Here is a 139,476-nt window from a genome sequence, read left to right as displayed (position 1 = left end):
GATTAGTAGCACCTCGGCCTCGGTTTGCTGCGCTGCCCCTCGTGTTACGCAACACAAAAGAAACGGTGTTCTCCGGTTGCTAAACTACAGCAGGAAATATGTTCAAGCGTTGTCTAACTACATGGCAGTGCGGAAAAATATCGGTGGGGCCTGTTTCCCTGCTGCTCAGTGTTGCTTGTGGAGGGTCCCTGTGAAGGGTGACAGCTTCATCTTGGCCTTCGTTCATGTCTGAACGCGTGTCAGGATGACAGGACAGTGTTGGCTGAGGCAGTAGGTTTGACCCTCAGCTTGAAAATTCACCCCACCCCACCCCCCGCCCCGATGAATGAGTTTTTCTTGGTTACCTTTTATGGTCCAGGGAGTCTGAAAATAAGTCTGAAAAGCACTGGGCTGAAGAACTCAGACCTACTTTCCTATTACAATATTTAATGTGATTATTACTGAGAATTACCGAGGAGATACCATGAGTGTAGTCCATAGTTGTGCTGCCGTATTTGAAACCACAGGCCAGCCAGTTAAACCCACAGAGGAGTTAGTAACTAGGAAACCTAGAAATACAATCAGGATCTTCAACAGCCTCTGTGTGCAGAGTAAACAGTGCTTTTTTTATTACAACCTTGTAGTAACTGCCTAGACTTGGCCTAGAAACTGTTACAGAAAAGGCAAAAAAGGTACTGAGAAAATATGGACTTAATATCAGGAAGTTACGATGAGGACTGCATTATCTTCCCTGTCAGTGAAATATTTTTCTTACTGCATGATGTATACTCTTGTTTTGAACCCATTTACTTTTGCCGGTATGTTGAGAGTGCCTTCGGGTGACTTTTAGTAGTAAGTTGTAAATTAATCACAAAGCTGTTACCGTTCATTTTTCAGGGAAATTAAAATACAAACTCCACTCCTGTTTCTAAAATGTCTATTTTTGTTTACATAATCTCTTGTTACTCTACTTTAGAATCAGTTGTTGGCAAGTTAAATAACATCAATAGAAGAGAGGGAGCTTTTTTACAATTCATGATTTTTATTGTAAAAGCAGAACACACTGAGAAGCAGAAGTTGTAACTAGGGACGGTCTTTACAGTACAATAACCTCAGAAATAATTTTTAGCCAGTGAAAGCTAGAATACGCAACCTCTAAAAGCAAGTCAGTATATGCACATACGTAAATTATAGAAGAAAAATGAAAATGTAAGATTACATGATCCACAGGACTGCACTATTCAAAAAAGTCTTCTAAAGCTGGCATAAAATCTGTGATTTGTTTTGCAATATCAGAAGTTGGTGAAATGGCTGATAGCCTGGAACCAGAGCTGTTACAGATGACTTTGAACTTCTGCTAACCTAGGAAGTGGGCCATTTAACATTTAATCTGTAAGATAAATAATTCCTGTTTATATGCTGAGAAGGTGGGAATGATATTAAAAATCTGGCCCTTGCTGGTTAGCAGGGTATTGCCAAACAACATCAATGGCATTTTGCTTTGAGAAGATTATACTGTCTAGGACTAAATATGAATGAGTGTTGGTCTGTCTTCTACAGCTGGATGCACGTTCAGAGCTCTGTGACTTTAGTGCGGTGTTGTCAACGGAGTAGTTTACCTGTATGGCTCTGATTGCAGGCTTACGATGTAACTGCAATGGTGTAGGACAGAAGATTGGGGTTTTTTCAGTGCTGTAAAACTCTAATGTAGACAGGCTTGACAACAGTATTAGAAGACCAACTTTTTCCAGTCTAGTACCTAAAATTAGGGGGTCACCATGATGATAATACTACGTTCAAATAAACAAACTGAAACGTAATAGAATATTAGTAGACTATTAAAAACAAGGTCAATTACAAGAAAGTTGCAAAAACGGTATGCTGTCACAAAAAAAAAAAAAGGTGTGAAGAGGAGAATGGGTCAGAAATGGTACATAGTAGCTGATTGGTAATGAAAGTATTTTTATTTACCAGTCTCCAGTAGAGGTTAAGAACAAACGCATGAGAAGGAAAAAAAAAACCACCCAATTCAAGGGAAAAAAAAAAGGAAATGAGAAAAGGCATAGCTTGTACCTTTTTGTTTATCAATATGCTAACATTAAGACATTCACTAGAGAAAGCCAGGATGTCGAGGAGATCATTGTACTATATTGGATGGAAGTTCTGTTAGGTGGTGGTCTTCCTGCCAGGTTAGCACTGTGCCGGTATACCCACAGAAATTGAGTTCCATGCCTAATTAGAGGAGCCATTGTTTCCTCTTTCTTGAGATTACCCACCAGATGTACTGTATCAGTATGTGATCTGAATAAACTAACCATGACCAGTTTATTATTGAAGAGCCTGGCCTGCTGAATCCCTTGTCTCCTGCTTCTAAGCTGCTTGTGTTAAACTGTAGGTCCTGGGATGAATTCTCAATCCAGTTGCTGAAAATTGTGTGTAGTAATTTGAGCTATGTAAATGCAGAGAAAGCAACAATAGTGTATACATAATGAGGGTACCTCTACCAGATACCAAAATGCAACTTTTTCAGAACTGAGATGCAGCCTTTGTGGTTAAGTAGCAGTAGAGTTCAGGAGAGGAAGTGATGCCTACTGGCTTCTGATGAAACCTCAGGGAAGATTTAGAGAGATAAAATAAGATGCAAATTGGAAGGAATGCTAAAACTTAGCATTTACCTTGTAGTTTGGTTGCAAGCTCGGTGCTGCATTTGGTCACTTATATCTCATGGGTTTAATTCTTGGAGCTCAGTCTCTGAGGATATCAGTTCAATGCAAATTCAGAAGAAAGTGCACCACCTGACAGAGCTGCTACCCAGGACAGTGCCTGCTATACTTGGAAATGTCTTTTCTCTCTATACTGAGTTAATGATGTATTATTTCTGTCTTTAGCAGTCCTTTCTGTTGGTGACCCTGCATTATTTTTTAAAGGCACATATTATTTGAGGGTCACTGGCATGTGGTCCAGTTCAGTTTTCACATCCGCGTTACTCAGTTCCTCTGTAAAGTGGTGGGTTTGCCATGCTGAAGCCTAGAATGCAGCTGGACAAGACAGGCAGGAATGCTTCTGCTGTGGTATGTTCTGTATCACAGGGAAAACAGACTCAGGTCGCTTTAGTTTGGAAGGCTGGGTTTATAATGACATTCAAGAATCAGCAGGGATTTGATTCAACAAGCTGTCTTAAAATGCAGCCTTTACTAAAGGGACAACAAGCAGAATTACCTGTAAAACTCATGCCTGAGAGAGTAACTAGGACGAAACCCCCAACAATTCAGAGGAGGTATCATTTTGAATTTGAGGTACCTTCTTTTGCCTTAGTTACCTGTTTAAAATTTCAGTAGAATCTGGAGGACCATATGATTTGGTTTCTAAAGTGCCATTTACTTGGTACTACAAAATGCAAGATAATTACAAGGTTCTGCATCAGACCTATTAAACTTAATAGAACTCGGCTTCATTCTGAATTTTGGCCCTCCTTTCCAATCTGTGTAAGACTTAGCAAACAGGAAAAATAATATAGCTGCTAGTGCTAGGCATTGCATTCTCAACTTCTGCATCACATATGGGCCCATTCACTTAAGAATATTGGGAGACGTTTTATGTACCCGGCCCCAGGAAGGACTGACAGGTTGACTTGCGAGGTTGCTTGACTAGTTGCAGATCATTGCATGACTTGAATCTGTCGCCTTAGAAATCAAGAGAGAAATGATTCCTTGCCTGGCATAACATCAGCAAGGAAGAGGCAGTGGTTAGAGAATGATGTTGGCAGGGATCGTGTCATCATCCCCTAGAAAGCACTTCCCTATCCCGAGATGAGTGGCTACGAGAGCATGAATTCTGCAGGGCCGGAGCAGACTTGAGCAGTAGGTGTGGTTTGACCAGAAGAAGCTGAGCCAACTTTGCTTGTTGACCTTACTCTAATTTAATCAACTTACACAGCTGACAGAAAACAAACCCAACAAAAATACTGTTCCCCATATTGCAAGCTATATGGAGTCAAACTAGATGCAGTTGGGGACAGGGCTCCATGGGTGGGAGCAGATGTGGAGAGGTCGGGCTCCTTTCAGCCGCAGCAAGTAGGTTAATTCAGGGTATCAAGCTTGCTAGACTGCACAGGAATTCACTTTTGGCTATGTTTGTGTAAAGTGCCTGTTGGTAGCCCAGGATTTCTGGCCTCTAGAGGAGCAGAAATAGTACTTGAGAGCGTCTGACATATCGAGGCATTTGTATAGTCCACTGCACAAGTGCGACGGTATCCAAGTGTAACCATATAAAAGACAAGTAATATTTATGGAAAGTGAAATTGGATTTTAGAAGTGCAGTTTTTCTGTTTTAAATGGAAAGCAATTCTAAAAATACTAGTTTCTGCCTGAAACAACTCCATTAAGGAGAGGTGAAAGAGAAATCTATGGTACCTGGATCCATCTGTTAGCAGGGGAGACATTTGATTCCACTGGTCTGCTCACATCCAGTGGAAGCTGTTGATGGGATAAAGAAATGCCTAGCAAACTAATGGACAGCCCAGCATTCACAGCAGGAAGGTGCCAGCTCCAGACACTTCTTGGACTAGATGGGAGGTCTGAGACACACAACCTAGCTACAGTAGGAGAAAGAACCTGTGAATAAGTAGCATAACAACCCAGTCTGTGCAGAAATCTAAAGGTTGTGACTCTTCACCAAGGCAGATGACAGATCTTCAAGGAATGTGGCCAGCAGTCTCTCGAAGCTCTACACAATGCCAGTGTGTGAGGACAGTCCTCTGGAACATTGTTTCTAGCCTAGTAATTGTGTTTATGAATTTTTTTAAGCAATTAGGGCAAAATAAGTCATGTTTCCTTTTAGTCAGAAGTTCTTCCTTGTTTGTTACAGCTGCAACTCTCTCTCTGGGTGATATATTTTTGTATATTTTGCAAATTGTCAAATTCCATGGGGGCATCTAATATTTGACTGCTAACCAGGCATTGTCCTTAACAACATGATCAGGAAAACTAATCCTGCTGTTTTTTCTTTATCATGTTAAAGTATGTGAATAAGACAGAAGAAGAATTTCAGTGTACTTGCATGGGAACAGGGGTCCCATTAATTGTATTATTTTGGTTTTAGTTGTGTATGCAAATAAATAAAGAGAATATTAGTTTTAACTTCTCTGTAAGATTTGGGTGGTTTTTATTCAATTGGCTGTTTATTGCATCTAAGTGAGAACTTTATCCATTTAAAAAACTGTTTCTTATAAAGAAGCAAATTCATCTAATCTCTCCCATTTGGAGAGAGGTGGGAGGAAAAAGCAGATAGATACATAGCTGAAAACTTGCCCTTCAGCAGGTAAATCACTGTAGACAGCTCTTTCGTCGCTTCACTTAAATGAGAAATACCTCTCTTTTTTCAGGCTTTCTAAAAGTTACTGCCTTTGGGCCTCATCATTATCCTGTTTGTTTATGCTTGATTCCTACCCTTCAAGGTCATTGCAACAGATACAATTGAATAATAGAAATAATTGGGAAAAAAATCATAGATCCTTTATGTAAGGTTAGAAAAATTGTTGAGAGGAAGAAGTCCATGACTTTCAGAATCAGCAGTGTGGCATCTAAGGATCCTCCACAGCCCATCACAAAATTGGAATGTAAATAAATAGATACATAGATAAATTTACCAGAAAGAAAAAAATGTATGTCTTGGTATGTACTTCTTGTCTAGTGTAATCCTGTCTCCCAATTCGGCATCTTACTTTCACTAGTACTGACAGAAAAGTAGGCCATTGTGGAAGTTTAAAAGAGACTGGCAAATTATATACTTGCATGTGTGTTTACTGAAAAATTGAAAATGTAGTATCAGGAGTTACGTAGTCTGAAAGAAAGTAATTTTAGAGCAATGAATTGACATATTTTTAGGAATCTCAGTCTAAATTACAATTCCCAGAGCAAGACCAAGCAGGACTCTGTGGCTCCTTCTAGGAGAAGGACACCTAGGGCTAGTGTTGAGCAGCCCCAGTTCCAGCAGCCTAAGGGCCAGAGGGTTAAGGTGGTCTGAACAGTGAGTGATCAAGTAGATGTCGATTTTTCTGTGTAATAGAGATACATAAACCTGGATGAGAGCTCTAAAAACTTACATGCCTTTAGGTGAGGGAAGTGTTCTTTGTTTCTTAAAAACCCACAACAATCTTTGACAGGATCTTTAAAAGAGGAGTTGTGGGCAGCAACTTCCAGAGGAGGGCAGGGGGCTATGCATAGCAGGAGAACTTTCCCCATGCTAGGGAACTGCACACAGCCCATGCCAACTCTAGCCTGTGTGGCTTGGATGCCTCTGAGGTGCCTGATCCGCTCTCATTCCCCTGTGAGGAATCCCTATCGCTGAACAGACTTCTGGCATGTCCACAGTGGCACATAGAGCCTCCGTGGTATTTTGTACAAGCATAATTTCATTGAAGTAGACATAATGCATTAAGAGCAACAGAACAAATTAGTTTTGTGCCTTTCTACTTATTAACTGTGAAAGAGGAGGTGGAAATTTATAGAGTTCATTTCAGGTTTTCTGAAATTTTAAAATTTGGGCAGTGGTAACAGATACATTCACCTTGCCTTCCTGCAATGCCACAGACAAGTGGAATTGCATCACAAATTCCAAAGACAAAGCTGAGTGAGATTTGAAAATCTGATTCTGGTCATAGGAAAAAAAAAATGTGTTTTGGAGGAAAAAAACCCATAGTAATTAAGAAATGCCTCAGTAAAAGAATCATCAATCTATTTTTGCATAAGTCTGAAAGGGGCACATTTGAGGCTTGAAAACGACAATAATGAATACACTGGGGGTGCTGGCATAGAACACTAGTAGACATTCTAATTAACTTCTGGCTTCTGTAGGCATCTTTAAAAAAGGCACATCTTCATCACCTTTTTTGCAGGTCAGTAGCAATGGCATAGTACTCTGCAGCCCCCACTTGGTACTTTTGACCCATTTTCATTTCAGAATTACTGCACAGCCTTCTGCCATCTAATGACATTTGCAAACATCTGCACTTGCTGCAGGTGTCCTTCCTATTTCTAAAAATTAATTAACAAAAGTTAATTATTTTTTAATGTTTTGTTTCTCTCGTGTCAATTAATATCTGAATTATTGAAGTGGATCATTGCTATTAGTTTGTTTTCACAAAGTTGGAAAGCTCAGGAACTCCACTGTCATCTTAATTACTTACCAATGAAGGGTAAAATGCCTTCTTTCCCATGGCAAAACTCCAAAAGATGTAATGGAGTCAGGATCTCACAGCAAGCCTGCCTTCCCTATGCATTCCTTCCATCTCAGCAGGACCACTCGGGCACTGGAGGCAAAGCATGCGTGCTGTGCGTAAGCACAAGTATGCAGCTCTAGGACAAGAATCCCACTACATTGTTCACTTCATACTAGTAGTGCCAGATTTTCAGAAACACATGTTATGTGTAAACGGAGTGCTAAATGAATTCTGTCTGCTGTCTGGGAAAAAAAAATTAGTTCATCCTCCTTTTCCTCTCCCAAAGAAAAAGCATTACTTTTTTTCCTAGCCAGTATTCCTACATAAATTAAGAGTTTCAAGATCATTATCTCTTCATATGTATCATAAGACTATATGTATGTGCACGCACACATGTGCATGTACATACTTGTGCATTGTGCAAGAGAAAAGAGAAGGGACGTGAACAAATAGTAGCTAAATTTAACCAAATATGACAGAGCAATGAAAAGCTAAAAATGTTACGTTCCTATACATTTCATGAAAACAGGCTGCTGAGTAAAAGAAGAGAGACTAGCTGCAGCTTGAGTTAAATCTTTATTATAAACACCAAGAAAGATGAAACAATAAAAAGATGTTATGAATACTCACCCACAGGAAAAGCTGCAGTGAGAGCTTCCAGCTATGTAGACGTAGTAGAATCCAAATAAGATCACCTGAGGGAAATCAAACCTGCTCAGATCTATAGCTCGTGGGACTACTGGTTTGTGTTGGACTTATGTTCCATTGCTGTCCGTCTCTGAAGATGACATAACCGATGTTTGCCTTTTGACTCTGACAAAAAAATTTTTAGTTTGTTTTTTTTTTCATGCAGCTTTTTCAAACCTGATGAGCTGTAACCCAAGATGAAAGGAAGGAGCAGAACGTGTTCTCAAAGACCCCATTGGATAGTCTCAGTGATCTGCATGCAGCACACTAGATAGAGAGAAAACAGCATCCTCAGGTTCTTGAATCCTGGAGAGTGGAGAAAAACTTCATGCCCTGGCAGCCAGGACTTTGGTCTCATTTAAGTTAGCAAGAGCCAGTGCTGTTACAAAGCCCTTAATCCCACTTTCTGACCTGTCACATCACTGATGTCCAAGGTGCAAACCATTCGCAGAAGTTTGGTGAGGGGTACACATCTTAGGCCTATTGACTACCTGTTTTTTCTGACAGAGGTGTGGTATCCATGCAGAAGACAACTGGAGGAAGGAGTAAGTCAGGCTGCTCAGTGCTGTTGCCCCTTGCTGGTGCAGTGCAGCCCTCAGCTCTGCTGATCTGCAGGAGACATGCATACCAGTGCCACCTATCTTTGCCATCTCACTTGGACGCCAGAGGAAAACTGAAAACGAGAGAGGGTCCAAACCAGGTGCTGCATGATGTACCAATAAACACTCTGTCTTCTCGACACTTACACACTACAGTGCTTGTCTCAGTCACATTTCCCCCCGTTCATAGCTGGGGTGCCTTTGACCAGGTTGGTTTACTTCATCGCAAAGTTGCATGTTTATCACCATGTTTATCATGCATCTGGGGACAAACTCTGGTACTCTGATGTTTGCAATCCCCTCTGGATGACTGACTGCCTTTTTATGTCCTAGTCACAGTAACTCATCTTTCATCTATACTTCTCTCCTGCACTGGACACTTCAGACCCTCCTTTGCTAGGCGTCTCTAAAAATACCATCCAGAAAATTGTTATTCGTCTTCATGTTGTGTAGCAAGGAAACTTGGCTCTCAAGCTGAGCAGTCTTGCTCATAGGTGCTGAGGCAATCAACGCACCTAGAGCGCCTTGGATGCCTGTAGCCATATCTAGCAGTGCTCTGATTCACAGTCCTTCACGCGCCTCACAAAGGAAAGAGATAATGAAAGAATTCAGCAGCCAAGTCCTGCTATTCCCCTCTTCTACCCAAAAATGTTAATTCCAAGAGAAACAGAAGAGCCCATTCTTGTCACAAGGTGACAAAGGGATGTGTGGGACATTATTATTATTATTCCTGCTACACATATGTGAGGTTAGCCTGAGATATTTTTAATGAATTTTTTTTTAATCTTTTGTTGCTAAGAGAATAATAATGACCTGGCACAGTAATAAGAATCTCCAAGGCTTGGAGCAATAAAATCAAGTTCCAGTCTTCTAAGCTACCTACGTTTTGCTATTTTATGGGAAAATAAATACATATTCTCTTCAGCACATTATACCTGCCAGTCCCTGTTTTCCCTGCGCTAATCTAAAATTAATTAGACAAGTAGCCTTCTTTTTGTCCTCTGTCATTCATTGCTTAAGGATATAGAGGGGGAGTTAAAACAACATGTTCATTGAATAAGTAAGTATTTAACACTGTGTTTTGTTTACAAGTATAAGGGAACAGTGTCATAAAATTTTAGAAAATTGGCAGCACTCTTCTCTTTCTTTATGTGACACTCAGGTTATTCATTGGAGCCATTTTACTTCCTGGTTGAATCATGTTTCCTGTAGTAAGAGAATTCAACATAAGCTTCTGCAATAAAGCAGATCAATTAAATCTTCAAGTTAATTCTAGACCAGAGGGAGAAAGCTGCCTTATTCTTATTTACTGTTCCCTAAGGAGTTAAGACCCCAGGGCAGTACAACTTTGCATGGACTGTGGCTTAAACCTGCGCTTGATTTCTAAATCAAAAATGAGTGGTAGCCAACATGACAGTGAGCTAATGCTCGTTTCTCCCATTTCGCCATCGATTCATCTACTATTTGTCCGCATTTGATACACAGGTCATCAATGTGATGATTATAAGCAGAGAACAGACTTCACAAAGAACATGACCTGCTGTATCCTGAGCGAAAACGCCTCAACCTGCCCAGTGTCCCGTATTTAATTCAACTCTCCATTCCAGTCTGTACCAGACCTTGAGTCTGAGAACTCCCAGCTAGTGCCTATGCGAAGTATTTTCATTGCTGCAGCTAATCTAAAAAGATAAATATTTTCTTGTTTACACTATGAGAAACAAAATATCCTTATCTCCCAACATAAAACATTTACTTTTTGTTAGATACCAACACTGCTTGACTCCAGAATTGTTTGAAATCCCGCTTTGTTGCTTATCAAATTCAGCAGTGCACATTATAGAAATCAGAGAACTCCCTGTGATACTGCTCTGTCTCCCTGTCTGAGGACTCGGTCCATTGAGGATGTTCTCAATGAAATCTGTTCTTGATCATGGAAGAGTTTAGCCCCATTTCACAAACATGAATGAGATATGCAGGAGCCTTGCCAGAGGTCACAGCATAGCCAAGAACTAAAGTCCCATTCTTTTGGATCTCAATCCATCCTCCCTTTCACCATATTTCCACCTCAAAGAAAAATGGAAGAGCATTCTTCCTTGTTTTCCGTTTTGAGTAAGAGACTAATTACTTGGCTACTACTCCACTCTGTTCTTTAGAAAATGTTTTTCCTTCCTGTTGTAGACTTTCCACATACATACGCCTTCACAATTTGCAAATTGCTGCCACACAGCATCAGTTAGTGTCCTGGGAAGTAGCAGGCCAGCTGTGAATGCAGGTCCCAAGCAGCACTAGCCCAGGTTTTTCCTGCACTACGCATCTTTATTTATGGAGAAGGAAAACAACTCAAGGTATTCATGGTGAAAGCAGCTCTGAATTCAGTAGCAGCTCAGTGTCCTCTGGGGCACTTCAGCATCCGAGCGTGGAATCCTGCAAAGCCCACACAGAGCGCACTGCTGCGTGGCTGTGGTCTCTGGTTTGGACCATTGCACACCCACTGTGCATAGGAAGGATATCATTTCAGCCCCTGGCCGTTAGAGCCAGCTAGAGCTTTCAGCCTGGACATTAACAGAAGCCATTCCCAAAATTTTGTCAGGTAGTGCTATTGCCAAGATACTGGCTGGACATTAGTTAGATTTGGATTTACGCTTTTTTTTTTTTTCCCCTAAGTTTCTGCTGTACTTAAAAAAAAAATACAATAAACAATTTTTACCAGTCCACTTGTGCAGTATCCGTGACTGTTTCCTTGTGGGACAGTGCTCCTCTCTCAATCATCTCTGTATGGTTTTCAAGCCTTGCCACCTGCCTGTCTAAGTTGTTAATACTCTGACATTTCCCTCTATCTTTCTTCCAGAGAAGAAAGGGGCCATTGAAGAATATCGTGCAGAGTCTCAAGCAGTTCCCGAATTGATCCCTCAAGGCTCAGGCTGGTGAGAGGGCAGCACGGCTCAGAAGCAGAGCCCAGCAGAATTTGTTGAGGAACCTTTAAGCCAGCAGCATGCTGCTTGAAAAGCCTTTCACTTTCAGACACATCCGTGCCTCGAATCATTACCAAATATAGAACGTATTCTTTAAAAGATACTACTTTCCCCACATGAGGTATCTAAAACCATTGGAAAAAGCAAAGCCGAAAAAATACAATGATACCCCTTGCCATATATGAGATGTGATTAAATCAAAATGCCTCCTTAGCCTGACCTGTTGGCCATATGATCCTTGACCTCACTCATCTGGGTAGGTGTACGAGGTACAACCAGACTACTCAGGGGCACAGATATATTCACACACGCACACGGCTATGGGCTGGGCTCCTTGCACGCTGCTGGCTACGTGATGGACTGCATTGGCCTGCCTGCGGTCAAGCAGCCTGTTTGCTTACAGGAAGGGGCATTCAGCAGGATCATTGTTAATAACAGGAAAATATTAAAAGTAACCAAAACAAAGGCATAACATTCCCTTGACCAGATGCACTGTTGGTCTTAACAGTTGCTACTCTTGCTGTTGTCATATTTGGCCATCACAGAAATGGTCTATCCCAAAGTTTTGCCTCTGACATATAGAAAAATAGCATTGCCAGCTCCACTCCCACCAGGGCTCCAAATCAAGGTAGCACCCAGCTCCCCCTCAGCCCCTTGCCCTTCTGCCTTGTTACTTTCTGGCTGCTCTTGCAGTGCCAAGCATTGCAGAGTGGTGCGTGAGGCAGTGGTGCTTCCTATAGGAACATGCTTGCCCAAGAAGCCCAGAAAAAGCCCAGAGCAGCACATTTGGGTTTATATATTTGCAATTAAACCATCATATTAAAAAAAAAGCAAACCTCTTACCATAGTTTACATGACATATCCTTCCATCTCAAAACAAAATTCCCAGGAAAAAGTTAAGGATGAGTAGGAGAAAGATAAAGGCCTTCCTCTTGCTACTTCTTAACCCCCTTCTTGCTGTGTAAGTTTCCTTTTTCCATTCCACAAAGCAGGCTTGATCTAAAAAACATTGTAGTTTATTTCACACAAAGAAGAAAAAAAAACATTTCTCATTCAATGCTTACACTGAATAGTTGGTTTAGTCCCGAAAACTGTGACAAAAAAGGAGAGACAACTCTCCCTCTATTGGTTTCTTTCCACTTTACCCAAGTCTCTGGTCTACTTCTCCTGTGGCTGATCTCATCTCTGTGTTTTTTCTCACTTATCTTGTGAGATTATTCACTCCATCCATCACATGTGCATTTAACACACATTTATTTTCCACAGGCAATTACTTCTGTGCTGAAGTCCCAGGTAAGCTCTATTATGCTGCACCAACCAGCTGTGTATTAGTGTCCAATGCTGCAGTCACCTACCTTGCGTGCTGGCCCTGCTTAGACTGCTCTCTTTGCAGGTGTGTCTTTATGCCCTTCCCTACTCTTCAGGTAGGGATACAACTTCTTCCTCTAGCTCTTCTTCCAATTGTGCAGTCTTCTCCAGGAGAGGAGACAGGTGGTTTGGACTCATCTAGGCTTCACTTTGGGGCCCAAGCCCTTTATTGCTGGCAGTCCCAGCTCGGCTCTTTTGCTCCTGAATCAGGTTAAGGCACAACACTGACCAGGAAACAAACACCTTTTACTATTGCAACACAAGAAATGAAAAGCAAGATGGCAAATACTGCTGCAATAAGGTATCCTGTGTTTTGATGCACATTTGCTTGAACACATAGAGGTCCAAGCTCATCTGAACAGTTCTCTGACTTGCAGACATTTGTCTTGGTGTTTCTTTCCCTTCCATGTAAAGACTAACCATATATAAGCCACTATTCAAGCCAAAACTGGAGGCTGAACAAGCAAATGGACTGTTCATCTGCTGTGTAATGTCTAACCATGCTATTAATTAAGCCCTAAGAAAATGGTAGCCACTCACTGGGAGTAGCACATTTAGAAATAGATTAGAAGAGTCATAATAATGAGATGCAACATATATACCAGAAAAGCCAGCACTCTGGGTTGTGTGCAACTGTTGCAAAACAGCACTTAAATGCTGCAGAGATAGGTGGTTATGCTATTGGGTTGAATGAAGGGGAAAAAAATTGAGGGGAGGAGAGAAAGCAAGCTGTCGCCACTCCTCGGGTCAGAGCCCTGACAGTCTGCTTGCTCTGCCTGAGCACCTGAACACTTGCACTTCCAACACACAAATACAAATGCACTCAGATGCTGGCCAACTGATTGCTTCTGCCTTACAACATTTTTTATATTCATCTTGGTATCCTTTTATTATAAGGCTGCTAAATACAATCCTGACATCGAGGAAGCGACTGAGAGAGCTGGGGTTGCTTAGCCTGGAGAAGAGGAGGCTGAGGGGAGACCTCATTGCTCTCTACAACTACCTGAAAGGAGGTTGTGGAGAGGAGGGAGCTGGCCTCTTCTCCCAAGTGACAGGGGACAGGACAAGAGGGAATGGCCTCAAGCTCCACCAGGGGAGGTTCAGGCTCAACATAAGGAAAAAATTCTTCACAGAAAGGGTCATTAGGCAATGGAACGGTCCGCCCAGGGAGGTGGTCGACTCGCCTTCCCTGGAGGTGTTTAAGGTGTGGGTGGATGAGGTACTGAGGGGCATGGTTTAGAGACTGGTGGGAATGGTTGGACTCGATGATCCAGTGGGTCTCTTCCAACCTGGTGATTCTATGATTCTATGATAAGTGGGAAGACCCAGCATTCTTCTACACTGACACTGCATTCCTAGAGGGTAAATCGAGTTAAAGCAAGTTCTGCTCCCCTGTAGGAACTGAAAAACATACTCCTAGTTTACATCTTTGATCCACCAGCTTTACACATGGAGCAGAGCGTGTCTCCCATGGAATTTTGCTTAGGGCTATTTTCCCCTCATGCTGCCAGTGAGACCCCAGGTGGTGCAGCATGTGTGCAGGTTACAGCTGCCGGACAACAGCTTGGGGGGTCAACAAAGTCAGAGGCAAAAGGGGCATCAAAACTATTTTCTGACTCATCACAAAATCAACAGAGGAAAAAAAAAAAATCTTTAAAATCCTCTTAAGATGTTTTGATATTACACATCAGAAGTTACACAGATGCCAGACTTACAAGTCATTCCCAAATAAAGAACTTTGCAAGCAGCTATTAGAATACTACACAGTTTTTAGCAGCAGTATTAAAACTCCTAAAATATTTACAGTCTTCCCTTCTAATCCAGGGATGTGCCAAAAATGCAAATAAATAATTCTGGTAACAGGAAGACTTACAGACAAAACGGTCTTGCAACATTTCCCAAGCTGTGAATAGTGGAAATGCATTGGGATCGTGCTTTCTCACACGTACCATTTGAGCAGAAAACATCAGGTTTAAATCTCAGGTCTCACCAAGGGGGAGACACTCTGCAGCTCCTGCTTGCCATCCAGCAGCAAGCATCTCCCAGCTTGATTTCAAACAAGTTAAAAGAAGTGAATGAAACAACATGTCACACTATCTAGACTCTCATTAATGAACTGTCTAGTTGATGACTGTTTCTAACTGCTATAAGCTGGAAGTCTCTAAGCATGAATTGATAGTAGTCCTCTCAACTACACTGATGCAAACAAAACCAATATCTGCTCACAGGGCAGCATTTGATGCTGAACGCTTGTGCCAACAGATGAGCAGAATGTATAATTAACCTATTTTATTGTTAACAGTCAGACTAAGTTTGGTGTTCTGAGGGAAGCCTGCACAGTTCTTTCCTTTTAAACACAAAGCAGGAATCCACATGACTCCTAAGTGAACGGTCTCTTCTGGTGTTACCTTCTTAACTGCTGTACTGGATTAGCCACTAGTGACAGCAGAAGAAAGGATCCCATTCTGTCCAAGCCCAGTTGAGGCGGCAGGGGCAAGACTACAAGGGTCATATCCAACTGGCCTTGCAGGGCAGGGCACCTCAGCAGGGCTGTGCCATAGCCAGCATCTCAGTGAGCTGGACCAATGGTGGATCATCCTGCGATGGTTTCTTATATCTCTCTTCTTGCTTCACTTCCCTGACCTACAATTTTTTCCTTCTGTCTCTCTGTGTGAGCTCTGTAAGTGCCCCTGCAAAACCAAGAAGAAGAGGAGCATAGAGTAGAAATGAGAAAAAGGAAGAGGGAGGGAGGCTGACTCCCTTGCAGCTGCTGTGCTACCCCTGAGCAGGACTAGTCCTCCCACATGAGCCTAAAGCCACCAACCCATTTCATACCAAAGGCAATGACTTTAGCAACCCAAATGTTGCAAGGCTTTGCCTCCTCCTGTCTGACATTCAGATAATGGAGAGCACACGGGAAAGAACTTGCTCATTAAAGCAACAACTTCTGCAGATCTTTCCTGGACTTGCTGAAATGCCAAGCAGCTGCAACATTTCCAACTGTTCAGCGCAGAAAATACATGACTCCCTGGGATAAATCACCTTTGTTTCCAGCTCTTCTTTTTCTGAAGTTTGATCTGTCCCAGTGGCCTCAGCATTGTACGCAGCCCACAGGGCAACTCCAGCTGGTACTATCCTACTGTGCCATTGCACTGGGATCTACAGAGAAAGCTCCTCTGTAAGGTTGCAGTTCCTCCACCACACTGGTATGGGGGAAGCGGGTTGCTGCCTTTGGCTGGTGGCCTCCAAGTGCTTCTCAGAAACCCCAGGGAGATGAATTGGCCTTGTGAGTTCTTGCATACACCTACTTTGATATGATTATGGGGTCATAGACCTCAGGGCAAAAACAGATCAATTCCTCCCTTCTACCCCTCCAGTCAAAGTAGTCTTAGATGTATTTAAGTAGCTGGCATCTTTCAAATACTAAGCGATATCACATATTCAGAGTCTCACAACAAGGTTTTTGTCTTGAAAGAGCTTAATTTCCTGAAGCACATCAAAATCATACCCTATGAATCCCTTCTATGCAACAGACCTCTCCTTGTTAAAATTCTGCACAAGCGTATTTCCACCACACTCCCTCAGGTACCATTCTCTCTATGTATACTACAATAACAACTGTGCCTTTACTAAGATTGAACACAATAACCAGGCCTTTGTAGAGGATAATTAACAGCCAGAAGTGAGTCTTGGTGTTTATTCAATGGAGTATGAATAAGTTATGAAAATTCTTTTTTACTGGAGAGGTAATGGGATATTGTTACATTGGCATATGCTTTGCCTCTTGCATGATAGTGTATTTATGATGTTCATAGTTTAAAGTCAGAAGTATATACACAGATATTATGCATTTACATTCAGGCAGTTATGCCTCTGCACATTTGCCTCTCTTTCTGTCATTAATGAAGCCCCCGCTCCATCTGTATCTAATCCAAATTCCCTGTTTCCATTCTGAGAAGGATGAGTAGACCTGAGCCTCTCCAGCTGTTCCTAGAGATGCGCAAGTTCATTTCTGGAATTGAATTTCCACAGTCTTATGTAAACTATCAAGATTACCAGGATACTTCACAGACTACTTGAAAGTAAATACAATGACATTACACAGTTCTGAAATACAGGGAGCCCCTGGATTTGTGCGTGCTTTTCATTTTGTGTTAGAAAGCTGTCATGTTGTTGTTTACTATTGAATAGCTAAGTACGTATGAAAAGCAGCAACTCCCACTTGCAGCAGTGCATATATAGAGAGAGTGTATTTGCATATGTCTATACATTACATGTATAAAGTACAGAATTATCTCTCAGCACAATTTAAGTGAGAACATGGTCTTTTTAAAGTAGAAACACTGATGACCATTGGTAAAAACGCAAAAGGAAGAAAAAACTTCCAGGTACATTAAAAAGTAATAAATAAAACAAAGTTTTATTGGGACTATTACCAAAGCCCACAGTTTCAGTTCTCATCCAAGCTACCAATAGATGATTAAGAGAAGAGGCGGCTCGGGCCGAGGAAACACACACTTCTGCTGCTCACTCACAAAATGCTTCTTCCCTACTTTTTTGCAGCCCAAGAAAAGTTGATATTCCAGAAGGTGCTGCATAAAGTGCCCAGCTCCTACCTGGCTGCATGTTGCAGGCACACTCCTGCATCACCAGGGCATATCGAGATGTGACTGCTTAGGCGCAATAGCTGGATGTGGTGAGGCTTGTTGCTGTTGTTGCTTGATTTTGCATTGCTAAGCACACATGAAAACTTGGAAATGTTGCCAGAAAAGGAGCTTTTTGATCTGACTTTGGACTTGTGAAATGGCTGAAAAAGCAATAATGTGATTACTGGCATGCCAACAAGTGTGCCAGGCAGCCCAGGCTGGTGGAGGGATCCTGACTGTAAATGGGCTATGACAGGGGTTTCCCATTGCTGGTCAGGGTTTGCTGAAGCTGGAAACAAGAATGTACACAGGCATTTTGCACCAGCGCTCCTGACAACACTATTTCTATAAATGTTACTGAATAGGTTATTATTTTCTTCTCCACTACAACCTAAAAATCCCCTTTCAGTCCAGCAAGCTGCTTACACTGAAGGAGCGTTTCCAAAGCAATGATCTTAAGAGAAGGTGAGAAATAAAAACATTGCAGCCCTCTGCTGCAGCGCAGCAGCAGCCAAAGGTGACCTCCAAAGGCAGCCCACGAGCCTCTAACCTCCCCTGCCCTTTATCGTGTTTTAGAAGAGTCTTGAAATTTTTTCTTTTTTTTTTTTTTTTTTGGAAAACTAGCAGGGATAGATGAGAGATTCTGCACAATGGTTTGTTTATTTGTTTGTTTTCTTTTTGAAATGCAGGTCCTGTCTCCCTGGGAAGGGGTTCTGGCTAACTAGGTAACTATTGAAACAATAACATTGCCTGAGATGAGGGAGTGAAAGTCTAGAAGGCAAAAAAGCATGTCTTTATTTGGTTTTTGGTTTTAGCCTGACTGTTTAGCATTCCTTCGTCCTGGTTAATGCTTACTGGAGTTCAGTCCTCAACTGATATTTTGGAGAAGAAAGCTTTTTGTAAAATGTCTAGGAGCTCTGTTTCTCCTAACAAAGCCTCTGTACCAAACACACAGCTGCCAGCCCACAGAACAGAGTTTAAGGCAAGCCCGACACAGTACTGCGCACATTTTAGGGGTTAGACAGCAAAAAAAAACAGAATCCATCTTTTAGGTATCTATCCACGACCTTTTGAAACCGTCATCCAAAAGAAAACAATAAAAAGAAAATAGAAATTCTCTGTAAATCACCTGCAGACCGCAGACACAATGAGTTGGAGATATTTAATTTGCAAGGATTTCTATGCATTGTAAAACACGTGTTCTGTAATCCTTAGCTAACATATCCTGCACCGTGGTGTAAATGAATGTGTAACATTTTGAACTGCTGGCCAGAAGGCCACTCGACAGGTACTGCATGTGAAGTTATTCATTGCAAAGACAAGGAAAAATTATTTTGCTTCTACACAGGTGCAAAAAGGCCATTCCTTGTATGGGAGGAGTAGATGATAATAGGGATGCACATCATGAATTTGTAACTACGGAAAGCAAAGCGTTGTTTCTGACCCAGATAAAATCTGAAGCACCTTGCTGAAGTCCTCCCTGGTCTGCAGGAGGAGCGCTGCCCACCCAGCCCCACCGGCTGCACAGCTCCCTGCCTGGCGCTGACAGCGCTTCAGCACCTTTCCCAGCTCCAGCAGCCTCATCACGGTGACAAACACAAACACAGATTACTACACTAAACACGTCAAGCTAAGTCAATAGTTTAATAACCACTATTAAGGCTTTTGCAAATCCATTTAACAACTGTAAATTATTCCAAAATAAAATAGCCTCAGCCAATCAGCTGTGTAGTCACTGACCCACAACTATGTGCTTATTTCTCAATTAAGCAAATCTCCACACCCTGGTTGGCTTAGTTGCTTTTGTGGTTCTGTATGTTGCAAGATCCAGTATATAAATCCCTGAACCCTGCCAGAGAGCCTCCGCTGGCTGTTCATGACACCAGGTACTGCTGCTTCTCCCTCACTGCTGGCAACGTCAGTGCTGGGATAAACCTCTCCAAACTATTTGCACCCTCCCATCCCCTCCTGTCACATTGCCCTGCTAAAGCCGTGCTGCTCAGCTACCCCTGCCCTGCCACGTGTGGGATCACCCTGAAGACCGTGCTCGCACATGCAAGAAACTCCCCAGGACTGAGCCAGGGGCAGCCACTCTTACCTCTTGGAGCAGCATGTGAATTCCCGTTACGTTCCAAGGCTCACTGGGTCCCACGTGCTTCACCAGCACCAGGGAGACAAACCCACAGGCACTGCCGGCATCGATGGGGAGGCGATGAGGTGGGGGAGCACAGCGAGGCAGGGCTGATAATGAGCCTGTAGCATCGCTCAGTCGTTTAAAGCCTGAGAATTTATAGTAGCCAATCAGCCCGTTGGGGGGAACAGGGAGAGCCCGTCAGGCACAGCAGGAATAATTGGAGGGAGCTCCTAATTAATTTGATAATAACCCTATCCTGTACTAACACACTCCACATGAAAAAAAAATGGGTAAAAACTGCCAATTAGCAGTGGAAGTGAAAGGAAACTCGTGATGGGGATTCAGAGAAGTTCGCAGCCAAGGCCTGATGGCACACAGGTGTTTTGGGCCTCAGCGACACTGTTCCTCCTCAGGCACCGGGGTGACCTGCTTGCATCTTTTATAGCCTTGTATCTGCTACAGACAATGTCTCCCATGAAATGAATTAGCTTTCTTCTTGGTACTCACATCCATCAACCAGCTATAGACGGGCCCATGATACATTTCAGGGGTGCCCTAAATTGTTTTCCTGATCTGTTTTGCAAGACCCAAGCTCTTCATCCTCCTCCAACACACAGGGGTCTGTTGAACCTGTGTGCCTGCAAGCTGTGGAGGGAGGTACAGCTCCTTCACAAGTGGGGCTGTAGCTGCATGCCCAAGCTGGGAATCAGCAAATGTTTTAATCCTTCCTAGCAATGTCATCAGTTTTCTTATTTTTCTCACCACTCATCTGATCCATCAGGAAGTTTGGAGCAAAGTAAGCAGAGCAGCTCTCCTTGAGCTCCCCTGCCCAGCTCACACTGCCACGGGGCTGGTGCCAGCAGAGTCAGCCTGAAGATTGCACCTACAAAGCTTGCAGTGAGCCAGGACACCATGGGGAACCTGGAGCTGCTCCTCACCCCACACAGCATTCATCACAAGCTGCTGATAGTCACAAATCTGATTTAGGACTTAATTTCTAGATACTGCTGTTGGTCCACCGCCAGCATTTAAGATAGCCTTTCCCCCTCTGCCCCATTAGTCTGTGTCAAGATGGTTTGTATTTTCATTCCTAAATTTTCTCAAAACTCTCAGTATTCTGTATTACAATCTAATCCCAGGGCCAAACATGGCAAGTAATTCAATATATTTTTTCAGACAATAGGCAACTCAGATCTAATTATATATTGTTAAAGTTTTACCAGGTGTCTCATACTCACCAGTTTTAAAGCTCCCATAGAGCATGCAGCTATAATGATCTCCAGCTAGCTTTCTGGACAAATATGAAAGAGGTTTTTTTTTTATTAATATCTGTGAAGACGGACAAAAGTCCATGCTCAGTGGACACTTTTGTGATTGCTGGAACAGACAGGGGGTATTTTACTTATTTCCTGATTTGTGCCTTGCAAAGCAGAGGGCACATGCAGGAAGTTGTGTATCCCAGAATTCACGTAGCTGGGTGGTTTGCAAAGCCAGCAAGGAGAGGAGCATCAGAGAACAGAAAGGCAGTCCCTGGCAGCTCCTGTCAGGGGCAAGAGCAGAGAAAAGGGACTCAAGTCCAACAGCCTGTCCTCACAGCAGCCCCCATTCACAGAGCAAGGGGTGACTTCCAATCACTCAGTATCCTGTACTTACTTTCAGCCATGGGATAAAGATGCCTGGGATGAAGCAGGAGGAAGCCCCAAACACGGTGGTGCCCCACATCCCAGAGTCATCAGCCCTTGAGGACCTCAGCTAGGGAATAAATGGATGGAACAGTGATTGCAGGAGACTCGATGGGTGAGGATGCCTGCGGCCGCGGGCAGGCTCTGCCCTGGGACACTTGGCATGCCTGCTTATCCCCAGCTAGGCTGAAATCTGCTTTAAAAAAGCCTCAAAGGAACCCTCTGCCCCTGAGGAGCCCCCACATCCCAGCACTGGGGATCAGCAGGGAGAACCTGAAGCCACAGCGTGGGGCAGGGGTGGGAAACAGGGTTTGCAACTGTGCAGCAGAGCCAAGCGAGATTTCCGTCCTCACGGGGCAAGGTATTTAGCACTGGGGACAAATCTTGGGTTTAAAACAAATCAAAAAATGAAAACTCTCCCCCATCATTCATAAAACTCTTTAAAAAGATTCCATTTAAAATGAAACACAAACCTGGTGCTTTGCAACGGGACTGCACAGCTTTTAACTGACCCCATATGAAATGTCAGCCTGAGCGAGCTGCTAAATATTTTAATCCAGCCCTTCAGCTCCCTCGAGGCACCTTCCTCCTGTGAACTCTGGAACCAAATCTCTGCAACAGCAAGCTTTAAATCTGGAAACACTAACTACCCTCCCATCTTGTTAGAGAATAAAAGTATTCGCCAGGACACAAGGAACGTTAAACCAAATGCCCGAGTTAGGAATAAGGCAGGCGTTGTGTCTCACTGCTGCGTTCCTTGCAGGAGGACCATTTCAAACCTGTTCAGCTCAGCTACGCGATTGTAGTGCTCTCCATCCCAGGTAAAACTGCACAGGCTCCCCCCAGAATACCTTTTCCTTTCTCCCATAAAGCACTCATATTTGGAAGCTGTAGTTAACTGTTACTGGTAGTACTAAGTTAACAGTCACAGCAGAGTCTGTCTTTTAATTAGACAATGATACTAAGAGGTTGTCCTTTGTACCACATGCGACACAGGTGACAGCCCTGCAAAAACCCCCATGCTGCCACTGCTGCCAGCCCCCATCCGAGCACATTGCACAGGAGGAAGGGTCTGCTCCTCCTTCCCTGGGAATTTATTAACTTTAAACCGCATTGCAGTAGAGCAGATTAACCCACCAGCAGAAAGAAGAAATCAAACACGCTCTTTCCTCAGAGCAGAGAGACCAAAACTGAGGCACAGGACATACTTTACACACATACTTTGAAAAAACACCCAACTCAAACAACTTTGATGTATTTGATGCAGGAAGTGACATGGTTTCTCTAGCTACATTTCTATGAAATCTTAAGTGAAAGATTGCTTCCAGCAGCACATCCTGATTAGATCTGAAGAAATTTAGCAAAAAAAAAAAAAAAAGATTTCAAGGCCAAATTAATTTTTTGATTAAGAAGTCAAGATGGGTAAGGAACTGTGAGTGAGCAGCTGAGATGCGAGTCTTTCTTCTTGATTAGGCTTCTGTTTATTAATGAAATCTTAAAAGCCAAGGGACAAAATAAAAGGCTGACCTTTGATATATGCAACATGCTATAACTAGATTCAGTCCTCCAGATTTTTACTGGTCAGCTTTGCATTTACCAAACAGAAGTTGCCTTTAAAGATAATTTAACACGATTACAGATCTCTAAGACTGAAATTCTCTCTTAAAAGTAGTGTATATATGTTGCCCCTTCTTCCTTTATGATGTTTAAAAAAAAAAGGCTGAAATGTTTGAGAACCAATGCATCCTGCTTTTCTCTTATTCTTTGCATCCCAAATCATGCAAAATCTTGCCCTTCCATTTTTTTTTTTTGCTCAAGAAATTTGTAGATGATCTGGGCTTCTCTGCAAGGACAGTGGGTCTTCCTTGCTCCTATGGAAAAAGTAGGAGGAAGGCAATTCCTAACAAGAAGCAATTTTCTTATAAACTTATTCATAATAATCATGAAAATGAAAACAATCTAAATAAGAATCATTTCTGGGTGCTGGCAAGGATATATCAAGCATTCAGCAGAAGTGAGCCCGTATCAACCATTCTCCAGCCAACCACAGAGCCTCGCAGAACAGATGTGCCATTTCAGTGTTTAAAAACACGCAGCTGAAAACCAAAACCCTTTCCAAGATCATCTTTACACACTAATAATCAAGCAGCACATTACTTTAAAGTAATAACCATGAGCAATTATTTCAGCAGAGCCACGTTCTTAACAAAACCTAAACCTCCAACTTAAAAATTTGAATAAAAAGAAGGAAAACAGCCAAACTTACCACCATGTCAGGCAATAGGAGACGCATCTCCAAGGCCAAATCAGCCACATACAAATGCTAGAACAAGGGGCTACTTAAAAAAGTAAGGGGGGGAGGGGAAACCACCCAGGAGTAAAGTCGACTATACTGAGATTCCAATGTACTGCAGGCAGTGAAAATTGTCTAACCCCCTGAAGTTTGCAATCCCTGTCTAAAGTACTGTATACTCCGTAGGTAAAACCTCCTGCCCCAGAAATCCAAGGGAGGGTGAAAGAACTCACTTGAAGTTTTGCCTCTTTGAAAAAGACCTGAGGAAAGGGAAAAAAAGGTCCATTTCAGGGTTCACAGAATAAGTGTATTTAGATACTCCTCCTTAAGAAAGGACCCAGATGCAATCAAGGTTTGTGCCATAGTTTAAATCCAGGTTCCCAGGAAAACTTGCTTACAGAAAGATCAGAAGATCTGAGGATCATTACTGCAGAGGATTCAGAGAAATTATCTCCTAATACGCAGTTGAAGACAGAACTAGTCTTGGTCTCTCTTTGGCTTGAACCTCTACTGAAATTTAATGCTGACAAATCAAAAAGGGATATATCCAGAATCCGTAACCCTGATAAAAATGGGAAATCTGTATCATCTTAATCAAAGGATATGCCACCCTGAGCTGGATCTGTGTCTTGTCCCTTGGCCTCATATGACTCCTGTGTGCTAGAGGTTAAGGGTTTGTTAAAGAATATCGGTTTTGATTAAGTGTCACATACGGTGTAAAACATCCTCTTTATCATTGGAAGTGAAGGTTGGGGGCCAGACAGTGCCTTTTAGTGAGCTTCTAATATAAATTAGGTGTCTTAGGTAATGGGTGGTTTTCAGACAGGATTGATCTTTCTATGGTCCAGTGAAAGTAGATGTGTTTGGCGAGATGTCACAAAAGCGAGCTTCCTGGCACCTATACTAATGGGCTGGTTACCCCTTTTGGAGTAGGACTTGAAAAATGTAGCACAGGAATCCCCCCTCCCCTTTCCTAACTTTTTCATTTTCTTGATGTAATGGGCAAAGGTCTATATATCCTTTACTCCTTTGGTATTTCAGTTCTTGTATTTGCAGTATCACTCAGTGAATCTTAAGCCACTCATCTTTTTAGTCACTTACAGCTCCCTAAACTTGCATGAACTTAAAGATGAAGCAGTTATGAGTAGACTAGGTTACTTACTATTTTTATCAGTGTACAACCTTTAAAGAAAAAATCTATCAAGTACACCATCACCACCACAACCAAATGATTTCTGTTCCCCATTAAGTTCTCCTTGGAAACTTTGATTGCACAGAGACCTAGGAAGAACTGTAGAGATGTTGAACCCTAAGTTCCCCTGCCTCTAAAATAAGAGCAAACATGCATTTCTATAGACATCAAAACGTGTCTGTATTTTCCTCTTTATGAAGCAGAAATTCTCTCAGCTTTGTGCAAAGAGTGGCATGATCAAAAGCATGAACTGAGCACATGAAAGCCAGAAGCTCTAATGCAGAGTCTAACCACGGACCTCAGGTAAAGAGGGTATATACAAAATAAACCTTTCCTTTATAGTTCATTGACACGTTGTAGTTAAAACTTTTCTGAAAAGTTTCCATGGATTTATGAAGAAGCGAAAGCGCAAACGCACAGTGGGTATCGCAGACTCATAAACCAAGCTCATGAACAAAATCCATAACTGTTTAAATACACAAGAGTGTTACAAACGTTGTAATATTTCACTGCATTTCCCACATACTCACTCATCATTTGAGCACTGGTAAATATAAAATCTGTTTAAATATTTAAATAATTGAGATATATATGTCTATTCCGATTCTCACCCAGGAAAGCTTCCTTGGTCCCCAATTTAACTAACCAGGATACCCAAGATTTAAAGCATGAATATCTTTAATTTTCTTGTAAAAATGTATTCATCTTTAGGCAAAGACTTAGGCACATCTGTAATGCTAAGCACAAAACACCTTCACTGAATACAGTGGGATTATCATTAAGGTTGCATTTTCTTGCAAACCATAACAGAATCAGCCTGATTCTCTTCCTTTTTGGTTATTGTAGATATGAAGCATTAAAACTCTTCTGTTGGTAGGGAAGATCTAGACAACATTTTCTCTCTCCTACCTCTGGACCTCTCGTGATTATTTTTGCTTATTTGCTCCCTGTTATTTTGAGGTAACTTTGTTAAAATGCTTTTGGTTTTATTTCTTATTAGAGACATTTTCAAAACCTGCTTGACCAGTTAAAGTTTGAGTTTTTTTCAATAGCATCAAATTCTTACACTCCACATTCCCAAACCGATCCCTAGTTGTCACTTCCTATATCCAAAGGGTTCCCATGGAACCAATAGTGTGATGGATGGGTATTTCTCTTTGCTTGCTGTATTGCAAAGACAAAAGAGATGGATTTTTTCATGGGTAGGTGCTCAGTGGGGACGCCTAAGGGAACCAACACGTGTGCCAAGAGCTGTGGCCCCCAGCCAGGTCCCAAGCCCTGCTCAGGCACCAACTGCCATCGGTCTCATGGGCTGGTCAGAAACTGGCTCTTTAATTTTGAAAGTGTTATTTTATTGTCCACCTTGACTCTCAGGGCGCATTTAAAGATATTTCTGAGAAGTGTTTCAAAATTGCAGAATTTGCCAAATAAGTCACTCACCCATCAGAAACACACCTGGTCCTGCAGGAACAGTGGCCCAGCAGCAGAGCATGTGCAAGGCTGAGCATCACTCAGCTTTGTGAATTCATTGCCACTACCACCACGCTGTCAGGAGAACACAGAATATCTACAACCAGATTTAAAGCAACTAATGCCAGAAGCAGGGGAGTAAGGCAAAGCCACGGTAGCAGGAGCCTCTTGAAATCTCCCTGAGCCATGGTGGGAGCTGCCTCTAACCACTGTAGGCAGCCCTTGGGCTACTCAGCTTCCTCAGAGTCCTGTCATTGTCCTAATTGATTTTATTTTTATTTTTCAAGAGCTCAGGCATAATTTCAAGGTGCTCCTGTCTCTTAAAATTCATATGAAATGTTAACACTACCTGATTTGCCACAGGAGCACCTCCTCCTTACTGCAGAAATACGAGGAGGGGTGGGAAGGAGCACAGAGGTGCCATGCTCACAGCTCCTCTCCCAGACACTGGGCTAGGGACTAGGATGCAGCTGTGAGAGGCTGCTGGTCGAGGTGCTTCTCTGTCCTTTCCAAATGCGCTTTCTTACAGTTTGCCAATTACCGAATAGAGGTGTTTCCAACGATGGTAACTGGCTTATTCCCAGCGCACCCTGTGTATCAGAAGGTCAGGAGTAAACAGGCTGTTTGCAGGACCAGGAGCAGTTTGGCAGTGGTATCATGGACCTCCCTGCACCTCCATTTATCCTGGTGAGAGGGAGGTTTGCTTGGGGCTTAACTATCAGAGCTAGGACGGCAGCAGCATCGCAGTAGCACTTGTTGGCCTGCCCTGCCATCCTGTTCCCTACAGACACCATCAGTGGCTGAAACCCCCCATCTGGGGTCATAAGGAGCACAAGAGAGCGTTTAGCGACTGGCACCTCATTTTATCTGTGCCACAGCAAAATTACTGCGTAGACAAAAACCAGAGGTGTATCACTGCTGCAAAGAAGCATCATACAAATACTGGTGATTCCACATGTAGAGATGTTGTATGTCTAGTATCATTCAGTTTTGCAGAGATAAGAAGTGCTAGAAGCCTCACATCAAATGGAAGTTGCCTGAGGGATCAGTTCTACGTTTATTACTCTTTTTTGTGCTGATGGGAATACAAATTAATAATTGTTGTGACAAAAGAAAGGCGATTGGAGTCCTGGGATTTTCCCTTTTATCCCATGGCCATCAAATGTCTTATAAGGAGAGGATGAGAGAGCTGGGGTTGTTTAGCCTGGAGAAGAGGAGGCTGAGGGGAGACCTTATTGCTCTCTACAACTACCTGAAAGGAGGTTGTGGAGAGGAGGGAGCTGGCCTCTTCTCCCAAGTGACGGGGGACAAGACAAGAGGGAATGGCCTCAAGATCCACCAGGGGAGGTTTAGGCTGGACATTAGGAAAAAATTTTTCACAGAAAGGGTCATTGGGCACTGGAACAGGCTGCCCAGGGAGGTGGTTGAGTCACCTTCCCTGAAGATGTTTAAGGACAGGTGGATGAGGTGCTGAGGGGCATGGTTTAGTGTTTAATAGGAATGGTTGGACTCGATGATCCCGTGGGTCTTTTCCAACCTAGTGATTCTATGATTCTAAATGGCTGCTGCTGTGCCGTGGTGGGCAGATCACGCGGTGAGCTGGCTGCACTTTCCTGAGGTGTGAGGAAGGGGAGGACTGTTGTTTGGGGACAAAGCATGAAGAGAGGGGAGGATTTGAGGCCCGTTGCCACTAGGAGTTCAGAGGGCCTTGCAGGTGGCACCAGTCACATGCACAATAGCATCTCCTACTTGAAAGGTAGGTGATGGATGTGAGCAAACATTGCTGTAGGATATGTAGGAGACACAAAGGTATTTGGAAATGTAGGTCCACACTGAAATCATGAGAAAAGTGACTTATCTTCTCAATAGGAATGGTTAGATTCAATGATCCTGGGGGTCTTTTCCAACCTAGTGATTCTGTGATCTTCTTCCTTACTCTTTAATGCCAATAAAGCCCAGAAAAAAATACTCCTTAAATGCAGTCTGATACCCCATCCCTTCTATCTATGCCTCTAAAGGATATCTTCTGCAGAACTTAACAGTGCAAAATTTCTCCATGCAGAAAGGGAAAAAAAAAGCCAAAAGGAAAAAAAAAACCCAACAAAACCTTGACCTTTAAAGAACAGGCTTATCAAATTCAAGGGACAATTTTCACGAAATGGAGTATTAAATTGTTCAGCACTCTCCCCATGTGCAGGGTCCCCAGTTTCTATCTTACACCCACTTTTGTTTTATTAATTTCTAATTCCTATTAGTCTTACTTCATTAGGTGGGAGAAGAGTGGATTTTACGTGCTGTGACACAGATCCACCTCCACTGTGGGGACAAAACTGAGGCTATTCCTGCTCCCATGGGAGCCCTGTTCCCCAGGGACAGAGCCCACAGCATCGCTGCACACACAGTACTGCTCTTTCTGAGCTGTGTTTCCAGCGTCTCCACTCCCTCTGGGACACAAGATGCTTCGTGCCAACCTGGAACGTGCCAGGCTTTGCCCAAGGCTCCAGTGGCGGCTTGGGACAGATGAGCTTGACAGCCTGGCCTGCAACCAGGTGACTGAGCATTAACTCGCCTGCAAGCGCAGGCGCTAAGTAAATCTCTTTCCTAATCCAAATCGCTTTTGATAAGAACAAAAGCTGCGTGAAAATGAATATTTCCATCTTATTTCAAATTCTAGGTTTCAACCACAATATTAATGCTATTTTACAGTGTAATTTACTTGTAATAATATGTCATTATTGCCATTTTACAGTTTTCTCTTAAAGTAGTAAAGAAAATGTTTTAAAAAGCATAAATAGCTGCAGCACAAATCTCCATTCAGCCTAAGGATCTGAGCTCTCCCTTCAGAATGGCACGTAATTGAAAACAATGACATCCCCAATGTGCTAAACACTCCAGTCATTAACGCATTTTTATTTTGGAATAAAAGAGCACACTTACAGCTTTTTTTTTTCCTACACAGTAAATATAAATTAAACATTCCTCTTCTGTTCCCAGAATGGCACCTGCCAGTGTAGCCAGGGCTGACCTTAAACACTTTCCACAAGTGTATCTCAAACCAGCACTCTGGGTTTAGACACAAACCTCCCAAAGGCAAAGGGTTTATCTGCAACGCAGGATGAAGAAGGTGGCTTGTGATAGGAGAAGTGTCCTTACCTGATGATAAAGTCCTGGATGCCAGGTAACTGTCTCGCTGGGGCCACAAGAAGGGCTGCCAGGAACTTTGGAAAACTCAGGGAAGCCTTCAACTGCCGGGCTGCACGCAGAGGGATGGAGATGTGGCAAGAAGAAGGTGTCACCTATTGAGAATATATACTTCATACATCGTACACATAATTTTACACCATTTATTCTGACACTTCTCTTATATATATATATATATATATATATATATATATATATATACTTGGAACAAAACCGATACCCTGTTAGTCCCCTTGATGAGTAAGGGAATCTGTCCCAGAGGAGAGTGGACAGCTGAACGACTTCATTCTGTAAATGGCTCTAAAAACATAAAAGCAGGATCCGACTGTAATTTATGAAAAATATAAACATATCAATGGTTAGGCTTAAGTAGCAGCCATTCCTAGGTAGGAATTTGAAAACTTTATTTATGCCTTGCACAGACTTCCAGCACTTATCAACCTAAGAGAAGTCCTCATGGCTCTGTCTCACTCACCACTGGGTCCTGGTCTGCAGGAGGAGGGATGGGAGCTGCGATTGTCAGGAAGGGAGATACGGATGCTCCTCCTCGAGGGAAAAGTCCTTCCTGCAGTCTGGGCAGGACTCCCCTGTGCAGCGAGGTTACACACTGCACTGCTGGGCATGAGACTGACCTCCAGGCAACCCAGAACACACCAGCCCTGTGACCTCCTGGGGACCACAAGTCGGACACCGCTGCTCGGGGGGCATGAACCTAAGCCAGAAGAACAAAGGACACAGGGTTTGGCTGCCAGTCAGGAAGTAAAAATATCTTTGGATAAACTTTTTCATCCTTGCGTGACAAGTGAAGAGGGACTTAAAAAAAATTTTTTTATTTTGATTAGTATTTATCCTTGCTTAATTTGTGGTGTACGTGTAGCCAGATGATTGCAAACATTTGGTTCATCAGTGTAGAGCCCGGAGTCAAGCGATGCAAGCTGCCTGTGTCTAAAGTCTAAAGGCTGTGTCAGACTGCCTGCCCTTCTTCAGAAGGATTCTCACCACTCTTCTCCCACAAAGACACTCCACAGAAATATAGGGTGAAAAGTATCTGGAATTCAAATGGCCAGGAAGGTTGTAGGTTACACAAGTTGCCCCCTGAACTGTAAGAGTTTATAGCAGCACCAACTATTGGTGAGCAGCTGTGAGATTTACAACATATTTCCTAAATATATGATTTTTTCAGTGTGATCTCTATCTGAATTTGGCTGAAAAATATTTAATGGCTTGCAAAACATTAGTAAATAAAAGCAGATCAAGATGATGTTGCTACATTAACAGATTACACTACTATTCTCTGTCCTTAGGAAAATCCTGATTAGGCCAAGGTGCTCGCAGAGTCTTATGAAGAAGTCAGGAAGGGGCTCTAACGACCCTGCCTGAGAGTGTATGAGCTGCAGCACAGCCAGTGAGGTGCCAGGTGCCTCTCAGAAACAGGCACTAGCCTGGATGATGAACAGCAGTTATCACAGGGTGTTTGTTGATTTTCTTTAATAATAATAATAATTTGGGCCAGATTTTTGCTAGTATAAACTAGTGCTGCTCTGTCGAAGCCAAGAGAGTGCTGCCAATCTATATCAGAAAACCCCTGACCCTGGGTCTATTTTTAATCCCTTTATTATGCAAGTCTTCATTATCCCATTGAAGAATTGTACCTCGGTCAGAATTTCCCACTAAAGGGACAAGTAACAGACTTTTCTTGCTAATCAACGTATGGGAAACTCCAGTAGCTGAAGCACCTTTCTACCTTTGCGAGCGCACCTAGCATTGATTGCTTATCTTAGATCTTGAATTGCATAATTACTGAACTAAGAGAAAATTACTTTTTGCTTGCAAGTGTCAGGACAGCTCTGAATTCATGAATGACTCGCCCTCAGGCACTGGTGTTTAATTTATAAGCTATTTATCTCTTTGCACACACCCCAGCACAAACAATTATACTTAGTAATTTGTTGATCTTATCAAGGCTGTTTGATGTTACTACTGCTACCTCCAATAATGCTGTGCTTTGAAACTTAAACAGGATTTATAACAAATTTAGATACTTCGCACACAATTCAGTCTTTAAAGAAGTTTAACTCTTTGACAGCTAAAAGGTTTTGCCTGCAATTTTTAAAGGAAAATGAATGTTGCATCTTTTGCTGATGAATTTGATGAGATGGCCCTTTAGCAGCATCAGAGCCCATTGTAAAGAGCTAGTTCTGTCCTTGCACGGCACAGGTGAGTTCTCCTAGCAGAAAAGGAGAGGGGAGCAGGTCCCCATCCTGGGGCAGGGCACCTGCATTTCCTCCATCCCATCTGTGCTTTGGGGCAGGCTGCGGCAGCCCCACACCAAGCCACGGTGTCCTCCCTTGGAGACCACACTGCTGCTCTGGCTAGCTCCCAGGACCATTCTTATGTGGGCAACAGCCTTCCTCATTGTCAAATAAGGACCTTGGTAACCTTTAAATTACGACACATTTACCATAAATTCAACTTTATGGATCTTCTTGTGCAGTCTGACTTTTTCTCTCTGTAGTCAGGAGCGAGTACCAAACTTGGGGCAACACGTGCTTACCTCAGGCTCTGCTTGGGGTGCCAGCAGCTCCTCTGTGCGTTCACCGCCATGAGGTGGCAAAGGACCTTGCGAATGGGTTTCCCAAATCCCTCTCCAGAGCTTTCCTCCTCCTTGCATGCTGCCATAATTACTATGCTCAGTGGAACATAGCAAGTGAACTCAGTGTAAGAGGTACCAGGAGGACAAGGATTAAATTCTGTGCTTTCAAGTCCAGGCTCAAATTAGCTGTAGTGCCAGACCTGGAGGCGAGGCAAGGGATCGCTGCTGGCACCACGCACTGGGCTCCGCTTGAGTTGAAGGGTCTGAGTTACTGCAGATAAAACCATTGTCGGCACAGACCAATATTTCTTCCACCTTTACCCTCACCAAAATGGCCCTTGGCATTTTATTCATCTGCGTATGGACAAAGCTACATATATAATCTCACATTCCTAAATTTGCCCTGTTGCACAGAGTTCCTGCCCCGTAGGGCCCAGCGGTGCTGAAGCCAAAGACCTTCCCCTCCCGCAGCGGCGGCCGAGCCACGGCGGGCAGGGAAACCCCCGTGTTCCCGTTCAGCCAGCCTGGATGCGCTCTCCCACACACTTTCCAAGACTCGGGTGCACATATTTTAACTTACACATCGTATGTGCTCTTGCCACAGCTGCAGATTTTATTTTCTATACATTTGATAAAGTTTTTCAGTGCAGAGCACATACATTGTGTGTGTAGAAAATAAAACGCTACAGGCATTGTGTAACAGCACCGAGCTGTAATGAGCTCTGATGAGCAGGCACGTACCAAATCATCGGTTTATGATGGCAAGGACACACATGTAACTTATTTCACAATATGCAACACGCTGCCACATGGCTCTGTTCCCTTGGATCAGGTACGAGAACTACCTATAGATAGAAGCCAAGACAGAACTGCTTCAAAGACAGAGTTGAAACACAGAATGCACTTCCAGACTTTCAAAGCCCAACCAGCACACCACAATTTTCATCTGTTGGGATATTGTGATGAATACCACTACTTTGATGATGATGATGATGATGATTACTAATTTCTCAAAGCCTCTGGTGGTTTTCCTGGTTAATTGAAGTGAAATGGTAGATTAGCATAATCAAACATATGGAATTAGTGTGAGGGGAGTAAAAATTAAAACAAGTGATAATTAGTTTTAAACAATTACTAACTTCTAGTTATTCTACCACCACCCCACACATCCCCCCCGACTCCCAACCCCGTCATCCTCTGTGAACTAGAAGTGGAGAGAAATGTTAAAATTTAGCTTAAGTTTTTTAAACAGGAAAACCTCATTGTGTGCACTGCTTTTTCAAAATTCAGTTTTATGATCCTATCCTGCCCCTGGTAAAAGAAACACTGATGGAACCAGGCACACAGCATCACTGCTGACCACCAGGGTAAGGACCCACAGAACTCTGCAAGGACAGTCTGAACAAGCCAGGCAGCCACAAGAATATAAAGTGTTGCAGCAAGAAATTGCAGTCATGATATGTTTGAAGCTCTGCAGATTATTGGCTGGGAGCCCTGTGCGGGGCACACCAGGGCTGCCCTGGCCCATGGCACTGTCAGGCAGTCACAAGCAGCATTAACATAAGCACTGGGAGGTGTCCAGCTAAAAACTTGTTCCATTGGGGAGGAGAAAGGAAAACACGGCTTACAGCATTTTTGAAGGAGGTGATCGGACATACAGGCTCATTGATCAAATAGGCCCTGCGGTCGGGGAAGGGGTAAGGGTGATCTCGGGTGATGAAGGGGAGAAGGTAGATGGAAACCTGCAGCAGGTAAGACAGGATCCTTCAGGAAAGGTTAAGGCATTTCACAATGAGGATAATGCTGCCACCTCTACAGGACTGGACACAGTCAATGAAAGAGCAAAGAAACATGAAATTAAGACAATATTATTTTTAAGTAAAGATTGTAATCAAAATGCAGACCTGGGAATCACATTAAAGAGGTTGTGCTGGTGTTTGGGGATAGCCCCTGAAGAAAAGTAGCTTCGGAGAGCTGGAAAGAATGGTGATATTGGGTCAGATCAGAGGCCACCCCAGCCCAGCATCCCGGCTTTTGACAGTGGCCAACAGACTGACATAGTACACATAGAACCTTTTCTCCCAGCACCCAGCAATTTGGACTTGGGGACACTCCGAGTGCAGAGGTAATACCTTTGTTTTAACACCAGGGCTTTTTTCCCCAATTAATCCCCCTTTTCTTCTGCTGTGGCTTTGTCCAAGCTTTTTTGAACCCTTGCCAACCTTCAGCATCCACATCATCTAGTGGCAAGAAATGCACAGCTGAAACCATGTAAAATATTTGTTTTATGGAGACACAGAAATCCTTCTGTTTCTCTGTGGAATATTCTGACCCCAAAGACATTCAAATGGCAGCTGAGAGATGGCCAGCTACGTCTTGGTGGCCTTTGTCTTGCTAAAATGTTTACTTCAATTTTCAAATAGCCAGATAAACCCACCTGAGTTTCAGACAGTTCAGTGGCTACTTCTGGGTCATAACTGACCACTGAGCACACCCACCACCTTTCTTACTTTAGGTAACATACTATGGGAACAATACTATGTTTTATATGATATATGTGCCTGCTCCCCTTGTGCTCTTCTGGGAACTGCCGATTAGGACAGAAAACAATATCCTACATGAGAGGTACACATGGGTGCAAATAGTCTCCAAAGGCTAAATTTCCATTCTATGTGCTTCTTAGTAGTCTAGAATGTCACATATCAGGGTGCCCAAGCACATCCCCTAGATATTCATATTGATACTTGCCAATAAAAGACAGCAGTAAGTCCTTGCTTGCTTGCCTACAGCAGTGTTTTTGTTTTACCAGGAATACACTTTTAAAAATGAATCTCTAGATCACACCTCTTCACACCACACACGTGCACACTCACTGCTCTGCTCTGCATTGCACAGGAGTCTCACAGCAGGGTAACTGGGTATCCCTTGGGGTATCTTGCGGCAAATTGGCTCTCTTTTGAGACTGAAGTGCAACTCGTACTCTAACTCCTTCTGAGACCAGCCTGCAACTCTTCCGAGGTAGCCCCTCACATATGTGCTCTGGGAACATGGGGTCTTCCAAGCCAACTGCTTTGCTCTCCAGACCAACTCCCTCCACCTCAGTTTCAGGCACTCTCTTTTGGCCAGTTTGGAGACAGGTAGCAGCAATTTCCCTGTTCCACTCACATTTGTTTAATCCCATAAACATGTCATTAACACCACGGTTATTAGGCACTGAGAAATGCAAGTTCAGAGGAAGAGTTAGTGCTCCTCCTCATTCACAAAATACCCTACTTTCTGTATTTTGGAAGAGCAGTGCATACAATGTTTTCTCACCCTTCTCAGCTGGAGAAACAAAAAGACTCCTTCTACTCACCACTATCATCCCCCGTGAGCGCAGATCACGCAGGCTTTACTGAAAAGCATGCAGGCAAATTTTGCATTTTTCCCTTAAACAGTAAATGCCAGTAGGGTGGATACATTGCACCTGGAGTCACCCGTGCAGGTTTAAATACATAAATAACGTGTGTTTGGCTTAAATTAAATCACATTTCTATTTAAAATGGAGTGCTTGACTCTTGCTACATGTATCAGAAAGTTTTAGGAGTTGTACATCTTAAATGCACAGACCTATGGAGGAGAAACACAAAGGGCACATTTAACGTAGCAGGAGCCACAAGTCACCAGTGGCTGGAGTAACAGAGTTTATCCTATTATTCCTTTTACTAAAACCTGGTTTTATTCTGGGACAACTAACTAGCTTCAGTAGCTAAAAGAACACAACTTAAAACAGCTGAACAGATAAACTATTCAGGCAAATCAATAAGCTAAAGCACAAAATGTTACAGAATATGTATTTTTTAAGAAGATGTGGCAAATATTTTCTATTTTCAGACTACTGTAATAACATAAGAAGAACATGCCTATCAAGAACAACATTCAATTTTAAACTATTTTTATTTTTATAACAGGGAGGTATCACGAAGTACACACATTCAAATCTAAACAAATACAGCTTCTTAAATATAAGAGATGCAAATATACAAAGCAATCCACTAATTGCGCTGTCCTTTCTAACAACTTCACTGCTATGTACTAACTAGTGAGCAAGGGGACCCTTTGGTAACCAGAACAAATCTCAGACAGGACAAGAGAATATGTTTCAGCAGGTATTAGTGCAGTAAAGACATTACTTCTCTATCACCAAAACACAGACTCCACTCCTCACTCACCTTTTGTTGTGTCTAAACCCCAACGTGAGTCCTTCTCTGTTACTAGCACCTTGCTGACTTCTAAGTGAAACAGGTAAGCTCCACTTTCTTTTGGAAACTTGTAACACAAAATTTGGTGGTCCTATTTTTCTCATTTAAATAACATCAAAACATCACCAAGAACAAATACTAGCCATACCAGAGACGTGGCTCGAGAGAATTTCAAGGGTTCCAAAAACAACAGAAATCCTTATTTCCCTATTTTACAATACTCCCCACCTCCCTCCTGCCACCACAAAAAAGGAGATGCTCTTTAAAATAAAATCAACAACCACATACTGAAGTCATCTGCCCTCCCTCTTTCTTTTCAGTGCAATTAAAGGCATGATGCCAACTTTTCAACAATGAGCCTCGTGGCTCTGGCTGACCCATGTCTTACTCTCAGAAATGAGCAATGAAGCTCAACGGCAGCATCTCAAGGGAAGCCTCTGAGCAGGACATGGCCAGTGCTCCCAATATCTTACACGCAGAGGAGAGGTTAGCCAGTGATAAGTTGCCTTTTCAAAGTTGATAGCAAGCAAATTTATCACAGCAACGTGAGAGGTCTGGCACACCAACGAGCCATGGGTAGCATCAGCATCTCTCCCAGCCGTGACCCCACTGAATCTGTAGCTGAAATGACAGGCAGACACTTCAGAAAGAGTCAGGCTGTTTTAATTAAATTTAAACATACTGCAAGTATGGGCAATTTTACAGCTTGCATTAGAAGTAAAACCTTGGTTTTATTCTTCTGCATTATCCAGAGAGACTTGAACTCCCTCACGGTTAGAGGGACAAAAAAGTACACACAACTGCAGCCTTTTTTTCAGCAGAACGACTTACCTACCCAGCACAGTGTGACCCCTGCCTTCACAACACTATCTGTGTCACCCTCCGCTGGCCTGAAAACAAGACCTGAGAGGACAACACACACCGTCAGGCACCGCCGCTCCAGCTTCCACAATTTAATAATTTCAAGGCAAGAATGAAATACTTTTTCAAAATAATTTCAGAAAAAAAGCTTCAAAGATAACATGATTTTTCCACATATATTTGCTCTCTCCAGTAAAAATAATTTACACTGCATCATTCTTATTATCCTTAGTATCATCTTTCTGTGAACGTCCATCTACAGATTCATTAACTTTTTTGAGACAAATCATTGGCATCCTAATCTTCTGATTCCCATGAAAGACTCACTTTCGAGATACAATTGCAGCTGCCCCACACTGCCAGTTACTGTATCGTACACGTCTTAAAAATTCTGTAATCAGCATCCACCAGGTGCCGTATCGCATTCAGCACACCACAGTCAGTCAATACAGACATCCCCAAACACACCAAGGCTGGTTTTGTCAAATGTTTTATTGAGTGTAGACATCTGGAGTACTGTAAAACATGCATTATCTGTAGATTCAAAAAGGAGCAAGCCACATTGTCCTCACTGTCAAACGTGTCAGGCTTGGCATACATGATGGAGATTAATGAAGTATCATGAGAGTAATATGGTTCCTGAAAAGCTTCTACAATTTGGAGTAGGGTCTTAATCGTTTGAAATGCAAAGCTGTTCACATTTAGTGAACTTGCATGTTCGCTGGAGGTGCCATATTTTAATTCAAAACAAACAAGAATAATTTCAGTGGGGGGAGGGGAAGTTCCCTAGGTAGAAACTGTATGCTTTTTGTTTCCAGATATTCCATCCTAAGTAAAAATTCATATGCTTCCTGAATCAGCACAGTTTATTTGTGAGCAATGAACAATATTTGATATTCATTTCTTCTTGGGTTGTTGAGGTGTATTAAATTTAAAGAAGATAATATCTCCATCTTCCACTATGTAATTTCTGCCTTGTTGTCTGTATTTTCCAGCAGCCTGTAAAAACACCAGACAAAAGGAAAATGGGTTATTTCATTAGACATTTTATGGTATTTTGGTAAAGAAATGATACTACTTCAGCTTCAGAGTTTGTCAGCCACAATACTCCTCGGTTTAACCTGATTTGGTTTTACACAAATATAAAATACATACAAAATTAATTTAACCTCCACTGAACTGGTGCTGCTTAAATGCCATCTACATTATATAGTGGTAAATCTGTAAATATTGGCAAAACTATAGGAGCTGTGTTAGTGTCCTTTATCTTTTTTTTTTTTTTCGCTTTCAGACTTTTTTTTCCTTCATCTAAAAAACCTGCAGATGGCAAACACTGGTGGCAAGAATCTAAAATATTATTGCTGGAAAGGGTGATCGGCAATAGTTTGCAGCATGGCTATTAAACAGGTGTGTGAACCACTTCTGAGCAGCTCCAGCAAAGGACAAGTGAGTACTGTCAAGACGAAAGATGGGAACACTATGCAGAAGTCACACCTGTACATGGCTCATGCTTCGAGTGGGGCTCTCTTGTCTGCTTGCAACCTGATAATGAAGGACTGAGAAGCACAAAATACAGGCTCAGCTTTTCTGTCAGAAATTTCCTTTAAAAGAAATTTGTTTCAGAAGGACAGATATAAAAGCAGATATAGGCTGTGAAACCAGGATATGAGGGGAAGGCATGTAGACCAGAGACATGAAAAGGAAATTCATTATGAAAATGCTGTACTTAAGGAGAGCAGAAAATAGGCAAGGAATCTATTAAATATCAGTACTCCACACACTAGAATTTATTATATTTTTCTATCTTTATCTTGTAATTAAACTTTGTATTATAGATGCTACAGAGAAGCTGTGGCATTAGGACTGACAGACTGGGCGGGAGGTGGTCCGCAGAAGCATTTATCTTGAAAAGTGATCTACAGCATGGAAAAGTTGAGAGCTTCTGCTTTAGTTCAATAACCATTCCTGTTTTGAAGTTTTCTCTTGCAGGAGAAAGTGCTTCCATGCAAGACCTCACTGTGCCATTATTCTCAATGACACTATCACAGTGGTGGCATGCTAAGATCCCATTACAGGAAAGCTGTTAACTAATGACCTTAGTTGCAGTAGAACAGATCAGATTAATGGTTCATAGTTAACTTAAGACACCTTTCTTTCACAAAACCTGCTCTGTAAAGCAATGTGTTCCTCCATATTGCCGTCTAGGAATTTAGAAGCTCTATAATCTTGTTGCTGCCATTCTTTATTTAAATGTTGTCACCAGGGATGCTAGACTACAGAAAATGCCAGATAAAATAGCCCCAACAATAAATATATAGTGCAACAGTAATTGACCTTATCCCATATGACACTATTGATAAATACTAAATAGGACTTTGCAAGTGCTTCTGCATCTCCCCCTCCCCCAGAAATTTGTTTAGACTGTAAAAGGTTTACTTTCAAGTAGTCCTAGTAGTTCACTCCTTTGAAGATCCTAATAATGCTCAAAGTCAAGAGTAATTAGAGTAATTGAGGGCATAAACACTAATAAAACAGTGCTGTAAAAATCATCAGCAAGAGTAAGCTGCAGGCACAGGTACAGGGACATTTTACAGCTGGATAGATTTATTACTCACAAATATTTGTAGAAAAAACTGACCTCCACAAGTAACAATGCAGATTCTTACAGCACTCTATTGCACACTGTCAAAGTAACAAAGACTTCTCTAATTAAATACATTTTGACACACTAATGCCAGTTTATGTATTTTTGTTACCAGTTTACAGTTAATTAAAAGTGACAGTGTTCCTTTAAATTCTCTAGAGACCATTTAATCCATTTCCATTGCTATCAGAAACACTGGTTGAAAAAATCAATACCCATTTGTGAATCTTGAGTATGTATTAAACAAGACACGTCTAACCAGTTCATTTGCACTTGAAAGCAGCCATCTGTAGAAGCCAGCTTTGCCTAAGCAGATATGATTGCTAATAATGTGATATCCCTGTAGACTACAAAGCCCACACAGAGCTATTCAGTGTATAGTTCACAGCTCTGGCATTAAATTAGTTATGCTGTACTGGTGTTAGACACACACAAAATCAAACTTAAAAATCGATCAACTTGATAACATACAAAGCAAGCAACTCCCATTACGACTGTTATTTCAGCTGACTCCTAAAAGCTCCCAAATTTAATTTTGAAATTTACCAGCAATATAAAAGTAATTAGCATTGTGTATGGCATGAAACATTGTATTAAATGCAAATCAGAAAAGACTAGAGTAATATAATGCATTTTTTTTCTAAAAGCAAGGGTTTTTTTTTCTAATCTTAATTTAAAAACTGAGTAATGAATGCAAACATTCTTGCTTTACAGATACTTAAAAACAATAAAAACTGAATCATCAAATATAATTTGAACCTGGCAGCTTGATGTCTAGAGTCATACATTGTGAAAAGCAAATAAAAACATATAAGTAAAATACTTAACTGACTAATTTAATAAGTATTAACTGATACAGCTTCTCAGGGAAAACACTCAGATTTGAGCTTCAAGAACTGTTGCTGGCAAAATCTGAATCTTGGTTACATAAAGTGGTTTCTAACTGCAGAATATTAGATTTATTTATAGCTGTGGTTTCACTTTACAACTACAACTCTACTTCCCTTTTCGTAAGGCAGTTCACATGCCGCAACGAACCAATTATACTGGGATTTTTTTTCCCCTCACTTCCTGGGGTTCAAACAAACCTATTAAAGTCCCGCTGCTCAGTATGATCTTCCTTAGTGATACCACTGAGAATAAGCTGAATCTGAAATCATAGTTTTGCATACCTTTCAAGCTATCAAATAGCAAACAATGAAGCCGAACCTTTTAAATTCTTTAACACATTATAGTGTGTAGGAACCTTCAGGTACTGAGATTAATTAAATTAAACTGATGTGTTTTGCAATTGCAACTTTATAAAACACAAATCTTAATAAAACAACAAGAATGGCAAATGAGAAATCAAACGTGTGTGACATAAAGGTAAGTTTCTCTGCTTAAGGAAAGGGGAAATAATATTATATGAACACAGAGAAATCCAGCTTTTCTTACGGCATTTATTTGCCATGTACAAGTTCATTTCATATTTAATAACTTCAAAACAGATATAATTTATCGGCTATAAGAAGGGCACAACTTTGGGCACCCAATCAGTCTCTGCCCTCTAGTGTTGAGAAAGCAGATAAAACTCTTCTTAATAGCAGTGTCACTACAAAGAAGTGTGAGCTCAAGAAAAAAAGTTTTTCATTAAATATCTTCACTGTCTGTTCAACTGAGCAACTAGGAAACTTGACCTACTGTAATATGTTTTCATGGACTACATACAACTGTAACTGGCACAATCAAAGTAAGGCATGGCATTTTTTAATAAGACATCAAAGGGTAAATTAATTAAACACTGAAATAGTAAATTTTAAGATTCTAATTATGGCTATCAGAGTCTAGGAGTGGAATCTACTATTCCTGGAAAAAGGTACATTTTTATAATACAGTATTTTCTTAACCATTTGCATCCAACATCTGTAATACCTTCACTGCAAACCCAAAACATGATGACTCATTATTTGAAGAAACAGGTCTCTTGCATTTCCTTTTAGAAGTGATTAAAAAAAAATCTTCTATCTCATCTCAAAAACTTGATTTTTAAAAAACAAGTTCATTTTAAAGCTTTTTAAATTCTAAACACTAACAAGTAAATAACAACAAAAAAACCCAGCATGGCATTGGGTCTTAGTGTTGACACTTGGTCTACAACCTGTCATATCTTGGATACTGAAATAGTTGCATTCCTGTTCAGCAAGTTGATGCATTTGAATTTGAATCCTAAGTAAAAAATGAAAATAGGTTTTTGCCTATTGCTAGAGGTGACCGTTCAGATTTGCTTAACACCAAGAACTTCTTTCCAATGAAAAAGACTTGAAATGGAAAAATGGCGCACATGGAGGAGAAGAGAAGAGAAAGAAGGGAGGCTCACCTTGACAGCAGCTTCTGAACCTCCTTCTTTAAAATCTTCATATTTCATTACTTCAGCCATAATGAATCCCTTTTCAAAATCCGTGTGAATCTTCCCTGCTGCCTGAGGAGCCTTCGTCCCTTTCTGTCAAAGGAAAGACCGGAAGAAAATTACTTGCATCTAAGAAGATTGATTGCAGGAAAGGGGTTTCTCCCTTTTGATATGCTTTCGGGATCTGCTGAAACTTTGTTTCACATCAGTTAAAATACCATGCATACAGCTGGGTAATTCTCAATATTGGGACACAGAGATAGATGCCTTCATCACAGATAAACCAACTGATACTACAGAAGGGCAGCTTTGTTTTTCCTAATAGGTATCAATAGAAGTATTGATTTTAGAAACCATAATTGTGTTTTGTTGTGGGATTCACTTCGATCCCTAGCTCTTCATGCAGAAGGCAAGGAAAATAAAGATTTTTTTAAATAACTTTCAAAATCTGAATTACTCAAGACTTTTACTTACATCCAGGTATTTTCCACTATAACATCCTCTGGCAAACAACGTTCATAATCAAAAATTATTTCTGCATCTCAAGTCCCACATATTAGCTTATTTTTATTTCAGAAAAATTTTATTAAGTCTAATATAGAACACAATGAGAATTCTTACCAATACATCAACAACTGAATCACTAAAAAATAATATAGAGGCAATTATTATAAAATAATTGCAGTTTATGCAATAGAGGAGAACGCATTCTAACTGCATGTCTTAAATTACAAGCACATACATTCTGTGCACATACAACCATGGGAGAAATTTGAGAAATAATGGTGACCTAAAGGCTGCTTAATAAAGCATGTTAAAGTGCTAAGGAGTCTGACAGTGTAAAGCACAGTTTTTACAATAAAAGATGTATTGGGCTAATATGGCTACTCACTGATGCTTACCTGACTAAATATCTTTGCACATTAAATCAAAGATACTTATAATCAGTCTTAAGATAAAACAGCTTTCATATTTTCTAATAAAAAGCAAGCATTTCTCCTACAGAAAACAGTGGAGTTTCAGAGCGTGCTTTTAAAAACTATGGCAAAAATCAGAACAGAAAAACTTCTGCTTTTATATTATTTTGGTAGCTATTACAGGGACTTTAGCTAGCAGTTATCATGTAAGAAGTGATGAGATGAAAAGGCTAAAAAATAAATGCGCTTTTAGGAAAAAAGTTTAACATACTAAAATACATATGCAAACATCTTTAGATATATTAATAAAAATATACATTTGCTGGAAATCATGTTGATAAATGAAAACAAAGTAATTCAATTGAAAGAAAGTAAATACAGCACTGAAATACACTGCACAGCACTGAATACACTGATACAAAAAAATAAAAGCTCAATGACAGATTTGCACCCCCAAAATTTCACATTTTTGTAATGTTTAAGATACAGTTTGGAACTATATGCATTTAAAAATATTTTTCAATACTAATCTTTATATTATAATATATTTACATTCAAAGGCAAACCACTACAGCTCAGCACTTACTGTCCTCTGGGAATAAATTAGTTGATCTCTATAGCTATAATCATTCTACATCAACATTTAAAATACATAATATAATTTTAGGTATTACATAAGTTCCCAGATAAACATACAAACTACCAAAATAAACCAGGTATAAATATTAAAGTCAGTAAAAGGCCTGAATTACTGCACACCGATTTTAGGTTTTTGAGCGCAACTGTGTATCCATGAGAAATATAATGATGTTATATTGCTTTTATTGCTGAAAATGTAATCCAAGCAAACCAAAGGAGGAATGAACCACCCGCAACCCAAACAAACTTAGTGAATACAAAATGAAAAGCAACATCAATTTCACTGCAGACAAACCCAGTCACACAGATTAAGCAAGCACAATACTGGTACGTCTTATCTCTGACCACAGGAGGAGGGTAGACAGATTCTACAGGATGAAGAAATTCAGACTATGTAATAGGCAGAATCAATTGTTACCTGCCTCAATCAATGCAGCTCCACTTTCACTGTTCAGCAGCTCACAAATAATTAAAGTTATCCTGGACAAAAACCTCATCTGTAATGACTAGCTAACCGCCACCATGACAAACTTCAAAGTCAGTGATATCAATCTGAATTCAATAGTGTGGAACTGGATATAGCTGATGAATAAGTATGAATCTTACCCTGATGGTCCATGCACGCACTTCATCTGGGCCTGCAGTGAAAAAGTATTCTAGTTGGAGTGCTGCATATCCAGCCTTAATGATCTTTGCTAAAGCACTGAAAAAAAATAAAAGTAATCCAATTCATTCAATATATACAAATAAAACAGCTAAATGCCCCAAGTAATCAATTTACATGGAAAGATATAATGGATTTTGAAGACACCAAGTCTACTTTTAAATACAGCAATAATCACAGTAGCCTTTTTCTTTGAACTCTTGTCAGAGGAACTACTTTTTTTACTGCAGCATCATAAAGACAGTATTTTGATTTGTTTATTTGGCAGGGTATGGAAATACAGGATAAATGTAAATCAACCTATCAGGCAGCACTTTTGGTCTCAAGCAATTTTCAGGACTCCAGGTCATGAAAGCAAAAATGCTTGACTGAAATTCAATAATGAAACAATTTACTATAGTTCTTCAGAAAAATTATGGCAAAATTTTCTCCACTATCCCTGTTCCCCATGGATGACTAAACAGTTTTGGTGATCATTCCTTCTCAAAAATATACATAACTAATACCTATGTTATAATTAAAACACTGTACAGAGATGACAGATGACAGTTAAAAACTTAATTTAAAATAAATCTTTTCACTCTGTCTCATGGTAAAGAAAGGAGAAGATTCTCTCTTTATAATGGTAATTACTCTGTCATTTATTATTCTATCAGCGCAAGCAATTAAATTACTGCAAGGAAATAGTTGATAATAAAGTGTAGGGAAAATGAATGCTAATTAACCTTTGTGTCACGTTCTCTTCCAGATACTTCTGTTTCTCCTCAGCACTCATATCTTGCAACTTGAGTTCCAAGGCCCCACTAAAAGGAATGACCAAAGCACCCGGGTCGTGCTTGTCCACCCACTCTTTAATTTTTATCAACCTGTAGACAACAAAGGGCACAACATTATCTTGTAGTGCATGCATGGCTGTACCACATTCATTATTATCAAGTAGCACATACATATTCATAAGAATTGCACGGTTTTATGATGCCATCTTTTTGTGTATTGCTTTCCAAGGTCAAGGCATTAACAGGCAGCAATTGCTTCAGGTGTACTCCATTAACATTTCACTGTTTCTTGGTTTCTGTTTGCCATTTAATCTATTAGAAACAGGTATAAGTTGAGATGATAACTAGGTTTTTGGTAGAGGTTAAATACTTGCAATCTAAAATGCTAACTGAATAAAACTTCATAGATTTGAGAACGCACATTTTTCTGAGACTTCCAAGAGTGCTGTTTATCAAATGCAATAAAACTGAGGGTCTCCCTCAGACTTCTTTTTTTCCTTTTTTAAAAAAACAAGCAAACACCAAACATCTTTGTGGCAAGGGCAGCTGGTGTCCGCAGACAGAAAAGAACACTGCACTCCATAAACTCATAGACAGCAAGCAGCACCCTGCTTTTTGTGGCTTTTGATCTTGGAGTATGCCATAGCTAATGAATAGAGGGCTGCGTTTTTACTAGTGTCTCCCATTTTTCTACTATCTCCCCAGGACAAAGCTTCTAGATATTACACTACTATTATTTTTAAATAAAGAAACAAACTTCCTATTCCTCTTTATTTTCAGTAACTGGCAGCATCACTAACAGTTCGCTGTACATCTAATATTTATCTTTAGTTGAATGAAATGAGATATTTATGGTGCTGGTTTCTGAATGTTCAATATCCTATTAAAAATTAAGAAATCTTTGCAGCAATAGCCAACGTTTAAACAATCTTTAAACGCAAGCATCACATTCATAGCTGCAAATGCTATTTACTTTCATTTTAAGGAAGACACTCATAAATTACCTGTAAGGAGTTCCATGTTATTTTTAGGGGACTATTTCTGAACAGGTATGAATGTAAGAATGACAAGTCTGTACGTTCAGCGAGAAAACACAAGAGACACGGGAACACTTCCTGTACAGTGAGACACAAAGTACTTTGGGTGCCAGAGACATTTCAAGACCTGAAGCACCCACCATACAGCACAGGGGTTTATGCTTGCTGAGTTCTTTTTCTTAGTCCTGCTAATCTCCAAAATTTAGACCAAGGTTTTAACTGCTATTATACTAATGTGCTTTGAAACTGTGGCCTGCAAACCTTTAAATAATCAATGCAAATGTCACTTCAGAAAAAAATGAACAGAACCACAAGTTCATCAACACACATTTGTCAAAGAAAATAGCAGGGGATCAGAGCTATTATGAGATTAAGTGCATGGCCCACTGAGTAGGGCTTTGGATGGGACAAAGAATATAAAAGTTCACTCAACAGTTTTCACACGTTTGTTATATAAGTCTGGTCTTCTATCATCTACTTATGTAAATACCCCATCAGTGGTTTTCAATCCTCATTATACTAATCTTTTTTTCCTCCAGCTATCCAATGAAAATATAGCCTGGGATCCAGCACTGATACTGAAACACTATTGCCTTGAGAAATGTCTGAACCGAAAATCACCATTAAGGTGCAATTCTGAATGTGACATGTGACATTTATCAGCACTTCTAAAAGTTACATTTGTAGTTAATTAATTTATTTTGGCTAACAAACTGGACAGCAAAGTTGAAAGCTTACAAATGCCAATCTCTTACTGAAAATGTATCTAGAAATGAATCTGCTGTTTATAAGTGTACTTCAGCATCTGTGCATACATTTTTTTAAGAAAGCATATAACACTGGTCTCTAGACTAATTACATAATGCACTAGGAGAAAGACAGAATGAAATATGTAAACTTGAAAAAGTGAAATGAGCATGAAAGTAATGTCAAAAATTGGATTCAAATTATTTTTGGTAAATATGGTCATCGCAACTAAAACTAAGAACTATTGTGGAACAACAAGATAAGAAATAATTACTTTGGCTAAAACACCAATTCAGAACAATAATAGTCTTAGACTGTCATTTTAACAGCTTTTCTATTGAGTCCTTAGAGGGATTATTTGCATTCCTCAGGTATTCTATTGTACAATTCAGATGAATAAAGACTTACAAATCATTCCTCTACCGCCAGTGTGAGACTTTGATCCAGTGAATACACCATTGTACCTTAACTATAATTGGCAAAAAACCTGACAGTGTAGAGCATCACAAGCTTAATAACAAAAGAGAATATCTCAAAGTGTTGACAGATGATCTTCATAATGCAGGAGCAGAGCTGGTACATTTTAGCAATAAATGAGCACTGAGGTCTAAAGGTCTCTGAAGTGACTGACATCAGACCTGCAACAGCCTCACTAAAAGAATGAGGTACTGCATCCCACTCTGTACAGACAGTCAGGTTCTCTGCCTTTCACTTCTGTGACTTTCAATGTCACAGGAATTACTAAGAAGTACCAAGGAATTCCCCTAATGGTGATCAAAATAAAGAAAACAAAAAAAAAATCAACACTCAATTATAAATACTGATATATTTTTGAATGGAATCTTCCCTGAACCAAAACCACTTGACCAACAATCAATGAATTAACAGTGCAAGTTGGCTTTCCTGTTAGGGATAACCAAGCATGCTAAATAAAACAAAATTCTCTTGACAAACAATGTCAAATCTGTTTTATTCAAGCACGTAATTTTTCCATGGACATGCTGTATGCATATATCTCTGTAAAAGGAGAGCATGAGTACACTCCTTTGGGCCTGTGTTAAGATAAGCAAATCCTGGAGTCTCTCCCCAATATTTCATGCTCTACTTGATAACGAATGATACCAGCTACTGAATTTTAGGCTGAAAGAAAAGCCTACTCAAGTTTAGGAAATTCTAAATTCAAAAAAAAGGGAGGAAAAAACCCACACCGCTAAAATGTAACAAAATGCAAAGTAAACAAACAAAACCCCAGTAAAACTGGCTGCATGAATGACCATGATTAACAGCTGAAACCACTTTAAGAAACAAGAAAGTGCTCAAGATGAAAACCTTTCTCGACAAATTAAATTGAAAACTATGTGCAAACAGTGTACACACTAAAAGCAAGAAACCTCATCCTTTTTTGTAATTAGGTTTCTAAAAATGCTGCTGTTAGTAGAGTTAAAAATAATTCTTATTATAAAACATGAAGTAGAAAGAGGAAAGAATTCAAGTGCAGCTCAGCAGTAACAGCGAGAGAACTCTCTGAGCACTTCTGGGCATCCAACAGCCTTCTATTGAGGTGGCTTGGTTCTTCCCTCCATGTGCCTCTGTGGCGAGAAGTGTGGCAACAGCAACTACAGAGGGTTCTTGAATTGAAATTTGATTCTATTCACCACAAATAGACAAAATATCCTTTCTGGAAAACTCAATTCAAAAGATTCATGTAAAAAAACTGACAGAAGAACGAAGCCAGATCTGAACAATTTGCAAGTGAAGACAGCACTCAAAATTCTGACCAGGGAAAACAGCTAAGAGGAATTAAGATGCTCACTTACACCCAACACTGTTACTGTTGGCTGATACGGAGAGAAGAAAGAACAAAATCACGTCAGCCTATCTACTAACTCAGGAGGCTGTGTATACCAAGATATTTTTTGCCATTATTACATTCCAAAATTTGATGAAGGCATCATTTAAAGGCATATCAGTTTTAACTCTGCATCAGCCTGACAAGGAAAAAGTAAATGAAAGCAGCCAGTGACTTCAAGTGCAGAAGGACTTGAAGAGTTAGCAATGACAACTAGCAGAGTTAACTCCCGATACTAATACAGGATGCAGAACAGACCTCAGAGAAAGGTTTAAAAATGAGGGCACTCACTGAGAAGGCCAATAAGCAAAGAGCACCAGAAATGGGAGTTGTGCAGAAGGGAGCACCTGTACTTTAAAACGGGGATGGTTCCTGAGGCAGAAGGAACCAAAACCTGCAGACAACCGAAAGAGGTACAAAAGTTGCAGAATGTACATTAATTACAAATCAATATTTGACAGAGTTTCACATGAGAAATGCAGCTGAGAACAGAGATAGAGTTCAGATCATAAGCAGTGATGGAAGAGAGAAGCTGCAGTGAGAACTTAAGCCAAGTGGACATCTGCAAGACAAGATGATCTGAAAATCTGACCCCTGAGAAAAAAAGGTGATTTGTGAAAGTATGCTTTTGCACACGCAAGACTAAAAAAAAAACTAACTCATGGAAGAGAAACAATTTCTGTTCTACACCTGAAAAAGCATGGCAGGGAAGAAGAAAATACCAGGCAGCACTACAGGGAGAAACAGATGTTGATAATGAGATAAAAAATCAAACTAAGTCATCGAAACATACAAGTCTGAAAAAAGGTCTACAGATAGGAGTGAGAACAAGAGGACCTAGCAATTCCAAAAGGCAGTTTGAGCAACCCCAGATTTTTAAACCTTTCAAACTCAATCTGTTTGGTGCTTTGTTCCCAACTGTTGAAAAGTTTTCTATACATGTAGCCTAAGCCACATTTATTTCAATTTAAATGCATTCATTTAACTGAGCCTATACACTACGGAATGGGAATACACACTCCCTATTTCTTTACAGCAGTATTTTACATACTTAAAAGCTGAGATCTTTCTTGTTTATTTTGATCTTTCCTCCTGAGCCACATATTACTTCTAAATTTGAACCTTTTTCTGGACTCAACAATTGGTCTAAAAGTCCCTGGAAGCATACAATAACTAATGCACTCCTCAGAGCTCTCAATAGTAATAACAATATCTTATAAGCATTAAAAATAGCTAGAAGATTAACTCACACATCTTTCAACGATTCTCCTGTTTATAAAACCCGGTATAGCCTGTGCTTTTTTGTGACAGCACTGCAACATTATCTCATGCTCAATTTGTAACTTATTGTATGACCCTGCTTGACTAAATATTCTTAATAATATATTTGCATAGTTGATTATTTCTGCATAAAATCCTTCTCAGAAGCTGCACCGTAGCTCTTTTTTTCCCTACTGATTCCTTCCATTTCTTGATGTGTTCCTGTACTCTAATTTTTTTTTCTATATACACCTGGACATCTGCCAGTTTGGGGTCATCTACAGGTTTAATAAGAATGCTCATCATCCGGCTCATTAATGGAAATACATAACAGTATTCAACCACCAGCCACTTCTGCAGATCTCATAATGAGATATTCTTCCTATTTGGAAAGTGAACCACTGATAACTATACTGTATGCATTACTTTCCAACCAGTCTTGCATGCTCAACTTCCAGTAGTTTCCATCTAGCCAATATCTGTTATCTTGTTTATGAGGCCATTGTAATGCATTGAAACCTACAAGGGCTTAATAAAAATCCCAAAAGGTAGTGGAGTGTATTTTATCCACTATGTGCAGGGCCATTAAATCTATCACAAACAAAACATTAGTCAACTGACAATTTAGACAAGTAATAAACAGCCAACATGAATTTGTGAAGACAATCGGGTTGCTCCTAGGTGACTAAAAGCACTTTAATTGTTCCAACAGTTTTCTTTAATTTAAAGGAGATTTCAGTGACTTAATGTCTTGTTTCTTCTTTTCTCTTTGTAGTTTTATTTTATCTTTTGAAGCTTCACCCATTATCCACCACTTATCTAAAATGATGATAAATTAGGCAATGATTATTATTCTTGCTAGGTTGCAAAACATTCTACTACGAATACTACTAGGTTTAGTTGATTTGGTGGGATGGAAGAGGAAGATCTAAATTACCCTAGCACCAGTGCTGTGCGACACAGTTCATAAGAGATGCCCTTCCCTTCTGTTTTGTTAGCATGCACAGACTCCACAAAGATCAGATCCTACTGTTCTCAATGCTATATGCATATATAGAGATGTATATGTATTCTTACATAAATGAGAAACGTTCACAGCCTGAGGGGTGATGCAGGAACAGGAGAAGACTGTTAAGGTCAGGAGTACCTTAAGTTAGCCTGTCCCCCCAAAAAAGAGCAACGCCTCGTACCCAGCTTCAATCAGGAATTTTGGTGTTTACTATTGGAGAATGTTTGTACATGACATGACTACTGAGTACAAATTATCCCACACAAGATCACTTAAAAATAGATTCTTCCAGGTAGAAAACAATATTAGTTGACACGGGGGGAAAAAAAACAAGGCAATACACTAGAAAATTCATATGGAAGTATTTTGTGACTTCAAGATATAATTTTGCTAACGAATTGCCTAACATGCATGATAGAAGTATACATTTCTCTGTTTATCTGGTCTAGGAAGCTACCTGGAGATTCTCACTGCTTAATAGTATGCTAGAAACACATGAGGACATGACACTACACTTAGAACTTCATGGTCAAAAAGTGGCCAGTAGTATATCTCATATAGATTCGTCTTAACTGACATGAAACTCATTTAGCTGGTTTGGGTTTGCAAGATGTTGGAAAGAAATAATATCAGAGAACATTGTGTCACCTGTAAATCAAGTACAGACAGCAGTTAAAAGACAAAATACTTTAAAAGCATGAGAAATAAAGCAAGCAAAACAGAAAAATCCAGTTGATGACACAGAACCAAGCCTGAATTAAAAAATATTAAGATGGTAGAAAGAGAGTAAGAAATAGGTAAAATAATCAAGAATCACTTTTTCTGCTAGTCTATACAGAGCTCCCAGTTAGAAAAGATTTCTCAGTACCTCATACAGCAATTTCCATCTAACAAAAGGTCAGTCAAGGTAACCCTATTTTAAACATTCGTAAGAATCATCATTCATGAAGAATAAGATCTTGAAACATATTCCTACAACATTCGTTTCAAATCTAATTTTCAATACTTGAGTAATATCTCTTTATCCAAATTATGATCCCTATTAAAGTGATCAAAACTGATTATCACTTAAACAACAATGAAAACGGTACTACACTGCTGCTGTAGCACCTGCTGATACGTGAAAAGCTTACAGTCTGTAGTTCTCCTTGGTCTGCCAATTCTGAAAATAAATTCTATCTTAACTCAGAGACGAAAAAAAAAAAAAGAAATGGCTGCTGCTATCAGCAAGGATGAAGCACAGTTAAGACAGAACTACTGATGAAACTGCAGAACAATGCAGACGAATTGTGAACACTAAGTTTCACAGTTACAGGAGTAACAGGCTTCACTTGCAGGACACAAATACTTTAAGACAGGAAAGACACCTTTGGAAAGTCACATCTTTTCATTCTTTCTGCTACCATTTATTAAATGCAGAGGTTGGAAAGGTTATCTTGAAAATAATAACAAAATAATTTTTAAAATGCTCATTCATGAACTACAGCAGAAGGAGCAAACCTCAGTCATCGGACTTATAGGCATAGCAATGATGACTGAGCTACTACTACAAATCACTAGAAAGAATCTCTAATCCATAGTCAGGTTTACATTATGGCATGATAATTTTCTTTTGCCAGCTGACAGGGCTTCTTATGTCACATGGAGAACTGCATTCTTAAGGGTCTTGTACAAAAAAAAAGTAGGACAATTCATATTAACACTATTATAGCAAAGTCTCAAGTATATAATGTCATAAAAAGGAACTATAAGCCATGGATAACTTGAATATTTGATCAAATGAACACATGATGCTTTAACAAGAGGAACTTCACATGAAATGCACAATGGACAACATTATTTTAAATTTATATTATTTGATTTTATGTGCTGCGTGCACACAAGCAAATACAAGGCCATACTCCCAAACAAAAAATATAATCTCGTAACACTCCTGTGTAATGAAATATATACAAACATTTGAAGTAAGACTAGTGCTAAATAAAAATCTGCAATGAGTAACACAAATGTAGACTACAACATGTGTTAGTTTTGGCTTTCGCTGATGTCACAGAAATATCCCCCATCAGTTCTTTTAATGAAATATCCTCTCCTGCTCATATTACAGTTGGAGTCACCTTCCTCGCTTCTCAAAAATGAGTCCGTGTGATCTTATTAGCAGAGCCCCTGGAGACTACAGAATTCATATGAATGCTCTCTTTCTCCTTCTGTCACTTGATAATAACTACGTAAGTGTTAAAATAGCAAGAATCAACTATTATCACAATAAGAGCATTAGATTTAAAACAATAAACACTGCTTATTCCCCCTGGCCCCTTAGACCATTACCAGATACTAATGTTTCATGATTACACTATACTACAAGCAATATTTTAAGAAACAATTTTAACAATTCCAGTAATAACCACAGAAGCTGGCAATACTGGACTAAGTTGTAGGCACTGTTTGATGAAGGAAAGATCAAATTTTTTATTAGCCTGGAATATCTTACTCAATAAATCAGAAATTAACTTTGATATTTACCCAGATAAAGAACATTATCTAAGCTATCATTATAGCAATGGAAGAGTTATTTAGTTGAATGGCTAATATTCAAACTATAGCAACTCAAAGAATACAAGACTTAATTTCAGACACTTGATTTAGATACCCAATCTCACCTTGCTTCCTATATAGTTAATGAAGCAGCAGACTCTTCCAAGGGCAATTCAGAGCACTTAAATTAGGGCTCCTGTTCTCACTTCCTTCTTAAAGAATCTTCTGTCACTCCTTTTCATAGGCTGTTTTAGAGACTAACCCTGATCATAAGTGCCCAAGCTGCTCACATAAAACTACGTGGTGTGTCCCAGTCTTACCTCTTGCTGACACATTTCCCCCAAATGTGGTCTAATAAATACAACAGCATATACTGCATTGTCATACGAACATGTCCATGTCCATGCCCAAGCAAAACACTAAATGAGTTAGAGATTTTCACACTGTGCAGAGATGCCTTGCTTGAAATACACTTCACTAATTTGAAAAGCTGTCAGAAAAATGTTCAATTATACAGACACAGTCTGTTTACCTGTCTAAACTATGGTGAAATGGAAAAAAAAATTAACACATCTGAATCATCTACTAAAACATACTTGTCCTAGGGGAACACTAACTTTGATTTTTTTCAGAAGCAGGAATAAGTATCTGGATCAGTGTCCGAAATGACACTCCATTTATCTGTCAGACTGTAAAGGAACTGTTAGACACAAAGATTTTTATGGCTGAAAACGGAATGACGAAGTAAATTTGTCAGAAATTCTGTGGGTGGGTGGATGGGGTGTGTAGAAACACTTGTATTTGCAAACACAAAACTAAAATTTGATTTATTATACACCTACTACTTCATCTATGTTCATTTTCTTTACTATAAAGCTATTTCTTTACCTATATTCACTTTCTTATTGGTTATGGAATTAGGATGCATTCAATGTCCCCAGCAATTTTAACAAAAAAAAAGTTATTTAACTGAAAACAAGTTCCACTTCAAAGTCACAGCACTCTCTGGGATGCTTTATCCTTGCAAACGCTAGCACTAAAAACAACATGATCAAAAAGCCAAACCTAAAATGCAAACTACTTTAATTTTTATTACTCTAGCCCAGAAACCACTTTTCAATACAAAGTAACAACATAAGTCCCAAACCACACTAATTCATGTTCAGACTCCTCCAAGTAAAGAAAAGGCTCCATGCGTGGTGACATACATGGTAGTTGTCAACATAAATGAAAATGTTCATGAAAAAAAACAGGCTGTATAAAGAGTTAATTATAATATTACTATCAATTGCTAGCTTGCACTTGCAAATCTTTCATATCATATAAATGCATTGTTTTTGACATTTCCCTGTAGCTAAACATCATGTCATTTCACTTTTTCAAAGTAGTTCAGACATGCACAGGATACACCATCATGAAAGAGGTCTGATCTACAGTTATAGTCAAAAATAAAACCCTACAACATAAACATGCACTGCCATGGAGAAATTATTTAAAACATTAATCAGCTTCCAAGTAAAAAAAAATAAAAATCCAGACTTCTGACAGCCCCCATAAAGTGACCTTCTGTCTATTCATCCTTTCTATCCAAAACAGCAGTTGAAAACACTTCACCCAATCATGCAACTGAAGACTAAAACAATACATATGCCCAAAGTAACAGTGAAGCTGTGAATTGCATCCAAATGTTTTCTTGCCATTACAAACACCATTTATTTGCTTAAAATAATCACTTACACTCTTTTAGCGTGAGTTGTAAGAAAAATCTCTGTAACTAATGAAAAGCATCATTCCTATTTTAATGCTCAAATGGATTCTTTTTCTATTTCAGAAGTGACATTGAATTTAAGTTTGGAAAAGGCCAGCTCAACAAGCAAGAGCCCTACTAAGTAATACACAGTTAAAAGTAGACCTAGTCAAAAGAAAAATACTAAAAAAATCATAGTGGCAGCTATTCTGGGATAGTCTATGCATTTCTCCACCACAAAGAGTCACTTAACAGATACAATGCTATTGGTTGAGCTATGACACTCGCAAAGAAGAAACGATCACAGAAAATAACCTTGGTAAACAGAAGTGATTTGGTTTAAAGGAAAAAATAAAGCATGCCTTGATAAATTTATTCTCTCATTGATATGACATATGATTTTCTATGCAGGAGAAATATATCTATGAAGTATTTGATAGTGTGCTGTGTGTGAAACTACTCATTCAGCCAGAGTAGAGGTGGAAGTGGATTTGTACAGACTGTACACTGAGTAATACATTGGATCTGTAACAGGAGAACAAACTGGTATTTACGGATATTGTTAATGAAGTTTCACAAGCATTAAACTTAGGACTGATCTTACTTAAATACATTAATGATCTTGACACAAACATCAGCTGCCTGCAAAGTCAACACTTGATACAAGAGCATGAGACAATTTCCTCAAGGGAAATTATTATCGTCATCATCAATTGGAAGTGACATAGAAGGGGGACCACAATGCGTTAGTCTTCATCAGAGCAACTCTAAGCCACCAAGACAATGCAACAAAGGAAAATGTAATCTACAGATCCTACTGGAAATGCTTCACTTAGTTCAACAGGTTGCATTACATCTGCATACAAGGTAATCACGGAAGCATGTGGCTGGAGTAGTATGTGCAGCTCTGCTCAGCTAAATTCGGAACAAGTCTAAGAGTATCAGAAGAAGAGGATCTTCATGTAAATGATGGAGACAGACAGAAAACCAATAATGCTTGCTTTATATGAGTATTGGAGGTAAACACCAATTAGATAAGATACTATTTAATATACAGAGCAAAGCTGCAGAACCACCAATGAAGTAAACCAGCCATGGAAAAACATAGGCTGAAAATTAGCAGAACATTTTCAACCCAAGGTAACAGCAAGATTCTGTGAAAAGCCTCCCAGTACTAAGCACAAACCAGCCAGCTACTGTTTAAAAAAAAAAAAAATCTTAATTAATTTATGAAAGTCATACTGTGTAGTTACCAGCAATAACTGGTTCTGTACTGAATGCAGAGGAGGGATTACAGCAATTTAGGGATTACCATATAGTTATAAGGAAGTACTACACTTCCTGAATTCAGAAGTGCATAAAGGCTCTTCAGAAATGCAAAAGAGAGACAAAGTGGTCTCAATCTCATACAAATCAAGTTCCTACATGTTTTGCAAAAGCCAACGTCTGCACTGGGGAAAGGCACGAAGAAAACCACCATGCATTTGACTTGGCTACACCTAGCCAGCTGACTTGTAGCAGTACGCTGGCAGACTGATCATTGTGCAAGAAGCCTTCCTGAGCCACAGAATATGCTGCTACTTGCTGTTCAGTGCACCACATCCCTACTTTTAAAAGAATGCATATAAATCAGGAGACACTACTGCAAGGAAACAACACTCAAACTCTCAGAAAGCTAAATATCAGACTTCATGAGTTCTCCTCTTCCAAAACAAAATGTAATAAAAGTCAAAAGTAGCCCATAATACCATGTCTAGGTACAAGTAGCACTCATGAGCAAAGCACAGCCAAGGCAGAAGAGGTGGCTGTGGTATTTGTATCAATGTCATTTCAAAATTTGAGCAAGGTACACATTCCTATCCTACCCAGTCCTACTGCATCCCCATGAGCAAGTTCGTCCGTTGCATGGACCAAGACAAGGTTGGCTGTAAAGGAAAGGAAGCCATTTGGTACATCCACGATCAGGTAACACTTTTGGGCAAGTTATGGACTCTGCAATGCATTGGTAACCTTCATTCTGACACTTCGATTTCAAAGTGTTTCCCATTACAACACAGCTGTAAATTATTTCCATTTTCTAAAATAACAACCAATAAACATGTTAAATTCTAAACTGAATGTACTCATTATAGACCCGTTATACAAACCTATCCTTGAGCTAATGGAGCTACAGTGAGTATTTGCTCCTCAATGGACTAGAAGCTGGGAAGAGGTAAGGTGCTTCCAAATGTCACCCTCAAAGCTTACACCTCTACATTCAAGTCACACCTCCCACCTACCCTAGCTTTCAGTTACTCACATGCTCCGACTTTGTTTTGTCTCATTTGCAGGGTAAAAAGTCCTGGCCAGGGACCCACCTCCTATTCAGTTTCCTTCTTACCTTTACATACAGTGGTACATTTGGATCAGAGGCACTTCCAAATTCCCATTAGATCTGCTCAATACTTAAGTTTAGCAACACTTATTTCAAAGAAAAATTCTTTAGACTCTGTGTATCACACAGTATTTTGCACTACATTAAGTTTTTGCCACTGCATTTCCTTACATTTTGCTTCAAAAAAATCAATGATACAAATACTGACATTTTAATATGTGTTCTGCACAGATCATTTTAATGATTTTCCCAGTAGAAAGAGGATAAAGTAATTATGAAACAGGCTGAAATTAACTCAACTCAGGAACAAAATACTGCTTTTTTTCAAAAAAACCCCAAACCAATCCACTGTATAGTTACTTAACTGCTGGAGATACAAAAGCAATTCAATAAAGGTTAAAAAAACCTCAATATCTTATGAGAAACAGAGTAATATTTGTTTTAAAGAAATATTCAATATAAGTCAGTTGGTAGAGCCTAGAAAAGCACAGTTGTTACTTCCAGTGCCTCCGCTTATCAGATGAAATCTTCTCTTTACACAGGACAAATAACAGGAACATAACTAGAGCAAACTGAAACGTGGTTAAGCTAACAAACACTGCATCTTTCCTAGAAAGAGCAAATTCTCTCAGAAAAAGATGGAGTTGATAGTTTCTCTAGCACATTCACACAGTTGTTGCATTCTGTACTTTGGTACCCGTGCGTCATGCAACAAGAAATGCCAAGAGTGCAAGCGACTTGATATGACTTAATATTCTAGTCATAGCTGTACATGTCCTTATTTTGTTACTTACCACAAAGAAACCACTATACGTTACATATCAACCAGAAAAAGGATATTTTTTTTAACGTTCTAATGAAAAAAAAAATGCAAACTATGGGATTTCACAGTGATGATATGCCTAAAAGAGAAGTATCTCCCCAGCTCTGCAGCAGTTATAAAATGCTACGTAATAATCCTTTATGGAGAAAGTGCTTACTGTATTTGTGCAAAACTTAAGCAGTAGTTTTCAGAAAAGCACCACACTACAAATGCATTTCATTCATTCAGAAGCAACCCAGATTCAGTACTACAGAATCTCAAGGTACTGCTCAATGCAATGATTCATAGTTTCCCTAATAGAAAGATTCAGCAGTTTTCAGTCGAGACCTTTATTCCCTCTCTGAATAAATGATGCCTGAAATTTTTATTCTTGTTCTAATGGAATTTCAATGGCCTTCACTGCAAATCTACTGGAAATTTTTGCATATTAAGTGGAAAAAATTAAATGATGTTAACCACATTTTAATGTGATTAAGGCTGACAGGGTCATTATTTCTGCTAATCACTCAGTTTAAAAAGCTCAAACAAAACTTTCTAACAGCCAACGTTTTTTCTGTTTTTCTGTATGTCTACTGCAGTTAAGAATTAAAGCCACTACAAAATAAGAAACACGGTATATTTCATAAAAAGAATATATTAAGTGTTTTCTGCAATTTGTACATGGACTTCATTATAATTAATCTCAAGATTAAAAAGGGGGGAGTCAATCTTACAATATGTATACCTCTTCACTTCTTCTGTCTTCCCCGAAAGACAAAACAGAATAAAAAAAATAGGCATCTCTTTCCCTGTAGCTCCTATTTGCCAGTGAAAAAGAGAAAATATTTCTGCATGTCTTCACTGTGAACCAAAAGGTATGTGCAATCACTGAAAATAATTTCTAAGAAAGCGTCTGTTGAGCTCTGAAAAATGGAGTTCCATTTGTAATAATTTAGGTCAGCATAAGCTGGAATATCAACATAAAAAAGGGGAACAGAAGCAAGTGGCAATGAAGAAGAGCAAACCAGCACATAGTTTTCACAGTGTCTTGTACTCACCTCTCAAAGGATCAATGATAGAACAGAAAATTAAGGAGACTGGTGCTATAGTCACTGGTGCAGCTCGAGAGCCACAGCTTTACATCCAGCCCTGGCCGCTCTTGCTCAAAGATCTGCCACCACCAGCAGCACTGAATCCTACTGAAGCAACTCCCCAGGATCAATAACAGAACACAGAAGCATTGAGAGTGATCGAAGAGAGTGGAAGGACTTCAATTAAAAAATACATGTTTGTCACATTCACACTCCCAGAGGAGGGAGGTGTTGTTTGTGCAATGTATTTATTGTTTCTTTCTGGGTGGGAGGAGGCTATTCAGAGTTTTTGTTTGGCTTGGGTTTCAGGCTTTTGGCTGGATTAGCATTTTCTGTAAAGACCACAACTGTAATGCTTATTGTCTGCTTAATAATTAATACCAGCCTCTGTGAATCCTCATTTCTAGAGGACCAGTCCCTCTCATGCCACATTATTTCTCTCCTCACAAACCCAAAGCTTACAGATCATTAAACAAACAAACAAACAAGTATTTCAGCATCCAAATTAATTTTTCTACATAAGTAACTGTGTTTATACTAAAGTTACTTTAGAAGAGAACAAAAGTGCAGACTGATGCTTATTGATCATTCCTGTCTGGTTTGACAGACACATTACAGGACTTCTTGAATTAAAAAAAAATTTAAAACAGTAAAGAAGATTATTAACTTCTTAACCTTAATGTACATGAAATTTATCAAAAAAAACTTTATTTCCTTTTCATTCCTTGGCAAAGTACCAATCACAAATTCAGAGATTTTTAGACCTACTTCGTGATTAGAACAAAAAATGCTGTGGAATAAAGATGGTAAGTAATCACATACGAGTTTTTTCACACAGACTTTACTTCTACCTTCATATTAGTTCATACTACTTCTACCTTCATTAGGTTTACAGTTGGACTTGATGATCTTAAAGGTCTTTTCCAACCTATATGATTCTGTAATTCTACAACCTAGCATACACTGCTAACTCTGTATTTCAACAGCCAGCAGCATTTTTTCCTGAAGAACATTTGCTTCCCGCCTGAATACTTTCCATAATAATAAAAAAAAAAGTTCAACAACATTAGATCATTTACTATCAAGGAACAAACTACATTAACATCAATATCATATAACAGCTGTAGTTTGTGATGTTCTAAAAAAGCAGCATTATTGGTATTGTTGGACTTCACAGTTTTAGTGTGAAGCCATGCACTAGTGCATCAACTAACAACCTCACTGAATTCTTGTGCTCATCTAAGAAGAGACCCTGCTGAATGTCCTAATGCATCTTATTGTGAATCTTCAGCAAATAAAACTTCATGTATGAGCTCATGATGTGCTTTTGCTGCTGGAAAGTCACAGGCTCTGTGGGAAGCTTTTTATCTTCCCAGCAGTCAGTTCTCTGAGAACATCAGTGCAGCTACTGTAGTTACCTGTAGATTACTTGTATTTTCTCACATCTGTGTCCAGCAATCTAAACCATGATGATAAAGGGTCATTAGGTTTTGAGTGAGGAAGGGGATGGACTAGACAATTTGCTCTGATAAGCTCCTTGTTGTGAGCGCTGGTTTAGAATGTGAAATGTGGGGTTATGCACATTCTCAACTCAAAAACCAGTGGTCTCAGAGCACCAATTAAAAATCATACTCAGCTCATCTTAAACTACACAAGCATATCTTAGCAGAAATTTTTACAATTAATATTATTTGCAATAAAATAATTCTATCATGGTAAGGACGACATCAACTGTCTATTAGCCACAAAAGAATTCAGGTACAATTACTAAGATAACTGCTGTTTGGATCACAGCAAAGCAATTTCCCACAGTGGGACTTACAGTTCAATTTACCAGTTGGGCAAATATTTTGTGCTCCATAGTGGTCTACAGAGTTAACAGTTACCTGTAACATCTGAGCAGTGTTACACTTGAAGAAAACTTTCTTCAACCCAAACAGGTGATTCAGCTTTAACTGCTCCCATGCATACACATTTTTTTCCAACCTTGTTCTAAGAACTACTTTAAAGTTTTTTCAATTAACATGAAATGCAAATTTTTTAAAGAGCCAATAGCTCTATTTTCCCATTCCATGCAACTCACAATGAGGTCTTACAAGTTACAGGCTACTTGTAACTCCTTGGAAGAGGGATGAGAGTAAGGCACAACGTCACTATAAAATTATGTTAGTCTCAAGTAAGTTGATGAGGTGGTAACAGGCTATTTTTCTTTACCGGATATTCTTAATTCAGTAAAATAATATAAAAAATGATCACGAGTTAGACAATTCTGTCATAAATAGACGTGTACCCACAAATGGAATAAGGCTGTGTTTTCATATGCCGCAAAATGAGATCATACCTTGAATACAGCAAGAGTTCTAAGAATCCTTTAAAATATTTAGAGTGAAATTTTGTGTCAAAGTCCAGAGAGGATCGTGTCATTATGTTAAGCAATAGAAAAATAGCTAGAAAGACAAATGAGCCATTGAATAGTTCTTGGTCAACACACAAGTCATCACAAGAATTTCAGAGACTTAAGAGTATGAAGGATGTAACTAATACACTTCCTTCTTCTCAAAATTAAAGATTAAAATAATTACCATTCAAATACTAACTCATCAGCTTATAGTTCACTGCCCTTGCAGAGATAATATTCTGCTATGTTGCTTTCGAGTCTTAATTTCTAGTCAGTGAAGAAAAACAGAAGACTGATATTTTACACAAAAAAGGTCTATTTTTAAAGTAGAACAGTAGTAACAATGCATGCTCATAATGGATTTTCCATCAAGATTCAAAGACAGTACTTGAAAAAGAGCTTATTAATTTTATCAGTTACTTTTGATTTATATATATACATCTCCTGCTTCTAACCAGGAGACCAGCTACATACACCACACTTGTCTTTTTTTTTTTATTACTACATGGCCTTTAATGAAAATGCAACATTTTGATAACTAACATTAACAGTCTGCATCATCGGAGAAAATGAATCCTTAATAATTATTCATACACCAAGTAACTGTAAACCCAAATCATTTCAGAAGACCTGAATGTGTCAAGAACTTTGACAATTATGACTGGAGTCAGGAAACTGTAGCACTGCAGAATTTCTTATGAATTTTTCTAGTTACTTTTTATAAATGCTGTCCTAGATGACAGCTTAATGTGTACCACACGCAATATTTATTCTTCTTCAGTGTCAGACTGTCTAGCCATCCAAGGGAATACAAAGAATGTCACTTATTAGGATAAAAGCACAAGGAAGGTAATCAAGGACATATGTAACATCAGCCAATCATGCCCTATTTCAACATACTATTCCATTCATAACAGTTCAACAATTATTTGCTTACTGATAACTTGCTTTCAAGGCTGTTCATGTTCCCCATAACGGTGGTTTGCATTTATTTTGTTCTTTAGAATTGGACACTTGCTGTGCCATGCATGTTTGTCAAAACTTCGTATCTTCTGTCAGAAATTAGCTTTAGCTTATCAAATAATTTGTTTTTCAGAAATCACTAGTAGAACTTCTATGTCAACAGGGTACTAACATAACTAGAAATCAGAAACAAAAGGCTATCACACAACCACACACTACTGCAAGACAAGCAGCTAAAACCATGTTTCTAGTTAACATACTTTGAGCATATAGTTGTATCTTTGTGGAGAACCTAATACAGAAATTAGACTTTGAATGGAATTGAAAAATATTTCAGAAATATACTGTCTAAGCACAAAGACATTAATCTTGTTTTTTAAGCCCAAATAACTAAATTCCTTACTAGTCCTCTTGTCTCTTTACCGTATTTTATTCATTTTACCAAATGCTTACAGAGAATACTTGCAGACATCTTGTCTGCTGGTTCCACTCTATCTGATGGATCTAGGTACAAAAAAGCATTAAAAAACACAAGTAGAGACAGGCAGATAGAGGGAGCCAAAGACAAACACTTATCCTCCATAAAATTATTTTTAAATAATAATAATAATTTTAAAATCCAATGGGAAACTGAACACGCATGCACACTTCATTAATCTGAGCATCCTGGGACATAAAGATTTTATTAAATAAAAACAGGTATGGATTTAATGAGCCTCTGACATAAAACATAAGCTGGAACAACCATCACATGGTTTAGATCGACAACACTGTGCAGTTTTTCAATGTATTAGGTGTAATATTTTTGGGGGTTTTGTTTTTTGGAGGGTTTTTTGTTAATAAAAGCCATTTGTTTGGATGTAAATATATTTTCCCTTCAGAGGTGTAACACTGCCAATGCATGAGAACAAGAGTGAGACTTGATACACAGTGAATCAGCATCATTTTCATTGTTCAACTCAATGAAGTACAAAACCAGTATATTGATTTAGTCTTTCTCAAATATTTATCTTCTAAACATCTCTTCAGGCTTTAGAAACTATTGCCAGAGCACAGTAAATCCCAAACAGTATTTTATTTAACAAATAACAACAAATAAGGTCAAGCATTGGTAGTAAAGGATCTTAAGATACCTATACCACACGTCTCATTTGATAATTCTTCCATTAAAAACACATAACGTATGAACTTCCCTCTCTGATTTAAGCATGAAGAAGCATCTATTTCTGGTTTCGAGACAAGGATACACAATTCTACTCATTACAGAACCAATGACTATCAACATTTGAACATCAGTCATTAGTATTAGTCATCAGAAGAAACTCAAGTTGTGAAAATAAAATACTCTGCCAAAACTTTAGAAGGTAACTAAACCTTCTTGGGAAAAACAAGCAGTTAAATGAAAACATACTTCCACATACTTAATACATAAAATTGAGCTGTAAATAATCATAGAATTAAATGGGAATTTTTTTAAAAACTGCATCAGTTTTTCGAAATAATCACGTATGAAAAATGTGCCTATCAGTTGTGAAACAAAGAATTTATTTCAGAGTAAAAGTACTCTTGAAAAATGGGTCCCAAAGTCACAGCTGACAATTGTATAAGAGAATTTTCCTTTATTTTTCTATTTATAATAAATGATTTTTGATTGGCCGACGTTAGCCCCTGTTGTAGAAAACAGAATAATAATGTGTAAAATATTCCCCCAGAGAACGGAAATGTTGCAGTCCATTCATAAGGAGCATTTTCTTTGACAATGTTACCACGTATCATTTTTCTGTTGAAGTCCCTCTCTTCACTGCTCATGTTATCCATACACTGAATGGATCAAAGTCGTATCATTAATTGATTTGAAATCTAGTGCCACATTATTCTTTCTCCTAATACTATATTTCTTAAGTAGCATCTGTTTATAATGATGACAAAAATATTTATTGATAAGTCCCAATTCTAATGAAGATTAGGAAGAATTTATTTTCTGAAGTGTTCAGACAATACATACAAGTAAACATGTGCATCCTTACCTTGCACAGCTTTGGATAACTTAATGAGGAGTTACATTTTTGCTTGTTAAAAGCTTGCATCTATTGCTTTAGATTTTGCCAATGAAAATCCAAATGTTTAAATATCACACAGATTACTTGATTCCATGAACTGCCACGGCAAATTAAATAAGCATTGTTAGCAGGTAGGAACTTGTAAGACTACACAACCCAACTATAAAACTGGTGGAGCACCCAAATTCAAAGCTGTGGTTGTTCAATTTTACAACTACACTCACAGAACTGTGTATAAACAGCTCAGAAATTTTGGTGATAATACCAAAAAACAAAACAAAACAAAACATCAAAAAAACCACCAAGAAGAGCATGTGGACAGAGGAGAAGAAGAAAAGGAACAGAAGACATGAAGCAAAGCCAAATTGTTCAAAAGGAGGTTTGGTATGACATGCAGCTGGTAAAACAGGGATCATGCAGCAAAGAAACTGAAGCTACTTATAGCTGCTTTCACTCAACACAGCCTTATGAAGATGAAAAGTTAATACATAGTTCTTCTGCATTGCTCTGATGGTATAAGCAGCTTGATGCATATGCATCATCTCTCAGAGAATACAAGAGGCTTGCTGGGGTATGGCTGTGCTCAGCTGATGCTTGGTGGTGTGAGATGCTGGGCTGTCATGTATCACTTGCAACAATGCAGAAACTGGTCTTAGTTACTCTGGTCATCCTGCTTTCTTCAGTCTGCAGCCTTTGGTGAGTTGTAAGACTATCCTAAAGCTACCTTATCTGCCCAAGACAAGCCTTCCCAAGAAACAGGAGGTTCCTCTCTACCGTCCCACTTTTAATCAGTTAAAAGACTCAATATATCCTAAGTAAGTTACTGATACTTTATTTCCTGGCCTTGCAGTCTATGCTTTAGCTATTTATAAGTGCCATGTTGTAACCAGGCAGACTGAAATTTTCAAAACCAGCTCCATCATAACAGCATTGCGCATTTTTAAAACATTCCAGAAACATTTTATTTGAAAAATGATACTGTCCTAATGCTTAGAAGCCAAGACTTTACATTTGGCACCAAGCAAACACAGTACCAGGAGATAAACCACCATACTTGTGCGCAAGTCCATCCAAATAAGAATTTAACATCCTCAATAGCAAAACTACTCAAATTTAACACTGAAGAATCTCAGTGATTTAATCTCTTCCTATAATCTACAGCACCTGCATGCAAGCAGAGCACTGGAGTGAAGCTAGACTTTTCCTGGAAGATGGATTTGTATCTGGGGAGAGGTTACACACTGGAGCTGAGAGCAGGGACCCATTTCCCCATACTTAAAGACGTGTCCCCAACACCTGCTGTTACCCAAACAATATGCATTCACATTCAAACGGATGGGGGACTCCACAGGGAGAAGCAAAGCAAAGCAAGGCAGGAAGTCTGGTGAAAGAAATCATCCAGACCAAAGGACTGGACTGGAACTAAGCCAGCAAGAATGGGCTGAAACCAGAGAAGAGGGAGAGACAATCTGGCAAAGATCCACAGAGAACAAATCAGCTAGGTAAAGGGTGAGGAAAAACGTTTGAGACGGACAGAACAACTGAATGTAAAGTCACTGGAACTGGCAAGACAAAAGACTACAAGAAGCCAATTGGCAATATCGGGTAAGGGGCTGGAAAGAAAAGATTGCCATTAGGTTGATGGAAGATAAATTAATTTGTATTCATTAATTGATGTGTATAAAACATAATAAAGAATAACTATTTATTAAGCATACAGCATGCACTATCCCCTAATAAAGGAGGTTAAGTGCCCTATGGGAACATATGCCATCCTCAAGTTAAAACAACCTAAGCTGTAAGGTCCTCTAAAAACCAAGCAGTTAAAGTGTAATAGGATCTTGTTAACTTCAAGTATGACTTCAGAACTTGTGTGTGCAAAAATCCATACACAGATAATACAAATAATTTTCAAATACTTCTTAAAAACATTGAAGTTGTAAGGAAGGGACAATAAAGTGCAACATATTTAAAAAATTATAATTTCCCCCAATCTGTGAGCCTCAAAATCATTAAGCAGCTATGTCAAGAAAACATCTCAATATCACAATGGCATTACAACTAATAATTATGATTTAAAGAATTCTGCATCAAGTACATTCTCAAATATATTTATAAGAATAAAATCTATCTGCCTGAATACCCTTGACTATGTGACCCATCATTTATTTAAATATACACATAACGTAATTTAGAAAATAAATGTAATTCAGAACCTAAAATGTAGGAAAAAAACGCATTCTGCCCTCACCTGGGTATCTTGCTACATGGCTAATGTGCTGGCATTTGCAATTAACTGTTTCCTCCAAGTGATGTGATATTGCTTGTCTCTGCACTGCAGAGGTTCATTAACAGCAGCATCCCTCTTTTTAGAAGAGGAATGACTTCAAAGTTATTTGGTCCAAATAGGAATTTTCTTTTGTTTTTAGCAAAATTTGCAAAGTTCATGGATTTCAGATAGCATTTGAAAAGGTTGGACAGCGAAAGGAGACTGTGTTTCTGTTAAACTATGATGGAGATGTTTCACACTTTTACTGAGTCACCATGTTTCTAGCTGTAAAAAGAGATGGAGTTGGTCTGCAGCTGTTCTTTCTCTTCATTTTATCTCGGGTTAATATATTTACTCTGATTCTTAAATATACATATACTTACGCAGCTTGCCAAATCATGTTTTGCTTCAAGGTATATCCTGTTAATATAAATGTTTCCATTACTTTTTTGTTTCAAAGTATCTTTTTGAAAGGCCTCAAAAGGCTAAGGAAGAATTTTCACTTTTTTTTTTTTTTTGCATGGAGATTGACTATTTATTGCTAATCAATTTAAGTGTAAAAAATAGTATATCCAAGACCTTTCTAAAATGAAGCATAATTTAAGGGCAGAAGGGAAGGTTGGAAGCATAGGGGGTTTTTGTTGTTGAATTTCTCTTACACTTTCTTTTCTTGTTTTTAACAGAAGCACTGAAGCCATGAAAATCTTCCGGGTAGTGTTTCTTCACCTCTCGCCATTCTCTTGCTCTACCAGCACATGACATTGACTAGCTCTTTGCTAAGATAGTGAACACACAACAATTATATCTACCCTACTACTGCGCACGTACTCACAGACACAACCAACGCCACCACCGGAATAACTTTTTTTCCCCAACAAATTTAAAAGTGAAAGACTGAGTGAGGCAGATTCATGCTCAAGCCTACTGAGTCTTGCATAAATTTTATCCTTGATATTTCTTTCTTCATGTCAGATTTCCCCACCTCCAGCCCCTTTTCTGAATATTTGGAACATCTGAAGCAATATGGAAAAGATGAACAGAAAAGGATTATTCGCTCTTATACTACGAGATCTAAGAAGCATCAAATGAAATTATGATGTGGCAGATCCAAAACAAGCATAAGGAAGTACTTCTCCATATAGCACATAGTTAAACTGTAGAAGTCCCTGCTCCAGGATATTGGGATGCCAAAAGTATACTTGGGTTCAAAAGGTCAACATCTGAAGTCATAAAATAAAAATCAGTCAAAAATTATTAACCACAAGCATATTCTATCTGGTTTCTGGGTGCATACACTTTGTTTGCTTAATCTGTTCCTATCCTCTTCACTGGACATCTGTTGGTGGCCTGTCAGAAATACAATACCAGAAAAGATAGACATTTAACCTGACCTAATTATGCCTCTTCTAGACTAAGAACATAAAAAATGCTATAAGAATGAAAGGGGCAATGGTTAGTTACTATGAGACATACATCACTTTTCTAAATCCAAAGGAGTAAGTTGTGATCAATTGAGGTATCCTGTCCCATTAACATCCAACTTATTTTTGTTAACACACTGTCTACCATAACATTTGGAGAAACAACTCCTTGAAAATAACGTTAACATACATTTGGATATTCAGCAAGTTTGAATTATATTAGAGAAAATAGTGTTCAAAAATCCCATCAAGTCTCATGATGACTTAGTTACAAAGCTACAGAAAACCTTTAACAGGATAATCAGCTCTCTAAATCACAATCTATGCACAGGATGAAAAAAATCGCTTGTTTAGACCTGAGAAGCTGAGTCAAAAGATCAGCCTGTGCAGCTTTGTACATACAGTATTCCAGGTGCTCACCACAAAGATAATATCCAAAATAATGACCCAAACAGGATGCTAAGCATGGTCCACTACACCTACTCATTAATTAGGTCAATATATTTCATAACTGGATTCCATATTATGACCCACTAAAAGCACCCTCTTCAGCAATACTAAAATATAAGCCTTTAATTAGGTGTAGGGCTGATAAATCTCTCATCCTTGATCTATGTGACATCCTGTGACAGAGAAACCAGATATAACTGAAAATTAAAAGGCTTATTTAGAATAATTTCATTGTAAAACTCAAATACATGTATACCGTGTTAAGGTACTAGATCCACATAAAAACCATTAGGAAGGACTTAAGTATTCATTCAGAGCACAGTGATATGTAGTAAGAATGGTTTCAGTGGATTCCCCCATACAAAATCGTGATTACTGTCATCTGATCATAACACAAGTGCGACTAACACAGCTGCCATGTCAGCTTCTCTTCAGGGGCCAGGTCTTAATCATAAATCAACTGAATGACTAATTCAACATTGTTAAAACCAGCAAGTAGCTGCTTGGAGCCATTCCAGTTTTTACATCTTTCAAAAGGTCAATACACCTACTCAAACACACAATAGTCCTATCTTTCTGTGTTTTCTTCTTTTCTCAGATTGAAAAATAACATGTTAGCACTTACATTTAAGTGTGTTTTAACTAACAATTAAAATGTTCATTAATTCTGAAAGAGTGACCCAGTAAAACAAAAGACAATTTTAGTTTTTCTCTCTACCCATAATCAAAAAGTCTGTCCTCTCCTTTGCTGTTTTAAACACTTTAATAGCTGTAAAAGTCTTTGGAAAACATTTTGCTACTGCTTCCTGCATTAAGCTTACTTTTTTTAATAGTAATATTATGTATCAAGCTCAGAAATAAACTTTTTCAAGTTGAATGATTAGTCTAAATGTGGCTTGCATTTCAAACATTAACCTCTACCTCTCAAAGTAATAACAAAAATCACAAATTAAGTCGCATCTAACAGTAAAATATATTCTAATCATTCACATCTGCTTGCACCACACAAATGACAAAAGCCTAACGTTAGCATCTTTCATAGAAAACATTTATTCCGCTCTTAAATATAAAAGCTATGTTGCATAAACAGGGGATTTAAAGCTGTGGTAGAGTGGCTGAATGAAAGAAATTGGCAATCTTTCTGGTTCTAGTAGATGCCTTTCCCTATCACACAATGTTTCCCACTCATAAATACATGACAAATACTTCCTCAATCATTTTTTACGAGCAGGGATGCACAGGGGGTAGTCAATGGCTAGCTTGAGGGAAAATAGGAACAGCAGGAGGCAGAAACTGTACTGAAAATGGCTACGTGGTAAATTCTCTTCTGGAACATCACTCAGCTACCCAAGCTTTGATCTTTCAGCTACAATTATACTCACATCCATGAGATCTGGGTATACTTTTTAAAAACTAAATCATTAATTGTAATAGAAACAGTTAAACAATTTCATTATATGACTCCTCAACTCAAACATCTGATTTTTTTACAAATAAAAGATTGCAATTTATACAAAGATTTGCTTTCAGTTGGGTTTAACTATGTCATCATCACAACTAGTCTCACAAAAAACATGGGGTGACTGGCGACAGCTAAATCACAGGCTGGCGTCTCCTAAGTAGCCTGTCTACCATTAGGGTCTGGGGAATGGTATTTACTGTACAATTAGAGCCAGTGAGCTCTACCTGTAATCATCCAAAAACAGGTGCGAGAATCCTTTTTTTGGACAGGGAAACCAACTCATCCATTTTCACATAAACTTCCACGTTTGTTCTATTACAGCAAACCTTAGGAAACCTCAACATTTGTACTTAGAAAAAATATCACTTGACAATAACAGAGCAAATACTACTACCCTGATTTTAAAGACATCCTTGGGTAGAACCACTTTTAACATTTAAATGGTCATAACCAGAAAGCATTCAAAGAAGGAACAAATTAATTTAAAATTATAAAATTTGGCCAAATATTAAAAGTTTACATTATTAAATTCATTATTAAGTTTATTCTGAAGTCTGTGTTTCAGGCTGAAAGGGTTTAAATAGGTTAAATTTTGTTCTTTAATTCAAACACAAAATGTCTTGGAGTATCAAAAGGACAGTTTTAGTCGCAGTAATTTCACAGAATTTATTCTAATGATTTATTGGAGTTAACCATCTGACATTAATTATTGTTTTGGCTTCCAGTCTATGAATGTTTATTTTTCAGTTTAAAGCCTTCTCACTCTTTGATATCATATGGAAATGAGAATTTTTAATGGAAAATTGAAACCATGTGCATCTAAGTACTTAATGAAGTACAGGGAGAAGCAGAGGGTGCACTTTAGGAGAATTCAGATATTCTGCTTTTGATACTTTTGATTTGTTTGGATGAGTTACATGCATATATCTGTTCACAAACATTCATTTATACATCTTCACAGTATCTCACAAGTACAGTGTTTAAAGATATGAATACTAAGAAAAGGTTTGTTGTTTGGTTGTTTTTTTAAACTAAATATACTGCTACTGATTTTTCTTCATTGTATACTTACTTCACGTGTTCCCTCCTCCACAAACCAAATATTTATCCCATCTAGATCTTCCACTGACATGCTAAACGCTATACTTCTCAACAGCGGATTCGCATCATATGCCTACCATGTTAGAACAGGATCTTCATCCAGCTCATTGAATGTCTGATGGATTGATTTTGTAACCATTATGTACTTAAGTCATAATATTGATGTCAGGAATACTGGACTAAAACCTGTGCTGTTCATGGCATTAAAGCCCATCAAAACAGGCCTGTAAACCACAAGCAAAGTGCAAGCAGTGGCGAGGAAGCGAGGCACCCAACTGCAGACAGAAGAGTACTGTTAAAATGTGCATTTTTGCCATAGTTTGAAAGATTTCTGTGCAATTCACATAGCTTTAGCTCCCTGGCATCTGACACGTTTCTTTCTTTTTAATTTTTCTTCTGAAAAAGATCTCGTTCAGACAATCAACATTAAATAATATTATAAAACCATATGTTTATTTAAATCAGTACTTCTAAATCTATTTTCTTTATGGTTAACAGAACCATGTAAGAATGTAAGGAAGAAAAACATATCCTTTTCTATTCTGTACTTTCATTCAGGGTTTCGCCATATGCATTGTACTCAATGGGAGTACAATGCACGCCAATGGGAGCAAGACATGTAACAAAAGTATATTAGTTTCCATTCCAATTTTAGTTAACAACCTTGGTCATCTTAATGCACTAGGAATTATTCACCACTGAAAAACGTGAAACAGAAACATAAACTTAGATATTTAACCTGAACAGACTCACCACTTGTTTTTCTTTCTAATGTAGTCTTTTTCAGAGAGGTTAACCAAGTAGATCATTGGTTTTGATGTAAAAAACAAATGTTTGTTCAAAACATCAATCTAGAAGTGAAAATAGACGAGAACAATTATAAAAAGGAGTTTCACCAACTTGCATTAATTTTATGATCATTTTCCTCATAGCATGTCTGAGAAGGCAAGAGATTTAAATTGTAACGTATAGATCACTGATAAACACAGAATCGGCCAATGCAATTCATTATGAATATGAAATCTAAAAAAAAAAAACCAAAACCTTAAAAAAAGTCAGTAACAGGTAGCAAAATTAGAAGCCAATGCATGGGATAATATTTATAGCCTACCTCTTTGTCATTCCAATCATGATAGAAGCGGACAGCTTTCTTTTCATCTATTACCCAGGTCTTGATTTTGCACATTACGTCCTGCACAAGATCAAGAAAAAACAAAGTCAAAAACTCAGCTGGATATCAGGCGGTTCTCTTCCATAAACATGGCATGTATATATTAAGATTCAAAACACACACATATCAAAAATTAGATCATATTTTTTAAAAGCAAATTTTTACTCTCCCAGAAAACAGAAATTGCTGCTTTAAAAGTCACTGAAGAGCAGTATTGATTATTAAAGCGATACAAATCCCATAATTAGGAAGTTAAATACACAATACTCAAGTATCATCTCTCACCACCACAAAAATTAGCAGAGCTCTTAAAATATATGTAAAAATCAGTACATTTTAGATTGCTTTTCAAACTCGGTAAGACACGACATTTCAGCATCCAGCAGGAGAGACCACGTACAATATAAACGTGCCATTAAGAAAAGGGAATGGGTGGGGAAAAAACACAGCAAATATCTTTTTTTTTTAAATTGTGAGCAAAAGAAATTGAGCCTATTATTGATGATCCACCCTTCAAGAAATTAATTCAAATGGCCAAAGCCCTTTTTATTCCGCATTAATTTTTCGCCAACACCTTCTCCCTCCCCCCCCAAATGAAACCTGCCAAAGCCTCCATTACACAATGGCAAGAGCCTTGCACTGGTGACCTCCAACCAGCTGCATTCACTTTCAGAACATCTCTCTCGGCAGGAAATCTAAAGGCCTTTTAGTTAGCAAGCTAGCGTGCATTCAGAAGGAGTAACTGCAGGAAGAGCCCAATGTGCTTTGTTTCTCTGGCCTTTCTTCACAGAAAGATTAATCATCTGTGAAATGGAAACGGCAAACAGCAAGTGACACAAACTGAACCCTTCAAGCCTTTCCTCATCAGTTTTGTGGTCGTGAATCCGAAAGCTGCGTGTGGCACGGTTCTCCTTACAGGCAGGTGTTAATAAAAGGCTCTTGGGTCTGAAAGGTCAAACTTGGCTCTTCTAGGAGTAGTACATTTTAGAGTCGCCTATTTTTTGCTGTAGATAATTTATGATCACACTTTAAATAATGCATTTTTTAGTTTATAAGTGATACAACAGAGAATTAAGACCTCTAATATGCAAGGAAAGATTCTCTAAACCGTTGAGTACATGTTTTTTGCACTTAGTGCTATACAGTCAAACACATTTATAAACAACCACAAATAACATCAGTATTTACTAGTCTTTTCTAGTCTTTTTTCTAGTCTTGCAGTTGCTTTAGTGAAAAAAAAACAAAGAAAAAGCTCTTCTAAATCTTCAGATCCTGATTTGAAACCCTCCAGGAGGAGGACTCCCCACAGACATTAACAAGGAAGGGGCAAGCTAAAACTTTTAATGAAATCTAACATGTTCTGCCTAAGAATAATCACTTTTACTCTCTTATAACTGAATTTCACTCATAAATGTTTAAAAGTGGCTAATATAACACCATTTCCTACAAGGAGAAGATCAAAGTGCTATATTACAAATGCATTATGATTAAAAAAGCACTGTGCAGCTTTGCTATTAACTGTTCTTTAAACCCTAAAAGGCTTCCCATAGATCTCACTTGGCACTGCATATACAACCTTTGACAAGTAATGTAGACCATTTTTATTCATTGCCTAAAATTGTAGGCAATTATGTGCGTCACACTGGCCACCTGCAAATTCTGAATGCCTGCTCCAGTTGTCAGAGCAAAAAAACTAATGTCGGAGGGGATTAATCTAGGGGGAGAGAGTCCTCTTTAATGGCTCCAGCAGGTGAAATGGCCCAGCTGGTTACTATGATGAGTGGCCAGAACAGCTTATGTAGAGACACGCAACAAGATTACACATAAAGAAGAAAACAGTGGCACCATCTTATCTTTAACCCTATGTGCTTTTCATTTTTTAATTAATCAGTATAAACAAGATAAGGGAAGCAATTCTGCTGATAGGTGCTTTTCATTTAAGATCTTCATCCTCAGCTATTGTTTAAATAGATATATAAAAATCAACACACACTCCAAGCTTCCTATTCATCAGTGAAGGAATTCTGATCACACACTCTTCTGGGTTTTAAAGTAATTCTAGAGGCACCTGCCACATGGCTTTCGGCATTACAGTTCCCCCCAAAGAGCAAAGCATTGTAATATATAAACTGGAGTCAATGAAAACTACAGAGAAAAACATAGCACAAGTTACCAAAGCCAATCTTTTAGGGTTAAGAAGCAATGAGCTGTTTAACTACTTTGTAAGGGTAACTACATATTGTGGAACCTCCAAAAAATTTCAAGCATCACCACAGTAAATAAAGTTTGCCAATCAGAACTACTTTTACATATTCATCTGCTACCTACGTTGACACATTTAAACCCATTTTGGCATAGACCTAATTTTTCAGAGCTCTCATTTAGGGACCTGACTCGATTCTGTTTGCAACTGTTGTTCTAAAGGAGTCATTGTATAGCTAACTTCCACAGAGAGCACCAACCAACAACTGAATACACTGGGGAGAACCGACTGCTGCATACTTGCAGTTTAATTTTAGTTTTGCAGAGAAGGTGGCAAAGTATTGGAAAACACTCTTTAGATAAAAGGATGGAAACTTATAAGTGAATATAACAATCACATCCGAAGCTGGTGAGGCAGTAAGACACAAAGAAAAAATTTGGAAATAATTATTCAATGTCAAAGTCAAATTTTCTCTTACAGACTACCTGGGTGGTCACAACACACAGAATGTAAGGCAGCCAGTCCAGAAACAATAAAAATGGACAGATGAACTCAGATTCCCCTTCATCAACGGTGATGTCCCACTTAAATGAGATTTAATATGACCCCTTAACAAGAAATCATGGTAATATGAAATAACGGCAATATGAAGGAAGGCAACTATTTCCACATCTCTCACTCAGTGGCCCCAATATTCAAACACACAAAAAGCATATTTTTGGGTTATATCTCACGTGGCACCATTTTCAGTTTTTAAATTGCTCCTGTTTAGGCCTGATGAAAGAGTATGAACTGACCTTTTCATCTTCACTATCACTGTAACAGTCATTTAAACCCATTTAATCACTACTCTAGTTAACTCCAAGACGCTTAATAGCAGAATACAGAGCAATGATCCACTTTGTTTCATTAGATCTGGCCTCCCCAGTTGCACACTTTGAGGTCAATCTGCTACAAGCAGAACGATCCACTTCTTGTTTGACTAGAGAGGTATTCTTGTTCTGTTTTTCAGCTAGCAATACCATAGCAAACATTATTTACAAAGCCCTCCAAAACCCTTCTGAAATCCAACTTACCTACAGTTGTCAATGCATATGAAATACAGCAAACTTTATGAAAATCAAACACCAATGTTTTAAACATCAGTTAATATCTGACCAAATCCTTGGCAATGTACGTGGCACATATGAATACTTATTATATTTAGCCATATGAAATGCAATGATTTTAATTTATGTCCTGCTCTCATTTTCCAAAGGCAGCAAGTAGCCAACCTGCAAATGTTAAGCAGGACTTAATAGTAAGTCCCAACAGTATAACATAATATAAAGAAATACATTCAAATTGCATTTAGGAGATCTATCAAGACATGCTCATGAGACATTACTGTGTAGAAAAACGTTCATACATTAATAAACTCTCTGGATGGATGATAATCATAACGTGTGCCAATGCCAAATTCTTCTTACAGCATGAAGGACTAAAGTGAAGCTTAGAAAACTCACTTGCCTACTTGGCATCAGAGAATTGTGAGTTTTTTGTTGTAAATTATCAGGGCACGTAATTAACTTCCGCAAATTTAATAAAGAAGTAAGCAGTTGTGAGGATTATCACTTCACACTTCAAAGTGCAAGTGCATTCTCCGTGATCCTGCAGGCAGCGCAAAAGCCACCGCTAATACAAAGAATAACTGTAAGTACAGCAGGCTTTTTTCCCCTCCACCAAAGGAGATGGTTCTGGAAGTATGGAGGGTTTAACAGCACCTTATTTGTTCCCTTCAAAACTTCCAAGATGTGCTAACTGACCAACTCCCTGTGAACAGTTCAAAAGCAGTTAAAAATTGTTTATTAAAACTTGCCCTTGTCAAAAATTCTATAATTTTCACTGCTTTGCTCCTCAGAAAAGCTAAGACTACCTAAAACGTTACCTGTAGCTCTTAGATAGCTCCTCTCATTTCATACAGAAGTCCAACAACATAGCATATTGATAACAGAAGTAAAAGTATATAATTAATATATTTAGATTTCCTTAAGGAATCTGTCTCAGTGACGTACGGTATTTAATTGAAAAAAATACTGCATACACTACATGGAGTCAACACCACCTAAACCAGTAGGTCTTGGAATGTAACTATAAACAGAAAATCCAATAAGCATGTTTCGGGGGACACTCCAAACAAATTATTTGCATTTCACTAGTCATCTTTCATCGACAGCTTAAAAAACATTTTACTAATGACACAATTTCTGAGAATAGCAAATTGCTAACAACGTGAATTATGTGTGTAGTGGCCAGAACTGCTAGACAGATTTAGTGAAAGCAAACAATTTTTTTTAATACAATAAATCCAAGTTCATACAATTGGGAGGGAGGGTGGATACAGTCTTTTCCCAGGTAGAGGGCTTCCCCCTTGCAAAAGCAGTCACTCTGAGAAGACCTGAGGGTCACAAATAAATGAACTGTACCATAACTAAACAACTACTACAGTCTTTAAGTATATAAATAGGCTAATGTCCAATGTAAATAATTCTGCACTTACCCCTTTTGAAATATTGAAAAACTGGAGAAAAATAAGAGGTTTTGGAAAAGTACTTGTACATGAAGACTCAGTGTGCTTAAATCTCATGCTTTTATTCTTACTGCATTTCATTTTGTATATATAATTAGCAAAAAAATCACATAGTACAATATTTTTCACACTAGCATACAGAAATCAAATGGCTGAAAGTTGAAGCTTGACAAATACAGACTAAAGCTGTGCCTTTTTTCTAAAGAGTTAAGATAATTGATCACTGACACAGTTTATACAAGTTACAGTAATTTATCTAGCTAGAAAATATTTACATAAAGGTTATTTTTTTCCCCTAAGAGATACATTTTCTTTTAACTCAGTTGTGACAATAATACCGGAATATGCAATGGTTCAAACTAGATAATAATTAGGATTCCATCTGTCCTTCAAAATAGCTATGATGGTTTTCCTGACAGACAGCTACATAATTTGAGGTAAAGAGTACTCAAACTAGTTAAACTTTGCTGCACCAAAACCAATTTACTGCGTGCTCACTGATTTCCTGGTTAATACAAAGTGTATAACATGCACCGTGCCCACAGTCCTCCCATTCATGGCTTTCCTTGGAAATCTTTTTCAGTTCCACCCAGTGTAGCCTCAGCTCTCCGGTTTTCCTTGGGATTTCTGGTAATTTGAAATAGTGAAGCTAAAGTAACAAAGTAAGAGTTTATTATGAAAACATTTAGAAGCAGTGGTATTTTTAAGGGACAATTAAGACAAATTTTACAGTTTTAAAAAAAAGGCTAGATCGTGTTTTTCAATTGTGTTAAGTGCTTATATAAAGCAGTAGCTGCTGGGTGCAAGAAAGAGAACAAGCCAGGTACTGCATCAACTGCAGTGACAATGGACTCCTCTGTGGTACAAAACAATGTCTAATCTCTTACAATTCCCTTGCTTATTGACTTGAATAAAAATACACTGGGAGAAGTAATGGATTTAGGACAAGTGCCTTATCCTTTCTTCTATTCAAATCCTTCTAGCAGAGCCAGCACAAGCTGTACATTATATAAGATTTACTCAGAGTTGGATGCCAATAATGTTTATGAACTGCAGCAAGTACTTTCACCCAAAACATCCTACAACCATTCCTGATGATGTAATTCATGTCAATAATCCCCAAATTCTCATGTGTAGGTCATCCTTTGGGGTTCTATAGGCATTATGCATAAAAATGATAGTCACTTGTAGCTTCCCAAAGAAGAAAGCGGGCAAGAACACAGAAAGCAATCTTTCTACAAGTGATTATTTCTAGCAGTTCAGAAACTCAGAACAGGGAAATTGCACTGAAAAGTAAACCAATGACTTCCACTAAACTCTTCTTACTGCATTAGTCTATATGCACTTATTTCCAAATAAATCCATGTGTGAAAGTATTTGCAAGTAAAGACAACTGAAAAATATTTCATTTTCTGAAGACAACTATTCATATATATAATGCATACAATACTTAAGAATTATACCATGGTTTGGATCTAGACGTACCCAAACAGACATTATTTACAAAAGCAATTACTTTAAGCCACTGTTCAAACCTACACAGGAAAGACCAGCCTTGACAGAAAGTATTTTAGCATTGACTTCTCTTTGTCTACTGATAAAACCAAAAGAAATCCAAACGCGCATTTACACACTATGTACTTTTAAGTCAGGCTTTATTAACAATTAATTCACAAACATCTGCCACGAATATTTTTCTGTTACATTCAAAATGTTCTCCAGAATGAACTTTAATTTCCTCTAAATACCACATTAAGCACAGTAAATGGTCCACTAAAGATTTTAGGCATAATTACATGCATTAAGAATATAAATATTTTCTCGATTCCCTATGATTTAACATTTAAGTTTCTAATTATAACAGCCATCAGCAGAAAGTATGTCAACAGTGTATGTGTATGCTGCTCCTTTCCTTCCATCTCCAGTGAAACAAACTGGTGTCTCAAACTTTGCTCATAAAAGGAAAACCAGAAAAAAAAAAAATGACAAAATCCACAAAAACCAATTTGTTGCTATATTCTGTATTTATCTTCAACTTGGAATGAAAGAAAGGTGAAAATTCCCAACTGACATCATCAGATAGAGGATATGAGAGTTCATCCATCCGTGAGAACTCTTGGCAAGCATTTGCAGCACGAGGTCAGCGAATCCTGCTCGACATCATCTCATTCATCAGAATATTGCAGGAGGGAAAGATTTCTCACTGTTTTCTCCTAGTATATATCGGTAGCGAGAAGAAACCAAATCTTCCAGCTCTCTGCTTTTTGTGAGGTATCTCCCACACTATATTGTTAATTTTAAATTAATAAAAAAAAATCTTTCAAACAGTTACTGTATTATGAGGACAGGACCAAGACATTAAATGGAAGGGAGGAGGAAGAAAGAGATTACAGCTATTTAAAACATCATTAGGAAGATTTCGCTTTACTCCTCATAGTACACATATGCCGACAGATACTTACACATATGCCTATGGTCACTGTATTTATTACCAGTTCCTCACCAATCACAGTAACAAAATAAAGCTTGATGCCTTTCTTGCACTTTAAATAATGACCAGATGCTTCTGGTACCACAACATTAAAAAGGGATCTATGACCGTTCTTCTCAATTGCAATTACTTTGATCTTACAAAATATGTTTGATCTGAAAAACTTATTTCAAAATTGTCAGACATGACTTTAACAACAGAATTCAGATATCTCACAGGACTGGTAAAAGCACCCTCTTTCAACTGAAAACTGGAAGTTCAAATGTAGTGAAAGCTACCTTTCAACTGAAAATTGGAAGCTCCAGCACTGAGGACGTTGATGCTGACCTAAAGATTTTGTCTTCATATCACTAACATTGATAATCTGCGTGAGTTCAACTATAAGTAATATTCTAGTGGTCAGATATATAAATCACAATACGATTACCACTAAGAATTATTCTGTGTTGGAATTCAAGATTCAGTGCACCAACAAAAGGCTAAAGGAACAGCTGTCTACTGCAGAGGGTCTGCCTCTAAAGACAAGAACAGAATCACGCAGGAAAGGTAATGAAAGAGAATACTGCAATGATGTTTACCTAACTATACTGTATTGCATAAACTCAAAGACTGTTTCCAGGACTGAAAACATATATTATATTATATATAATATATATAAAATGTATATTATATATATTTATATATTATATATTAAAATAATATATGTTTTTAAAACAAGTTTCAAAATTTGTACATTCTGATCTATAAATCTGTACGTATTTAAATTTTACTTGGAAATCTCCCGTTACCCAAAATGACAGATGAACAACAAGCTAATAATAAAGTTCAACTCAACATCTTTCTTATGTCTCTGCAGACACTATCAAAAATACTCTGATCGCTTTCTGAAATTATATTCGCACTCTTTCAATACATGCAAATAACAGGAGTGCTTTTATTCTATATTATCTCTTTATAAGGTTATAGCCAAAATAATACTTAAAAGGTATTTCACTGAGTATGAAAGAACAGTACCCTTTTATAAAAGCAGACAATCATTTCTAAGAAGGCAGTGAGAACACTTGCAATACAGACAAAAATAGACATGTAAAGGAAACTATTCCAAGGCTATGTCAACATTACATGTTGCTGATCTTGAACCATATTGTGTCATTGATTTTTAAGTAGAACTTGAAAATTATTTCATTGATGGCTCCTTAGCAGCAGTTGGCTATTTTATTTCTGCTGACAGTGGAGTGAGAAATCAATCCCCTGAGAGAGAGGAAGAACAGGTAACACTGTATCCAACTGCAAAGCCAGGTCATTGCACAAAGGTGGACTTAACAGCTGTATGCAATGTGAGCTTACGCAAAGGAAAAACGGTAATGAACGAGTTAGAATACAGGCACAAAAAGGCGAGCAACCAAACAAAAATAACAAATTAAAGAACTGTTCACTGATACAGACTGACAATTTTCTTTTTCTCTTCTAAACCGTTTGGAGATTTCATACTATCAAGTTACAGTTGTTGCGGTTTACTGATAAAGAGAATCCTCTAAACCAGACAATTCATATTTATGAAACAAGAAGAATGACTTCTGCTTTCAATTAGGTTCCATGAATCACAGTGAAATCCCCTTTGATGCCAACAGTAAGTTTACACAGGTCACAGAGATTATAGCCTCCCTGAAATCAGTTACTTTTCCTTAGCTTTCAAATTAAGGTAGTTACATTCAGCAAACTAGCAATAGAAAACCATACTTCACGGAGATGGATATTATTTATTTCCTTCCTCATCTTCTTCTTTCCCTAACCTTATATAGTGTTCTTACTCAACAAAGTGAGTTCTTCTCAAAAAAAAGTGGAAAGAAACGAAAAATGCAATTCAAGTGTTAGATGATTTTCTTCACCAGGAGAAAGTCAGTCAGTGAAAGGTCTGAAAGCAATACAGGTTAAGAAAGCTTGCAATAGCTTTATCTGAATGAACCACAGAACTCTCACAACTCTCAACCAGTTAGAACTCAAAATTCTCAAGTGTCTTTACTTTAAATTACTATCAAAAGGATAGGGAAAAGGATCACTATGAAAGAGAGACTAAAATTGTAACATTGTGCCTTAAAAACAAAACCAAACCAACCTACAAATATCAACTTTCTTCCTCTGAAACCTCCTAGTCTTCCTAAATGGGAAAATGACTGGGAACACTGACAGCACAGACAAGAACCAGTTGTTGTGCACCTCAGTGCTAAGGAATGACCAGAATATTAGCAATGACTATGTATGATACTGAAAAATAATTTTAAAAAGCAAATCCTGAACTCGTGATAAGTTGTCTCCAAGCCCCTCCCTTCCTGCTTATCCCTTTTGGTTTTTAATACAACACGTTTGAAAAAAAGTATTAATTACAGTCTATAACGTCTGTTCATTACTTTTCTGTCCTGGAAAGAGAAAGCCTTGAACAGTAGCCACAATCTGCATGGAAACAACATTAAAAATTGTGCTGGACAGGGAACTCACTCTGTGCCCAGCAAGGCAACTGCAAAATGCAACAAATTCGGGAGGTGTAGAATGATCAAACAGCCAAAATACACTAGTAACTTTTGGTTCCTGCTTTAGAGAGGCATCATCTTCAACTGTTTTTTTCATGGATGCCTTATGGTTTCTCTCCTGGATCCATGAGACATTTACCACACAGTTAAACATACGGTATACATATACATCTACATATACATGCAACCATCGGCCTTCTCTGCAACACAACGTATTAAAAGAAAAAAGACAGAACAAATTGTATGGGAACGCTTCACCACACAGTGGCTGAACATCTAAATAAACCCATTCAGTGGCTGGGAAAGCCAAAGAATTACTCTTTTGCTCTTACAACTACACAAACCTCTTTGCAGAAACCATGTAACAAGGCCTAGTGATTTATTTACCAGGAAAAGAAAAGCAACCAGGCAGTTTTCACAGGTCTTTACCAATTTAAAAAGTCCATTTCACTAAGGTCAACTCTCTACCTTACAATTCAAGCATACAAGTCACAAAGGAAGACGAGCAAGAAGGTCCAAGATTAACAGGACTCTCAGATGTGACGTGCTACAGCATTTCCCTGAAGAGATTCCCCAGTGACTGTAGTTCCTATGTGCAGCCTTTGTCTCAAGGGGAGTATTAATACGTGCTGCTCCATTCTGTTTGGCTATCCCTTTCCATGAAACAAAGGAATTTAATGCCTTTGAAACCTCTATTGTTGTTGACAAACTCAGCTGAGATTGGTCAAGGTAACAGGTATTACCAAGAACAGAAGTGGCAGAGCAACGCAACTTCAAGAACCTGGGGTTTTCAGTGCACGTGTTCATAAAGAAATGATTAAAAAAAAAAACATGGAATGATGAAAAGTGTAAGTTACAAACATGAGTCACTTTGATGGATGAACTACAGATGAAGTAATAATTAGGAGACAAAAAGAAGAGGTGAAGAGAAGGAGAAGAAAATGAAGCTGGATAAAGACAGATTAATAAAGTTTCCTTTAATTAATTTAAACTGCTTTTCTAGATTTGAGGTTTTTATTCACTGCCTCCCTTGATTTGAGAACAACCTGACATTTTCTGTTTTCAAACACATACCAACTTCCTGTAGCTAAAACTGAGTAAGAGTAGCTCTGTCATACAACAATGACTGTACCTACCACCCATTACAGTTACATGATGACTATTAAGAACTTTATTTAAAACACACTTCAGTTATGTTTCTTTGCAATCACAGAAGTACTGACGTCTTCCTTAGCACAGGAAGAACATAGAGCATAATATGAAACCCTCAAAGGATCCAGAGAGGTACACTCAAAAACTGGACAAGAATGCCTCCATCACAAGGAGCCATGCAAAGGTGTTTCAAAGGACATCTGCTCAAGAAAGTGAGGAGAGCTCATGACTTGAGCAGAACAGCATCACAGCACTCCTCATTTTCATCATCTCATACCAATGCCTTATTTAGCATTAGGCTGAACTCTGAATTTGCTAGGGACTCGCTTGCCCCTTTCTTTAAGACAAATTAAAAGGTAAAAGACCATGTGGATGCTATTTGAAACTGTAGGCATAAGCCTCTAGGGAGGTACAACCTTTTGTAAAACAATAAAAATCACTGCCCATTTGTACCAAATGCTGGGTTGACACACGCCAGGTAAGACTTTAAACAAAGTATACCTGCTTCTCTCTCTCTGTGCTTACATGAAAGCCTTCAAATAATCCAATAATAACTGTTTTTTTCTGGATTACATCAATCATGGAATAAAATATTTTTCAAGTCAGAACAAAACTAAGTCTTCACCAACAGAAACTCCCAAATAAGTGCTTTTTAACACTGCATCAGGAAGATGGACATTTTGGAGAGGGATGTTCACTTTCAGTTCCTATTCACTTCCAAACACAAGGTAGAACCAACAAATTTCATTACACTTTAATGCTGACAAACTAAAACACCAACACTGATCTGACAACGTTTTTGTTACTACTGGAAATCTAAAAAAGCTATGGGAGTTTTTATTTTTACTAATTGATTTCAAAGCATTAACAGTCCATTTCCACACTGATTCACTGCTGTAATTATTACAGAATGCACTCTATATACCACCTGAAATATTTATAGAAGATTAATTGAATAAAGAAAAATTAATTACTGGAATACTGGAAGACTCAAAAGTCAAGTGGCAGTAAAGTAACCATTTACAAAAATATACTTTGAGGTTGATAATTATTATACATTTTTAGTTTACAAAGAAACACGACTGCTACCCTGTGATAGCTGAGCTCATTTAAGCAGCTTTCCATAACAACATTCTAAAATTAATTTCAACTAGCAGTCTTCATTTAACAGGCACTAAAAGACACAAAGTGCAACCACACCAAGAAAATATACTCACTTGGTGGCCACAGGAGGCGCAACAAGTATCAACATCATACTAAAACTTAACAGCAAAAACAGTTCAGGAATGACTGCTGGGCTGTGAATTACAACTAAAAACTGATGTAAGTTTGATGAAGCACTGGCAATTAAGTAAAGCTGTGTCAACAAGAAAATAACAGCTACATTTTAAAAATTACTATCAGTTTTATCAGTGAAATCTTACATTGTCAAGAGAGCAAATAATTCATTCTAATAATTTTTCAACTCATAATAATTATTATAAAATACAAAAAAAACCAGTAGTGGTGTTTCATATTTTACATGTGGGAGAACAATAACAAAACCCAACAGTACAAAAATTTGAATTCAATACAGAGAGTTCCTAATGCTCTACTTTTATACGTCATGTACTTACATATTCAGGTTTTAATTTCTTGTCTCCTCCTCTTACAGCTACTTTTTCAAGCTTGTCTATATTCTGCATGATTAGCTCCTCATCTTTAAGTCTAAGTTCCTCATGTATTATTTCAATGTCACGAACAGGATCTACACTTCCTTCAACATGAGTGATATCATCATCTTCAAATGCTCCTAAAACAAAACAAACACTTAAATTACATATTAAGATAAAAAGACAAGAAATATATATTTACAACATACTATTAACTGTCACAAGAGTTTGAGATTAAAAAGTAAAGTCAGTAGGTCTGTCATAGTGCCCATATATAAGCATCGCCTTGTATATCATATTGTCTATAATATTTTATATCACAATTTTTAGTCTGTTAATTTACATATCAACTCTAGAACTAAAGCTTTATACATATACATACAAAGCATAGAGCTTTGCCATTTCAGGATGAGGACTTAACACGTCTTTAACAGTTTCTTCTAGATAGGAACAGGCTAGAGCACCTTCTTGAAAACAGGTACCACTGTATTTAGCACTATCTAACATAGCAGCAGCAAATACAGCAGCTAAACTGAACATTGCAGAACATTTTAATACAAGCAGTAATGACTAACAGACTTATGCAAAGAAAACCTTACAAAGCACCCTGGCAGCTCTCACTGGCTGACCAATTTTATGCATTAAGTTGGGGGGGGGAAGAAGTTCTAGACAAAGAATTCTGAAGTTCTGAATGACTCTTAGTGTTTCCAAGGGAAACAGGGCTTAGAAAAAAAAGGCCTGAAATCATCTGGCAGACCTCGTCCCTGTTTCAATCTACTTTATCACTGTGGTTCTGACGGTGATTAGATAATGAACCACTCAGACACACAATTTACACAGCAGCTAATTTCATCGGCCTGATTTGAGGGTATGGTTTTTAGGGGGCCATCAAAGAAGCGGATGAAGGTGCATTTGTCATATATGAGTGACAACCATTCACACGATCTGAACAAAATGGTGCTGGCCCTTATTAGAAACACATGCTATTATCACATATTTAAAGTGCAGTTGAAGCCATAATTTCAAATTGCTAACTGGAAACATAAGGGTAAAACAACCAGATATTACTGAAGCATGTGTGCTGACTTCATGCCCTTCTAAAGACAATCTGGCAACATAATTCAACTAGGATTTAAATTATCAGATAAGCAACAGAATCAAACACACACCCCACGCCCCCAAATCAATAAGTATTTTAAAAATAAAAACATTAACAGTTAAAAAGAGTTTATTAATTATTTCTGGAACAGAGTATTTACATGCCTATCTTGTAACATTAAAGATATGCTTGAGAAATCAACCACCAAAATAATTTTTTTTAATATTACCAAAAGAAAAATCAACTGCTCTTTTACCCAAAAAAAAAATCCCAAGGCATTTCTTGTACTATACATAAGATACGAAACAGGGTAAACTACAAACAATTCCTTAGATGATATACAGAAAGCTAAGGTTCTTTGTCGTACACACCTTAGACCACCTCTTTAACATACTGGAAACAGTGGTTTTAGCAAGAAAGACTTCGCAGCAAAACACACAGTACACAGACTTAAAACCTTGTTGACACTCAAAGATCAAAATCACACTCACACAAATTTATGAAAGTCTTTAAAACAGTGGTTACCAGAAACGTCCTTCTCTCCTATCAGCTCTGTCTCTCCAAAGAGCATCAAAGAGCATCAATGAGCTCCCTCGGTACCAGGAAAATCACCTTAGCAATAGATCCAATTCTGATGCTTGCCCTGATAGGAGAACAGGCTGCTCTATCAAATGGAAACTCACTACACTAACAACCCACAGCAATGCCAGGCAATAAAGAATCATAGAACAGTTAGGGTTGGAAGGGACCTTAGAGATCATCTAGCTTCAACTCCCCTGCCATGGGTAGGCACATCCCACTAGACCAGGTTACCAAAGGCCCCATCCAACCTGGCATTGAACACTTCCAGGGATGTGACACCTACAACTTCCCTTGGCAGCCTGGTTCCAGTGTCTCACCACTCTCACAGTGAAGAAATTGTTTCTTATATCAAGCCTAAATCTGCCCCTCTCCAGTTTATACCCATTCCCCCTTCTCCTATCGCCACAAGCCTTTATGAAGAGTCCCTCTCCAGCTTTCATGTAGGCCCTTTTCAGGTACTGGTAGGTCGCTATAAGACCTCCTCAGAGCTTCTCTTCTCTAAGCTGAACAACGCCAATTCTCTCAGCCTGTCCTCATATGGGAGGTGCTCCAGCCCTTTGATCATCTTTGTAGCCTCCTCTGGACCCGTTCCAACAGCTCCCTATCCTTTTTATGCTGGGGATTCTAGTACTGGACACAGTACTCCAGATGCGGTCTCACAAGAGAGGAACAGAAGGGCAGGATCACTTCCCTCACCCTGCTGGCCACGCTTCTTTTGATGCAGACCGGGATACAGTTGGCCTTCTGGGTGGTGAGCACACACTGTCGGCTCATGCCAAGCTTCTCATTGACCAGCACCCCCAAGTCCTTTTGTGCAGGCCAGCTCTCAATCACAATATCTCCCATCCTGTACTGAAATCAGGGATTGCCCTGACCCTGGTGTAGGACCTTGCACTTGGCCTTGTTGAATCTCATGAGGTTCACACAGACCCACTTCTCCAGCCTATCCAGGTCCCTCTGGATGACATCCCATCCTTCTGATGTGGCAACTACACCAATCAGCTTGGTGTCATCTGCAAACTTGCAGAGGGTGCCCTCAATCTTGCTGTCAATATCATTGATGAAGATATTAAACAGCACTGGCGCCAGCACGGACCCCTGAGGGACACCACTAGTCATGGATCTCCATCTGGACTTCAAGCCATTGACCACCACCCTTTGAATACGACCATCCAACCAGTTTCTTATCTACCATACCATCCACCCATCAAATCCTTATCTCTCCAAGTTAGTGAGAAGGATGTTGTGGGGGACCATGTCAAAGGCTTTACAGAAGTCTAGATAGATCATATCTGCCAGTTTACCCATGTCCACTGCTTTGGTCAATAATAACGAAATACAGTTTAATTTTTCCACTTTCTTCAACAACAGTAAAATACTTCTGCAGTAACTATTTTCATTTCTTCACATCTTTCCATTCCTATAAAATTTGATCTATACATTTCACCTTCGCTCTCTTCTTGGTTCAGTGAATGCTTTAACCCATGAACTTCAATGTTCTGTCAGAGTTTTCTTCAAGTCTCCTCATGCCACCAGCCATCCTCTTGCCTGTGGCAGCAGCCACCCTGCAGCTCATTTAGACAACATCAATGACAAGAGAGACACGTCTAACAACAGGTGATTCCTTGGTCAGGTAAAAGCCCCTCTATGGAGCTGATGATTTCCAATTCAAGGCAACAATTTAGCCTTCTCTCCTCTTCATGAGGTTGCTTTACTCTTCTCATGGAAGAAATGGATGCTAGTTGCATATTCCCTTAAAACACTGGATTTTGAGCTTGAGTTTTCATTTCTACATTTAGAGGAAAAGTGCATTTTCCTAACTTGGAAAATCTATCAACAGGTGTGCAGAGAAACATACAATTCCCTTCAAAACAGGCAGAATATCGATTAAATTAACCATGACATAATTGCTTTTTCTTAAGTTATCAGGAACACTTAGAGGAGAGAAATTTAAATCTCTTCCCACTGAGACAGCCATGGTCCATAAGGAAGTGATAGGTATAAGATTTTGTATACACAAAAGGCTAAACTGCTGTAAACATCCAGACTTCAGCATAAACTGAGAGATTCTTCTTGATAAGCAACAGACACTGAGCATTAGTTGTGAATCTCTTGTTCAAGGTTTGTCAGCACCTACTTCAGTCACCGACCTAAAACAGACCAGCCTCTGACTGACAGCCTACCCAGAAGCAAGATGATGTGATACTCAAGCAAAAAGTAAAGGAAAAGGGAGAGAGACACTGCTATGATGAAAGTCTTAGTTACAACTTTGTCTCAATATCTATATGGGATGCATCTTGGGCAATCTGTTATGCCAGCCTAAAACCTGCTTTACAATGACAGCACAAATCACCCTGAGCATTGTAGAGAATTTAATTCTGGTCTACACAGGTAAACACAGACTTAACATGGAAGAATTGGTGACAATTTTAATAATTAAGCTCTGTGCAGGAGATTAAATCTCTCAGAAAAAGTACAACTGCAAGAAACTAATAGTTAAACTATTAGAAAAATATTTTACCCAGTCTCTGGTTTAAAACAAAATAGTCTCTATAAAAATGTAAACTAGTAGGAAAAAATGGAGTTGTAAAACTCATTCAAAGAGTAGGACATACCAGAAAGCGTGCATATTATTTGCAGCTTGCAAAGACGAAAATAAGAACTATAATATTAATATACAAATCTTAACTGATTACTAAGTTTATTGCTATCTTCTAATATGTCTCTCTGCCTTCATTTTATTAGTGAGTGAAACTCCTCTATCAAGCAAGGCCTTTAACTCTCTTTTGTTCAAGAGGATGAAATGACACCCCCTCCTTCCTCTAGCATAAGTAGCAGCAAAACAGAAAGCTCAAAGGCTGTATTTTAAAATACAATGTGAATAGGGCACCAAGAATGACATCACTGTCCAATTAAACATAGTTCAACTACGTATGATAGTTCAACCTGTATGATGAACAAGATGCACAACGTGAACACAGGCTATGAACCTTGAGTTAGCAGTAGCAGAAGTAGTTGGTATCAAGCACTGCATAGAAAAGCAGCCTGTTGAAAATAAAAAGGACCCACTAAAACACACTGAATTGGAAGAAGCAGCGAAGATGGGATGCAATGAAAGCAAACAGATGAGAATTTCAGAGGGAAAGGGAGACCTGGTAGTCTTATTTTGATCCCGTGTTGATTAATAGCTCAAGAGAGCCTAGCAGAAAAAAGGGAGGAAAGGTTCTCTCAAATCATACTAATGAGGCACCCAGGTGAGGAAGAAAAGGACTAGAAAGGGGCAGCAGCAGCAGAACAGAGAGAGCAATGTGATCTGCCAGAGGTAAAATCTATTCTGATTATGAGCTGTGTTTAAATATGGTGAACCTCAAACACAATGTGTCTGTCTTCTCATTGACATAAACAGGGTTCAGCATGAGGGTCCCAAATATGAGGGACCTTTCCAAGGTTAGAAACTTGGTAAGTAACACACTATCCTCTGCAGCATACTCACGCCCACCAGGCTACTGGCTGCTGAGCTCTGTGGTCCAACTTCCAAAGTTTTTGTTAAAAAAAAAAAATCGAATTTTTCAAACTTGTGCTAAAAAACTTGTCTTACAAGTGTTGTGGTATTCTGGAATCTCATCAAACAGTGAACTGTTCTAACTACGCCACTTTATTTATTTATTCATTTATTTTCCCAGGAAAAAAATAATACTCATTAAAAAAGATAATTAGTATGAACTTCACCAAAACTATCCACACCACTGCCTTCTCAAGACAGCATGAAATATGGACAATTACTCTCTCCAATGAATATAACGAACATCCATAGTTTTTCCCATGTCTTCATCAACTGTGTTTGCTTTTAGAACAGAAGGACTCAGCATTTCTAAAACATTATCCCAAACCACAGCACCTTCCTTCTGCTTGCTTCCTAAAGTTACACTGTCTGTACTTCAAAACTGCCCTCCTTCTGCTACAGGAAACTGCAGGATATTACTATAAGAGGAAAAAAGGAATCAGTTACCATATAAGGATGAAAAAAATAGATACATAAAATAGACTTAGTTGAGAATTTCTCCAAAGAAGCACCTGTTTGTCAACAGCTAGGTTAAGCATACAGAAACATAAGAATGTGAACTGGGAAACGCTAATCAGTGATTTCATTATATAAAGACCTGATTAGGACTCCCCCTGTTGTCTCAGGTATCTCACCAGAGGTAAAGTATATTTTTACCAGAAGCCACTCAACCTTTCAAAAGAAAATTGAATGGAATCCACCTCTTCCTTTTGTATTTTAAGTATCCTAACTATAAGCTTTTTCTCAAATTATCTCCCAGGAAATACTGATGGATTTGCATTTTAGCTTGAAAGATACACCCCTGCCACTTCCTTTGGCATAAAAGAACAAAGACTACAGAGTCAGGAACATCAATCTTGCTGCAAGTAAACAAATCTGCTGTGGTAAATTCCCATAATGTTTTAGTGGCATTCAGATACTGCTATTAAAACAAGGCAAGTATTTAGACAAGAAAACATTAAAGCTTAACACAGGAGCAGAATTCATTTTGTCATCTAACAGCACCAAAAGTAATTACTTATCCTGAAATTACTAGAAATGAGGAGCTTGGAAATTATCACTGCCACATCCAGCTCACTCTTCTAGTGTCAGTGGGCCCAAACTTAAAGGATTCTTCAAGTTTCAAAGAAGGGTTTATCTTCAGCTGAGCACTTGATCTGGGCTGTTTGGGCCCAGGTGTGGTGGGCCCACAGAGCAGGGAAGCAGTGTGGATATTTTCTCTACAGCCAGGAGCATAGCAGAAGCTCTGCATGGGGTCCTACTCTCTGTTGCTGCCCTCAGGGAACCCGCAGATCTCTTTGGAGAATCCATCCAGCAATGACACTTTTTTAAAGATGTTCAAATATAATACCAGAAGGAAAAAATATATTAAAGGCAGCATTAAAGAAGAAACACAGTGATAGCTGGTTCTGCACTTTACTTTCAAGTGATACTAGATAAAAAAGATCCAGAAAAGAGAATGACTAGCTGGAGATGTTAAACCTCACTGTTTTTTCCCCAAGGAAGAACAAGAACTTGCCAGATCTTGATGGCAGCCAGGACACAGACTGTATCTTCCCATCTTCACATGCAAAACTAATAGCAGATAAATATGCATACAGCACAGCAGTAACAAATGCCACATTTTAAATAGTAACATCTAATGGCATGCACATTTCTTTCCTTTTCCTTCAAGAATCAGCTTCAAAATTCTTTGACAAAATTTACCTCTCAGCCTCCAGAGATTTTTGCATTGCTTATGTTATACCTGTCAAGATCTGATGACTGTATGTTATGTATTCATCTGAACAGAACCACTACACTTAGTTACAGGCTATCATCAACCAATTCATTCTCTTGCTAAAATCAAGTCATCCAATTACTCCTTGACTAATCAAGGCTGTTTTGGCTTTTTCTTTTTTCAAAAGGTACTCAACAGCATAAACAGTTCACTTACAAGAAATGGAAAGGGGCTAATCAGCAGAATTATTGTTTTCCTGCCACAATTTGCAGTATTTAAATGTAGTTGCTGATTGGACTGGAAGTTTTATGATATAGCATATAAAACTAGATTGACACAAAACCAAAGATGCCTCTAGCCTAAACTTTACTGTTTCTAGCTTACCCAAGCTGCTGTCAAGATACTAAAAAACAAATCAAAATAATGCTGCTAGACTTATCTTACTCTGCTCCTAATTGAAATAATGAAAATTAATTAACGTCTTCAAGATAAATTCTATATTTGATGTATCAGTCATTTCATTTCTTTAATTATCGTTAACCCGAAAGAAAAATTGAACAGAATCTTCGGCTAATATTAAGCTCCTCGTAGCAGCATTTTGGTATCTGGTATTCATTTACAAAAGGTAAGCAACTGCATTGGTATACAGCATGCTATAATTAAGACGGACATTTACAATTTGAGCAGAATCTGAACTGCACCACAAGCTAAACTCCCACTGTTATTTAGGGTAACAACTAGATTTTTTGTCAGTAAGCTATAAGAAAATGTTTAATAACACCACAAACACCCAGTTCTAGAGAGTAATTGATACTTGTACTTCCTCTCCAGCATACTTTCAACGACTATTATTAATAGGAGCTACTCATCACAGACTGATATGGCACATGACAATATACATACATACCCTGTTATAAGTCTCGAAATAAATAAGCAATAATATCTATACGGTCACTTAATGGAGTGAGAATGGAGAAGAGAACAAAAAGAAATAAAACAGGGTAACTTGGGTGGGGTCAGTGCTAGAAGCAGGGTATTTCTTTCAGATATCAAAAGAAACAAGACTACAAGTGTCAAAAAACATTAAATTCTATCTGTACTTAAGACTGGCTTGACATGCTATCATCAGCATTACAAAGATTTAAATGATAAAAGATACTACTATTTCTGACCTAGGTACAAGAATTTATTAAAACTTTGATGGTGGTACATTGTTATGTGTGTACATGATTGGAAGAGCAAAAAGAATACTGTCACAGTCAACACTTTACAGCCTCTTAAACATAGCACGTGTTAACAAAGAACCAACAAATAAAGTAGGTTTAGCATGTTTTCCCTTGCAAGATAATTTCAAGTGAAATTAATCACCTGTAACACAAACCTAATATTCTTTAAGCAGAGTAATTTTCAGTTGAAGAAGGTGCACCTGCCTACATCTTCTACATAAGCAAAACTAAGTACAAAAAAAATAAATAAAATGCTGCAGTAAACCTTGACTTCTGAAGACAGATTTTTTTTCAGACATCTTTTGTGGCTTTGTTTTGTGCTACAGCCCTTTAAGTTTTGTCTTCATAAAGCCCTAACTAGTTGTAATCACTTGCAGTCTAATTGTGGACATTTATCTGCTTTTCTTATGCATAGAACATAGCTATTAAAGCTGAATGGTGATGGTGTGAAGTATAGGTTAAATTGGGTGAAATTAAAGCAAATTACTCTGGGATGTGGAACTCTGAAAATAGAAACCGCCAATGATTTGCAACCCTCTTGATGATCAGCTTCACAGAACCCTAAATGACAAGAAAACTTACATATTTTAAAGTTAACTAGATTTTTTTTTTAAAATAATATGTATAAACTTATTTAAAATGCAAGCAGTCACTGTGGCAATAATTATTTTGTTTTACCTGCATCGCAGAAATATAAGAAAAGGTGTTAATTCCCATTAAAAACACTTGTTTTTATTCTCAGTTTAGCTCATTTTTAGCAACAGAAAAACCATCCAGAATATTAGCTGCAGCATTAATTACCTGAATGCAACGTGACAGTTAAGACGTACCATATGGCTATACAGACACAGGATGGTAAAAGCAGCTGCTTTGGGCTCTCTTGACCGGTGCAGTATTTGGACTCAAATTCATTACTTAGCTATATAAAAGATAAGCAGCTACACTTACCCTGCTGAGCCCTAATACCGCACCAGTCAAGAGAGCGCAAATGAAGCAACCTTCCCCAAAAGTCTGAAATAGCAGCTGAATGGCAGTCATTTCAATATCAAATCTATTGGGAGTATCTGACAAAAAAGGGCAAGTCTATTTCTGCACTGGCAGACACACAATGAGAGCATGTAGCAGCAATACAGGATTTTAAATGACTCTAGTATCAACTTCTTGAGCATACAAAGCATTTACATTTGCATAAAAGTACTCGTCAAGTGAGTACAGCACAAGGTCAGAGATGAGAATTTTAACCTCTCCAGGAAACACTGGGGCAAAGCAATTCACTTCAGGACACGAAAGTCAGCAGAGGAAACCACAATTCTGTTCCTGGTGGAAGCAGTTTTAACAGAGAAAAGTTGCTACCAAGACAGTCACTCCAATGAGCTTATCCATAAAATCCTGTTGCAGAGTCCTTAGCCTTGAGCCTGTCTGACAAATATTAGTGAGTTATTTCAGATGTAAAATGTGTTTATTTGCCACTGCTCTTTCATCCTTGCACCACTGGGATGTAGTCAACACTCTGCAGGCAAAACCTTCTACCTGCTGAGATTTGCTATCAAGTTGGTCACGCTAGGTAAAGGACGTTATTTGACAGCTGAAGGAATAAATCTTTAGACCCTTATGCCTCCCTTTGCAGAGGGCTCACTCTGACTGCCCTTGATCATATATTTGAAATACTATCACTGCAATGCCCTCCAAACAGAGCTTGGGACAAACTCCTTGGTTAGTCTTCTCGCAAGACACTTTACCCAGGATCACAGCACATGGTAATTCACCTGGGCTCACTATCAGAAAACACTCGGAAGGAAGCATTCAGTGCAAAACCTTGAGATGCCTGATATATCACATAAATAATTCAAAATAAGAATTTCATACGAAAAATTAGCCTGTCTGTTCAGATTTTTCCAAAACACAACTGTGTTAATTGGAACAAGAAGGGGCATTTGGAACCTAGCATGGACCACTACAAAATGTCCAAAAGCAAAAAAAGGCTGAAGAATACAAGCATTTGCTTCAGAGACCAATGCTCGTCAAACTCAGTTCAGCCATCCTCTGCTTTATATTACTTTCTGTTCTAATGACTGAAAGCCTTCCTTTGTGAGTCTAAGTTGTGAAAAGAGACACAAACAGGAACAAGGGAGAGTCCCCACAATATCACCTGCCCTGGCGAGCACTCCCACAGCAGCACCACCTGCAGAGAGGACAGTGAACTAAGGAAGGTCTGGCCACAAACACCAGTAGATAACTTTTGATGGGTGTTGGTGTACCATATCCCCAAGCTGTTCACAGCAGGCAATCTTCCTACTCAAAAGTAGACTGGAACTTGGGTATTTCCGATCTGATGGGGTCTACACTATACAAAAAACTGGTTCCTAAGCAGAAACCATTTGAAAATTAAAGATATGCCTTTATGTATAACTGTGTATTCACATTATTGCTACCAACGCCATCTCCATGGTGCATTTTTTCTTCAGCTATCTTCCTGAAGGTCAGTCATCAAGGTCTTCACTTTAGGCACACTCAGGGCCAAGCTCTATGGTGTCAGTCTTAACTGGAATCCCTGAGAGTCACCATAAGAAAATATAATTGCTAACAATAACCACATTCTTAAGACAATATTTTTACACAGATCATGAATACCAACTAGCAGCCATCAGCAGAAACCCGCAGGGCAGTTCTCTCTGGCCTCGAATGACCAGATATACAGGAAACATTTTAATTATTCGTGGACAATTTATCTGGGTCACAGATAAGACTCCAACAGAGAAGCAGAAATATAAAACACCCACTTGAGTCCTTAAGTTTTTATCGGGTCTAGCATAGCACTACGTCTAGCATAGTTACCACGACTGCACTCCCTACTGAACCACTTTGGATACTGAATGCCGCAACCAAGTCCAAGCCATTAAACTCTGCTGAGCCCATCTTGGCTGCTGAACAGAGCCAGCCCAACTCTATGTTCTGCATTTGTCAACACCTTGGAGGGCCATTAGTCTTCGTAAAATACTGAACGGAGGATGAACAGATTCAGGACAGAATGCAAAATTACAACCATCCTGGAACTCACAACAAAGGGTGTAAAATTGTCTCAATAAGGCAACTTATCTTCAAAAACATCTAAAGCAATGTCTTAAGCTATATGAATGCCTAGACAAAACTTAATAATAAGAAGTTTTCAGCTTCAAGAGGTTAGTTATCTAAACAGTTCTCAAATATTCTGAAACTTAAAATTGTGTCATTGTTATGATAAAACAAGAGCACTACAAAACTATCAAACAACTTTTTGAAATTCCTTACAAAAATGCTATAAAAAGTGAATTCTGGAATTTGGCAGTGAAAAAAAGTTACGTTTTCGGATCAATCATTGTTTGCAAAAACAGTAACTGATATTTTTTAGAAGAGACGTATTTACAAGGAGCAGTAAACTCAGCTCACCATATGTTGACAAAGAACCTTATTCTCTACATCTGAATGTATCTCCTTTGACGATCTATTCCACTACACAATGGAGGTGAGAAGTAAACACACTTGAAGAAAAAACAGCCAATATGTAACAAAAATGAGAGTTGATGAAGACTTGAAAGAAGCAAAAATTGTTTATCAGTGCTGTTGCATATGTATATGGCCTACGTACATCTGTAATTAAGTGTTGTGTTGCTAGGTTAATAAAATATCTTTAAAAACAAAAACAAAAGGCCTCTCAGTAAATTTACCTAATAAAAATGTGCCTTATCATAAAACCTTCCCTTTGGACATTCTGGCCCATATTCATAGCATAGTACATAAAATTAATGCACAAGTAGCAATGAAGATCATTCAGGTATACCCTTCACAAATCAATTCAAATTATGAGTGATGCCTATCTGGTTTCTATTAATAGAAATCTTGTTAATATTAGTAAAATCATTAGCTGGTTAAGAGACAGTTTGTTCTTCACACATGATTTTTCACATGCAATAATTAGGTTTCAACAAATTAAAGGTGATGTTGGTTCTTCAGACCTCACGTAACAGTACAGGCTTGGAATCACAAGAAATATCAAATGATCTTGTCAGAACAGCACCTGAAATACTGAAAACAAAAGGTAATATATAATTTGCACCTTATTTGAGATGCTAGACCTGATAAAGGTTTGCAGTATTTCCTTCTCAATGTTCAAATCTTAATGTAACAGTTAACCCAATACAACTCAATACTTTAATTTGGATGTTAGTCCCTTTCTCTTCCTTATAAAACTCAAGACAGCATCCCAACAGAAAAGTAAGTACATTACTTGCTAGAGATTGCTTTAACTGTTACATAGGAAGTAAAGAACTCATTATTCTGTACATTATTTCAGTAAAATTATTCCTAACACTCAGGGATTTTATTTTCTTTCTAGTAACATTTTACTTCACTGACAACTACGTTGTAGAACAAGTGTGTTCTGTAACTATCTGGCACCATCTAGTAGCCATTGGTGTCTTCTTTATTAAATCCCATTAACAGAACCTGTGACAAGGGTGATACTGAACAGATATGCAAGAAATAGTAACACAAACTTCTTTATCTGAATCTCATGCTATCAAACAAGTGTTTTACACTGAATAACATACAAACAGCTATAATTGGTAACTACTTGTACACTGATCAAATGCCTTCTGCCTTCCTTGAAAAAGTACATTAATTACTTGTTTAAGTAGAAGTTTCCAGGTAAATTAATAAACTGCTGGCAAACTTTGGCAATACTTGACAAAATGGATTGCTTTATGCTTGCATGCAAACATTTCCTGTTTATTCCCCTTCCCTATCCTGAAAACATCCAAGCAAATTAGAAACTAAGAAAGAAAACGTATGCTTTGATTAAGTTGAACCCAGGATATATAGGGTGGAGTTTTTCCATGATTGTCAAAGCATAGTGTCTGTCAGGCCCTAATATGGGGAGGGGGAAGCAACAGGAACGTATCGAGGCTACTTCATTATGTTCCCAACTCTGACTGGGTAGAAATCCTCCTTTCCAACAGACCTATTCTTTCAGCCTGCAAGCAAATACAAATACACAGCCCCACCATTCCGCTCCTTGCAAAATAAAAATATAAATGTGATACTTTTGCAGCATCTAACCACAGCTTTTTAAGCTCAAACATTTCTTCTCCTTTTACTTTAGATGTCAAATCCATCACAGAGAAGAATTTTGTTTTTAAAAGACTTCCTCAATGAAGCAGTTCATTTCTCTGCCATTTAGCTCACTGTATTTTTACGAGCACCAGGCTGAGCAAACTATGATTGAGAGAAGCCATCTTATGCACATTGCTGTTGTCCCACATCATTCAGAACAAACCTTTTTAGATCGTTAACTACCACAGGAGTGCTGATTACACAGGTACCAGCAATTTCCTAACCAATGACCATCTGAACAATGATGTGTTCAGCTTCTCAGACCCTGAAGCCTTTCAGAGGTGAATCATTTCACAGTTTGGAACTAGATCTCCATAGCAACTTCCCTTTGAGGGTTTTAGAATCACCATCCCGTAATTCTATGATCATCAAGCTCAACCATTCCCAATGGTTCTTTTCACAGCAGATGGAAAAGGAAGCCTTGAAATTTTACAGTCTATTTCAAGCAATTCATCTGGCAGCCTATTAGAATTCAAAATATTTCGACCTTCAATCACAAAGCATGTTATCTGAAGCTGTGGTGATCTCAAGTCAAGACAAGCAGACGTTTTAGTCTAATCATCCATGATGAGAAGAGACTGACAAAAACTCTTAATTCAACCACCATCAAAATGCTTATTTTAACTGCATGAAAGTCTTTCAACAGGCAATGAAAACACACCATGGACCATTTTATCACAACCTTCCATTCAAGGGAAATATGAATTCTGAATATTGGCATGGATCTTTGCACTCCCCGACTGCTTTTGAACAAATATCTGCTTCCTAAAAGTCAGTATAAATCCAATTCTACCACATTATTTTCAACAGCTGTCAAGAAAAATGATGGAAGAAAACTGCAATTAAACATCTCACTAATGAACACAATCATGCTGTAAATGAGTTACTTATTGATGGATCCAGTTTGTTATAAGCATTTTCTAAGAAATCTAAATCAGTTATGTCTGAGAAAATAAATACCAATTAAATTATGACAAAATGGCATTGGTTAAAATCTCTAAGTAAAGCCCAGCTTCATGATAATCGCAATCACAGGGGCTTTAAAGGGGTTTTTGTTCCCCTCAGTTCTAGTTCCCAACTCAATTCCCTCTGTTTAGAGTTAAAGAAACATTTTTCTTCTCTTTAAATGTTTCAGTCAACCATTGAAATAATCCCATCCGTGGCACGAAAGCTTTAAAATTTGAAAATCTTTTCACCTAAAGCCCAGGCTAATTCATTCATATTTTTTTTCAATCCTAAATTCAAACGTTTTAGAATCTCAGTTATAAACTGCTTACTATACTAATAACAGTGGTTCATCAAATTCTCACCCCTCACAAAAGAGATACTCTTCCCCACCCCAAGTAACTCTGTTAGGTTAACTCTAGAAATACTTTATTCTTGTTATTACTTTTTTTTATCAAAGTACAAAGCATCAAAACGTAGTAGTGAACAATTGCTACTACATAAATGCAAGTCATCTGGTGACTAAAGAATCCATAAGACTTGTCACCAACAGTATTTGACAAGATCAGCAGTAAGTTTAGGTAAAAAAGGAAAATAATATTACTACCTAGTGACCCGACAGTAAGACTTCTATACTTAAACCAATTGCTGTCAAATGTATCGGAACTCGAAAGAAACAACAAAAAAGACCCACCTGCACCAAAGCCCCAGCATCCACTATGAACAGTGAAATAACAGAAATTAACAGGTACATTAAATTTTATAACATTTGTAGAAACAGGAACACTTAATTGTTTTATTTTCTCTGAATGAAAAAATTGTGCCTTCGGTGTCCTTAAGTGGTTATTTAACTGCAAAAGCAGCCACAACTGAGACTCTCTCTACAGTAGTTAAAATGCCACATTTTATTAGGCTACAGGACAAAAGCAACTACCCACCCCCGCCAGCTGAACTTATCCTCCTAGGAGTCAACATTTTTTGAGCCATTCTCTCACTCCACTTCCAAGAAAAACTCCTTAAAAAAAGAGAAACTTTAAAAACAAAAATCCACAAAACAAAAAAGATCTTTAATATAATGATTAATCAATTGGTGATTTATTGAGAGTTAATATTTTTGGCAAAGTAATTTTGAAAGCATTTCTGTGAAAAAAAAAAAAGATTTAACATCTTTGGAGGAATAAACTGGCACAATACAAGATTTACCTTCATATCCTTTGACCATTTGCAAAGTTAGTTTGTGAGCAGAGATATACAACTGCTTACACTGAATGTCTTGAAGATCTGAGGGGAGGTTTGTGAACATAACCACAAAATTGAGCTAGGGATGAAGCTAGAATTTAAGATATCATAAAGCAAATGAAAAAGTTATGCATCAACTGAAAATGTAAACTGCTTATTTCTATGTATAATAGACTGAAACAAATACAGATCTTATTCTAGCAATCTGAGAAAGAAATACCATGGAAAAAAACCTCTGGAGTATTTAAAATACCATCTCCTGCAAAGACCAGAGATGAAGGCAATTACACATGAACTATATTAAAATTCTTAGTGGTTTCCAGTGTTAGATCAGTTACACCCACAGCCAATATAAAAACTACTGCAAATGTCTTCCTAAAGGAGACAAAGAAGTTACAGGACACATTTTAGAATACCCAAAAAATTTCCCCAAAATTTTTTAGATTTTAATAGGGAAGGTAATCAAATGTATTTGTTATCAGAAGTTTTAACTCTTCTACAAAGTTTAGCTTAGTTTTTTGTCTATTGACCAAAGATAACATAATCATTAAGTACAACATTTTATTTAGCATTGTTCTGTCTGAAATTGAATATAAAACTATCCATGGGCACCAAGTTATTTAAACAGCTTGGTAAATAAAAAGTATAATTGTCACTGCAGAAATACTTAACTTACATGTGCAGACAGAACTACATACATGTAAATTATCTACTAGTAATGTAGCTATTATTAAATCTAATTTGAACAGGAGCATTTTAAAAAAAAAATAAGTGATAGTAAATGATAAGTATCTTGCTTTGTACAATTAGACTGTCAGCAAAGGATGCCTATTAGTAACACATACGCAAATCACCTGAGAATTACATCTTTCTAATCTATTCTGTGATTATGCACAGTCATGGTTCAAAGTATTTCCATGGTATTTTACCAGGTATTTCTCATAAATAGTAATTTTAAAATCTAGAAGGCAATTCTTAAATTATCTTCCTGTACTAAGAGGGAGACTGCATTTTTAACTTTTCCTCCTCCCAATATCCCTACCATCGTATCTGAAAAACCTCATCTTAAGCACAGTAGTTATATATTAGCTCACCGTTTAACAATCTAGAGTAACCTTAAGTTTATTTCATAACATATAATCAAGCAACATACGGTAATTAAAGCACACTGAAAACAGCAGTTACTAGCTAATTAACATTACAGAAACACTTTTCTTAATGATAGAAGAAGACAAAGATTAAGTTATAAAGTACTGCAGCATAAGGAAGAGTTTGCTACAAACCTTTTTGGTTAAACATCAAAGACTTCAATTCAGGAATTTGAAATAACAGTCCTTTATGAATTCAAAATGTTGATGCAGGTTATGCATGGTTAGGTAAGCAGTTTGGGGAGTACTTGTTCACCATGTGGTTCCTATAGGGCAAGCACCACGAATACAGTTTGTTGCACCCCTCAGGGCAGCTCACCATTTGCAAACATAGCCAGGCTCTGTGTTATCCTTATCCATGCAGGGCTAAAGAACTAGTACAGCTCTACCACATTTTCATGGTAGTAAGATGTATTTTGCCATCACCACGGCACCTGAACTGCAGCTACAGACAAGAAGCAATGAACAATATGAGCTGTGATGATGGCACCCTGGGCTGGAGTTAGTGGACAGCAGCCAGAACAGCAGTTGTGTTCTTTTAAATGCACCACTTTGCAATGTCAGTTCAGCAGCGTAATTTGTTAGATAATTGTTTTATGATTTGCAGTTAAATTACCGCTTTAAAATACTGGCAATATATTACCTTTACACGCTATTTTTAAACCTACTTTCTACTTACTGTACCCTATTTTATATTTCATATTTGTCTGTATTAATAGTAACATCCAAAAATGCTTGCTAGGTAAAAACTGTGCACATACACAACCTTAGAAAGTAGCCTCATTAGTGACCAACACTTTCATATGAAAATATCTTCTGATATCCCCCCCTCCACCCTCCCCTCTATTTGTATCCCACCATTATTCACATGCTTCTATATATGTTTATTTCTTCTTTTCATTGTTTAACATAATGTTTCAACATGAGGAATTTTGCACCACTCATGTTCTTTGCTAAGCTTCCCAAACACAGTGCTATGAAGGTGTATTAGCTTTCCTCAGAGCTCCGTGATGGGCAAACACAAGGATTACAGCTGCAAATTAATTGCTGGTTAGTAATAAACAAGACCAGGCCTTCCATGAAGTCTGGTACACAACCACAATTAATTTTGTTGCCATATAGAGGCACAGGACAGTGCACAAGCGAAAATGTGGTCACCGCTTCATGGACAGCAGCCTACCTGTCCCAGCAGTACTGCTGCAGCTTCCGGGTCACTGTAAGCTGGCAATAGTATGTACTGCTTTGCATGTTTTTTTAATTTTGAAATTAAAAAATGTGCTTATTTATATACAGTTACACTCAAATTCTCAAGGTAAATATCTGCATTTCTCTACATATAAGTGTCAGCATAAAAATTTGTATCATTCTGCAAAGACATCAAGCAAGCTGCCAGAGATCGCTTTTTTGCATAAGGAAATGCATCTCTTAAAACATTCCGTCTCTGATAAAAGAAAAAAGAAGTATTGGAAATCCAAACATTTCACATTCATGAAAAATAATCAATACTAATGTCGTCAGCCTTCACTCGACCACTGCCTTTTTAAACATCATCTCTATCACAACTTTTCTAATAGCGTGTGATATAAACTGTCGAACTCACAGGCAGTCAGAAAGAACTCTAAAAAATATGATCTTGGTTGCTAATTCCAGAATGCAACATCTTTTTTCCTAAGTCTGGTTTGACATTGATCTTATTTTCCTGATAAAGTAAGCCTAACAATTAGATCATAGAATGAAGATCCTCTCCAGCTCAACATTCCACCTTTCAGTGAAACTGTCCAGAAGAAGAGGACCACGCCAGCCATCATGCTTCTGGCAATTTGAAAGTCCCTGAAGAAACTCCTTGTTCATCAGCACTTAAATCTATTAAAAAAAAGAAAAAAATCTTCATCCAATTATTGTAGTAAGGTTCCTTGCAATTTTTTCCCCAAAAGCAATCATGTAGCAGTTCTCTTGGAGCTTGTCTATCCTGAAGAGGCTATCATTTTTATAAAAATATATGGAATTACTTTAGGGTTTCTAAAACTAGTAGACTCTCAGTAGATGCTGAACCACAATACTTGTGTTCCACGTTAGATGAAAGATAGATGACAAAAGGAAAAACCACTACCAAATATCAAAGGACATGAAAAAAAAGCATATGCAATATTAAAGTGTTTACACAGATGCCTCTAACACTACTGGTACAGATGGCTCCCCAGAACAGCAAGTCAAGCACCACCATCACTTCATCAACTTTCACTCATCTGCAGCCTGCACACCATTTGCCCACAAGAAAGAGGCCTGACAGGAGCAAGTCAGAGGCCAGAACTGCCCTAGCAGACTTCACATCACCTACTAGTTGAAAGAGGAGAATCTGACGGGAAAGAAGAACCCTTACAAGTTATATCCTATTTTTCAGTAACCTTACAATTTCAAACCGGTTTAACTTTATAATAAAGATATAGTTCACTGTTCAATTTTTCCCTTTTCATAACAACCCTGACAAAGAACACTATACATACCTTTTTACATAATGAAATGTTCTAACCTAAATTGGATCAGGGATAAAAAAACTCCATATCACATAACACAGACAGAAAATTTTACCCATCTAAGATTCTTTCCCTTTCATTTGGCAGGAAAACCCTGGCGTTCAGAACTTATGAAAATATCATGCAGAAACTTCAAAAGAGGCAGAAACACACCACAAATCAACAAAAGACTCTTCTGCTACAAAAAAAAAAAATTAAGAAAGCACAGCTGCTGCAATAGTACAAAAACAGGCTGCATTGCACTATCAGCAAGCCAGTGTTTACTTGGTGCTGATTTTTCAAACAATTTGTTTCCAGGAAACAATTTTCTGAAGTTTTACAAGATGTTACTGCAGAAGAGAAGAACTTCTAAAGAGCTGTCGGGCTGTTAAGTTTTCATTTCGTCATTTATTTAATAGCACATACACATTTAAAACATTGTTCTTCAAGTAAATCAGTAGACAGTATACCCAAGAAAAAACAAACATGTTGAGTGAACAGGAGATGGATTACCTTTGACTAGGCTCTCAATCGTGGTAAAAAAATCAGAACTCAGATCACAAGATAATTTTCTTTGTGGTTTGCTGATTACTAACCTTAAAAATGTTCTCCAAATCATTAAAATCATCTGTTTCTTTAAAATGTGCTTTCAGTTACGGGTTTGCAATTTTCAACACAACACTGCTGATAATATTACAATATCCTCTCCTTCTAAGAGGAGCCTTTAGAGTCTGTTTGCATTCCACAGCAAGACACTGCCTTGAGCTTGGATGCAGCTTGGATGCCTTCCTCCCCCACACTGCCATCCACAAGCACAGCTTACCCACTTAGTCACTCCATCGAGATATTGGAACTGGTGGTATATCACACATATGACGGCGATTTATGCATTCAAACTGCATCATACGAGTAATCTTTTCCCTTCCCAAATATTTCTAAAAGTCTCTTTCTTCTAAAACATGGTGAATATTTCATTCTAGTTATATGGAAATATTTCTATACAGTGCTTGTATAGTACAAAAATAATGCAGTTCCACATAATTACACTTCCTCTGAAACAAAGAGCAGCTATTTGTTCTCCAAGGAAAAGTTTAAAACATGAGGGTAGCGGGGGAGGAGAATAAAAACAAAAACCCTAACTTCACAATGGCCTTATGGGCAAGATTTGAAGTTTCTTTGTGTTAAATTGGGCTTAAATTTGGTGAAGCTTGGTAGGTTAATATTTCAATTTAAAACAGTTTTCCTGTAGCTACAGTGGTCCCAAAGGTAACTTTCTATTTAAGAAGTTTTTAGTTCTCCACGACTGCAAAAAAACATTTCCCATATTTTCCCTGCTCTAGTACAATAAATGAACAACATTCCAGTAAATAGCACCACTGACATACAAAATCCTGTTAACCAATGTCACCCTGCTGTTACATAGCAAGAAAACAAAAAGTAGGAAGGCAAAAATACCTCAACCAGCAACCACCACATGCAGAGGAATTCGCAAAAACTACTTCCACAGACAGACAGATACGAGAGGAAAGCATAACTTCAGGATTTTAGCTGACAAAGGCGGCGTTTCTCTCCAGCAGGGAGGGAATTTGGATGTTGCTTATGAGGACCAGATGAAGGGACATGAAGAACGTAAGGACTCCTTGTACAACTGTGACACACAAACCAGAAACAATGGCAATCTGCAACAACCTGTCAGCCCATCGGCAGTGCAGGCAGCCCAAAGGCACCTTCCAGGCAGGTAGTGTCTGTGGCCCCTGCAGGCTCCCAGCATCACCCTTCCTGGGAATCCCATGGTCCACCCCCTGAATACAGTCTGCCGTGCTCCTTACACACTATAACAGAGTAGAATCCAGTCATCCAGCCTGTAAACAGCGAGTATCAAGCACAGGCTTGTTCGCCATAAGCCATGACTGTTACTGTAGGGCACACAGTGACATCTGCAAGGCACGAATATGAGAGCCACAGTTTACATATCCAGATCCTACTAGTACACACCATGCTCCTGGACTTCATTGATTCTTCTCCATTGAGCTGCAAATTGCGCATTCCATCTACAGTAAGTCTAGGAAAAGCTCCAAAATATTTGTCTGAAACAGTGGATTATTAGGAAGATCAGAACTTTTGAAGTGTCTAGTCCATCATATTATTCAACAACAACACTCAAATGAGGTGGTCGTATCTCAGCATGACAATATTACACTGACCACACAGAAGGAAAATGAAAACTTAATAATATCTAACATGCTTTAAAAACAAAACAAAACAAAAGTATAGGGCTTCATCAAAAACAAATTATTAAATACTTTGGGTTTTTTATTCTGTCAGAGACTGAAAAACTGCTGAGGTTCAGTGAGCAAGACACCCAAGAAGTTGAGCAGCCAATTCGGCTGGCAGGTACCAGCAACTGCATCCATTAATAGTCAAAACCACACACAGGGAAAATACATAGAGGGGGAAAATTAATTTAAATAAGCATACCAATGTGGTTATTTTATTTCAGTATGGGACAAATCAACTACAAGGAAACATCCACTCCTTTTCCACACAAAAAGAATGTGTATTTGTAAATGATCAATTAACTCACACACTAAATTATTCATTGTATGTGGTTGAGACATTAATGTCAGATTGCAAATGTAATCAATACAGAAAAAGAGGAGGTGTTTATTTTTGGTTTTTATAAATAGATACTGATTAGTTTAGGTCCCGACCAAGACATCTTTATTCACACTGAGCAGAACTTGACTGTAATTCATGGAATTTAAATCACAAACACAATATGACTATATAAAAGAACTGTGCCCTTCTAAGGAACAAAATTAATTTTTGCTCTCTCTCCCTACTTTTTTACATACACATACCACCACAAAAAAAAAAAAAATCAGTAATTTACCAGTTAGGAGCTTAGAATGATGCTGGAGTAACAAAAGAAAAAAATACCACCTTGGTAAAATGATGTTTAAACTGGCAAACTGTTAACAACAATAACTGAAATGCAAGTACTAAAATAATCACATTCTTGTGAAAGCGACTGCATGGGAAAAGATTGTATCAGTACAGCTGCATCTTTTAATACTGTTCTGCATGGCCTTTAGCTTGTATTTATGTTTTTCCTATCCCATCACTACAGGATTAGTGCTGGAACAGTGCAATAATCATTGCTTGACTGTAAGCTACTTTTAGCTTTATTTGTGGATTGGAGGATTACCTTGAATTACCACTGCATATTTTTCCCCTTTCCTTGCAAAAGCTTTAACTAGCAAAACAAGAAACCTGCTAATATCACCATACCCGGTTTTAAGAAATTCAGTATCAACCTTCAGTAATTTTTGTCCCAGTGGCAACTATTACAAACAGACCCCTTCCCCCACCAGGGCCATACAAAGTGGTTGGAACACATCAGCAAACAGAGCTGGATTCATTTCATTTCACCATGAGCACAGAGGGAGGGAGGAGGTTTGAGAAAAAATGGAGCTGCCAGACCAAGTGGTCCCTTAATTTCCACTGTTCCTCAGAAGGCTAAATTCAACATTATGTGCAAGGACTGGGAAGTTAAGCTTACATGCTCCTGTCTTAGTTGTTCTGGCCTGAGGAAGAAGGGTGACCACTAAAGGCAGCCTTTAATGGTCCCGGATGGATATGCAGCCACAGCAGTTTTATCACATATTCAGTAGAGCCAGTAACTCCTGCATGCAAATTACTATAGAATTACACAGTTGTCAGGTATTCCCTACAAAAATAAAGCAATTTAATATAAAAATCAGTAATGATATAGCTTTGTTATAGCCTAGCTCTTCAAATGGGAACTATGATTTAGATAATTTTAGACATATGGGAAGTCTGAAGAGATGTTATTCCTTTACTAAGGTTATGTAGAACAAGACAGGCCTATTTCATATTTAACACAATCAACATACAAAATATTATACTAATTTTACTTGCTTTATTGAACTTCCCACAAAAGTCATCCTTTACTCAAGAATCTAAGGAGAACACAGCAGTATTTTCCACAAATTTCTATAGCACTAAATATCTGTTTTAACACAGGAGAAACAACTTAATATTAAGAAATCATAACCCAGTCACATATAAATTCTTCCCACTCACCTGGAAGTGGAAAGGCATGTAAAGAAAAGAAAAATATAGCACTAACAGAGGAACAGAAAACAACACATCAGGTATTTCCAACAGAGATAGCCGTTCAGCAGGCATCTGTACAGGCATTAGGACAGTACGGTCAGAATCAGAAAACCCAGTGGGTGTTATCAAAACCTGGGTTTGCTTTTGGGTTTTATTTTAAACCACGCCAACTAAAACTATTCTGTACACATCAAGATGTGTTCATATGGAACAAAACATCTCCTGCAGTCCAGATCACTTTACTGCAAGGCTTCTTCCTCTGTTGCGATATCATCATGTGCTGTTAATTTGCTAGTTGAAAAAAAAAATACTGAAGCCTAACATGTATTTATACCTACTTGTTAAAAAAAGTACGATAAAAGCCTTCCATAATGGAGAAGGGAGGAGGAATGGAGGGGGTGGGAGATGCGAACAGGACACAAAAAAACCACCTTTTCCAAAGATTGTTCGAGGCAAAGGGACATGTCATGTTAAACAGTAGTCAATAGCTGTATACAACCAGTAAACAAATTCAGCTCTATGAAAAAAAGAACTACATCACCATTTAGTGGTTGCAATTTAGATTATTCTAGCGTGTAATACGTTAATTGTATAAAACAAAGCTGATGTCACAAACACAAAAGAACTTCTTGCAAAGCAAGCACCACAAGTAATTCTTATGCTGCCACTGATGGCTGACAAGTGATGAGCACTTTGTTCGTATTTATACACTTATGCATCTAAGGCAACAGGTGGCTTATCAAAAGAAAACACTGAGAGTTTTTTAACTCTTCATTACCAAAATTTTTATAATATGTTTTATCATAATGACTAAACAATCTCTGCAAATAAAAGCTCAACGTGTCTAACTACAAAGATGAACTATGGCTCAGGGAAAATTATCCATTATTTTCATAAAAGCAGAAACTGAGGTAAGGTTCTGAATCCCATTGACTTGAGCTCTGCCTACATTTACATTGTTTTGTAATTGCACAAAGCGCTCAACATTTAAGTAGTACCTTCTGATACACAAATTAAATCAATTTAAGACAAGAAACGTCATATTTTCTCGCTGTATGTTCCATATCCATCTCAAACGATAGCTGAATATTGTAGCATAGTTGGAAGGAAAAATTTACTTTCAGGCCTCTAAACCAACTGAGCGCCGTGTGTTCCGTTGTTGCTTGATGTAATTTGGGACCAAGAGTGGCATCACAGAAACAGTTGCTATTTTTCTTTTTCTAAATACTGCACAGTCCAATGAACATTTTCTTTAAGCACAGAGAGTTATGAAAAAATAATTAATCTACACAACATAGAATGCAGTATAATACTTCACACTTGCATTCAAGTGCAAAAGACTTCCAGGCAAAATAAAAGATATCATAAACACACAGATAATTCAGATTAAAATTTTAAAAAAACAAACAAACAAAGAAAAAAATCCAACCCTTAGAGTGGTATCAATTGATTCAGTTACATTTTAAAAAATATGGGAAAATAAATTGTTACGGCAAAAATGCAATAAGCATACCAAAACATTCTTTATATATTCTGCTACGTAATTAAACTATGAAATAACCATCTGCTTATGATTAAAACATTTTAGTGTTTGTTGTTTCAGATAGATAAAACGCATATACTAAGATACTAGACTTTTTCCTCTGCATGGCGTTTTTACTATCCCATCCCTAACAATTAAAAAAATCTGACACATCAATATTTTTATCTTGTATACGTATATATACACACACACAATTTCTATAGTGATTTTCACTGGATTTATCTTTCTGCTTTATGGCACTTCAGAGCAGTGCAGAGCAGCTCAACCCAGAGTCTGAGACTACCTATCTTTCACATTCTCTCTGCTTCTTTCCATATTTTCTCTGAAAGTAAGCAATCCTGCTCAGGTAGCCTACATTCTCGTGGCTATGCATTTCCCTCCCTTCTGCAACTCTTTCACACACTTGACTTCACATTTCTACTGTTATTTAGTTTTGAGACATCAATTTTCACATCAAATTACCAAAGCTTGGTGTATAAAAATATTCAATAAGCCTCAAGGAACTGTTATCTCAGTAACAGCTATCTCAGTAAGTACTGAAATGCAAACCTACGCTCAAACATATTTCAAAAGTTTAACTAATAAAGTGAGTTTGAGGTACAGAAGCTTATCTGCCGTCATGGTTATTGATAGAAAAACCTGTACGACAGGATACAGTGCAGGGGGAGAGACAGAGGAAGGCAGAAAAAAGGAAGAAAGAGTGTTGCTTGATTTTATAAAGAAAGTCTTTTAAAATAACCTTAAGAGAGAAGAAATTAACCAATTAATGCTTGAACTCACTTAAAATTAATTCCATGTCTCAGAATAAACATTGAGGTTCTAAAGAATCTTGTCACTGTTGTATCCAACAACTTTAACTGCAGAACTAAAGAACTGAAAGTAGCCTTCCTGAGGTATTCCACAAGAACAAATGGCCGGGTTGATAATTAATGCATTCTGTTAATTGCCTTCAGGCATTGAGGATTCACGATGTCCTTTGAGACTAGATATCCCTTGGCATCAATATTAAAACAACCACTTTCAAAGCATTTCTAGCAACTACTGCTGATGTAAACATCCAGCACTTAAATCCAGCCCAATGATAACTCTGTTCTTCTGTGTAAGACTTCAGGATAAAAATACATCCTGAAATACACTAAAGAATAGCTGGGAGAAACCTGAGAGTAGCACATGCAAGAGTGACAACTCCCAAACAGAACAAAACAAAAAAAAAAAAAGATGCAGTTTGCATCACATATTTCCTATGGTTGCTTTTTTACAAACATTTTTCAACTTACATACTAGCTTAAAGCTCCCTCAGCCAGAACAGCACAACTGTTTGCAGGATTAGATGTTAAATCTGATTAGAGAAATCATCTATTTTTAAAATAATCCAGCACGAAGAATATGGTTACTTTAAAAACCAAAAGCCCCTTTACTACATGGTCCTACAATCAGTTCTGACAGCACAGAAGGTGACAGCATGCAGATGAGAAAATGCGTTGGAGTATGGAACTGCTTCAGCTACCAAAAGATTTACTTATCCAGTCTACAAGTTAGGCATGAAATATGGCTTGGGAGGCAGCAGACACCTGTTTTTCTAGAAGTTGCACTTAGGTCATTGTGGAAATCAGGACTGCTCCAATAATTAACAATTCTGAAAGAAAACTGAACCAAGGTTTCTCTGTCCGTTTATTAAACAGTCTCATAGACTGAAAAAGGTTGTATCTGATTTGGATTACTGAACAGAGCTTTTGCTTGGGTGCGACTCCTAAAGCAGTTCCTTTGGTACAGGTAGATGCACTCTCTGTCTTTCTAAGGTACAGTAACTGTTGCCAGAGACTTTTAAGCAGTCATGGAACCACAGGCAAACAAGAAGGAAGCACTCTACCCTGACACTCCAAGGATCTCGGACAGATTTGCTTGACACACACAAAAAAAAGGAATTATATTTTAATTAAGCCTTACAATTACATATCCCAATTAAGCTAGGAGCCTTGTTTAGTTGTCTAGGACAACTAACATACAGCCAGAATAAGAAATGCAGAGCCAGCTTCCTCCTAGTCTTCATTTGCAGTATTTACTCCACTGTTCAGTAGACAGCAGTATCGCATATACATCAGCGAAACACCAATACAAGAAATCCAGATGAATGGGAAGCATTTAATTCACACATTCTGAAGGTCAGAAAAACACAGCAGTGCAGAAAGTGTATTCAAAATAATTTGCAAGCATAAAGCTTACTATAAATGCAAATATAATGAACATATGTCCAATGATGTGCACCCATTTGTTTTAGGAATATGAACTGAACACAAGCCCATAACGTGGCAAAGTTCTTTTTAATAAAATACAATAAGCCAGCACAAAACAGTACACAACTGGTCTTCTTCACAAGCATTTCAAATACATATTTTATCCCTTCAATTAGATCACTGTCGTTCCAGGTATTACTTAAAATTCTTAGACTTTAGTTCCTACTTAAAGGGATAAAGCAAAAAAACTTCAGAGTAACTCCATTTCTTGCCTCAAGGCACTAAAAGCTACGGTACTTGTACCTCTAGCAGGAGCCAAAGCATTGGTCCCCCTCACCTGGTGACCACCACTCCCTTAGAAGACGGACTACAATCACTTCTGCGAGTGCTCCTTATCTGTTTTAATATGAAGTCACCAAATTTCACATCAGCCTCAGCAATAATCAGATCAGTTCATTTGATATTGACGCACTCACATGCTTGCTTGCCATACTCAATTCAGGAGTGACAGTGTTGAAAAGCCCCATTTCCAAACCCAACACAGGTCTATGTCTTCAGGTATGTTGGAGATCATGGCCATCTATGTATAAATTAGGAAACACATAAGTGCTTCTAAGAGCCTATTCCAAAGTTTTTTTAAAGTCTGCATTTAAAAAATAAATAAATAAAAAGCACACCTACCTCCCGGTCTCTTTTGAGGAATACAATTTTGAGAAAGCAACTTTCTGAAATGGAAGCTATAATATTCTCAGTCTACAGGCCTTTTTGATGCAGTCACTGCAGTTAATTAATGTGATGCTGGCAAACAAACAGCTATTCACTTATCTTTTTCTGTTTCCAAATTCTTGCAAAGATTTTCCTTTGGAGCAAGGCCACCTCAGAAAATGTAAAATCAGCTTTCACATTATCACCAGGGGAAGGAGGAAAAAAAAAAAAAAGAAAGGAAAGAAGAAACAGAGAAAGACACAAAACTTCAAACTTTCAAGGAAATGCATGGCACAGCAAAGAAGAAATTATTTACAAGTATTAAACCATCACTGTCTTACCTACATTACCCTGCACCATCAGTAAAGACACCCAATCAAGCAGGTAAACATGTTTCAGAAATAGTCACTGGGACAACCTAATATCACATACTGATAATTTCTTTAAAGTATTACAGAGAAAACCTTAACTCTCATCTGTATTGCCTAAATAACAATTATAAACTGCCATATGACACACAGAGCTATCATAAAAGTAATTGTAGGTCAAATAATAGCAATGACTCAGTAAAGATAACCTGCCTGGTCTTTATTCTCAGGGGAGGAGTGGCTTACTGGTCAAGTACTTTATGACTCACAGTACAGTATATCAGAAATTTTCTATGTGTTCTCTAGCATTGAGAGATTGCCCTTGTAGCTCAGTAGGTAGCTCTCCTGTTTCTGGCCTACGAGGTCATAGCTTTAAGTCCCTGCTGAGGAAACTTAACAAGATCCATCTATAAATAGAATGGCATTAGATGCTGCTACTCTAGCAAGGGTGGTGGCCTTTAGACAAGACATTTTTATGATAAGAAAAAGAGAAAAATTGGACATGGAAAGGCACAGGATATTAGGCTAAAGATGAATGGGCCCCAAAATCCCTTGCAACTTCAGTTAGCATGAGACTTAACAACACTAGCATTATCAAACTACAACAAAGGCTAGAGAAGAATGCAAGAACAATAATTTTTTTTCTCAATGAGCACAAGTATTTAACCAAAATTACAGATTTTACAATATTTGAGACTGAAAAGGAATCTCCTAGGTACTATAGAATCAAAATTCAACTTGTGACATCAAGAGGCAAGCTCAATGTAAAACAAACTTTGGAGGTTTTGATTAGTAACAAAAACATTTGAACATTCACAGTTTTCATCTTACACTTTCTGAAAAAGTAAAGTATGTCCTTGAGACACATTTATTTAACTACAAGGAATTAAAATGATGCCACTCTGTAACATACACAGTTTTGTTCCTCATACCCATATATTTGGGGAGGCTCATTCAGCTCTCAGAATAAAAATTACTTGTGACAAATTTAAGAATAAAGACCATGAAAACCCTTATCTGGATATAGTTTTGGTTTAAACTTCAGCTACCCAGCCTTACAGGAACATGGATTAAAGTTCAGGTATCCCTTTCACTCAGTGTGGCCATGTAATTTACTGTTCAATAAAGACAAAGGCTAACTCACTACAGTGCGGATGATTTTCCAGCACCTTTTCCACGATACGTACCCATGTGCCTAGGAAAACAAATTCACTGCGCTGTGGGAGACAAAGCTGCAAGCAGCATACTGCAGACAGTTTTGAGGTACAAACACATAAGTTTTGTTCATATATGTACACCAAAGTTAAAGAAACACCAGCAATAAAACAGGAGATTATCATGATTTTACAATGTGACTTCCTAGATCTCAGACACACTAATACTACGCTCAAGTAAGAACAACAGCAGGTCTTGCGAAATTCTTCTGCAGCAATTTAGCATATAAGGTTATTGACTTTCCTGCATTTATCTTATTTGCCCAAGTGAAAAAGTCTGATTACTTAAAAGCTTTCCACACTTGACTGAATTAAGGTAGTTGATCCTGCACTGGCACTGATCTATTGAACAGGAACCGGATGTACAAAATGCCTCCCTCTTGCTGGTCTAGGTTTAGTGATAGCACTGGTTAAAGCTGCACATCAAAAGATTCACAAGAACCCAATCCCAGTTCTTAAATTCCATCACTATCATTTTGGTCAAGAATTTACTACTATCTGAAACACATACAAGGTCTTTACTGTTCTTCAGGTGGCTCTACAAATTAGACTACGTCGACAACTGTTGTGCAGTATTAGCGTTCTTCCTAGGGCTTCTGGATACAGTATCGTATTGAAGAGTAGACATATGAGAAAGGTAACATACCACAAAATGAGATGCCTGGTATTGCAGCTGCTCTACTCCCAATTTCACTTACATCCAGTGTCTCTGCTGCTGGATGCTGCACAAATGCTTACTGCAATACTACATGGTTATTTCTCAAGAAGTTTTTTGCGCACATGTCTGTACAAACATTCTTTCCTCAGACAGCTGTGCTTCCATCCTGGGACCCAGAGAGAAAAATCCAACAGCATATACACCACTATCTCTCCAAGATGGCTTAAGGCTAACATATGACACTAATGATGACTACAGGTGTTTCCCTGCAATGGAATCTTTTGTCAAGGGAATACTTCTTGAAAATCAGTCTTCCATGACTCAGTAAGTCTTCCAGTCTGTTTTTTACTGGGCCTTGGAGTGGGGTTGGGGGTGCCTCAAATTGACTGCTGTCCCCCAAAGGCGGGGGGTGGGGGGGTGGGGGGGGGGTGTAAGGAAGAAAAGAGAAAAAAGAAAGCTGTATAAGCTTTATTTAAATGTGCCTCCTTTTGGCTGCTTCATTTTATTTAAAAGAGGAAGGAAAATGTGCATACATATAGAATTCCTCTATACAACACTGTTGTTTGCTTCGGAACTTAACTTAATCTATTTTCAGAAGGCACTTTTCCCAGTCTTGTTCATTACTACACAGAATGTGGTACAATATCAAGAGGGTTGCTCAGGCCTGATTAGATGCAGATACTGCTCGTTACATATATATTCTGTTTCTGCTTGCAGGCATAAAACCACTGTAAGGAGGAGAGAAGAAGCACAGCACTCTGTTACTTCTGTTAGAGTGAACGAAAGGCACAAAGTAAAATTAAGCTAAGCAGCCCCTGAAAAATCTTCCTCTCCTGCAACAAAAGCATTTTCTTTTACATGAGGAAAAACTAATTATAAGCAAATCTGTATGTATCTCCAGGAATATCTTTATTAGCCTCTCTTCCCTTATAAGGTAGTAGGCTTAGTATCTGAACGCTGAGAGGTAAAATTCAAAGACGGAGAACACACAGCCCAAGATTAATTACCCTGGGAAGTTTTTGCGACCTGATATTCTGAAATTGCAACATACAGTGCAAACAGTCTAGCCAATAAAAACTATTTCGATCTTGGTTATGATTTTGCTAGAAGAGGTAGAATGCTATTTTCACAACTTTGTGATCAAAAATTCTCCTATGCAAAACCTTACCAAGAATCAAAACACTTTACAATATTTACCAAAAAAAACCCATAAAAATAACCCCAAAACACCAAGTATTAGTTAATGTAACAAAACGTTTCACACAGCTGCAACTGCCACTTTATTTTGAAAGCCGTCATATTTTCAGTTTTAATATGGAGAAGTCACTGAAAGCTAATTGAAAGTTTAGCTGAACTGTGAGCTACTCCAAATATTTTATTACACATTGATTTAGTTATTCTAATAACAAATAAGAAGGAAGACAAAATCTCAATACGAACTATTATCTACTCAATAGGATACAGAAATACCTCTTGATTGTGTAATACTAGCAAGTCTAATGTGTGCAAATTACTTTCAAACTTTGGTAACATCTCAGAGAAAGGTTCCTATTTGTAAACGGCGGAACCCTAACTTTTTTCAACAGTTGACAATTACACATAATAAAATAAGAAAAAACAAAGCATCTTCAAAAAAGTAATATCTTCATATGCCTCCTCTTTGTAGTATTCAGTTTCCAGGAGCAGCAATAAGCAGATATAATTTCTTCTTGGAAAACACAGGGGAAAAAAAAAAAATAGGCATTATGCCTCAAGTATAAAAAGCCACAGAATTATTAGCATCTTTATACAGAAAACACACACATTTTCATAGAAAGAAAAAAAAAAAATGAAGCCAGAACAGGGGATGCATCTTTTTCAGTTAAATAACTTTGTTATCACTGCTTTGATTTTTACAGGCAAATCAGCACTGCAAGCTCCCAATAACCCTCGTGATGATAGAAAAGCCAAGTCAAGTTGATTTCACGTGCTGAGCAAAAATCAGTACAAATATTGTCAAACTCTGTTTTGATTAGTGTTTATCTCAAACAAGAATAAATTACACTCATCTCACATGATTCATATCTATCGAAGTTTTAAATGACGGCAAATTTGTTTAGAAGTTACCTAGAAACCAAGGTGTGTACTAAACATTTTGAGTTATAAAGCTTTTTAGAAATCTATTCACATTGATTACACCAGTCACTCCTGTAAGACCACAGGGGATGTTTACCCATGTTTTTTCACTCTTGTCACAAAAAATGACATTTCGTGGATATCAGTTACCAAACTCCCAATCCTGCCCCTAAAATGCAGCTACAGCTCCCTCTGCTATGGAGTTGGAGCACTTCCAGGCAGAGTAGCAAAACAGGACCTCCTCACCCCTACTTGCCTGTGATCCCCCAGCATTATATTGCTGCCAGTGGCTCACACATTCCCCTGCAGGACTGCAAGATCAAGCAGGTGAACTCTCCAGTTCTTCCACAAAAAACGATGCTGCCTGCCTAATATTTGAAGTAGGATAGCAAACCCTAAGGTTTTTTATTTATTAAAAAGAACATTCGATAGCAAAATACTCACAGTCAAATTTCCTTCCAATTTCTGTAATATTGAAGAGAAAGACAGGATTTAATTTTAAAAAAAACCTAAAAATAAGAGAAAAATGTGAAACATATTTGCTAGAAAACTAGGACTATAGAGTATTAAGTGGAAAGGAAAAACTCAAAAACATGAAGAACCCTGGCTATTTTAACATCCAGTACATTCAAAAACTGGACAGAGCTGTAGCAGGGACTAAATACTGACATCTACCATTCTCTTCACCAAAACATCATTTAAGAGTAATTTGTAAATTTACACTTGTAACAAGGTTGCCATTTTTAGTGCACCATACAAAGAAAGCAATTGTCTACAAGCACTTGTGACTGCTCTGCCATAAAAGCTGAAAGGTGGTTAAAGCCACGCAACCTTCAAACAGCCTGCTTCACCCACCAGGAGAACATTGCTGCCTCAGTTAAAACAGTAATACATCTGAAACATGGAAAATAGAACTGTCAGAAATGTTTCAAACTAAATAGTGAAAGTCAGAAGATGAAGGAAGCTGTAACGACTTTAAAGCATGTGCCAGGTTACTATGGTACTAAGGCTGTAAATGTCACTTTCAAGGACAGAAAACAGTTTCAAAATTAAATTCCCCAGTCAATAAGAAAGCAAGTATATCTGTTTGAGATTTTTATAATAACATTTGGCCAAAAACAGAATATACTCCTACCCCTAATAAACTGGGATAACCTCTGAAATAATTTTAAAAAACAAAGTGTATTGAGATCGAATTATTTAGTTTAAATATCAGTAATTATTTTTCAGTTCATGCACTTCAACTGAAAAAAAAAAAATCTATAGAAGTATCAAAACCCAAGAATGCATTGCTATATTCTGTACATAAAACTTTTTCACCTTGATCGCTAAGCTAAGAGAATCCACTTCACACTGCTAGTAACCATGTACAAAAATACAGGGGTGCTCAACACAAACTTACCTCTCCTTTTACTACTTCTATTACCCTCCCACCTGCTGTTCTCACACATTGTTGCTGTTTCTTTAGATATATTTAAAGTATACCTTAGACATATAACCAATGTTTTCATTGATTTAATGAACACCTTCTCCCAGGGAAAGTAAAAGCATATCTAGAATATGGAAATCTGAAGGTTGAAAAATCTATAACTATTTCAAAGTGGGTGTACTTTTCTTTTCTAAATGAAGTATGTAAAGTTGAGAATTAGCCAGACAAAAGTAAGTCTCTTTCTCCTCAGCTTTACGCCATGCAAGAAACAGTCTAAGTAAACACTGCACAGAACTTCCACTGTTCCAACACAAATGTAAGGATTACCTTCAGAGTACTACAGCTGCAGCTCAACTACATGCCCTACTGTGGATAAACTGATAAGCAACAACCTTCTTCAAAAAACATCTCAGAACACAAAGAGGAAACAACAGTGGATTGAGTTATGGCAGCTAAAAAAGCCACAAACAAACCTTTTGTCCTCAAGAAAACACAGTTCAACACATTCTCAAAGAATGGAGTAAACAAGATCAAAACCTTCAGCCCAGGGCTATAAAATACCTTCAGTGAGATTCCCAAAGTTGGCCTCTCATACTCAACAAAAGCTGTCCCTTCCTAGCTAGCCACTTGCTTGCCTATCATTACCTTAATTAATTAATACAACTTGAGTTAATTCTCAAACTAATTTTTGTAAAAATACTAACTGAACCAAGTTAAGTCAAAGCTTAACAACTCTTTCTTCAATACATTCAGGCATGCAGACCATGAAGCCTGTAACACAAACCCCACAATGTCCTGCTTCTGACTTTCTGCCTGGCATCCAGAAATAAGAGAAGACCATTTCTCTGAGGGGCTCCACTTTACACATTAGCTATTAACATGGGCAGCAGCAGTGCATACCACAACAGCATAAAGACAGGCAGCAACGGTTTCAGTGTTCAAAGGTGAAAATTTGTCCCAGACCAACTCAAAACTTTAGTGAAAACAATCGCTAAACTTTTCATACTTCACAAAAGCAGGGTCCCCAGTGCATCCTAGTGCATCTCTTCTTAAGAGCACTTTACCATTCTCATCTTCTCTTTATCTTCAGCAACACCTCCTTTCCAGCTTGCTGGAATACAAAGGCTTTTTTTTGTTTCCAGTCCACTGCCTTTTCCCCTTTAACATGAGCAGCCTGTTTTGATTCCTTCTAAGTTAACATCTACACAGCTGCAGAGACCCAGTGCCTATGCACCAGGCTGAAAACGGAGAGCCAGTCTCAGGGCAGTGAGTCCTTAGGACACACGGTCCATTAGGAAATTGAACCAAACCTTGGTAAAAGGCAAAGAAGCTTCATCCTCTCAGGATCTCGAAAGTTCAAGCACTTACAGAAACAGCTTAGGTAGTTTCTAAAATCTGACAGAAACAATGCAAACTGCAGAGACCCTACAGACTCACAAAAAGGGATTTTTAGACTGAAAATAATTTTTATGGGGGGGAGGTAAAAATATTACAGCATATAAAATGGTTTATACTTTTTTATACTAGAAGCTGGCATGGTATGCTGAAAACTTTATTGAGTTACAAGCTTCAATTTGTGCTGTGTAACCAATAGACGCTATTTAAAAAAAAAAAATATTAGAGGGCTATTTACTGGCTTTTAGCATCCAATTTTCATGTTTACAGTACTGTGGGGAAAACAAAGCAGAACAAATATGCACTTTGTAAGGAAAAAAAGTAGTTTTACATCTCTCAAGCACACAACTTCGCATTAGCTTTTTTATTATTATTATCACTAAATAAAGATCTTTGTGTTTATTGGGCAACCAACACACAGAAATTCTACTTGTGTTCATCACTAGCTTGCATTCTAGCTAAAATATCTGGCAAGAGCAGCATAAGAGGTAAAGTTAAGATTTTAAAAGGAAAATTGAAAAAAGCGTTATTTAAAAAGTGATGCAATTAGCTTTTTTTGCTCCCAAAGGAGGACAACAGAAACAATCATTTCACAGGCATTATGTTTCAGAACTCTTGAAAGAAACTGAAACACATAATAAGTAAAGGCAAGACTAGATTAGAAGAAACAGATGTTAATAAAAAGTAAGTATCCAAAATACAACCTAGTTCCTAAAATGATGTACAAGTCCAAAAGACCCCACCCAGTAAGGATCTGGCTTTGCCTTTTGAAAATATCTTAGCATTAAATACTATTAACTGCTCAGCTACAATCAACAGCCCACAGGTTTTCTACTAAAAGTACACATCAAGCCACTTTAATAGAAAAAAAAGGGTACTAGATATAAAATATAAATAAGGCCAAGGTTTCAAAGGAGATGTAATGCTCCACAGCTGCACAGTTACAGATGACTTACAGGTACTAAAGACCTTAAAAAAGGACGTTTCCAAAAGCATGTCCTGTTTTTGAACAGTATAAGCCTAAGAACAACAGCTTTCCCCACAAAGCTTGTCTCACTTGAATGAAAACAAGAGTACCAGAACTCTCAGTGCGCAATAAATTGCCTTTGACTGAGATAGCATATTTGCCTATTCACCAAGAATGCAAACTGTAGAAGCACATCATTTCACTGCTCTGTATAAATATGCTTAAAAAAAAGAATTCAGAGGTAACGGCAGGGGATGGGTTCAAGACTAATATTATGCAAGTCACACAGAAAAAGGAGAGAAGGGCAGCTCGCCCTCAGAGGGACAGAATCCCCCAGTCTGCTACTAACTCCATATTTTCATTTTCTTGTTCCATTTCAGCCTTCTATTATTATAACCCACTTCTCCTCCATTATAAAATTAAACAAACCAATTGCCATGTACTGTTGGCAAAAGAAAACAGCCAACCATTACTGCAGACTTCCAAAATCCCAGTTTCTTTTTAAGTCTTCAGGCATGAAGGCAGACCTGTTATATAGCAGAGGATAGGGATTTTCTTGCTTGGAAAAACCCAAAACTTGATGACTTTGATTGAATGGTAAAAGTTAAAATTTTAATGGATATTTGTTCCACAGTTCTTAGAGTATAACAATGCTGTCCTTAAGTCATAGAAAGAACATATAAGTAAGTTTACATACGCATCAGATGAAAGATCCCATCACAGGCGTTAATATGAGACAAGAAGGAATTTCCTAAGCCTTGGCCAGTGTGGGCTCCTTTCACAAGGCCAGCAATATCCACCACATTCAGAAAGGCTGGAATTTTGCTGAAATACAAAAGTTTCATTATTGAAGCATAGTAGGCAAAACTTCTGGCACAGAAACAAATTCAGAACATGAAAATACAACTTTTCTTTTTCCTACAAGTTGTATGTGACAGCAGCTTTCTTCCTTATTTAAAGTGTAACGTGTAAAAGATAAGATTCCCCCCCCCCAAGTAAACCATCAATTATTCTTTTAATTTCTCTGTCATTATTAAAGTAAAATGAAGTGAACTAGTTTCTAAGTGTGGAATGATACTGACAGCTATATAATCAACCAGGCTTGGAATGTTGAGGCATGGTCAGTCACCTGAAATGACCAGTTTTCATAATACCAAAGGGATAAGACACACAAATGGCGATTGCACTCTGCTATCACACACCGTTATCATTTAGTTCAGTAAGTCAAGCAACTTCCTCAGAAGACAAGTTAATTTTTTCTAATTCAGTGGTAATTAAAGCTAGCAGCGACCAGTGATACCCAAATAATTCGAAAGAACACAGAACACAAGTTAAGATGAAGCCTGGCATTAAAGCATAAACAGCAATGATGTTTTCCACTATCGTTAGAACAGGTTAGCAGATGTATCGAGATGACATTTTATATAGCAATAGCAGAATAGTCACGAAGTTCAAATTAGTTTACAGAAAATAGAAAAACCCTTTTAGAACTATGGGAAATGCACGTGGCAGTTTATAAACTGCAGGCCTTTGTCCTTTGCAGATTCTCAGGTTGTTTCAAAATGAGTAAATAACTTAATGGACATGAATATATATTTCAGGTATATCCTAAATCAATTTACTTCTCAAAACCCATCTGAGTCAGGGAAAAAAAAAAGCCTAAAACTTAGTGATAAGGCGTTGACCATAAGCACCTTCATATTGCCTAAATAAATGAGAACATCATAAACAGTGGCATAGACAGAACCATACTGAAATGTTGCAAATTCCTCACTTGCAAAAGACCAGAAATTACACTCCACAGTCAAGACCTCCAACCTGAAGGCTTCAAAATAAATAACTGGAACACCATTACATTTCATTAGCACTACGATAAAATTAGCACTATGCTAAGAACAGTTCACTATTCTACTGACAGTAAGGATAATGGAAAACACCCAAATCCATAGCTTTAATAACAGTGAGAAGGGCATGACAGGCAATGAAATCTGCAGGAGCATACAGTGCCAATTTGTAAAGCAGTGAAAAAGCTTTCTTTTACGGTGAGTGTTCTGCAACACGAGATTCAAATCTAAAAACAAATTCTGTGGTCTACCTTAAGTTGTCTTTTCCAAAGCCTTGTCATTGCAGTGCTGCTCACTGAACAGAACCAACCACATGGGTGTGAATGAGTGCTAGGGACTCACCACTGAGCCATCGACCTCCTAGCCAACCCTGTACAGAAACCTCCTCTGAATAGCATTACATTTCTGGAGGCTTTATCGTCCACACCCCAAACTGAGCCTCATTTTTATTAGCGTGACAGCTTGCCAATAAACATATTCACAACACTTGAAAGCATGACTGCTGTAACAGCAGCAAACTCCACCAGCATCAGAAAACCACCCTTCTTTTATTATCTTGATAGCTGGCAGCTATCAAGATAGCTATAGCCCAGACAGAAAAAGCTGTAGTCATGGAAATGTATGGACTGGATCATTGTCTCTGCTCAGAGACATGGGCTTAGATAGAACAAAACAAGTTTCAAACTTTTTATTGGCAATCCTACTTCCACTTGACTGCAAATATCACAACACACACAGTTCAATATTAGCAGATGCACTGCCTCACTTCAAATTAAACTCCCTAATTTGGAAAGAAGTAAGCTATTAGAAACTGTCTTAGTATGCAACACCAATATTTCTGGGAAGTGTGGTGACCTAAAAGCTGGGCTTGCTCTCAGTCTTCCTCTAACACTTTCCAAGAAAATTATTTATTTCAAGTAAACTAATATCACAACACAGGATCTGGACAAAATTATTTTTTTTTAACCAAGGTGAAGTTCAAAGCATCACTGAACCTGTCAGGAGTGATAAATTAGGACTTAATGTTATGTTTCATGCCATTAATACCTTTGTGATGGGCTGAGAAACAAGCATGAATAGAACACAACACGCAGAAGACTGAGTTTTAAAAAATTCACAAGAAATATTTAGAATATAGCAGGAGTTACTTAAATTCAGGTACATAGATGTTGACTTTTAGGTTTAAGTTTCACTAGACTGATGGAAAGAAGGGCCCATCCTTGGAAAGCAGATGTGTACTGCAAGTTAATCCTGTTGAATGCAGTAGAAACAACATGACTAAAAATACATTCTAAATTAAATGAATTTTTAAAATGTCACATTTTGTCTTGCAATGGTTTTCTTAGCAAATTACCTTTTTTTTTTTTTTAACTACCAGTACACACACTGGAAACAGCAAACCCTTAAGTTTAACACACTGACAAAAGTAATGCACCTTCTGAAGACAGAAGCCAGTAACTCCATTAAGGCATTAACTCCATAACTCCTTTTCAACACATTCTGCAGAATAAACAGCAGCAACTTCCCAGTCAAGAGTTGTTATAATTCCTCACTTTTTGACACATAACTAAGTCTACAGCAAGGTAAAAAAATGCCACTCTTTTAAAGCAATTCTCCATTGTCATTTTAAATTGTTTTAAGAAAAACAAAGGTGGTGATAAAAATGTTCTCCTTCCATGCTTCCCTCTCAGCAATCCGGTTGGATTAACTTCCTGGCCAGCCAGCAGAAGAATTCACACTTTCACTACAAAGATGCCAGATACCTTCATATGCAGATGAACCACTCTATCACCAGAACCAACCTCATTTGCTAGAGAATGGAAAGAAAATCCCAGCACGTTTTTTTCACAATTTACTAATACCAGCAAGAGACCTTTGAAGATCTGGGTTTCCAGGACTTCTCACCTTCACCTTGGGTACCAAAAAGCTAACATTCCAAGCAAAATAAAACCATCGCCATTCTTGGCAGTTCCTTTCCTAAGACTAACTCTACTTCATCGTAGAAAGATGAATACAGAGAAAATCATGAAAAAGGCACAAACTTGTCAGACCTGCCTATGCTCTGAAGGACCAAGAGTAAACATTACGAAACTAAATAAGCAGAAACCACTGCGAAGAATGGGGGAAGGTACCATATATCTCGAATGTGTTTTAGTTCTTTTAAATGTAGAAGATTTAACTGGATTCTTTTTCCCCCCCTCCTCTAAACAGATTAATTTCCATTTCTTAAGATTCATTAGTCAGCATTAGCATAATGTCACTGAGCCTCAAATGATCATCAGGAACAGGTGGCAGCAACTGATCATTTGTACAAATCAGTGCAACACCAATCTACCATAAAGCATGTCACAGGAATTCATAATTTGAAACAGATCACCAAATCCAGAAGTTTCTCTGTATTTTAAGTGTAGGTATAATTGTTGATCAAGAATTTTTTACTTCACTTTGAAATACAGCAACAGTGGTTTTCTGTCAGCATACTGCCTTTGCTGTACAAGCTACTGCGCAGCAAAGAGCACGAGGCTCAGCGGCCCAAAGCACAGTTTCATAGCCCAGAGGCCAAGGTATTTATTCAGGAATAAAAGACTTGCACGTCCATAGGGTTATCCACTTTCCAGGGGAGGAGGTCTACTTCTCACCAACATCGTTTCAATTTTCTGTCCAAGAAAGTTATTTAAACAGGCAAGATGAGTTTCTGCACCCGACCTTTTAGTTCAGAACAGCAGTAACAAACAGTACAATGCATTTAATGTATTTCTTTTAAAATGCACACATATACAGTATCTGCAATTTGTTGTGCGTATTTCTTTTCGAAAAGTCTAAAGAAAGAGGCATATATTTATTTCTTGAGTGTCTACACATAACTGTTTACTTGAGAAACATAGCAGCCAGTACACACCTGAAGTCTGGCTTAGATTGAAATGTCATAACCAAAATACTGTTTCTCTCCCTGGGTTTTTATTCTTTCAGGTTTCCACAGTTCCTCTTCTCCAATGTAAACAACAGCCCAGCAATTTATTTGCAGCATTTACTACAGTTTGATTAAATCTCGCATCCACCAGGATACTCTGGAAAGCCACATGACAGCTTCAACTAAGTTCAAAATGTAGCCATTTCCCAGTAAGCCTGGTTGATAATTCTCATAACGCACTCGCTTTTTATTCATTTCTTGAACATTCACGAAATTTACCTGAAACTCCACCTGACCCTAGGTCCCACATACCAAACAGGTCAGATGCTTCACTATATTTAGCATAAAAATGTGCAGCTCTTCTTTTTCTCTTTGGTAAAGCCAAATGTGCTACCCATCTCCTGGTTCCAGCACAGGCTTTTCTGCCTTTAAAGGTTGTTATTTGAAATCTGTTAGAAAGGAAAGCTGCTCTTCCTTCCCAAAAAATGATATAACTCAAGTAGAAGTCATCAGTTAAGAGTTCACAAACAACCCGAACTAAAAGTAGCAACATAGCAGGAGAACATGTATATTGTGGCAACTTCTTAGAAAGCCATTCAACTCTCAGTCTGTCATCACTGCTATTTTTGGCCCATTTCCAAACAGAAGAGAGCAATTCACAGTCCGTTCCTCCTCCAGAAGACTGTATTCCCTATTACAGCTTCTGTAGTCAACCTTGCAAGCAGTTTTGACAACATATACCTCACAGGATAATTAAAGAAATCTGCTTCTGAAGAACTAGGTACTGCAGACAAATCCTGGTCATTTCTTAACAAGAACAATGTCATTAAGAGCATCTTATCCAGAGTACTGACAAACAAGACTCGAACCTAATAGCACATGAACTGAAAAATCTTCTAATGAAGTTTCACTTACATGTCTTATAAAAACATAAAAGATTCAATGTGGATTAAGACACATACTCTGTGTTTCATGGATGTCAAATACCTGCATTCTCAAACTATTCAGTAAGTAACATAATACAAATAACAACAACATGCAACTAAATTTTGCCTTCTCCCACCAGGCAGAAAAGATGGATCAAGTCACCACTACTTAAGCTCTTGAATTCACTGCTGGCAAATTATACGTTTTAAATACTAGTACAAATATAGCAGCCAAGCTGATTTACTCGGGCTCAGAACTAACTGCAGAGCAGGCAAATTCAGTAACATCAAAGGAAGCATATCAGCAACAGGATATACTTGCCAATTCCCAGTTGTTTTCTGTAAAAAATGGGATTCACTTACAGAGGCTGATATGTCACGGTTGCATCCAGCTAAGTTATTCATGTTTCACTCTGGAGTTACATGTGCTTTTCATTTACATAAAAGCTCTTTTTAAATTTAAAGTAAGTCCCACAGAATCCCAAAATAACCCAAGTTGGAAGGCACCCGCAAGGATCATTGAGTCGAACTCCTATCCCTGTATAAGATAACCCCAAAATTTATACCACATGACATCATTCAGAAGTCCCACTGCTGATCTGGTTTCTAAGTAGTACTTTCCATTGATCACACAATTTTTACTGAAAAACTTTATCAAGTATCTGGGCACGCTATCCCACAGTAAGTTCAAGAGACTTTTTATTACACAGGACTTTTCATTACCTAGACAACAATGGAAGTTACCACTCAGATTCAGTTCAGCAACTCTGACTTGAGCACTAGAGAGAGATCTGAATGCATTAATTTTAATAACCCACAATGCAACTAAACAAACCAAGGCAATCTGCAGACAAGAACAGAGATTCTGAAGTAAACCAGACAGTGCCAGAGCTGAAGAGGGGTAGTTGCACTTTGCATATTACCCTCCTGTGTAATAACCAGGATTGCTTTAAAATTTAAGTTTGAAAATAACATCCAAAATAGATTTAAAACACTCTAAGTTAAATAGAAATGTTTGTGGTTGCAATAAGCATTGTGCTTTGTGAGCACATGTGCAAGACAATGCACCTACTTACAGATGCAAACAAACAAGAAATCAAATGAATACTGATAACCTGAGAAAGGATGAACCAAACTACTGACATTTTATCCACTCCTGCTTATAGTCCCATTTGATTTTAACTGGAGGGGGAAGCAGAAACAGACTTTAAAAATCACTTTTTTAATTAATGTTTTCACACAGGTCAATTACTATCAACGAATACAGTCCTTCACTTTTAACTATCCACAGTTAAAACAGCTGAGGCTCACATTGCTTCTACCAAGTACTTCTTCTAGTTAATCACAGAGTTTAAAAGTAAGGAAGAAAGAATGTGAGTAATCACAGTGAGATTATTTGGAGTATGACATTAAAACGAAAGAGGAAACAGTAGTTTCCTTCAGGTCCTCACTCAAAATCATTCTGAAGCTTGAATCAGATGTCACCACTGAGAGACAGCTCCTGGTCAGGCACAGCTCGCTACAGCCGTGGCATCAGGCAGGACCATACGGGCTAAGCCTGGTGGGAGTATGTACTCAAAGGCTTTCCAGATATTTCTGAGCTATGACACAAATCACTTGTCCAAATTACATCAGTTTGACATATTTACACTAAAATATATTTTTAGGCTTAAGGTGATAAACTAAATTTCATTATGATATTACATCAAAAAATGCATGAGAACAGCTTAAATAAAACTGTCATCAAGTTACTAAGTCCCATTAAAATATTAACTGCATTTAACAGAACAACTATTTCTGGCTTCCAAGTTTCAATTTTCAAGGCGGGAGCTACGTGTCGAGATAAAGAACATCTCTTCTTCGCTTCAGAATTAGCAGATCACATCCTTTGCTACCTGGTATAAGGTTCCTACATGGGGAGCAGGGGAGGAGGAGAAAATACACATTTCTTCTTCAGTTCCTGCTGAAGTAATCAGTCCAGAGAAAAGATTCTCTTTCCAATTACTAAAGTGGAACTAATTCAGTGTTAGTCTACCAAACCATGCCTGAAAGTATCCATATTAGCAGAACAGGGGTAGGACAACAACATAAAAACAGCCAACAGTCTTTTCTTTCAGGAAAAGCCACATGTTGGCACAATGCAACAAGTACGAGTTTTCACTGAATACTGTATACACTTTAAAACAAAGAAAGTAGTTTAACTGCATAAATTAAGTTAGTAATAGAATATAAACAATGACCTTAAAATAACAAGCATTCAGAATTATTAAAGTTGTGTTTGTTTGGTTTTTTAGTATCTACAATTTCATTCACGCAAGAAAGCAAGCAACAGGAAACATTAAAGCTTGGGGACAGTTGCTCATCTAGTTCATTTGGCAGCACCAAAGCAGTTTTTAATGGAAGTTCTTGGAGCCCACCTTCTATGTACAGTCTGCATCACTGAATTTAGTTATTGTAAATAGTCACATACATCACCCCACTACTCCAGAAAGAAAACAGCACAGGTTATAAGTTCTGGCAGTGTACTTTAAACTATTAAGTGCAGATTTACCTTTACATGATAATCTCTAAAACATTGCCTACATGATTTCATTTACAAACATTTGCATTTCCAATTAACTAATATCAGTCAGCTTTCAGCATGGACTAACAAACAACCGCGTACCAGTCCCATCCAAGCTGATGCCACCTTCTTTTGGAGAACAAAACAGATCTTCAAGCAACAAATGGTACCTCAAGAGCCAACTCTTCTGCTGATGGCAGAATGGACACAAACTCATACTAGCAACACTTTTAGCAACAGAGTCTGTCTCCCTGTAGCAGCAATCTCAGCCCCGTGTGACAGACAGTAATTCCATGTCCAGCACTGCCCCACTCTTCCTTCCCTCACTCACAGCAGGCAGCAAGGCAAGGTCACTTTAGCCTGTCGTTTATCTTCATTCAAACAAAATTATAGAATCATCCTCCTTCCCCCCCACCCCCCCCCCCAACAATGACTGTAGTTACATCATGACTCAGTGTAACACATGGGAACTAAAAACCTGAATGCTTCAGATCCTTTAAAAGACAAAGACAAAACCTTTAGGCTAGACAAGAGTCTAATCTAAAGACAATTCAATGTTTATGAAACATATGCACCTAAGATTACATCTACTAATCTAAACAAGTAAAAGATTAACACAGAGCATATTACATAAAGATGAAAATCAAGACTATGCAAGAGAAATTAAAGAATTCAAACTACAATTCAGCTGTGTATCTTCATGACCATAGCCTTCTCTTCCTGAGTTAGTCTCAGACAGACAAGCACAAACAGCCCAAGAACAGTTACTTCAGCCTACTGTGAAACTGAACTCTCACCAGTTATCACTGTTTTATTTGTTAGAGTGAAACATTAAAATCATATAAGCATAAGTGAATTCGGGAGCTGTAACTACCCACTAATCCCTATATCCACTGATTTTATGTAAAAAATACTCTTCTTTAGAAGTCAAAAGACTATTCAAATGAAAGCTGATGTACTATTTCTATTCAACTTATTATTCATTTCAGTATATCTGTGAAGCATACAGATTCAGTAAATATACTACTTTCATTAATACTTAAGGATGATCTTTTTTCAAGAGAGAGTTTGCAAATCAGAGAACATGCATACAGGTATTTACAATCTTAGCACTCCTTGTAAGGATAGATGGCCAAGGGCAGCATGAGGGAAGAGGTAGTAATCTCTTTGTCACTTCAACATTTCATTTAGAAGTAGCCAGTCATAACTAAGCAAGAAGAAGGAGATTATTGATGTGGCCAAAGCAGCAGTAACGTTACAGTTTAGAACAAATCTGTCAACAAAACTGAAAAGCCATACCACTGTCTCTACCCAGCCAACAGCCAGAAAGTTTTGCCTCAAATTCAGCAGAACTTTGTTTAATAATCCATAGCGCTTAATACTCACTTAAAAAGGAAAAAACCAATATAATATGTTATAACAATCCACCTACAAACCAAACAGGTCCATATTAATGCATTTTCCAGCATTTAAAAAGTGCACAGCAATTACAGGTGGAAGCAACTTCTTTGGACCTGAAAATGTAGTTCACAAATGGATTTTTGATAAAGGACTAATCAATCTTTTTTTAATTGTGGGTGTGATCTGGCTCTAAAACAGAGGCCCAAGTGTTGAACAAAAGCAGACATGCATGCTAAACTGCCCTACGATTTATGCACACTCCTTTGTTCAAAACACTGCTGCAAGTAAGTGCAAACTGAAATTAACAAGTCACAAATGTCTATTTAAGTTTCTGAGCCACTACCCTCAAAAACAGGAATACCAAGTACCAAGTAGTGCTGAGCAATGACTCAAACCACAAGGGTCATACTGGGGGAATGTAGGGTGTGTATAATACTGGTATACTATAGGTACATACGCCCTTTCACATTCTAAAACACACGTCAGTAAAACTCTAATTAAAGATATTATAGGCACATTAAGCATCTACGAAAACTTCAGGTTCAGAAATACTATCTCAACTGCTTAACTAAAGAAAAATATTAAGAATTTGAGTTACCTTGGAGGTTTGTGGTACTGGCATAGGAAGTCAAATCTGTCATCTGGTACAGGTACTCGACTCTCATTTGGATCAATAGTACAGAAAGGAAAGTTTTCTGCTGCTGCTTGACTCTTTGTTAACACATTGAAAAACGTGGATTTCCTACAAACAAAATAAACACATTCTTAAAGAAGTTCAAATTAGAAGCATTTAAAACGGCTGTATAGACCACAACTTATTCCAACTCAAAAGCAATATAGAACTTTACCTTTACTTCAAGAACAGTGACCGTTGCCCTGATTCTAGTACAAGACACTTTCAAATACAGAGTGTCCCATGCAAACCAAACAATGTTTAGCCCTCTTCCCTGCCCCTGAAAACTACCCTAAGTGACTACACTGCAAATTTCAATCGGCAAAGAAATTTTAAGTCAAAAACAATGCACAGCTCTACTGGCCACTACTCGCTTTCCTGAAGCATAAAGTGAGAAATGCATAAGGATGCTTGAAACTTACTCTGAGTGAAATAGTTTTGCCAAGACTCACCAGCTCCTTCCACAACTGTATTGTTTCTTCAGTTTTATTTACGTATTAACACAATTTCAGTATCTAAGCAATAAAAGTCAACAAACAAAAGAGAAAAAAGGGGCACAGAAAGCAAACCACATCAGTTAATCAATTACAAGTACTCTTCTGTGCATATGAAGACACAGCTCTACTTTACCAAACATTTCTTCATCCTTGTTAAATATCACTTGGGGAAAAAAAAACTATAAGCGGTATTAGGAAAAACAGAACATTTTTATTTAAATCAAGTAGCAGATTGTTTTGTTAGTTGGCATTTATTAAACCAAAATGAAGCAATTTTTGAGTTATAACTAACAGAAAGTTCTTAATCAGCTCCTGAATCTTCTACCATAAATATTCTGGGGGTTGGGTTTTTTTTCAGTTTCATATAACTCCTCAGCCACAGACATCAGCCTGAAAGCTGCCCTGCATACAGCCAACATGCTCAAAAGTCAGTCACAATTTTATTTGAAAGTTACATCATAATATAACTGCAAATGCTACTTTCCCCTATGGACATCATAGAATGTTACTGCTACATACTTCCTTTCTAGTGTGCAACCTACCTACATACTGAAAAAATAAAATAAATTATGAAAAGACAAGAAAGCAGTACTTACGGCTCCGAGACATGCTCAAAGACCTTTCCTCCAATTTTTTAAAGATTTAACATTTGAGAATGATGAGAACTTCTTTCAGTAAATATGATACAGAAATTAATACAGATAGTTTCACCCAGATATTCTCCAAGTAATTTGTCATCCTACAGAAGTGCTTTAAGTATAGCTCATTTGATGAGCCATAAGAACTACAGCTGATAAGTTTCACAGAGAACAAGGATTCATCTTCCATCATCTCTCCCAAACTGTAACTTACACAACTTCTTTTCATTACAAACTCCCAAGAAGTTTCAAGGATGGAACCCTTCTTCACAGCTAATGACACTTAAGGTATCATTAACCCCTCCCTACGCACATCATCAGAATGCTGGGGAGGGGCTCTTCATCGGGGAGTACAGTAATAGGATGAGGGGTAACAGTTTTAAGCTGAAAGAGGGGAGATTTCGATTAGCTATTTAGATAGGCGGGTTTTACTGTGAGGGTGGGGAGGCCCTGGCACAGGCTGCCCAGAGAAGTCATGGATACCCCATCCCTGGAGACGTTCAAGGCCAGGTCGGACGAGGCTTTCAGCAACCTGATCCAGCGGAAGGTGTCCAAGACCAGGCTGGGTGAGGCTTTGAGCCTCCTGATGCAGCGGGAGGTGTCCCTGCCCAGGGCGGGGGGGTTGGAATTCATCTCTAAGGTCCCTTCCAACCCAAACCATTCTATGATCCTAAAAAAATTGTAACAAACGGGCTATTCAGCACTTTGGCAGAATTCTGGTTTCCAGAGTGTGTTTATAACAGAAATAAAAAGCAATTTGTACGCACATTCACGCACACACGTGTACCTGCATAAAGCATGCATCACACACACACGCACACAACACAAGAAGGAAACGCAAAAAAACCGCAGTATTTTATACAACTCAACACCCGCTAAGGGTTGTTGGGGTTTTTTTTTTTCCTTTTCTTTTAACCCTTCAGCATTCTCGTGCCCAGACTCGTCCCCGCCAGCCTCACGGCGCTCCCCGCGCGGGCCGCTCCCCGCCACCTACCCGACATTGGGCAGCCCGACGATCCCGATCTTCAGGGACGTCCCGAACCTCCCTATGATCGGGTGCGACTTCACCCCGTCGCTTCCCTTTTTGGGGGGCATCTGGAAGCGAGAAAGAAGAAGGAGGAGGAGGAGGACAGGATCCACGCACCGATCGGCGCCCGAAAGGAAGCGGCGGCGGCGGAACGGGCGGGACCGAGCGCGCCCATTGGCCGAGGGGAAAGGTCGCCCCGGGAGGGCCGAGTCTCGCCGGCACCGCCCCCGCTCCCGAGGGACCGAGCTGAGGGGCCGTCAGCGCGGGCCGGGAGGGGTGGGGTTGTTCAGCCTGGAGAAGAGAAAGCTCCGGGGAGAACTTGTATCAGAAACGGCGTGACCAGCAGGTCCAGGGAGGTTATTCTCCCTCTGTACTCGGCACTGGTGAGACCGCTCCTCGAATCCTGTGTTCAGTTCTGGGCCCCTCACCATAAGAAGGATGTTGAGGCTCTGGAGCGAGTCCAGAGAAGAGCAACAAAGCTGGTGAAGGGGCTGGAGAACAGGCCTTATGAGGAACGGCTGAGAGAGCTGGGGTTGTTTAGCCTGGAGAAGAGGAGGCTGAGGGGAGACCTCATTGCTCTCTACAACTACCTGAAAGGAGGTTGTGGAGAGGAGGGTGCTGGCCTCTTCTCCCAAGTGACAGGGGACAGGACAAGAGGGAATGGTCTCAAGCTCCGCCAGGGGAGGTTCAGGCAAGGGTCATTGGGCACTGGCACAGGCTGCCCAGGGAGGTGGTTGAGTCCCCATCCCTGAAGGTGTCTAAGGCACGGGTGGATGAGGTGCTAAGGGACATGGTTTAGTGATTGATGGGAATGGTTGGACGTGATGATCCTGGGGATCTTTTCCAACCTAGTGATTCTGTTATTCTGTGAATTATTTGTTGTAAATTGCTAAATATGATGTGATTTTAGCTTGAATAATAACTTTTAGCCAGCCTGTGCCTGGCTACTTATCCAAGGACTTTTAACAAGGCTGCAGTTAGAAAGAATGAGAAAGAATGAGACTGTATTAATACCGAAAATGTGGGCAAGTAAAACTTTCCTAAGACTTGTTTTGGAGTTTTAGAAAGTGAGCATCCTTTATCAGGCCTGGGCAACATAGTATCATAGAATCACTAGGTTGGAAAAGGCCTCTTAGATCATCGAGTCCAACCATTCCTATCTGCCATTAAACCATGCCCCTGAGCACCTTGTCTTCCCATCTTTTAAATACCTTCAGGGATGGTAACTCAACCACCTCCCTGGGCAGCCTGTGACAGCGCCTGATGACCTTTTCTGTGATTAATTTTTTCCTGATGTCCAGTCTGAACTGGACTGGAGCTTCTGGTGGAGCTGGAGGCCGTTCCCCTTTGTCCTGTCACCTGTCACTTGGAAGAAGAGGCCAGCACCCACCTCTCTACAACCTCCTTTCAGGTAGTTGTAGAGAGCAATAAGGTCTCACCTCCATCAACCACGTGCAACGAGACAAGAGCTGTTACAGAATATGTTTCCCACTTACACGCATACGTGTAAGTCCTATGCGTGTTTTATTACTTTCCAAGGTCTAATTTTAATGTTATGAAACTGCAACAGTCAAAAGTCTTGCTAATTTGGAGCTGGCTTCAACTCTCTACTTGACCTTGCCTTTCAGATTAGTTAGGATTCCAAACAGGTGATTACAGAGGAAGAGACATCTGTTTAGCACAAATTGTTCCTCACACAATATGTTATCATTTTCAAATAAAGGACAGTGTCCTGAACACACCATTTTAAGGAAAACATCGGAGAAAGAAAACATGCTATTGGAGGGACACTGTCTAACTTTCAAAAACCACAACTCCTTAGACAAAACTTAACCATACTTTAACTTACATCAAAATATTCCACTTTGAAATATTCCACATATTGTATCAGTATCTAATTAAGCCAGATAACAAGGACTAGCACAATGATAACAGGAAGAAGAACCAGCTAGGACCAGATGCAGCCTTGAAGAGGTGCCCAACTAGTGTAAGAGCATGCGCAAGGAGAGTTGAAAAGTCCAGCTGTGAGGAAGGTTACAACCTTCATCCAGAGACCCCTGAAGAAAACCCCCAGACTGTAGAGTGCATGCACCAAGAGGAGGAAACTTATGTAAATAAATTCCAGGAATTGATTATAATAGACACATCTGTTCCAGGAAAAGCGGTGAGTATGTATGCTTTAACTCTATAGAGCTTTTCTGAATTGTACTGGAAGTTGCACACACATTAGGTGGAGCTATACCCTGCATGCCCGGCATCGTGTTGAAGAATACCTTACTTAATAACCACATTGCATTGATTATTGAGTCTGGCTTTTCATGGCGTCACATTAGGAAGAAATTCTTCATGATGAGGGCAGTGAGGCACAGGAAAAGGTTGCCCAGGGAAACTGTGGATGCCTCCTCCCTGGAAGTGTTCAAGGCCAGGTAGGATGGGGTCTTGAGCAGCCTGGTATGGCAGGAGGGTGGAATTAGATGATCTTTAAGGTCCCTTCCAGTCGACACCATTGTGGGATTGTCAGGCTTGGTGCCATTACTGCTTTCCTGGGGACCCTATTCCAGCACTCCACCACCCTTTAAGTGAAGAACTTTTACCTAATATCCAACCTAAACCTCCCCTCTCATATCTTCTTGCCATTCCCTCAGGTCCTATCATTGGTTGCTAGAGGGAAGAGATGAGCATCTGATGCTCCTCCTTCCCTTGTGAGGAAGCAGTAAACTGCAGTGAGATCTCCCTTCAGTGTCCTCTTCTCCAGGCTAAACAGAGTAAGCGACTTCAGCTGCTCCTCATACAGCTTCCCCTCTAAATCCTTCAACAACCTTGTGGCCCTCCTCTGGACACTCTCCAGTAGCTTTATACCCTGTTTATATGGTAGTGCCCAAAACTGCACATAGTACTCAGGGTGAGGCCACACCATTGTGGAGTAGAGCAGGACAATCATCTCCCTCAATCAGCTAGCAATGTCACTGGGACATACTGCTAACTCACGCTGGCTCGTGTTCAATGGCAAGTTGAACGTAAGCCCACCAGAACCTCCAGATCCCTTTCCACAGGGCTGTTGTCTAGCCTTTCACTCCTCTATCTGTATGTATATCCAGGGCTGCCATGCCCCAGATGCAAAATCTGGCACTTGCCTCTGTTAAATATGCAGTTGGTGATTGTCTAGATCCCTCAGCAGGGCCTCTTTGCCCTCAAGAGTGTCAGCAGTTCCCCCCAGTTTTATGTTGTTCTCAAATTTACTTATTAAACCCTCAAGTCCTGCATCGAAATAATTTATGAAGAAGTTAAAGAGTACTGGCCCTAAGACAGATCCCTGCGGAACCCTGCTAGTAGCTGGTAGCCAGGCTGATGTTACCCCATTTACTACGACCCTTTGAGCCCAGCCCATCAGCCAACTGCTCAGCCATTGCATTATGTGTTTATCCAGCTGTGTGCTGGACATTTTGATAGTTAACCAGCTGCAAGAGTCACTGAGATCACTGATTGCCCTGCAAAGCATTATCTTGATTATATAATTTGTACAGGGAAAAAAGACTATTTCAAATTGATCCAAGTCAATAATGGTTACAACTTGTCTTCGTTCCTTGTCTAGATCAGTTTTTTCTTCTGTCTTAATCTGTGCTGATGTTATCTTCAGAACCTACCAAGAACCCTAGCTGTATGTGCAATTTCCTTCTGTGAGTATTTTAAAATATTTTAAATGGAGCCAAATTCTTTTTTTTTAATCCAACTTTATCAAACTTCTGTTAAAAACTTTGCCAAAACTAAATAAATAAGTCAACAGCAAGAAAACAACAATTCTCTCAACTTAAATTGGCCCAGTCAAAGTATGTGATGCTATTATTTAGGATGTCCTTTATAGGCTTTTTTTTAAGAGATCATGAGCTCCTAAAACTTCCTGAGATGATTATGGCTTGCAAGGAAACTCTGAACAAGAACTTGGACCCTTGTGGAAATAATAACATAAATGAAAGGGAAGCATCAAGACACAAAGAGTAATGCTGTTCACTGCAAGGAGGACTGTGGGCTTAAATTTCTTGGTCTCCTGTTTCCCAACCCAACAATCATACGCCAGAGCAGGAAGCACTGGAAAGGTGAAATACCCAGTTCCCAGAGAAGTGCAGTGAGCATCCGTATGCTTCTTGCATTCAAAGAGTTGGTTGAGCATTTGGTCACGCTTATCTAAATTTATAAAGATGATGTTTGCTCAAGAGGAGCCCATCATAAACACGGTGGGATTTATTTATAGCAATTCACATGGCAGTCCAATAACTAACAAAGGAATCATCCTTCTGTGAGGATAGAACTGGGAATAAATTAGAGGTTTCAAGAACAGACGAAAGACTTAGAATCCATGAAAAATTAAGTGTGGAATATTACAGAAGTCAGACCAGGACTCCTAAACTAATTTAAAGACATTTTCTTTAACTCGAACTCTGCTTCTCTGAACATTTAAAGGCAGACACCATCAAGTGTTCGCCTGCTAAGAAAATTGAAGGAGAGAAGGCAGTAAAAACTGTTCTTGTAGCACTTCCTATTTTAAGTCCATAAGATTAAATTCTCAAAACTTGACAAACAGCAGAGTGAAGGAGTCAAGGTGAGAGTATCATCAAATTATATGTAATCTCTGTCACAATAAAAGGAATATAATCTTGAACATTTAAAAAAAATCTTTTTTGTTTTCTTTTTTTCTAAGAAGGACACTTTTACTAGGCCTAATTTGGAATTACACATTAAAAATTGCTGATACGGTGGGGTTTTTTTAGTGCCATGAGATTTCTTCAAAAATATGGTTGAGGAAAAGAATGCTTTATCTGTTCAGAGCTTTGGTATTAGTATAGCGATAATCAATAATAGTTAGTTCTTGCTGGTAACATGATTGCATGGTCTTTCTACTGTCTTAAAATCTAGCTTTATACATTTAAGAGTGGGGAAAAAAGAGTATCAGCGAGCTAATTTGGATTAAAACACAGTTACTTAGCTGTTGAATGAAGCTAATGGATTACTACAACAAACCTTCAGAGACATTTAAATTAACCAAAAATATTTATAAATGACTGCAGAGTTGCCCCTTCATCCTTCACACACCTAAATAACAAACCTGAGCAAACAAAATTAGTTTCCATTTCAGGAACAGAATAAACATTTCTTAGTTTTCCACCCTTCTAAAGTTAGAGAGCCCATACTTGTCCTGGAAGTAGGGTTATGTGAGATAATCTCACAGCAACAGTAAGGCATGGGTTTGCCTTGTTCTATCAATAGAACCACAAACTTGCTGAAAGGCTGCTTTTGGAGAGCTTATCCGTTTATTACATTTTCTCACCATCCTAACATTTTGTCTGACAATTTTGTTGTCCATATTTTTAGTGCAGGCATGATAGCTCTCAGAAGATAAACACTTATACTGTCTTCTTGAAATAAAAATTCTTACTCTGCTGAATATTTGTGTGTGACCAGAAAGATGGTATTTGTGTAGCAGCCAGTTGAGTTTAACTTTTTTTTTCTTACCAGTTCATAAGCACAATACAGGCATAAGGAA

General features: G+C 38.4%; 1 protein-coding gene across 1 annotated transcript; it reads right to left on the bottom strand.

Moving 5' to 3' along the window:
* Nucleotides 1-37,611: 37,611 nt before the first annotated feature.
* Nucleotides 37,612-134,073, bottom strand: OLA1 (Obg like ATPase 1). The gene is made up of 10 exons (XM_069861099.1): nucleotides 133,905-134,073; nucleotides 131,701-131,844; nucleotides 122,155-122,282; nucleotides 85,472-85,647; nucleotides 72,853-72,933; nucleotides 72,495-72,592; nucleotides 45,116-45,256; nucleotides 44,333-44,429; nucleotides 42,141-42,263; nucleotides 37,612-38,136 (listed from the first exon to the last, which is right to left on the bottom strand). The coding sequence occupies exons 1-10, from the start codon at nucleotides 134,003-134,005 to the stop codon at nucleotides 38,035-38,037; spliced, it is 1,191 nt and encodes a 396-aa protein (XP_069717200.1). The 5' UTR covers nucleotides 134,006-134,073; the 3' UTR covers nucleotides 37,612-38,034.
* Between the last annotated feature and the right edge of the window lie 5,403 nt (nucleotides 134,074-139,476).

This window comes from Phaenicophaeus curvirostris, chromosome 7 (genome assembly GCF_032191515.1).
Source record: "Phaenicophaeus curvirostris isolate KB17595 chromosome 7, BPBGC_Pcur_1.0, whole genome shotgun sequence".
NCBI classification, from domain to species: domain Eukaryota; kingdom Metazoa; phylum Chordata; class Aves; order Cuculiformes; family Cuculidae; genus Phaenicophaeus; species Phaenicophaeus curvirostris.
Note: the sequence above shows the minus strand (reverse complement) of the source record. Positions and strands in the feature narration are given on the sequence as shown.

Excerpts from the sequence above, each read along its gene's own strand:
- OLA1 (XM_069861099.1), bottom strand. The coding sequence starts at position 134,005 with ATGCCCCCCAAAAAGGGAAGCGACGGGGTGAAGTCGCACCCGATCATA. Across the intron at positions 85,648-122,154 it reads TGGGATCTTTCATCTGATGC|GAGCATTTGAAGATGATGAT; the intron begins GTATGTAAACTT and ends GTTTTGTTTTAG. Across the intron at positions 72,934-85,471 it reads AGAAATTAAAACCTGAATAT|GACGTAATGTGCAAAATCAA; the intron begins GTAAGTACATGA and ends GATCTTGTGCAG.